The sequence below is a fragment of the Panthera onca genome, chromosome B1 (assembly GCF_046562875.1).
Source record: "Panthera onca isolate mPanOnc1 chromosome B1, mPanOnc1 haplotype 2, whole genome shotgun sequence".
Classification (NCBI taxonomy): Eukaryota; Metazoa; Chordata; class Mammalia; order Carnivora; family Felidae; genus Panthera; species Panthera onca.
Genome location: NC_138342.1, coordinates 11,834,302 through 11,952,749, shown reverse-complemented (window position 1 = coordinate 11,952,749; position 118,448 = coordinate 11,834,302). Strand labels below are relative to the sequence as shown.

Below are 118,448 nucleotides of genomic sequence, written 5' to 3'. Positions count from 1 at the left end.
TCTCTCTCTCTGCCCCTCCCCTGCTCATGCGCTGTCTCTCTCTCTAAAAAATAAACATTAAAAAAAGTTTTTAAGCTGTAGAGTCTGAGACTAACTGCAAGAGGTTGGCCTCAGATCCAAACTGAATTGTAGAACAGCTATTTGGTATCCAGAAAGTGGAATTGGTTGGTGTGGAGGGGGAAAAAACACACGCATTTACTGTCAGAAGTATTATGAGTAAAAACAGATCATAAAATACCCTGTGATTGAGCTTGCAAACACTTTCCAGTCTCAAAAGACAACCAACAGAGTTCGCCCTCATGTGTAAAGGATCCAAATATACATCTACTTTACGGCCACAGGGTGATCTTGAATCCACCCAGTTCACTGTCATAATTTGGTCAGAAGGGATTGGATTTGGTGCAAGTCCCAAGTGTAATATATACTATATTGATGATGACTTTATGATAATATTGGAAACCTAAGAGCAAGCCAGGGCTGACTTGAACACTGCAGTGACTCACATGAACGTGCAAGGTAGATTAATAAATCCAACAAAGATCCAAGGACCTACTCAACCAGCGATATTCGAAAACTAATCTGGGCAGGAACCATCCAGCACATTCCACAAGTGACTGAAAACAAACCGCTGTTATTTATTACCCACCCCTAGGACCAAACAAAGAGCCCCGCATTTGGTTGGTTTATCTGGATTTTGGAGAACACGTATTTCACATCTGGAAATATTGCTAGTTTCACAAGACTTCCCTAGAGAAGGCCATGTTTGAGCCGGGAGCTGACCAAAAGTAGGCCACGTCTCAATTATATAAAAGGATAACTCTCTCAGTGCTTTTAAGCCCTGTGATCCCTGCTCAGATACAATTTTAGAAGTATCTGCTATTGTACATGCAGACTGAAGCCTACGGCAAAAACCTGTGTGTGTCTCCCAGGGACAAGCATTGAATTTTGGACCAGAAAATTCCACATGCCACTGCCCAGTACTCAGCATTTGGGAGACAATTACTAGCTTGCTCTTGGGCATTTGAGACTGCCTGTATGACTGAAAGACGTGAAATAACCACGATCCCTGAGATACCCATAATGCCTTGGGTGACATCAGAGAAGCACTCTAATAAGGAAGGCAGGGTCCAGAGGAGTTCCAGAAGAAAATGGAAACAGTTCCTACAGGAGCATGCTACCAGGAGAACTGAGGAGGCACCTGCCTCTACACCTAGGGAAGTAGCCGCTTTTCTCCTACGACTGACTGGGATCACCTCAGAAATTGCTGAAACCTATCGCATGAACAGCACTCAACTGACCAGCCAAGCCACTTGGTTCATGTGGCAGTTCCAAGGCGAATGGAGAGTATCCTGTTTGCAAGGCTGCAAGTCTAAGACCAGTGGATGGAAAGACTCTGAAGGAGGGAAGAATAAATAAGCTCAACTGGCTGAACTTCATGCCCTTTTCGTAGTAGCGATGGCAGAATTGAACAATGATAAAGGTCCCTGTGTTTGAGTTTTCACCAACTCATGGGCAGGAGCCAATGGCCTGGCCACGTGGTCAGGTAAACGAGCAGCAGAAAACTGGCCTGTTCAAGGGTGCCTATATAGTGTGCAGCCCTATGGAAATCACTCTGGGAATTTAAGAAGTGTATTAAAGTGAGACATGTTGATGCCCATCAGAAGAACTCTTTTCCAGGTTCAGAAGGTGATTGGAACCACCAAGGGGCCTTTCTGGTGTTCTCCCGGGAAGCGACTGCCTGAGTCCATGAAATGAGAGGGCAGGGCAGTGCTGCAGCAACGTGGAGATGAGCTGTGGCTAAACTCATTCCTCGTGCACCCTCTCGAGTCCCAAAATGCCAAGAACTGTTCTGTCTGCCAACAAGAGAGGCTGCAAGTGGTAATGGGGAAAATTCCCCGGGGGAAAAGTCCCACCCACAGGTGGTGAGTGGATGCATCGGAAAAATGCTGGTGGCCCCAGGAGGCTATATACGTGGGCCCTGAGCGGAACACTCTTACTCCAGACTGGGCCGTGTGTGCCCAAGTGTGTGCAAATGCTGACACCACTATTAAAGGATCGGAACAGAATATACTGGATCAATTGAGGTGGCTGAGTTACATGTCTTCAGACCGAAGGATGCACTTTATAGCCCATAGTTTCCAACAGCGGGCAAGGGGTATCACATCAAATGGGCATATGAGCTGCACATCATTTCTCCGAGGAGAGGTTTAATAGCGAATTCAAATGGACAGTTGAACATTTGCTGTCTAAATGGGGAGTGGAGAGGGGCGCCTGGCCGGTTCAGTTGGTAGAGCACGCGACTCTCAGGATTGTGAATTCGAGCCCCACATTGAGTGTGAAGATTCCTTAAAAAGAAAATCTTAAAGAAACTTGTTAATAAAATGGGGAGGGGAGAGATAAATGTGTGAGTGGCTGGCTTACACAACCTCATGACTGTGTGTTCACACTCAACACGAGTGGGGCTAAGGGTCCCCACTGGATGGATCCCTCTAATTTTCTGGGATATCTGGGAACAGGGGTGAGGGGGAATGCTGGCCCAGTCGTACAGTTCTCTCCCATGACTTTCTTTTTTCCTACATGATGCAGTGCTTCCAGAGCCAGGGGTCCCATGGCAGTTACTGGAAGCAGAGATGATTCCTCAGTAGGAAACCATAACAACGTTTTTAAATCTTTATGTCAGAACTCCTCAAGGCCCGATGGGTAGATTGTGTCTGCACCCTCTCTGGGAAAGTTGGAGTTGAGAGTAAATGCTATTGTGCTGCCTGTGGTTGAGATGGCCCACTAGTTCTGTCCATGTGTCACCCTACCCTACATGAATGGGAGTGGACTGAAGGGTAGGCAGTTGCTAGGCTAGTATTACTGCCAGATATCTGGACCAATGTCCCTTCCAAAGGTGAAAAAGTTTGTGTAAAAACAAAACAAAACAAAACAAAAAAAACAAGGTTGCCTGGGTGGCTTAGTTGGTTAAGCATTCAACTTTTAATCTAGGCTCAGGCCATGATCTTATGGTTGTGGGACCGAGCCCCATGTCGGGCTCTGCACTGACAGCATGGAGTCTGCTTGGGATTCTCTCTCTCCCTCCCTTTCTGCCCCTCCCCCCCCCCCAAATAAATAAATAAACTTAAAAAAATGGAGAGAAGGAGAAATAATAGCTGAGAGTAAAGAAATGATAAGTGAGCTATGCAACAAGTGAAATCCAATATTATATTAATACCTCTAAAGAGACTCAGAGCAAAGGAATAGTATTATCTCTTAGCACAGTTATACTGAGACCCAGAAGTGTGAAGCTAGTGTTTGCCAAGACCACTCCTGCTTCTGGAATCTGACAAGGTCAAATGGCAGTCTGCAAATCTGAGTGAGATCACCCTGGAAGACATTCTGGCCATATGATGTGATATGAGAATGAACTGGACCATCCCTTAATGACTAAATGTGTTACGGAACCAGGCTGGCACGCTGGCGGAAAAACCAAGCGGCACTCAGACATCTTGGTGGATTGGAGATTTATTTTACAACGGCAAACTCAGAGGAGGCTGTTTTTCCAAAGGTCTGAGCCCGGAATGCAAGTGAGGAGGGTAATTTATAGCCGACAGCCTCCATATCTGTGGGGGTTTTCGCTTGCACGGCAAACAAAGGAAGAAGAAACCGGAGGAGGGGTCTCGAAGCTAGAGACCAAAGTTTGTTTTAGTCCAATCAGCCATCTTCGGTGCCCTTTATCCACTTCTCCAACAAAAGGAGCTCTGGTAACACAACTGTATCTTTGGGCTTCTATTTTTCAGATTTTTCATGGTACCAAGTTGTACCGTGACCCTACTGCCATATGGCGTAATACTGATGTTGTCGGTAAGGCTAGTACTTCATGTAGTCTTGTGATAACACTGATATTGGTTATCAAATGTATTGGGGGATTGAGTCAAAAGCTCTTCAGGACAGAACACCTACAGAAATTGACTGGCCTGCGGAGGAACTGGATCTAGCTAACCATCAGCTGATTTCTATGCTAAGTAGTTCTGCCCCAGCTCCTGAGAAGCACAAAAGGCGGTAGATCATAGGGGAAAAGAGCAATGCAATTAGCAATCAAATCTTAAAATAACCAAACGGCAGCCCCATGTGCCACAGTGTGCTATGCAGAAATACATATCACCCTTGTTTTTGTGCGTGGAAAACTTTTAAGCAGAGTGGAGAAAATGCATGTAATTGTCAAGAATATGAAAGTGTATGTAATGGCTTTATGAGACAAATTAGTTATTTCTTTAAACCTATCTCTAGCTTACATTGGCTTCTCCAAATCTGTTAGGTGTATTCATGTTGGTACTATTGCTGTATCTGTTTTTAAAATACTAAATTAGATGTGAATGCTCTGACAGGTATGATCATTTTGCTGTGAGGGATCTGTCGCCAAAGACTAGGGGGTAAGCTGGTGAAATAATAATAATAAAAATAAATTTGGTCATCGTCCCCATTTCCTGACACAGAGCTCCTAAAACCTTTGGAATTCCCTGAGTGACAGGGATGATTGGGGCAACTTTTGTTATTCATAAGGAGCCCTTGTGAACCTTACCTGAGTTTACGCTAATGAGGTAACTCTTGATAGCCTCAGGGTAAGGGCTAGCTGTCAGAGGAAACAGCCCCAGGATTTGAGGGTTACAACCTTCAGCCCAATGCCCCAAACTCTAGGGAGGGGACAGAAACTGGAGGTGGAGTTCAATCACTAATGGCCAAATATCTAATCAATCACGCCTACATAATGAAACCCACGTAAAACGCTTTAAACAATGGGCTCAGAGAACTTACACACTGGCAGTCATGTGTGCCGGCAGGGTGATGCAGTCCAACTCCACGGAACAGAAGCTCCTGTGCTCAGGTGCCTTTGGCCTTGGCCTTATATGCTGCTTCATGTGGCTGTTCATTTTCATCCCTTACAACACAATGTGATAGTAAGCAGAGCATTTCCCTGAGTTCTGCGAATCATAGAAGCAAATTATGGAACCAGGGGGAGGGAGAGGGGTAGGAACCCTTGACTTTGTAGCCAAACTTTGACCAAAGTGTAGGAAGCTTGGGGACTCTGACCCTTCCCCAGCCAATTGGCTAAGGCCATGACCATTACCCCACCAACTGCCCCTAGATCCCTATAAAAGCTTTGCGCTTTTGAAACCCGCTCTCTCTCCAGCATCTCACCGCTGCGTCTGTGCAGGTAGGGAATTGAGCTCGAGCTAGCTCGAATAAAGGCTCTTTGCTTTTGCATCGGACTCGGCTCCCTGGTGGTCTTTGGGGATCACGAATTCTGGGCATAACAGAACCAAACTGAATTGTCTGACACCCATTGGGGTTGCAGGACTGGCTGGTTAGACAGAAAAATCATTAGATGTAGAAGGGTGCCTGGGTGGCTCAGTCGGCTGAGCGTCCGACTTCAGCTCAGGTCATGATCTCACACTCCAAGAGTTTGAGCCCCGTGTCGGGCTCTTGCTGATAGCTTGGAGCCTGGAGCCCATTTCAGATTCTGTGTCTCCCCCTCTCTCTGCCTCTCCCCTGCTCATGCTCCCGCGCTCTCTCTCTGTCTCAAAAATAAAAACATTAAATTTTTTTCTTAAATCCTTAGACATAGAGAGTGCCCAGCCACCAGACCTGGAGGCTATGATCAGAAATTTGAATTCCCTTTTAAGTACTCTTATATTGTATTTTTTTTTGGAATACCAACTCCATAGCCAGCTTCTTACATTTATGAATTCCCTTCAATATTTGCAATGATCCTTTGAGATCAGTGTTATTATGCACATTTTATAATTAAGTTAAAAGTTAGGCTCAGAAAGCAGAGGTAACTTACACATGGTCACACATATGGGGATGCAAGAAACACAATTTGAATTCAGGACCGTCTGACAATGTCTGTCTGGCAAAGGCAGGAGCAGACTGAAGCAGAGCTCCCCCCCCCCCACCCCGCCCCCACCGCTGCACATGGACTGTTTGAGTGGTTCGAATGTATGGAATGAGAGATAACTGCTTCGATATGGCCGGAAAGCCCACGAGAAGTAAGAGCAGTTAGTTCATGATACTACCCCAGGCGGTGTTGTAAGAGGCCAGACAAAAAGGAGATAATGTTATTAAAATAGTGTGCCTGAATAAATAATTGTATTTTTCATTCCTTTTAGAGAATATTGCCCTGTGGCTCCATATCACACTGAATGGATAGATGGATGGATCCTGCTTTGGAAGAGGAGCTAATTAGAAGGTATTTCTGATTAACTTCATACACAAGAAGAACAAATTTCCAGTTATGAAATAAATAAGTCATGGGGATGTAATGTATGGCAGGGTGATTAGCATTAATAGTATTATATTGCATATTTAAAAATTGCTAAAAGAATAGATCTTAAAAGTTCTCATTAAAAAAAAAAAACTTTGTAACTGTGTGTGGTGAAAGAAGTTAACTAGACTTAGTGTGCTGATCATTTCACCATATATACAAATAGTGAATCATTGTGTTCTACCCTTGAAACTGATACAATGTTGTGTGTCATGTATACTTCAGTTGAAAAAGAGAATATATGATATATCAATATAAGAACATTCATGAATAGAATGCATCACATCAATGGATTCAAGAAGAAAATTATGTTACTATTTACTATGTAAAATTATGTTACATAAGTGCTGACTAACTTCTGACAAATTTCAACACTCATTCCTTTAAAAAAAATTTTTTTTTTCTTAGCCTTGACTCTCAAAGTTGACTTCCTAGGGACACAGTAGGGTTAAATACCAAGTTTTGTTTTGTTTTGTTTTGTTTTCAGGAAAGTCTTCTCTATATTGGAAAAGTTCTCCTTTACTTATCTAGAACCAAATCTGGCTGCCAAGGATCACAGAATCACACCACAGGCCAGAGGGAAGACCCCTGGATATGACGTAAGTGATGTGCCTCTGCAGGAAAAGGAAATTCAAGAAGAATAGGGCAAAGGGGTCAGAAGGAAGTGTCCTGGCTATGCCCACTCAAGATAAAAGCCCCTAAATGTAGAAGGGAGTGAAGGACAATAGAAATATCTACATGAGGTTGGAGTCAATATAAGGGAGGAACTTCATTCTTGCTCTCCTCTCATCTCTAAGGTAAATGGCAAGACCCTGAGAGAATGCCTTCATTTAGCAAGGCTCCCACATTAAGGTGGCCATGGCTGAGGGATTTTGAAAGGGCAGTGAAAGACCCCCAGAGCGCTGTGCTCCCCATCCTGAGAAGGGAGGCCTCAAACATGCAGCAAAAGAGGCCTGGGAGGCTGACAAAGGCCAAGAGCAGGAACAGTGCCAAGACTAAAGAACCATCCGTCAGGAGCCACACACACCAGAAAAGACCAGAACCCAGTGGCCCCACCCCTGCCCCATATATTCCCTCCTGCCACCAGAGCCTTTTTGAGAATAAAGTGGTGGAGGAGAAATCCCTTGAGAGAGGGAAAAATAACGCTGATGAGCAGTTCTACCTTTGAACTTAGTACTGACCCCAAAGACATTGAGTTACTCCCAGAGAGAATAATTAAAATCCAAAAAAAAGGGAAGGAATCTTGAATCACCCAAGCCCCTCTTCCACCATCATTAGCAGGAATGAGGATTTCAAAGCACAGAACCAGTGATCCACAGAAAATGTGTGTTTTGTAGATCTGAATTGTAATGCGCTCAGTTCTGCTTGTGGGCTCTGAGAGCTTGCCTTACTCAAAGTCTGAGGACCTCTGACATATCGATCGCTCAGTCTTTCCGGGAATACTCACTCTACCTGGATGCCAGACATCATACTCCTGGTTTGCCTCACCTTACAGGTCATCACTTCTCAGTTGCCTTTGGCAGTTTCGTGTCTTCCCAACCTCTCTATGTTGGAGTGCCCCAAGGATGGGTTCTCGGAACCATGCTTTTGTCATTTACAGTTCTGCCTCCCAAAGTGTCCCAAGACCAATCTGTCCTCTGGGTTCAGACCCTTTTGTCCAAGTGCTTGACACACTGCGTGGACGTCCAGCAGGCATTTCAAAGGAAGCATGTCCAGAACTCTGACTCCCAGCCTGCTCCTTCCCCAGGTGCCCCCACCTCTATAAATAGCACAATTATCCCTGCATCCAGGCTATAAACCTAGTACCCATCCTTGACTCCCTTGTTTCCTTTATGCCTTAACGTCTGGTCCATGAGCAAGTCCTGCTGATCTATCATCAAACCCCCCCTCATCTCTCACCTTGTATCCTAATCCGTCTTCCTGCTTCCATTCCCCTATAGTGGATTCGCCACCTAGAATGGTTTAAAACATAAGACAGACCTGTCACTTCCTTGCCCAAACCCTCCAAAGTCTTCCTGTCACATATGGAATAAAGTCTGACCGCTTGTAAATCTCTGTATAATCCGACCCTTGCTTCTCTCTCTGGTCTCATTTCTAATCTGCAGCATCTCCAACTCATTTCTCTGCTTTGCTTACCCTTTCCAATCACACTGGCCTGCTCCCAGTTTTGTACACCCCAAACTTATTCCTGACTTGAGGTCCTTGCCCCTTGCCTTTTCCTCTGCCCAGAAGGCCTGCCCTAGGCATTCACATGGCTGATTTAAATCCCTTCTTCCTAGAGACAGTCTTGGTCTGTCTCTCTAAAATAGCACCCCTCCATCATTTTCCATGGTGCTACTCCCCACAAGTAGAGGGGGTTGGGTTGAGAATATGGCTGATATAGAAGACAGCAGAGTTGGGAAATAGAGAGGAACACAGTAGTGATATATCTTTCAATAATCATATATGCATAACAGATGATGTAACAGTGAGAGTCCCTGGTTCTAGGCATGCCTGCACTTGGATTCTTTGCAGGATCATGAGCCAACAGAATCTCTTTGACTGAAATTCCTGTTTGGGTTGTGTTTTCTGCCACTTGTAACCAAAAATCTTCATCCTAAGAACAAACCCATGAACACCCACATGCTGTCTACCTTGACATGACATTAGTATTCTACTGTCTTTATCAACATGACTTTACTCTGCAAGGCAAACCTATTTTTTCTACTGCCCCTTAAAAAATCTCTTAGTAAAATCAACATTGTACAGCAATACAAGTTTTTTTGTGAATGCAAAAACTAAGTTGTGCTCTCCCCAATGTTTATAGCAGCACTATCAACAATAGCCAAAGTATGGAAAGAGCCCAAATGTCCATCAATAGATGAATGGATAAAGAAGATGTGGTATATATATACAATGGAGTGTTACTTGGCAATCAAAAAGAATGAAATCTTGCTATTTGCAACTACGTGGGTGGCACTGGAGGTTATTATGCTGAGTGAAATCAGTCAGTCAGAGAAAGACAAAAATCATATGACTTCACTCATATGAGGACTTTAAGAGACAAAACAAATGAACATAAGGGAAGGGAAATAAAAATAATATAAAAACAAGGAGGGAGACAAAACAGAAGAGACTCATAAATATGGAGAACAAACTGAGGGTTACTGGAGGGGCTGTGGGAGGGGGGAGGGGCTAAATGGGTGAGGAGCATTCAGGAATCTACTCCTGAAAACATTGTTGCACTAGATGCTAACTAATTTGGATGTAAATTTAAAAATAAATTAAATTAAAAATTAAAAAAAAAAAACAACTAAGTCGTGCTGCAAAGTTGTTAAATGGCAAAAACAAATTGCACCATTACTGTCTTTGACAACATGACTTTATTATTCCAGGAAACTCTTGCCCAGGAAGATAAAAAGTTGCAAATGACTTTATTATTCCTGTTAGGAACTTTCTGAAATCAAACAGATGTAAGTGAACATCAGACTGCTCAATATTTCAATAGAGAATATCGAATGACCGTTTATACCTTAAGACGCTTCTAAACCTTCCCCCTGGTAGCCCCTGCCTCGTTGTGTCCACGGATCCTAATCAAGCCCCTGCATTGAAAGACCTGTCTTAAACCAGACCCTCACACCTCAAAATATCCAAATATCCTGACTTTGCCCCCCACCCAATTCTGGTCAAGGTGGCAATAAACTCAGATTGGCTGATGATTGTTCCAGCAATATTTTCATAAAGAAGCATTGAAGAATAAATACAAGTAACTGATCCTAGACCTGAGCTCTGTATTAGTTTGGTGTGTGTGTGTGTGTGTGTGTGTGTGTGCGCACAGGCGTGCACGGGCACTGTTAGGGACTTTCTGAAGGATGACATCCAAGAGGAATCTTTCTTTGGCCACAGGGATTTCACATCCATTTTACCTGCTTCTCCTGACCTGTGAACCCTGTGGATCTCTTGGGCCATGACTAAAGTTTGAAAACACTTTTGTCTTCTTTTTCTTCTCTAACAGGTTCTGTAATTGCAAAGGCCACATGGGATCATGGACAGACTCGGAACCATGGCTGAGTCCTGGCCCTGCCACGTTTAAGGGATGTCAGTTAACTTTTGAGCCTCATTTAAAATGCAGGTAACACTGTGTGTTAGTCAAAGTTCTCCAGAGAGAACCAAAATCAATAGGGTGTGTGCGTGTGGGTGTGTGTATGTGGGTGTGTATATGAAGACAGAAAGAGGAAGAAAGACACGGAGACAGAGTGAGCAAGATTTATTTTAAGAAATTGACTCACATGATTGTGGAGGCTTGGCAGGTCCAGAATCTTCAGGGTAGACCAGCAGGCTGGAGACCCAGGGAGGAGTAGCAGTTTGAGTCCAAAGATAGTCTGCTGACAGAATTCCCTCTTACATGAGGGAGGTCAGTGTTTTTCTTTCAAGGCCTTCAACCAATTGGATGAGGCCCACTCACATTATGGAGGATAGTCTGTTTTACTCAAAGTCTACTGATTTAAATGTTAGTCGTATCTTTAAAAACTACAATAATGTTTGACCAACTATCTAGGTACAGTGGCCTAGCCAAGTTGACACATAAATGTAGCCATTATGCCATCCCAGAGTCTCTGTTCTTAACAACAATAATAACGAAAAATCCAACTCAATCTAACGCCATTTCTCCAAACCCCAAATATTACCATTTTCTACTTTTCTAAAGTTATCAATCATCAATTACTATTTTTCTTTGAATTGACTGAGTTTTAAATTTAAATTTATTCTAGAAGATAGATCTATTGCACTACATTGAAATAAAAGCTAGGGGCACCTGGGTGGCTCAGTCAGTTAAGTCTCCAACTCTTGATTTCAGCTCTGGTCATGATCTTGCAGTTAATGAGTTCAAGCCCTTCATCGGGTTCTGCACTAACAGCACAGATCCTGCTTGGTAATCTCTGTCTCTCTTCTCTCTCTGCCTCTCTCACTCTCAAAATAAATAAATAAACTTAAAAATAAAAGAAATAAAAGCTAGTATAATTTCATATATACAGAAGTAATTATAAAAATGAATACAATTTGAAGAAATTTAAGGTACTAAAGTCTAGCTAGAAATCACTATCTCGGGTGCCTGGGTGACTTGGTCAGTTGTGTGTCCAACTCTTGATTTTGGGCTCAGGTCGTGAACTCACGGTTCATGGGTTCAAGCCCCGCATCAGATTCCGCACTGATAGTGTGGAGCCTGCTTGTGACTCTCTCTCCTCTCTCTCTGCCCCTTCTGTACTCACACTCTCCCTCTCTTTCTCTCTCTCAAAATAAATAAATAAACATTTTTAAAAACGGAAAAGAAACCACCATCTCATCTAGGTTCTGGCCTGAGTACTAACTACTTAGTTTTTGTTAAGAGGAAAAAGAAAAGGGAAAAAAAAACAACAAAAAGATAGGCATAGAACAAATGCAAAAATAAAGGAGACATAATAGCAAACTGAAATCATTCTCGTTGGCGTATTCAGAAGGATTAAGAAAAAAATTTGTTAAGAATAGTTTTTTCGGCCCACAAGATTTGATATTACATCATTTCTAGGAATGATGTAAAATCGTTCCATGTACAACAAAAAACGTCTCTTATGGATATGTATCTTACTCCTTGGGAAACATAGACTTCTAAGGGAGAAGGAATCAGTGCTGAAAACTAAGACAGAGTGAGAGACGAGAAGTGCATGTTTGAGGGAAGACAAAGTGTGTCATGCTCTGTTAAGGTAAGCTTTTTTCTCTAGTTTCCCTAAAAACCTCTCAGTCAAATCGACGTTGGAAGCTAATGCAATTCATTCGTTATAGATGTAAGAAAGTGCTGAGCTGCGCTTCAAAAGTGGCTGCACAGCGAAAACAAAATCCACAGAGATGGCTGATGTGTGGGTGATAAATGCCATCTCATTCAAAGGATTATTGGGCATCTATCAGGCCCAGGCTCTGCACCAAGCCTTGGGAAGGTAGAGACGAAGAACATGGTCCCTAGCTCTGTGGAGCTCGTGCTTGTGGGAGGGGTGTGGCGTACTGGGTGGTCCCCCAAAGAACACAAGCATTTTCCAAGGGTGATACATAGAATTCCCCATTCTGCTACTCCTTTTTTTTCCCCCCTCTTGGAACATACTAGTTTCCTTCTCCCTTGGGTCAATAGTATGTTTCCAGTTCCACTAGTACATTAAAAATTTATAATTTTAAATGTACTGGTGTAGAAATCATGTATTTACTTTGTTAAATAAGAGATTGAGAGACGACATGGTATAATGACACAGACTAGAATTCCTAAATTTTGAGTTGGCCATCCAGTACCTGTGTAACCTTCCTCTGCTTCAAATTTTCTTAGGACAAAGGCTTAATACTATGTCTGTCTTACGGACAAAAGATTTGTTATTGAACTTTACTTTTATGTAAAAGTATATAAAAAGTATATGCCCCTGCCCTCCCTGTATTCCCATAACTGTGGCTATGGGATTACTCTCTGGCCAATGGAATGTAAACAGAAATCTGGTTTTATTTATTTATTTTGTTAAATGTTTTATTTATTTTTAAGACAGAGAGAGAGGGAGACACAGAATCCGAAGCGGGCTCCAGGCTCCGAGCTGTCAGCACAGAGCCCGACACGAGGCTCGAACCCACGAGTTGTGAGATCGTGACCTAAGCCGAAGTCGGACGTTCAACCGACTGAGCCACCTGGGCACCCGTAGAAATCTGCTTTTAAAAAAAGGTACTCTGCTCCCCTTTTTTGGTCCCTTCCTCCATCCTGATGCTCGAAGCATCCTGCAACACTAGCTGGCATCTTGGAGCTTGGGGATGAAGGCCACATCCTGGACATGCACGGTGAGGAACTGGTTGTTTGTTTGTCTTGTTTTGTTTTGCTTTGCTTTGGTTTTGGCGTTTGGGGGTGGTTTTTTTTTTTTTTTTCTTCTCTTTTATTAAGTTTTTAATTTTAATCCAGTATAGTCAACCTACAGTGTTGCATTTGTTTCCGGTGTACAATAGAGTGATTTAACAATTCTATACTCAGAATGAGTGCTCACCACAAGTACGCTCCTTACTCCCCACCACCTATTCCCCCCATCCCCCAGCCCCCTCACTTCTGATAGCCATCAATTTATTGTCTATAGCTAAGAATATGTTTCTTGGTTTGTCTCTCTCTCTCTCTCTTTTTTCCTCTTTGTTCGTTTGTTTTCCTTCTTCAATTTCATCTATGAGTGAAATCATATGGTATTTTCCTTTCCCTGACACTTATTTCACTTAGTAATATACTCCTAACTCCACCCATGTTGCTGCACGTGGCAAGATTTCACTCTTTTTATGGCTGAATAATATTCCATTGTGTATATACGCCACCTCCCCTTTATCTATTCATCTACCAGTGGACACTTGGGCTGCTTCCATAATTTGGCTACTGCAAATAATGCTGCAATAAACATGCGGTGCGTGTATCCCTTTGAATTAGTGTTTTTGTATTTTGGGGGTAAATACCCAGTAGTCCGATTACTCAATCGTATGGTAGATCTATTTCTACTTTTGGAGGAACATCCACTCAACTCCTCAACAAACATTTGCCTCTTATACACCACTGTCTTCCATAGTGCCTGCACCAGTTTGCAGTCCCACAAACGGTGCACGAGGGATCCTTTTTCTCCACATCCTCACCAACATTTGTTGTTTCTTTTGGTTTTGACTTTAGCCATTCTGACGGGTGTGAGGTGACATCTCATTGTAGTTTTGATCCCATTCTGTTACTTTTTACAGAAAGAAAACAATTTTAAAATAACATTGTATCCTTAAAGCAACTCTAATGAATGACTTTCACTAGCAGGTAATTTTCTTTCAACAAAGCCTGATTATTTGAATTTGAAAAAATAAAGCTGGCAGTTCCATCTGGGTTATGGATTTAATGTTTTCTTCTATTTTATTTTTTAAAGATTTTTAAGTAAGCGACATGCAGAAGAATGAACCTGGACCACTGTCTTACACCATACACAAAAATAAACTCAAAATGGATGAAAGACCTCAATGTAAGACAGGAAGCCATCAAAATCCTTGAGGAGAAAGCAGGCAAAAACCTCTTTGATCCTGGCCGCAGCAACTTCTTACTCAACACGTCTCCGGAGGCAGGGGAAACAAAAGCAAAAATGAGCTACTGGGACCTCATCAAAATAAAAAGCTTCTGCACAGTGAAGGAAACAATCAACAAAACTAAAAGGCAACTGACAGAATGGGAGAAGATATTTGCAACATATATTTGCACATATATGTTGCAACGACATATCAGATAAAGGGTTAGTATCCAAAATCTATAAAGAACTCAACACCCAAAAAACAAATAATCCAGTGAAGAAATGGGAAAAAGACATGAATAGACACTTCTCCAAAGGAGACATCCAGATGGGCAACTGACACATGAAAAAAATGCTCAACATCGCTCATCATCAGGGAAATACAAATCAAAACCACAATGAGATACCACCTTACACCTGTCAGAATGGCTAACATTCACAACTCTGGCAAAAAGAGATGTTGGCGAGGATGTGGAGAAAGAGGATCTCTTTTGCATTGTTGGTGGGAATGCAAGCTGGTGCAGCCACTCTGGAAAACAGTATGGAGGTTCCTCAAAAAACTAAAAATAGAACTACCCTATGACCCAGCAATTGCACTACTAGACATTTATCCAAGGGATACAGGTGTGTGTTTTGAAGGGACGCATACACTCCAATGTTTATAGCAGTGCTATTGACAATAGCCAAAGTATGGAAAGTGCCCAAATATCCATTGATGGATGAATGGATAAAGAAGATGTGGTATATATGTACAATGGAGTATTACTCGGTAATCAAAAAGAATGAAATCTTGCCATTTGCAACTACATGGATGGAACTAGAGGGTATTATGTTAAGCAAAATTAGTCAGTCAGAGAAAGACAAATATCAGATGACTTCCCTCATATGAGGACTTTAAGAGACAAAACAGATGAACATAAGGGAAGGGAAACAAAAATAATATAAAAACAAGGAGGGGGACAAAACAGGAGAGACTCATAAATATGGAGAACAAACAGAGGGTTACTGGAGGCGGTGTGGGAGGGGGGGGTGGGCTCAGTGGGTAAGGGGCACTAAGGGATATAATCCTGAAATCATTGTTGCACTATATGCTAAGTAATTTGGATGTAAATTTTAAAAAATTAAAAATAAAATTAAAAAAGATTTTTAAGTAATCTCTACACCCAGTGTGGGTCTCAAACCTACAAACCTGAGATCAAGAGTCACACACTCCACTGACTCAGCCAGCTAGACACCCCTTTTCTTTCTATTTTAGCCCAGTATCACTGGCATACATTGGTAACTGCTTTAGAGCAGTGTTTCTTAAGCTAGACTGCTAGATTTATCCATCATTACTTTTAAGTCTGGAACTAATCAATATGTTATTCATTAAGAATCATAGCACTTTGATATTTAAAGCTAAATCCAGTGACCCACTGGTGGCCCATTGTTCCATACGTAATTCTTGGATTATAAGAGCTTCCCTATTTCAGAAATCTGGAAAGAAATATTAAGTGATCAAACCTGTGTTGACTATGTTGGAGTCTGAAGACAGCCGAAAGGACATCAAGCTTCCCTACCTGCCAGGTACTCGGGGGAGGGTTGAAACTACTTCTCACTGAACCCAGCAGTGAATCATCTATTTCAATCACTTTTCCTATGGCCTATTGACTAACTGCTATTAAAGGAATTCATTTTTGCATGAACTTGGAGTGTCTCTCAATGTCCTTTCAACACTGGAATTGAACTGAATGAAGAATGTGTTGTTGTGCTTTCCAGAACCAACCCTCTGCTGAAGCCAGTTGAGCAAAAGGTAGCACAGGGTATTATTATTATTATTATTATTACCAACATTATTGTTAATCCTCTTAGATAAATAACACAGTCAAATCTCTGCTCCCATTTCCAAATCCCCCATATTAATGCATTCATTTGTTTGTTCATTCATTCACTCAACAAACATTTGCCGCTTATACACTGTGACAAGCATAAGTTGCCTTTGCCCTTGAAGAACTGATGGACGTGAACAAGCAGAGTGTGCATTTTGGCCCAGTATAAGCAGCTAAGTCATGGTGATCGGCACAGGCTTCCTGGAAGAAACAATGTTTTGGCTTGGTCATAAGGACTGAATATGTGCCAGTCAGGTACTGATGTCAGAGAATGGGTTCCAGGTAGAGAAAACTATACACATAGACGAAATCTGGGAAACAGCATGAAAGAGGAAAAACGGGGGGGGGGGGGGGGGGAGCATGAAGAGCAAATGCTCCATGTGATTTGAGTGAAGGCACTTGAGGGAAATGGGGGGGGGGGACCGTTCTTAGAGTTTTAGCTCTCTCCCAAAAGCAGTGGAGGGCCCTTTAAGGAATTTAAATTAAATTAGCTCCTCAAGCATTGTATAGGTTAAATAGTAGTGCTGCCATCAGGAAGAGCCATCTCACACAAATTTAAATGAAAAGCAGATGAAAAATTCTTTTTATGTGCTGTTGAATTCGATTTGCTAGTATCTTATTGAGAATTTTTGCATCTATATTCATCAGGGATATTGGCCTGTAGTTCTCTTTTTTTGCTGGGTCTCTGTCTGGTTTAGGAATCCAAGTAATGCTGGCTTCATAGAATGAGTCTGGAAGTTTTCCTTCCCTTTCTAATTTTTGGAACAGCTTGAGAAGGATAGGTATTATCTCTGCTTTAAATGTCTGGTAGAATTCCCCTGGGAAGCCATCTGGTGCTGGACTCTTATTTGTTGGGAGATTTTTGATAAGAGAATTATTCACCATGATCAAGTGGGCTTCATCCCTGGGCAGGGCTGGTTCAACATTTGCAAATCAATCAATGTGATACATCACATTAACAAAAGAAAAAAAAAGAACCATAGGATCCTGTCAATGGATGCAGAAAAAGCATTTGACAAAATTCAGCATCCTTGCTTAATAAAAACCCTCAAGAAAGGCAGGATAGAATTAACATACTTAAACATCATAAAAGCCATTTATGAAAAGCCCCCAGCTAATATCATCCTCAATGGGGAAAAACTGAGAGCTTTACCCCTGAGATCAGGAACACGACAGGGAGGTCCACTCTCACCACTGTTGTTTAACATAGTTTTGGAAGTTCTAGCATCAGCAATCAGACAACAAAATGAAATCAAAGGCATCAAGATTGGCAAAGATGAAGTCAATCTTTCACTTTTTGCAGATGACACGATATTATACATGGAAAAACCGATAGACTCCACCAAAAGTCTACTACAACTGATACATGAATTCAGCAAAGTCGCAGGATACAAAATCAATGTACAGAAATCAGTTGCATTCTTATACACTAATAATGAAGCAACAGAAAGACAAAGAAACTGATCCCATTCACAACTGCACCAAGAAGCATAAAATACCTAGGAATAAACCTAACCAAAGATGTAAAAGATCTGTATTCTGAAAACTATAGAAAGCTTATGAAGGAAATTGAAGAAGATATAAAGAAATGGAAAAACATTCCGTGCTCATGGATTGGAAGAATAAATATTGTTAAAATGTCAATACTACCCAAAGCTATCTACACATTCAATGCAATCCCGATCAAAATTGCACCAGCATTTTCTCAAAGCTAGAACAAGCAATCCTAAAATCTGTATGGAACCATGAAAGACCCCAAATAGCCAAAGTAATATTGAAGAAGAAGACCAAAGCGGGAGGCATCACAATCCCAGACATTAGCCTCTACTACAAAGCTGTCATCATCAAGACAGCATGGTATTGGCACAAAAGCAGACACATAGACCAATGGAATAGAATAGAGACTCCAGAATTGGACCCACAAAAGTATGGCCAAGTAACCTTTGACAAAGCAGGAAAGAATATCCAATGGAAAAAAGACAGTCTCTTTAACAAATGGTGCTGGGAGAACTGGACAGAAACATACAGAAGCATGAAACTAGACCACTTTCTTACACCATTCACAAAAATAAACTCAAAATGGATAAAGGACCTGAATGTGAGACAAGAAACCATCAAAACCCTAGAGGAGAAAGCAGGAAAAAACCTCTCTGACCTCAGCCGCAGCAATTTCTTACTCGACACATCTCCAAAGGCAAGGAAATTAAAAACAAAAATGAACTATCGGGACCTCATGAAGATAAAAATCTTCTGCACTACAAAGGAAACAATCAACAAAACTAAAAGGCAACCGAAGGAATGGGAAAAGATAATTTGCAAATGACATATTGGATAAAGAGCTAGTATCCAAAATCTACAAAGAACTCACCAAAATCCGCACCCAAAAAACAAATAACCCAGTGAAGAAATGGGCAGAAAACATGAATAGACACTTCTCTAAAGAAGACGTCCAGATGGCCAACATGCACATGAAAAGATGTTCAACATCACTCCTCATCAGGGAAATACAAATCAAAACCACACTGGGATACCACCTCATGTCAGTCAGAGTGGCTAAAATAAACAAATCAGGAGACTACAGATGCGGGAGGGGATGTGGAGAAACAGGAACCCTCTTACACTGTGGTAGCAATGGAAACTGGTGCGGCTACTCTAGAAAACAGTGTGGAAGTTCCTCAAAAAATTAAAAATAGATCTACCCTATGACCCAGCAATAGCACTGCTAGGAAGTTACCCAAGGGATACAGGAGTGTGGATGCATAGGGGCACTTATACCCCCAATGTTTATAGCAGCACTTTCAGCAATAGCCAAATTATGGAAAGAGCCTAAATGTCCATCAACTGATGAATGGATAAAGAAATTGTGGTTTGTATACACAATGGAATACTACTTGGCAATGAGAAAGAATGAACTATGGCTTTTTGTAGCAACATGGATGGAACTGGAGAGTGTTATGCTAAGTGAAATAAGTCATACAGAGAAAGACAGATACCATATGTTTTCACTCTTATGTGGATCCTGAGAAACTTAACAGAAGACCATGGGGGAGGGGAAGGAAAAAAAAGAGGGAGGGAGGCAAATCATAAGAGACTCTTAAAAACTGAGAATAAACTGAGGGTAGATGGGGAGTAGGAGGGAAGGGAAAGTGGGTGATGGGCATTGAGGTGGACACCTGTTGGGAGGAGCACTGGGTGTTGTATGGAAGCCAATTGGACAATACATTTCATATTTTAAAAAAAGAGAAAGAAAAGAAAGAAAGAAGAAAGAAAGAACAAAAGAAAGAAAGAAAGAAAGAAAGAAAGAAAGAAAGAAAGAAAGAAAAAAGCAGATCTAAAACCACAATTCAGTGTCTCCTGACACCTACCACAATGTCTAAAATGGAAACGATAAACAATGCCAAGTGTTGGCAAGGATGTGAACCTTCATTCACTGGGATAGTGTATATTGTGACAATCGCTTTGGAAAACTTTGTTGGTAGCAACCACTGATGCATAACCTATGACTCAGCAATCCACTCCTCAAATATGTCCCCACTAGAAATGTGTACGTAGGTCTGCCAAGAGGCATGTATGAGATGGTTGCAGCGTTGTTTCTAATACCCCAGAACTGGAAATTCTCCAAATGCTCATCACGAGAGAATGGGTAAATGAATTATTATATATTCCCACAAGAAAATACTGTATGGTGATAAGAATGAGAAAATTATAACAACATATGGCAGGAATGAATTTCACAAGCACAATGCTTAGCTGAAAACACCAAACACAGAAGAGTATATATTCTATGGTTCCATTTATATAAAGTTTAAAAGAGGCAAAAATACTCCCTGTTGTAGGATGGTAAGATGTGGTTATCCATGACAAGTAGTCATTGGAATGGGCGTGAGAGAAGATTCTGGGGTGGCAAAAATGTGGTTTCTTGACCTGAGGGCTTGTTATATGGGTGTTCATCTTGTGAAAAACTCATGAGCTTTTTTACAATTTGTGTACCTTTATGTGTGTATGTTAAACACAGTAAAAGTAAAAATGCTCTACCCTCCCCAAAACACACACACACACACACACACACACACACACACACACCAATAGGAAGACAAAAAGAATACCAAAGCTACTAACACACTGCAGTGGGACTTGAGTCTAGTGAGAGACCAGAACAGAATTTTCAGCAGGGAGCTGATCTTAGCACAAAAGGAAGAAAAGGTGGCCTGCTGACATGTGGGTTTTGGTGTCCTAGACAGTATTTTTAACATTTGTAATTATAGTTTACCCTTGAACAACAGGGGTTTGAACTGTGTGGATCCACTCACATGTAGATATCTTTTTTTATGTATAAATACAGCACAGCACTATAAATGTATGTTCTCTTTCTTATGATTTTTTAAATCATTTCCTTGTTTCTAGGTTACTTTATTATAAAAGTAGAGCATATAATACATATTATATACAAAATATGTGTTGATCAACTGTTAATGTTATTGGTAAGTCTGGTCAATAGTAGGTCATTAGTAGTTGAGTGGGTTTTTTTGACATTTATTTATTTTTGAGAGAGAGAGAGAGAAAGAGAAAAAAAACTAGCAGGGAAGGGGCAGAGAGAGGAGAGAGGAACTGAAGTGGGCTCTTCACTGACAGCAGCCAGCAAGCCAGATGAAGGGCTGAAACTCACAAACCATGAGATCATGGCCTGAGCTGAAGTCAGACGCTCAACCAAGTGAGCTCCCCAGGAGCCCCAGTAGTTGAGTTTTAGGGGAGTCAAAGTTATACATGGATTTTCAACTGTGCGAGGAGGTTACTGTTGCTAAATCCCAGGTTGTTCAAGGATCAACTACAGTCTCCAAAATTCTGAAAATTTCACATAAAAACCTAAATGCCCTTCACTGTTTGCTTTTCTAAAAAACAATAAAGATCTAAGAACAATATAGGGCACATGCTCTGATTTACATTTTGAAAGAAAATCTTCAGCTGTTTTGTGGAAAAGATACTAGGAACAGCAAAAGCAAAACTGAGGACCAGGTATGAGGCTGTTCCCAGAATCCAGATAAAGGGTGAGAGTATCTTGGATCACGGAAGTAACAGGAAAAATGCCAGTACATGTGCAAATTCTAGATATATTCTGAAAGCGTAATTGATTGGACTGCCTTGCAGGGGGTGTAGTAGATAAAGAGAAAGCCAAGGACAACTCTAAAAGTTTTGGCCTGACCAGCTGGAATGAGAAAGTTGTCAACAACTGAGACAGGGGCAGCCTGAGAATTGAGTAGGAGTTTAAGGGACATCATGGATGGGGAGTAGTCTATTTGGGATATGTTAAATTTGAGATAGCTTCTTTTTTAAGTTTATTTATTTATTTTAAGAAAGAGAAAGAGCACACACAGAGGAGGGACAGAGAGAGAGGAAGAGAGAATCCCAAGCAGTCTCCTTGCAGTCAGCACAGAGCCCAATGCAGGGCTCAAACTCGCGAACTGTGAGACCATGACCTCAGCTGAAATCAAGAGTTGGACACTTAATCAAGTGAGCTCCCCCCAGGAACCCCTGAAATAGCTCTTAAAAAGCCAAGTGCAGGTTTCAAGAGATATTTGAATAGTTGAGTCTGGAGTTCAGGAAAGAGGTCTGAAAAGAAGACATAATTTGAGGGAACCATCAGTGTATGGTGGTATTTCAAGCCATGAGATTAGAGGCAAGCAAGGGAATATGTGGAGTCCTAGGACTGAGACCTGGGCCTCCAACATGAAGAGGTCTGGGTGGAAAATAGAAAGCAGCAAAGTAGACAAAAGAGGAATTGTCAATAAGGTAGGACATAACCAAGAGAGTATGATATCCTGGGAGGCAAAGGAAGTAGGGATGTTTCTGAGGATTCAGTGGTCAACTGGGTCAGATGTCAAGGAGAGTGAACACTGATGAATGGCCAGCGCATTTAGCAACATGGAGGTCGTTATGACCATGGCCAGAGCTCATTTGGTAGTGTGATGGGCCAAAAGGCATCACCATCTCTTGATGGTGACTTCAAGAGAGCCTAGGAGGAAAAGAATAGGAATCAATGAGTTTAGTTAACTCTTTCATTGAATTTTGCTGCAAAAGGGAGCTAAGAAGTAAGATCACCAATCCAGGGGTCCAGAAAAGCATCTTTCTGTTTGCGTGTCTGCATTTTGTTAAATGGAAAATTAGCTGCATGTTTGTGTGCGGATAAGAATGTTTAGCAGGGGTGCTTGGGTGGCTCAGTTGGTTAAGTATCCGACTTCGGCTCGGGTCATGACATTTTGGTTTGTGAGTTCGAGCCCCGCGTCGGGCTCTGTGCACACAGCTTGGAGCCTGGAGCATGCTTTGGATTCTGTGTCTCCTTCCATCTCTGCCCCTCCCCTGCCCATGCTCTGTCCCTTTCTGTCTCAAAAATAAATAAAAACATTTAAAAAAAATTTTTTAATAATGTTTAGCAAAAAGCTAACAATTAATAGAAACCAGTGGAAAATTTGGGGGGATATATTCTCAGTTGCCTTATCCATAACTGGCACGTATAATGCTTATCTCACCTAGATTTTATAAAGGCAAAATGACTTAATATAGGTGAGTGCCTCATTCCCAATAGTACTCAAAAAATGACAACGACACTGACTTGTCTTATTGTCCCTAAATCACAATTTTCAGGTCTGGGAATCTCTGTACTGAGAGGTTGTATGTCTAGTAAATAAATACAAGAAGCTAATGAGATTAAGTTTATCCATAAATAACTCATCAAATTTTTTAAACATTTCATTCTTAATAAAATGCCTTCCTATTAAAATATTAAATCAAAGGCAAAAACAACATTGGAAGAGCAGCATATTTCATATCTTTGGTATCCTGTTTACGTAGGCTGATTTTAAACCCAAAGATTTATTTAAATGTTCTATAGCCTTTATGACAAAATTAAGGTATGAGAGCTGCTTCAGGCTGTAGGTCAGACTCGGTGAGAAACTACCTCCCTCCCTACTTGATTTCATAGCCCGGATCAGCCAAATGGATGAGCCAAAAGTTTGAAGTCAGCTAAGTTGCACTGATTAACCGCTGAAATTGAGGTTAAGGGCAATTCCCTAGGAATCAGGAAACCCTGGGCTCTAACCTTGAGGTTAAGTTGCCCTGTGGGATTTGAACACTGGAAAGATCTTTCACTTTCTACGCCTCTGTTTCCTAACCAGTAAAACAAAGGGCTTAGTCCTGATGCCATTACTTCAGCTCCCGTGGTCTAGGATTCTGAGAGTTTGAGATTATGTGAGGCTTTATGGACAGTAGAAGAGATTGCCTGGAGCCACCAGTATCCCACGGTGGAGTTTGGGCAGATTGTTCAATTTCTCCAAGTCTTAGTTTTCTCCTCTTTCATCTGAGGTGTGAGAACCGAATACAATCCTGTTCAAATACCACTGTATTAGGGGCACTCTGCCATTCTAAACTAAGGGGCCAAAGGGGTGGCCTCAGCCTGGGGAGGGCAGTGTATGCCAGGATCAACCTGTGGAGCGTATTCAAAATAGTCACATCTCCCCTGCCCCTCAGAAGTTTGAGCCAGTGTGGTAGACGGGCACTTGCTCTTTTTCAAGCCGCTAGATTTGTAACGGTGGCCTAGAGCCTTGTCTTGTAAAGGGTGGTAAGGACACAAATGGATTTTGTTGTTGATGCATGCTGTCTACAGCGGACACAGGATTGCTGAGAGGTAGCTGTTGCTCTGCATTTGCAACCCTAGGTTTACGTGTGTACAAGTTGGTCAGAATGGTTTTTTTATTCCTTCCTCTCCCTTCAAGACTGTGTCCTTGCCACAGATAGGCTTTGAGTACTCTTCAGTTTTCAACTTTGAGTAACGCCGAGAGAAGTCAAGTTCATGGAGAAGTGTGGCAAAGGCTGACTTTCCTCACTAGTCTTTGTGACAGATTGTCTGCAAAGATGATCACTATGCCCCTCCTCACGTCAGGAGAGGCGTCAGTGTCCCCAACCTCAAAATCAGGGCTGGCTTTGTGGTTTGCTGTGACCAATAGAATGCAGCCCATGTGATATTTCGGGATTTCCAGGCCCAGACCCTAAGAAGCCCTCATAGATTCCTTTACACAGAATGCAGCCAACCATAGAAAGAAGTCCAGGGTATCCATGTGGATATAAAAGAACACATGGAGGCAAATCTAGGTTCCAGACATATGAGTGATTCCAGCCAACACCAAAAGAGTGACACCCAGTCATCCTAGTCAGTCCCCAGCCATTCAAACCGTTCCAGCTAAGGCAGCAGATGCGTGAGTGAGGCCATCTTGAATCCTCCAGTCCCCCACAAGCCATGCCAGCTGAGACCACATGGGGGGACATTTGAGTTGTTCCAGCTGGACCCCGACTCGGATAGATTCCCAGCCCATAGATTTGTGCATAGTAAGGTGGTTTTTTTTCTGAGCCACTAAATTTTGAGAAAGCCGAGGCTCAGATGAGTAATTACCTTACCCAAAGTCACAAAAAGAATACACAGCAGAACTGAGATTAGAACACTAGTCCAGGCTTTCCCAGATTGATGAGGAAATTCTTATTCTTCCTCTTCACATTCCATTCTAGCTGTATAAAGAGCTTGAATTTCAAGATTTTACTTACAGAATGATAGGCTTCAGAGAACAAGCATGTTTAGTTGGTACCACACGATTCGGCTCTGAATTACATACTGACTTACTCTACTCTCTAATTACTCAATCAGACACATTTTAATCTATAATTTCTCAGAAGTCAGCAAAAGGAATGTGCTACTTGACAGCATTTTGAAGAATATTCATTAGATTTATTATAGGTAGGCCTTACTTCTCACAATAAAACCAATCTTTTAAGTTTTATGTAAGTAAAAAAAAAGTTTTATATAAATAGAACTGCTGTAAGTTAAATTACATTTTAATGAAATAGAAGTTTCCATTTAAAGAAAATCAGCAGTGGACTTTTTAAAAGAGATTTTGAAACATTTTTAAGGTACTGAATCACTTAGGGTCATTTTCTGTCCTAGAAGCGGATTAGATTTTCTTAAATTGAGATATAGCTTTAAAAGCTGAGATCTTTGCAGTGAATAAGGATAGCAAGTACTAGGAAAAACTGGTAACACTTAGATGCATGTTCTGGTTGAGTTGTGTCTCCCCCAAAATGTTAAAGTCATAACCCTCAGAACCTGTGAATGTGACCTTATTTAGAAACAGAGTCTTTGCAGATATAATCAAATTAAGATGAGATTATTAGTGTGAGCCCCAAACCAATAGGACTAATGGCCTTATAGGAAGAAGAAAATGCCATGTGATGACAGAGGCAGAGATTGGAAAGCTGAAGCTGTAACCAGGGAACGCCAATAATCAACAGCTGTCACCAGCTATCACCAGCTGTCACCAGAAGCTAGGAAGAGACCAGGAAAGTTTCTACCCAGAGTCTCAGAGGAAGCATGGCCATGCTCAGTGGTACCTTTGTTTTGGACTTCTAGCCTCCAGAATTGTAGGAGAACAGATTTCTGTTGTTTTCATTGTTTTATGGCAATTTTTCATGGTGGCTTTAAGAGACCTAATGCCATGTACCTCATTTTTTTCTTTTTTTAATTTTTTTTTTAATGTTTATTTATTTTTGATAGAGAGACAGAGCATGAGCTGGGAGGGGCGGAGAAAGAAGGAGACACAGAATCCAAAGCAGGCTCCAGGCTCTGCGCTGTCAGCACAGAGTCCAATGTGGGACTCAAACTCACGAACTGCAAGATCATGACCTGAGCCGAAGTCACACTCAACCGACTGAGCCACCCAGGTGCCCCCATGTACATAATTTTCTCTGATTCAGAAGGAAATATTAGAGAGAGGAAGATATATGAGGAAACCAAAAAGAAAACTATTTTTTAACCAAATCGATAGATATTCCCAACCTCTGTCTCCCGTCCCACTTTTACTCTAGAGGCTAGAAAAAATTTACTTTCTAAAGCTCAGCTTTACTTTCTGAAGCTCAGAAAATTACTATCTGAAGCTCTACTACAGCTAGAACTATTTATGTGCCAATGAAACACTTCCAGCCAATAAAATATCCATTGTTTAGTTTGACAAAAGATAAAGACATGAGAGGCCAGTCTTACTTGTTATTTCCCCTTCAATTCGTATGTGGTATCTTGGAGTAGAGCAGTCATTTTGCAACAAATAGGTAGCAAGCATGGGAGAAAGACCAAGAAAATCATAGTGCAAAACCACTGACAATGCAGAGCCACCGAATCAACTCTAACCAACATCAATCTCTGGACTTGAGTTACATGAGAAAAATAAACCCACATTTATTTAAGCCATGACAGGTTGGATTTTCTGTTACAACTGGTCACATTCTTAACTGATGGAAGAAGCAATTGCCATAGTTCAGGCCAGAGGTAATATGTAAGGATGAGAAAATCAGAGAGGGATGGAAACAAGAGAGAAGAAAAATACTATCAACATAGGTATTAAGTTAGAACTTGGGAATCAAGTGAGGATGGGGAAGAAAAAAAAGCCTGGTATAACTATGAGATTTTAAGACGGGGTTCTGGATGGATTTCTTCTTCTGTAAGCATTTATATACAGCTCCCTGTCTCTGATGCAGCAAGTGGTTTTGAACAGCCATGCTAGCCTTGTAAGCAACACAAATAATTGAACACCAGATGGTGGCAGAAAGCAACACAACTTACTCTCCTGACATACAAATGTACAAACAATACAAACGTACAACTGTCTTCAACCATTAAAGCCCCTTGGCACTTTCTACCCAAACATGAGAGTCTCTGCTCAGGTCAGCTGAGTGCATCAACCTCCAAGCTTAAGCTCCAAAGTTTAGAGAGAATTTGCAAGAGTTCCACATTCTGAGTTTGCAGTGTTTCAGGGGAACATGCTTGTGATGCTGTGTCTTACAGAGAAGGGTTCATCAGCTTGATATTGTTTCTTTAATATTAAGCATACACATTCTAAAAGAGTGCTCTTGAAAGTGTGGTCCCAAACCAACTGCATCAGCATCACCTGGGAATTTGTTAGTAAAGCAGGTTCCCAGGCCCCATCCCAGACCTCCTGAAGCAGAAATCCAACAATCTGGTTTTTTTTTTTTAATTTTTTTTAACGCTTATTTATTTTTGAGACACAGACAGAGCATGAACGGGGGAGGGGCAGAGAGAGAGGGAGACACAGAATCTCAAAAATGCTCCAGGCTCTGAGCAATCAGCACAGAGCCCAACGCGGGGCTCGAACTCACGGACTGCGAGATCGTGACCTGAGCCAAAGTCGGACGCTTAACGGACGGAGCCACCCAGGCGCCCCAACAATCTGTTTTTTAACAAGGTCTTCAGCTAACTTGGATGGACATATATTGCCCTGGAGGAATGCTGGTAGAATGCCTCTGGCTTGACAAAATTGATTCTCCCAATCCTCCTTTGATATACAGTTGGTTACTGGATTAGAGGTGGAAATTTTCTTAGGGGTCAGAGAGCTTCCTGAGAGAACAGGGATAAAAACTTGAAAACTTTCTCTTTGCAGCTCAGTGCTAGTAGAATGTTTTTGGTGGTTGGAGTGATCTTGCCTGAGGTTATGCCTCCAGGGCGCATTTCCATATGAGGAAGTGGAAAGTCAGGCTCCAGACCAAGTTTCCATGATAGAAAGGGTGATTCTGGCTTGTATGTACCTACCACTGGAATCCCCACCTGACCCCACCATGCTGGCTTGATGATCATGCTTCTGGGGACTTGTTAAGCATTTGAATTTCAACAAAGTTTCCTACCATGGGAGCCCCAAGCATGGGCCCCATTGTCCAAGCGTGACAAAGAGTCAGACCTCCTTGAAGAGTTACTCCACCTTTACTGGTGATGTCAGACTCGTGTTCTGCAGTGGCACAGCGTGGCCAGGAAACAGACTCTGTGCTTAGGACATTTGAAAGCTAAACTGGTTCCCTTGCACTGATAAGACTGCTGAGGTTCTCAGAGGATTGAAGAGGAGAAGGTCGACACCTTAAGAGTCCTTCTTCCTGCTCTTGAGGGACTACATTGGGCCTTATCACCCTCAGGTTTATCATTCTGCCCTGCACTACTCTGAATCCAGGGAGGCTGACTCGGGGCTCCTGTGCCCTCTGGCTTCTTGCTGAGTTCAGTCAGTGGTAGAGTTCATGGGAGCCTGGAAGACAAGGGGAAGGGATAAGTGGGTGCTACTCTCGAACTCTTTCTGCCTCAGTCAGCCTTTCCAGCAGCAAGTCTGTCACCACCACTTCTGCCCTTCAGACCCGTCACGGTCCCATCTCCAGTCAAGTCACCTGGCCCCTAGGTTCTGATGACACATTTCCTCCATTTGGTTTTCCAGCCAGGGGGTGGTGATGGCTTCTTGGAGTTACTCATCTCTAGTCCCAATCTGGCTCTTGGCCCCTTTCATTACCAATGTAATAAATTCCTTGCATTAAGTCTCTTTTGTTGTAAATACCTAGAATTCTTTCTTTTTTTTTTCTGATTAGAACTTGATGATATAACTGATTTGGCAATTGTCACGAAAGGGTAAATTGGACCTTTCAATTGAGATATACAGATAAAATAGATCTCAGATACCAAAGGAGTTGCGAGTCAGATGTCACAGTCCTGAGCATCTGCAAAAGGGCAGGTGACTAAGAAGTGTCGTAAACCCGTCACAGACATTGAGGATTGATCTCTATGGTGTGCTCGCTCCAGGCTCCCATGCCCTCTGGCTTCTGGTTAGGTTCAGACAATGGAAGACACTGGTTGGAGATGGGGGTGCAATAGGAAAAAAGAGAGATTGCTTAGGCAAGTTTCCTGAGGCATATTCATGGTGCCAACATGGTGGAGTCAGGTAACGGCTCCAGTCTAGGGCCCACACCAGCCAGAATCAGATGACTGTCATTCCTACTCCTCTTTTCTGGTCTGAGATTGTAGCAGTAGCTTCTTTCCTCAGGTGTGGCTACTCTTCTTGGCAGGTGGTCCCTCTCCAATGATTACAGCTTTTCCCAGGTTCCGTGTAACACTCATACCTAGGAGTGGTAACAACTCCGCCCTGTTACTACCCACTGGCTGCTTCCCATTCTTTGTCGGTTCCATTAACGCTGCCCAGACCATTGGAGGATGACCCCTCTTCCAACTCTCTTTCATTGCCCTATGAGTGTGCCAGCTGTTTTCTGCCAACAAGGTGATTTGTACAGGGCACAGAAAGGTCAGGAGTTGAGATTAAAGAGAGGATGAGTGAAGGGGACTCCCTTTGAGAGAACTGAATTGGGAATTCAGGAGGAAGGGCATCATGGGTGCCCAGGGAAGATAATGACTTAGGTCATTGGAAATCCTGAGCACAAGGGACAGGAGCAGGGATGCTTTTAGAGTGTGGGTTTTACTATAGGGTGTTCTGACTGGGCTGTTTCATCAAGGAAACCTCTAATGTCATAGGCTGGTCAAATTTACTAGAGGAGCTTCTTCAAATCTCTTCTGAATGGAAAGCTACCCTTCAATTTTGTAAAGACTGAGTGGGAAAAGAAGAGTAGGAGCAAAGTCTCTGCATTGAGAATTTTACCTGATACTTCATTTTGTTTTTGTATTTACCACTGCTCTCACATGTGACCATGACCACCTGTCTAAGATCCTATCTATTTTAACCTTTTTGGAAAATAAACCTCCAATCATCAGCCAGGGTGGAGACGAATAAATTCGGGGCAGGGGGGCGATATAGGGATTTCAAATACTTCTCATACAGACCATTAAGGAATACTCCGGTCAGACATACCACTCTCCCTTCCCTCCCAGAGGTATCTGTTTTTACTAATTCCTTTTTAGGGATCAGCAGTATATAGTTTTCTCAGGCCCCCACAACAAAGTACCACAGTCTGAGTGGCTTAAACAGCAGAAATTCATCTTCTCACAATTCTGGAGAATAAGAAGATGAGATCAATGTGTCAGTAGGGTTGGTGTCTTCTAAAGCCTCTTTCCTTGGCTTATAGATGGTGTCTTCTCCCTGTATCTTCACAAGGTCGTCTCTCTGTGCAGGTGTGTGTCCTTTTTTTTTTTTTTTTTTTTTTTTTTTTAGCAAAGTCTTGTGTATTTCTCTTTTTTTTTAATATATGAAATTTATTGTCAAATTGGTTTCCATACAACACCCAGTGCTCATCCCAAAAGATGCCCTCTTCAATACCCATCACCTCTCTCCCCTCCCTCCCACCCCCCATCAACCCTCAGTTTGTTCTCAGTTTTTAAGAGTCTCTTATGCTTTGGCTCTCTCCCACTCTAACCTCTTTTTTTTTCATTCCCCTCCCCCATGGGTTTCTGTTAAGTTTCTCAGGATCCACATAAGAGTGAAAACAATATGGTATCTGTCTTTCTCTGTATGGCTTATTTCACTTAGCATCACACTCTCCAGTTCCATCCACATTTCTACAAAGGGCCATATTTCATTCTTTCTCATTGCCACGTAGTACTCCATTGTGTATATAAACCACAATTTCTTTATCCATTCATCAGTTGATGGACATTTAGGCTCTTTCCACAATTTGGCTATTGTTGAGAGTGCTGCTATAAACATTGGGGTACAAGTGCCCCTGTGCATCAGTACTCCTGTATCCCTTGGGTAAATTCCTAGCAGTGCTACTGCTGGGTCATAGGGTAGGTCTATTTTTAATTTTTTGAGGAAACTCCACACTGTTTTCCAGAGTGGCTGCACCAGTTTGCATTCCCGCAGGTGTGTGTCCTAATTTCTTTTTCTTATAAGGACACCAATCAAATTGGATTAAGGCGCACCCTAATGACCTTATTTTAACTTAATCACCTCTTTAGGGTCCTATCTCAAATACAATCACATTCGGAGGTACCAGACATTAGGGGTTCAAAGTATGATGGGGGGGTACATAAGTCAACCCATAACAAGCAGTATAAAATTGAATAACTTTGGCTTCCCCCATGCCAGCTAGATTTAGCTCTTTTGGATTTGTTAAGTCCACTCAACTGCAGCTGCTGTCTACTTTCCAAATTTTAGTTATCATTAACTTCTCTTTTAAAGTCTTTATCCTGAAAGATTTATTTTTCTTTATGTGTCTCACTTATTCTCATTTGGTGTGATTTTGGAAGTCAGAAAAAGTAAATGCTTGTGTTTCATCCATCATCTCTCATGAGATATCTCTAGCCCACTTTATACCTCTTAACATGGCCACATAGGAATTTTCTAAGTCATTGGAAGTCTTCCTGAAGCCTTATTTTTATGGCCACACAATGATTTTTCCAACTGGAGGGAATCATACCCTGTTTATGTATTTGATCTACGGCTATGTTTCTAAATTTGGGGTAGAAATAACACTACAGTAAACATCTGGGTAAAGAGTATTGACTCTAAGTCTTTCTTGATATATACCTCAATTCATCATATCTAAGATACCACCCATTGTAATATACATCAAAAAAAAAAAAAGCTGAACAAGTTTACTTCTGGAGAGGAGGAAAGAGGGGTTCGTGAAGTCAAGCCTGTTTCAGATTCTGTGTCTCCTTCTCTGTCTCTGCCTCTCCCCCTCTCGTGTTCTGTCTCTCTCTCTCACATAAAAATAAATAAACATTAAAAAAATTTTAAATAAGAAAAAATAAGATGTGTCAACTCAACAGAAGTTGAAGATCAAGTTTTGAATATCAATATTTAGGATATGTAGAGTTGTCATTAATTCTCTAGTCCAGAAATAAATAGCCTGAGTGTTTTCTGAATCATTTGTATTTTGAAGTTGAAAAAAGAGAGAGAGAGAGAGACTACCATTGACCTCAGACATATTATATGACAAAGGGATCATAAAGTTTTCCCAGCATTGAGTCTTTGACAAAGACATCATAGGCAACAAGGAAGGCAGAGCCCACACTTGAAAGTTTGGGGCCAAACCCTAAATGCTCTGATATTTATCAGTTTAATCTGGAATCTGTCATCCAAAGATTATGTCCATTAATTTTTCTTTCTCACATTTCTATTTGGAATATATTCTTTTTCTATTATTTATTTATTTATTTATTTATTTATTTATTTTTAACTTACTTTATTTTTGAGAGACAGAGAGAGACAGAGCCCAAGCAGGGGAGAAGCAGAGAGAGAGGGAGACACAGAATCTGAAGCAGCCTCCAGGCTCTGAGCTGTCAGCACAGAGGCAGATACAGGGCTTGAACCCATGAACCATGAGATCATGACCTGAGCCAAAGTTGGACACTCAACCAACTGAGCCAGCCAAGCGCCCCTAGAATATATTTTTGTACACCTGGGTGGTTCAGTTGGTTAAGTGTCTGACTCTTCATTTTGACTTAGTTCATGATCTCATGATTCATGGGATGGAACCCCACACTGGGCTTTGGGCTGACAGCACAGAGCCTGCTTGTGATACACTCTCTCTCCTTCTCTATCTCCCCCTCTCCCTCTCCTTCTCTCTCTCTCTCTCTCTCTCTCTCTTTCTCAAAATAAATAAACTTTTTACAACAAGAATATATTCTTAACTGACTACAACTGGTCTTCAATTCAGAGAGAGAATTGGACATATTGTCACTCTAAAGCTAAAAAGACAAAACATAGGCAAATATTTTTGAATATTATTCCGTCTTCCAAAATATATTTGTTTTGCTACCCCACACCCCCTGTCTTGGCTCAAATAAGTATATTTTATTGCATCTCTGTGGCAAAAACTTTTGACTGAATTCAAACAAGGGTACCTGAAGGTTAATTGAAATGTGGACATTTTTATGTAATCTTTTCCCATCGCTAATAATTTCTGCCAAGCCAAGATAAAGGGTGAGATGTAAAGATAAGTTGACGTGCTCCAAATTTTAATTCTGGCCATCATGCCAAGTCACATCCATAGTGGCACTGTCTGATCTAGTACAACATGGTGTAACTAAGGAGATGGGAAATGAGAAGCCAAGAGAGTTGATCCCCTTAAACAGTGTTCCCTACTCTGGTCTGGAACAACCAAAGTATAGCAGGGATTTCTGGGAATTAGTCATGTTCATCATTTTCAAGGAAATCGCAGAGTATTCATTAAAAGAATTGTGTATGTTAGGCTGCCCTCATTAGGGAGGGTGGCAATCATTGCTATGAATCACTGGAAGCTGGTTGGGTGTCAGATGGCATGTGGTAGGAAAGGGGAGGCACTGAGTACGTTGGTCGCTCTGATTGTGAACACAAGGAGTGGTCACCTTCCCGGATTCTAATGGGCATCTACATGGTCCCCTCTTTTGCAGGGTCTACTAGTTCCCCAATCTATTCTACAAGCTACTGTTAGACAAATCTCCCTAAGACAGCATTTTTTTTTCACACATGTGTGCTGAAGGCAATTTATTGACTCCGTGGTTTGAGGATCATAGAATTTTAGAGCAAGAATGATGTTATCAATCACCTCGTCCAGTTCTCTCACTATATGCATGAGAAAATTGAAGCCTGAAGAAGTGAAGTGACTCACCCAAGGCCACAAAGCAAGTTGTTTCCATGCTAACTCAATCCTCAAGCCTATCTCCACTTATCTGCCTCTATGCAGAGATGCCCAGAGCATCAGACACATGCTCCTTAAGGATTGAAAATATTCCTACCACTGAAGAGATAGTATGTGGAAAAGTCAGGGAAGCCAGAGACCCAGAAAAGTCCTCACGGCTTCACTAGGAGGGCTAGGAAACAGTTACAGAGAGTCACTCTTTTCCAAAGAGGGCTAACGTGGCTGACGTCCAAATGGAATGTGCTTCCAATGAACATCTAGTGGGGTGTATATAGGAGAGAGGAAGGCCACCCTACTCCTCTTTCCTTCACGCTTTGAAGAAGGCCCAAATTCTCCATCCACTTGAGAACAGGCAACTCAACTTGAGATGTGAATAATTTAGGGACTAGACTGCCCCAATCCCCAAGGTCATAGGGCTAGTGGGGCTTTGAGGGAGATGGAGCAGTGAGATGAAGTGAAGAAACCAGAGAGGAAAAGAAAGGAAGGGTCTGCCTGCCTGCCTTCCCCAGTAGCCCAAGATGAGTTAGTTCAGTCACCCATTGATGACCCTCAATTATTTACTGAGTTTGGTTATAGCCCAAAGACAGAAATTAATGGTGACCATGCCAATGAAACAGTTCTTGTCACAGAGCATTTGCTCTGTGCTGGGTGCTCCACTGAGCACCTTCACTTCATTGACTCCTGTGATCCTCACGATGGCTCTGTGACAAGTGTTATTATTAGCACTATTTCACAAAGACACTGAGCCATGGAGTGATCATATTCCACAGCCAGTAAGGGGTGGCTGGACTTTAGAGTCAGATGATCCAAGTCATGAGCCCACAATTTTAGCTCCTTCCCCTGCCCTCAAAGAGATAACCATGTAGTAAAGTGTATAGACATGTGAATAAATAATTTTCCTTGACTCCTTCACTCATGCAGACGTTCAGCAGGCATTTATTGAACACCTACTATGTGCTAGACAGAGTGCTAGGCTCCAAGGATACAAAATCCAGGCAGACCTGGACTCCAGAGTCATAGGGACAAAGGACTAGATCTCCTTTCTCTGGTTCCCTTCAGGGCTCCATTTACAAGCCTGTATTTGCCTTGCTCCCTAACTAGACCCACAGCAACTTGATGCCAAGGATGTGTCTCACACACCTCTGTATCAACAGCCTCCGAGAAGCATGCCTGGCATGCAGGAAATGCCCAGAAAATATTTGTTGGAAAGCAGATCTTGAAAAAGGCCCAGGTGTAAGAAAATGATTCCCTGGTTCATTGCCTGATCCAAGGAAGGAGCATCCATGATATAGTCCATGTAAGGCAACTTGGCTGACAATATCCTCTTGTGGAGGTCTCTCTGGATGTCTAGATTGGAGATCTGGGTCCTGCAGTTCTCTCCTGGAATCTATCGCTAACGTGGAGCTAAGCAAATCAAATGTTATCAAAGAGTAGTATTAATGTCTAGTATTAATGTAGTATTAATGTCAAATAGTAGTATTAATAACTAGTATCATGTTAAAAGTGGGTAAAGAAATGAATTTTGGCATCAGACAGACTTAAGTTTGAATGCCAGCTCCACCCCTAATTGTCTTTTTGATAAGTCATTTCATTTCTCAGATCTTCACTTTCCTCATCTGTAAAATGGGAACAGTAATCTACTTGGTTGGATCATTGTGATGATCGAACAGTATGACGGTTAATTTTATGTCAGTCTGGCTGGGCTACAGTTCCCAGATATTTGGTCAAATGTTACCCTGGATGTTTCCGAGCTTGTGTTTTTTGTAGGTGAGATTAACATTTAAATCAGTGGACTTTAAGTAAAGGATATAATTTTTTCAATGGGTGGGCCTCATCCAGTCAGTTGAAGGCCATAAAACAAAAACTGACCTCCCCTGAACAAGAAGAAATTCTGCCAGCAGACAACCTTCAATCTTGAACTGCACCATTAGCTCTCCTGAGTCTCCACCTTGCTAACCCACTGTGCAGACTTCACAATCACAAAAGCCAATTACTTAAAATAAATCTCTCGGGGCACTCTGTTTGCTTAGTTGGCGGAATAGTGGCTCTTGATCTCAAGGTCATGAGTTTGAGCCCATGTTGGGTGTGGAAGCCTATTTAAAAAAAAAAAAAGATTAAAATAAATCTGTGTGTGTGTGTGTGTGTGTGTGTGTGTGTGCACATGCACATACAGATATGAGTGTGTATATATATACACGTATACACACACACATCATTTTGATTCTGTGACTCTGAAGAATCCCAACTAATACAAATGGTATGATTCCTGAACAGTCGCTGACATACAGCATGTTCTCAATGGATATTAGTTTTATTTCCCTTTCCCAAAGACCTTCAGTGTCTTCATTCCACAGGTAAGCAGATGGAAGTCCAAAGAGGTACATAGACATGTCCACTCTCCCAATGTAACCTTGAAGAGTTTGAGAAGATGAACGAGATAATCAGCTCTGAGCATCACAAGTTAAGGCCCAAAACATCTGCTCCATGCCTGAAGGGACCATTTCATTTTCTACAAAGAGTCCTTGAAAGGACTTCAGAGATCATCTGATCTAGAAACCACACGGCGTTGGCCTAAGGACCACATACTGGTAGTGTTGGTTTTGTTTTGGGGTTGTTGTTTTTTTTTTGCGTCTATTTTTTATCCACGCAAGCATTTTTTTTTTTAACTTAAGATTTGAAAGATGTCACATAAAAATCTGCATTCCTGGCTCCTCTTCGTGAGGAGGAAGATCTGGTGACCTCAGGTGTGCACGTCTGGAGGTGAGAGGTCACTGACACCATAGACAGGACACACGTCGTCAGGCCATCTTATTCATTTGCGTCAAACTTGTGGACATTTGAGTCAGCGACTCCTTGTGTCTTCCAGCTCCTTCAGTTCAGATAAGAGAAAGCAGAGACTCAGGAGGTCTAATGTACTTGCTCAAGGCTGTGCTCCAGATTGGCAGAGCCAGGTATAAAACCCACATTCTTGCCTCCCAGGCCCCTTAAAATGAGCACAAATGCTTTCATTGACAAATTAGGTGATTCCAAAAAGAGTCCCGTATTCCCCCATAAGGCTTGCTTATTTCAGCAGTAACATCAAGTTAAGTGTCACAAAGGAATGCAGTGCTTTAAAATGAGGCTAAAATACAAATAGTCTTATTTACCTCTGGATTATAAGCACAGTTCTGGGGTCAGACCAAACTTAGCTTTGCCATCAACTTGAGCCAGTTTCTCACCTTTCTAATAAGAGTTATATATATATCACACAGAGTAGTGGGTGAGGATTAAATGAAATAGTTCATGTAAAGTGCTCAGTATGGTGTCCAGACTATAGTAAATGTTCTACAAATGTTGTTGAATTAAGACCTCAGAGGAATTAAAATAAATATGGCAAAATTAGCAATGTAGCCAAATGATTTTGCATCTGCAAATATGTAGGCATTCACAATGACCCCACAAATTCAAATCTTCAACTTCCCCCATTTTACATCTCCATTCAAGTACTCTTTTGGTCTAACCTGCAAAACATGATGTCAATACAAGCCTATTAATTAAAGTTCAAGATTTATTTGTGGTTATTTTTGCTCTTAGAATAGACCGCACTAATAATGCACAACCGAGGTATGATGTTCCAACAAAACAAGTGTTGAATCTGGGAGCCTGGGAGGCTCGGTCAGTTAAGCGTCCAACTCTTAATTTCAGCTCAGGTCATGATCTCACATTTCATGGGATCAAACCCCACACTGGGCTCTGTGCTGACAGTGAGGAGCCTGCTTGGGATTCTGTCTCTCCCTCTCTCTCTGCCCCTCCCTCTCTCACTCTCTAGCTCTCAAAATAAATAAATAAATAAATAAATAAATAAATAAAACAAGTCTTGAATTAATTCTTATTGTCTGGATGGTTGAGTTATCAATGTGATATACAGTTGAGTTAATTTGCTGCTTGTCTGTATTGATTTTAGGGTCTGCTTTATTTCACCCTTGATGATTTCATTTTGGTTTTTAATATGTTATACTTCAGTTTCAATCAATATGCTGAGCTATGTTATTGTATAGCACTGTGTTATTAGAAATAAAGTAATGAAAAAGACAGATGCCTTCTAAAAGCTTAGCCAGCGCAGAGAAACAGACATGTAAATAGACCATTATTATAAGCCATGTTTTGGAGGTGTGCATGGAGAGTTGAGGTGGGTCTTAGTGCCATGAGCCATAGAAAATGGGCTTAATAAAACTTGCTGAATGAGTGAATGAATAAGTGAATGAATGAATGAATGAATGAATTTGTCATTGTGTTTGTCCCCTCTAGATTGTAAGCTCTTTAAGGTGAAGACTCAGCCTGATTCGTCTTTGTATCCCAGGTTTGGCCAGAGCTGGACCCCATCTATGCTTTTTAGAATGGAAAGCAAACATCCAAGGATACTGCATGGAACGCTGGGTCTAAATTAACTCCAAGAATGCTAAACTTTTCAATTGCTGGAGTAGCTGTCCTTTTCTGCATTTTTCAAACTCATCACTTGCTTCCCTGCATTCTGTTCTTGCCCTTTGCTCCAGTCTAGGGCATCCCTCCTCCTCCCTGGGACACACCCTCCCAGCCTCCCAGTCTCCCAGCCTCCCTTCGGACACTTTGGGCTAACCACCCACCTCTGGCCTCTTTGATTCTTTCTTATGCAGAATCTCTGCCAGGAGTGACCAAGGGCAAAGCCCAATGACCTTTCACAGAAGACTTTCCTTGACCCACCTATGCTTCAGAGTCCAAGATAACCATTCCTTTCAGTTCCAAACTTATCCCCATTGATTTTTATTGTACTTCCCACTAATTGCAGTTTACGTGTGATGAAAACTTACTGGGCGTTAAGAACATTATTTGCTTCGTCTTGTCTAACTTTCACAGCCCTCTGATGGAGGTACATGATGCTAGAGGTGTTTCATAGATGAAAAAGCTGAAGCCCAGGGTACATGTGTAACGTGCCCAAAGCCACAGCCAGCAGACAGCAAAGGACAGGGCTGGCCACTGCATGCACCCTCCACCCCCTCACCACTGGGCACCCCCAGTGCCCTCCCCAGCTGAGAGGCTCAGTGGTTTGCAACTTCCCAGCTCGTTCTGATCTCTGGGCAGGTATTGGGGCTGCTCCCCTTCTCTTTGTGGACGTATCTCCACATTGATTTGCACTGCACTGTGCTCTCTGGTTCTCCTATCTCCCTGACTGTCCCTCTTCTGCCCTTCTTCACCCCCATTTCCTGGACCTGGGAAGTCCCTCCAGAATCTGTTTCTGGCCCTTTTCTCTCCTCGCTCTGTTCTCTGATGATCTCATCTCTGCTGGTTTCTGTAAAACTCCTCACCCCAGCTCTGGTCCTGAGTGGACCTCTCCGAATGCATGTTTCACGTTGTCCACACCCATCACTCCCCAAACCCCTCTCTCCTTTCTCTCCTCCCAGGGAGTAGCTCTCTTCCCTCGGCCACCCCAGGATGGAACGTGGCACCTCCCACTAGCTGTGCCCACAGCTGGCTGGTGGCTTCTGCCCTGTGCCTCACATCCTTCTGCCCTTACCGCCTCTCACTTGGATCTTGTGGCAACACCGTCATCGGTCCCCTCCCTGCCCTGCTTGTGTTCCTTTCAATGCACAGCACAATCCACACAACCACACAGGAAGCTCTTCCAAAAACATTCCCTTGATCATTGATCGAGTCAGTAATGGTTTATGGAGAACGGCCGTGCCAGGCGCTGTCCTTTGGAGATCACGTGACTTTTCTATAGTAAATCATCAGTGATTCTCTTCCTCAATGTTAAAGGAAAGAAAACATGAATGAAAGGCAAGTCCAGTTTGCCAGCTGGAGGGACCCTAAAGGTCATCTACCTCATTTACTGATAAGGAAGCTGGAACCTCTTCACTGTTCCATCTGAGAATACCTATTGAGTGCCTCCTCCAGGCCAAGTACTCTCCAGGCGCTGAGGGTTAGAAGCAAACAAGACCTTGGGCACTATTCTTTATGTATTTTACTTATGATAAGTTTAATGATTCATTCAACAAATGCCTACTGAGCACCTACTATGTGCTAGCCCTTTTCTAGGAATACAGCAGTGAATAAAACTGACAAAAGTCCCTGCCCTTTTAGAACTTACAGCCTGGTGAAGGGAGAGAGAAAATCAATGAGTACGTGTGTAAATACCAGGTCACATGGTGCTAAGTGACCTGGAAGGGAGCCCGGGCACAGTGTATAGCCTGGATCCACCCTACGCTAGCTCTGGGACTTTGGTCAAGCTACATAACTTCTTTGTCCCTCACTTTCCTCATCTATAAAGTGCGAGTAGTAATAAGGCTCACATCGTAGGGGATGTTGTGCGAAGAAAGCAAGATATTTTGGAAGCGCTAAAGATAGTCTCCAGCACACTGGAAGAACTATGAAATTTTAAATAAGTGTGCAGGGGCGCCTGGGTGGCTCAGCCAGTTAAGTATCCAACTCTTGATTTCAGCTCAGGTCATGATCTCACGGGTCGTGGGTTCAAGCCCCATATCGCGCCCTGTGCTGACAGTGAGGAGTTTGCTTGGGATTCTCTCTCTCTTTCTCTCTCTCTCAAAATAAACTTTTTTGAAAACAGCACACAGAGAAGGGGCAGAGGCCTATAAGCTGCCTGAAGGAGTACAGTGTGATCAAGGAAGACTTCACAGGAGGACATTTAAGCCAAGACACGGAGAGCAAAGGGAACTCGCCGTGCAGATAGCTAGCAAGTGTTGCAGGCTGAGGAAGTAGCCAGCACAAGGCCCCAAATGGGGACTGGCAAGCGGCAAGGAGGCCAGTGTGGCAAGAGCAGACGAACAAGGGAGAGAAAGGAGAAGATGAGGAGAGAGAGGCATGGATGGGGGAAGCGGAGAAGCCCCTGAGACTCCGTCCATCTTGGCTTTTGCTCTAGTGCACTGAGGAGCCTTTGGGAAGTGTTAGCCTGGGGAGTGATGCTATCTGTTTTGTGTTTCAAAAGCATCATTCTGGCTGCTCTGGGGAGAATAACTGCCAAGGAGCAGACTCAGGAAACCAAAGAGGCCTTTGCAAGAACCCCAGGAAGCTAGGAGCTTGAGCAGGATGGTGAGATGTGGTCAGGTTCCGGGTATATTTTGGAGGTCGAGCTAATGGGATCCTCTGTAGGCTGGATGTGGGGCCGAGAGAAGAGTGAGGGAGGGTAATTCAGGGGGAGTACCGGGCACTACGAAAGCATGAGGGAGTTCTGGGAGAGGACTGGAGAAGCAGAGGGTGAGGGAGGCCCCAGGGCAGGAATTAGTAAAGAAGAGCCGTGGAAATGTGGCCTCGGAGAGGACCGTCCCATTTAATCATCAGCCCCCTCGAGTCATAGTTCTTGTTCAAACGTTTAATCCCTTGAATCCCCAGAGCATATGGAACAGGAGCCAGAGCAAGCATGCGGATGCCCTACGGTCCAGTTCAGTCTGCACACAGGGCCACTGTCAAGTCCACTCTGAGTACTGGGAAGATGGGCTGCTACCCCAGCGTGAATGTCTGCCTCCCTCTGCTGGCCATCCTTGTATTTCGGTTTACACACTGGCTGTTGGGTGGATATTCTGGTACACAGTTACCTTGAACAGTTGTCATAGCTTTCATTTACATATTTGGGTTTGTTTTTTTTTTTAAGCTTTATTTATTTATTTATTTTGAGAGAGAGAGAGAGAGAGAGAGAGAGAGAGAGCCCCAGGCAGGCTCTGCACTGTCAGCACGGAAACGGATGAGGGGTTCTAACTCATGACCAGCGTGCGATCATGACCTGAGCCAAAATCAAGAGTCGGGTGCCCCTGCATCTAAGGGCATCTTAGGTAGAGTCGGGTTTATAAAGACTCTATTGTTGCCTTAAACTTCAAGATAATTGGAAAACCATAATGTCACCATCGTCGTTATCACCGCCACACCAGCAATCCGCTTTTGTCTCCGGCTTTTCCCCACATTTTCTCCTGCATTATCTCACGAGATCTCATATCCTCTCCATGAGGTAGGTAAGATGTCCATTTTACACAAGAAGATACTGAGGCTCAAAAAGGTGGGACTTTCTTCTCTGGGATTGAGGTAGAATGTTTTTCCATGAATCCGGTCTTCTTGTCACTGGAAAATGTGCCTCGTATGACAGGAAACCTTGGATAATTTGAAAACCATAGACAGACACCCACCATAACAGTGCTTTCTGTTTTATGTAATGTTTTCCTAATCTCCCTTGTGATAGGGACTATTTATTGCCTTCTAAAGCCACACCAGGCATAGCATCAACTGTAACAAGTACACCAGGCCATTTAATACCCTCCACCTCTCTGTGAAGTGGCTTCCATTACTAACCCCATTTTGCATGTCCACTCTCTGAAGCGTAGACAGGAATTGACTTGCCCACCGTGCCTGAGTGATTCACGAAATTCCAGAGCTGGGATTTGAACCCAGTTCCAGAGTCCACACTGTTTTCTTCCCACACCCCACCCTTGCCCTGGCTTTCTCTTCCTGTCTGGACATCCAAGCCTACAGCCATCTTGTCCTATGTAGAGCGAGACTCAGGGCATTTCTCTGTCTTTTCCCCTCTCAGGAGAGTGTTGCACTTTCTCCTTCCATTTCACCTTCAATTCAGAAAACTTCAAATGTTAATTACATGTGACCTTGCGCTGACTCATAGGACGGTTTAATTTTGGTGCCTACCTTGTGTTCTGAGACGTGTCATAGCGGTCAGGTAAGCAGGTATGTGGGTAGGTTCTGTCCTCACTTTACAGGTAAGGAATCTGAAGCTCAAAGAATTTCTGGCTGGGAAATCTCCCTTGACTAAGCATCAGAAGACTCATGTTTAAGATCTAGACTCTCTGTGTGACCTTGGACAGGTCTTTCTACCTCTCTGGGCCTCTAGTTTCTCATCCATAAGACAGCAATACTCATTCGAGTCACAGAGTGCTTCTGAGGACCAAATGCATGGAAAAGCTATTGACAATTGTAAAACACTACATGTTGACCTTTTCCACGAGCATTTATTGAGACCTTCCTTATCGACTCAAATATGATTAAGTATTAGGCTCTGGAGTCTTGCTTTCTGGATTCACATCCAAGCTCCACCGTTCATATTGGTGTCCTTGAGCACTTTATTAAATCTTTCTAAGCCTTGTTCCTCCCTTGTTTCCTTTTTAGAAGGAATCATGATAGCAGCCACTGCACAGAATCGTGGCAAAGATGAAGGGAGGTGGTAAGACTATCGAGAGCAGTCAGCACTGGGCTGTTCTTGCTGCTGTGGTTGTAATCATCATGATTTGGTTATTCTTCAAGGCACTGTGTTGGACGATACGAAAAGACACAATCCCTTGAGAGGTGGCTGGACAGGGACGGAGAAGAGAAGGGAGCTGATTCCTGAGAATGCACTGTCATTTCTTTACTCCGTGCTCTTAACTGCATTATTCATCAGGATATAGGAACAGGCAATCTTATGTTAACTGCTAAGTTTTCAAAGTTAACATTTCCATTTGCCATTAAGGAGGTTTCTAAGTCATCCAGAGAAGCCTTTTGGGGGAGTGTGCTGTCAGCAAGAGTCTTGCTCAAAGAGCTGCCAGATCTGGGAGAGTCACCTTTGAATGGGGGAATTTATGCTCCAGATAAGTGACCAGATTTGATCTGTGCCACACAGAAGGGCCCAGGAGACAGAGCAGGACCAGTGAAAAATTGTTCTTGTGAGCTCTAAGCCTGGTACCAATTTCTGGCTTCAATATTCATCTTTCCTAAATCTGTCTACTACCTGATGTATACACATATACATACATATAATATTATATCTAACATATATATACATATAATATTATATACAACAGCATATGCATGTGTATATATACATATAATATACATCAACAACAACAAACATATGTATTTGTTGTTATTGTTGTTTACTAAGCTACATTAAGTTGTTTTGTTCAGTTCTATTTTTTCTTTTTTATGGAAATGATGGACTTTAACCACCACTGAACTTTTCTGGATTTGGATAACAGTGGGAAATAGTAGGATATCAGAATTTGGAATAACATATTTTCTCTACTATAAGTGGCCAATAATTGTGAAATGTATCATCAATAACTAACAGCTTTTCAGAAAAGATTCCAAATTTAAGATACTCTGAACTTTTGAAATGTGAAATGAATAAGCTTCTTGAATTTGAAGAAATCGGTAAGAGCTTGCCTTTGTTTGGCATTTTTAACTTTCCAGAATATTCTTTTTTAAATTTAATTTAATTTAATCTAATTTAATTTTAGAAAGAGAGAAAGAGCATGCAAGGAAGAGGGGTAAAGGGAGAGAGAGAGACAGAGAGAGAGAGACAGAGAGAGAGACAGAGAGAGAGAATCTTAAGCAGGCTCCACGTTCAGCAGAGTCCAATGTGGAGCTCAATCCCATGACCCTGGGATTGAAATCAATCCTGACCTGAGCTGAAATCAAGAGTCAGACACTCAACCAACTGAGCCAACCAGGCACCCCTGCAGAATATTTTTATATCCAACTTCAATCCACTTGGGTCACACACTCAGCCAACACTTATCCTCTTCTTTTCCTGCCTTTGCTGAAAAATATGTTAGTCTTTAGCAAAGAAAAGACATTTAAGAAACAACGTACTCAGAAAACCTGACCACTGCCTTTCAAATCAGCCCCAATAGTTGCGGTAGATGCAGTATCCAGCCCCAGGATGGTGCCTTTAAGGACTCAGGAAAATGGAAAAGCCCAGATCCCTTTCTCCAGTTTGAAACTCAGCCTTGCTTTTCCTGACTTTCTTGAAAATCAGGTGACATCCTGGTTGTAATTCAAAAACTCAAAATGGTTTTCTACAAATGCATTTAAACATCAATAGTGTTTCTTAGAAGTCCCCCTGATGTGACACTGAATACATTAAAAACCCAAAGATAAACTACAGCCCCGTAACCAAACACGAGACACATTTATCAGCATAATGAGATGTTGGGCCTCCAGTAGGGTAATATCTCAAACCACCAAGGCTTAGAATTTTCTTCTAGTAAATACAGAAAAGGAGTCCTTGGGTTACAAATACCTGAGTCAAAAACACCTTATATATACAAGTCAGCCAGGTCTATATGGGTTCAGAGGACCCCTTCTCACTGAGTGGCAGACGATCAGCTGAGTCCCTGGGAATGAGCAGTGCCTGGATCCTGGAATCCAAGGCTCAGGCACTGTTTTCACCCAAGAACTGCACAATAGACCTGAAGGAGAGGTGCCTCTCCCTCTGTTGTATCCATGAGGAAACAAACTCAGGGAATGAAGCAGCGAGCTCAAAGTCATATGACTAGTTAATAGCAGAGTTGGGACTCTGACTCCAAGTGAGGATGACCAGGGGTCCCATTTGCCCGGGACTGAGGAGGTTCCCAAGATGAGGGACTTTCAGTGTCAGCATTGGGACAGTCCTGGGCAAACCAAGACAAATTGGTCACCCTCTATCCAAGTCCAGTGTTCTTTCTACTAAAAGAGGCTGCTGTTGAGGTGGCCTGGTCATCCAACCTGTGTTAACAATTTCAAAAGGCTAGTTAAAAACAGTCTTGGGTGCTCCCCGTGCTCAGCTAGTTCCGTTAGGTGGCCCACAGCCCTGTATCACTATTGGTGACCCTAAACCAGGTTATGACCTAGATTTATTTTGTATATCTAATCATTACACTGAGGATTTAGAAAAGGTACCTATTCCTAAAGAACTAATCATGTACAGAACAAAACAGCTTACGCTTGAAAATCTGTGAGGGCACTTGGGGTGGCTCAGTCGGGTAAGCCTCCAACTTCGGCTCAGGTCATGATCTCATAGTTCGTGGGTTCAAGCCCCACATCCAACTCTGTGCTGATAGCTCAGAGCCTGGAGGCTGCTTTGGATTCTGTGTCTCCCTCTCTCTCTGCCCTTCCCCTGTTTTCTCTCTCTCTCTTTCTCTCAAAAATAAATAAGTGAAAGAAAGAAAGAAAGAAAGAAAGAAAGAAAGAAAGAAAGAAAGAAACCTTAAAAAAAACCTCTGTGAAGATAAGAGGCTATCACAGGGCAGCCCAGCTGGGGTAACTGCAGGCCCTGGGGGTGGGGAGGGGAGGGGCGGGGACTGTAAATTCTCTACTGACTTCCTGGATTATAACAAAGCACTGAACAGAAATTGTAATAGATCCTTCCCCCGACTCCAGATTTTATGAGACTGAAGAGCTATTGTAATGACCATTCAATTGGAGCCGTAAAATAAATTTATGGAGATGATTTTGCAACTTTAACTGGAAAGAATGTCTTGGTCGCTATAGATAGAATTGGCATTGGCCAAACAATACAAATCTTGCTTCCCTTAGTCAAGCAGCTTAATCCAAAGATGGTCAGCGTTGCAAGTTTGCTGGTGAAAGCGCTCCCTTAAATCAGACTGTGTTGGATGGATATGAAATTCCGGATTCAGGTGTTGTAGGATGTGCCTTTGACTATAATTAATACATCACGGATTTAAATCATGTTTGTGTCCTTCGTAAAACTGGGAAAGGAAGATATCAAGCCTAAAATGAGAGCTCAAGTTGAGTGGTAGAGTTTGGGAACGTCTGGAGTCACATTGTCATCACCAGTAGTATGGTTAAATGGTCGTATTCTGTGGCCATCTGCGTAGTAGAGCTTTTTGCATGTACCTTCTGAGAATTTTATCTGTTTTGTATGGCAGAAATACAAGTGGCTGCTAACCTGAACTCACTTTTTTGCTCTGAGCGGATAGGCTATTATCAGTTCCCTTTGGATGGATTGTTGTTTCACTTATGAATGAAAACCTTTACCAACAAAACAAAATACTTCTGTAAGAGACATTTAAAGAGAAGATATATTATTTTATTAACTGCCCTGTTAATTTTATAGTCATGAATTCATGAAGTGACTGAACATTGTTAATTACTATATACTTTAAAAAGTAGGATGCCCTCAGTTTTCTTATCTGACAGTGTCTGAGAGGTATTATTAGAAACTAAATCATGTTTCCCGAAAATATTTTAGTAGCATTTCAGTGATATTAACTGAAATTTTCTCATTTGCTCAGATTATTTCCGGTGAGTCTTCTTCTATGGTTCCTTTACATATTAATTAGTATATTCCAAAAACCTTCACATATTTTGAAATTTTCAGTGCAGAATCTTTAAAGACTGCCTCTTTTTTTTTTTTTTTTTTTTAAACATTGTCCATTGAAAAACTACACGTTGAATGGCAAGGACAAAACTAGGTGAGATAAATATGACACCCAGGGAATTGTAAGGCCCTAAGAGTGACACCTCCCTAAAATTTGTGCCCTGAGTAACTCTTTTTAACTTTAATTTTAATTCACCCTCGTCCCGACTCTGCCAAATAGAACAGACATGGATAACACGCTTGATCTGGCTCTGAAGTGTCCTATTCATTTTTAAGTTTCTGACTGAAAATATACGTATGCATGCCCGATTTGGTAACATTGCATGAATTTAATGTCTTACTTGTGTCGACTCAAGAGGAACAACCCATCTTGATATCTACATTTTCAAACACTTTATCATTTCCATCTAATTCTACCAACTTGTCTTCTTCCATACATAATTGACTTGGATAAAATCTATTTCTATCAGCTATTTTTAATATTTCTTATGTTTATTTATTTTTGATTACAAGAGAAATAGAGCACGAGTGGGGGAGGGGCAGACAGAGAGGGAGACACAGAATCCGAAGCAGGCTCCCGGCTCTGAGCTGACAGCACAGAGCCCGACGCGGGCCTCGAACCCACAGACTGCGAGATCATGACCTGAGCTGAAGTCAGCCGCTCAAGCAAGTGAGCCACCCAGGCTCCTCTCTATCAGCTATTTTTTAAAACATATTGACATTTCAATACAATTCTAAGATTAGACTCTATTTTAAACCATGAAGACCGAAGGCCTGTCTACCTCAATATGTTTGAAGAATGTATCTCCCAATTTCTAGAAAAAACACAGTTATATTGATTTCCTTCTGATAATTTCAAACCCGTGGGTGAAGCCTTTGGAGGGACACACAGAAGAATACTTCTGGCTTCACAGTTCCAAGGACTGCACCTGGCTTTCAGGGATCAGAACAGTGGAGTGCCAGAAACCTTAGAACTGAGCGGAGAGTCTTTCTCCTGAGTTCTCAGATGAGCAAAGTGTACATAAATGGACAATAAGAGTCATGATCACAGGCATCTGTTGCACATTTACTATGTGCTAAGGAGTAAATGGTGCAATGAGCCAGAGCCAACCAGCTGTCTCTCCAAAACCCACTTTTAACCGTCCTCTAAAGGAATAGCATTTTTATGGCTGGATAGAATAAAGCCTTCATTTTCTGGCCTTCTCTCCTGCTGGGTGAAGGCACATGAGTAAGTTCTGGCCAATGGGGTGTTATCAGAAGTGCCTTATGGCAGTTTTCTGAAAACTTACCCAAGAGACAGTGTGATACAGAGAAAGACGGATACCATATGTTTTCACTCTTATGTGGATCCTGAGAAACTTAACAGAAACCCATGGGGGAGGGGAAGGAAGAAAAAAAAAAAAGAGGTTAGAGTGGGAGAGAGCCAAAGCATAAGAGACTCTTAAAAACTGAGAACAAACTGAAGGTTGATGGGGGGTGGGAGGGAAGGGAGGGTGGGTGATGTGTATGGAAGAGGGCATTTTTGGGGATGAGCACTGGGTGTTGTATGGAAACCAATTTGACAATAAATTTCATAAAAAATAATAATAATAAATAAATAAAAAACTGAGAACAAACTGAGGGTTGATGGGGGGTGGGAGGCAGGGGAGGGTGGGTGATGGGTATTGAGGAGGACACCTGTTGGGATGAGCACTGGGTATTGTATGGAAACCAATTTGACAATAAATTTCATATTTAAAAAAATTTAAAAAAATACTGGCTTCAAAGCTTCAAAGGAGAAGCTGACTATCTTGTTCAAAAAAAGAGACAGTGTGAATTTACTCTTTGGCTCTTTGTCATCCTTTTTCCTCCCTCCTACTGCACAGAGCAAGATTTTGATGACTGGGATCCATCTTGGACCATGAAACCAAGAGGATGCATCATAGTGACGAGGGAGGAGGTCAGGTCTCCGAGGACCATCTGAGCAGAGCCATATTAACAGCTGCAGACCTTCTCCTTTGGGCTCTTACATGAGAGACAAATAAACACCTATCAGATTTAACCCACTGTTATTATGGGGTTTCTGTCACTTGAGGATAAATCTAATTTTTACTGATTTTCAACCTTACTAAAATCCATCAAGCTAAGTTATTATTATTTTACAGACCAGGAAACTAAAGCTCAATAAGCTTAAGACAGTGGGAGAAAGAGCTGGAATCTTCACAGTCCTGGAGCCTGGGATTGGTGAAGACTCCATGCTATCCCCTGGGACCACTTCTGTTCTCACTCTCACCCTCTTTCAAACGGGGGCTCCATGTGAGAATAAGCTCTAAAAAAATAAAATAACAACAACAATAACAAAAGAGCTATTTATTGAATCCATGTGACTAGCCAGGCATTCTTCATTTTACACTTAAGGAAGCCAAGGCCCAGAGAACTTTGGCCAAGGTCACACAACTCATAAGAGGTGCAGTGGGATTCAAGCCCAGAGTGGGCCCCAGAGCCTTATTCAACGACTGAATTTTACTGCCAGACAGAATATGCCTGGCCACAGACAGTGCGTGCTGAGGGGTGATGGCAAGAGCAAGCACCAAGGAAGCTACAAGGCTGGGGCTGAAGAACATGGAGGAAGAATGTCGTCAGGTGAGAGGCCTGCAGACAAGCAGGGTCACAAGCCTCCCCAGTTGTTACCACTGATCTTGGTTACCTTTCTTCTTACTGCTCAATTATAAAGGGGGGTGGGGCGGGGATTATTATTTTAAAAATGGCTTCCTAGTTGAGACACAGCCTCCCTTCAGGTTCCATCTCTCTGGCAGGCTCCATCTGCCCAGCCTGGCCTCCACCAGCACCCTGAAGGGCAGCAGCCACGGAGAGGGACGTGCAGCCTGTCCCTCCAAAGTTGAGGGGAGTTGCCAGCTGTCTTGCATCTCCCAGTAGTTCTGGGTAGACTTGGAGGCCCCTTAATTCATAAATTCTTCAACCACTCCCAAAGGAATGTTCCAGAAAGGACACATCAACCACCACATTGCCAAAGATAAGAGCTCCTTTCCTAAGGTTGTCTTTATCTTCATCTCTAGCATTTCTGACAATTCCATCCTCTGAGCCTTTCTCCTCTAGTCTTTTGTAAATGGCTTACTGTCTACCACGCTGGCAGTCCCCTCTCCGATCCTATTTGTGCATCCTTTACACCCTCGCTGCTGGGTAGGAGTGTGCCCATACCTTCTTGAGAGTTTTTCTACCTCCAGTGGAACCTCTTTCCAAATTATTCTCCATAAAGTCACCAGGATGATCTTTCCACACTGTAAACCTGATCATGTCTCTGCCCTGTTGAAAACCTTCCCACATATATCAAAACCACAATGAGATACCACCTCACACCCGTCAGAATGGCTAACATTCACAACTCAGGCAACAACAGATGTTGGAGAGGATGTGGAGAGAGAGGATCTCTTTTACACTGATGGTGGGAATGCAAACTGGTGCAGCCACTCTAGAAACTTGTATGGAGGCTCCTCAAAAAATTAAAAATAAAACTACCCTATGACCCAGCAATTACACTACTAGGTATTTACACAAGTGATACAGATGTGCTCTTTCCAAGGGGCACATGCACCCCTATGTTTATAGCAGCGCTATCAACAATAGCCAAAGTATGGAAAGAGCCCAAATGTCCATCAACAGATGAATAGATAAAGAAGATGTGGCATATATATACAATGGAGTATTACTCAGCACCCAAAAAAGAATGAAATCCTGCCATTTGCAACTACATGGGTAGAACTAGAGGGTATCATGCTAAGCGAAATTAGCCAGTCGGAGAAAGACAGATATCATATGACTTCACTCATATGAGGAATTTAAGATACTAAACAAATGAACATAAGGGAAGGGAAACAAAAATAATATAAAATCAGGGAGGGGGACAACACATATGAGAGTCTTAAATATAGAGAACAAACAGAGGGTTGCTGGAGGGATTGTGGGGGGGGGTGGGATAAAAGGGTAAGGGACATTAAGGAATCTACTCCTGAAATCATTGTTGCACTATATGCTAATTAACTTGGATGTAAATTAAACAATAAATAAATCAATTTTTTAAAAAACCTTCCCACGTGTGCTCAGTGGTAAAAACAATACCCACAAATCCCTCCCATTTCTGTACACACATTCTTTTACAACATGAATTTCCACTTTCCCTGATCAAGAGGTGGACTTCATTTCTCTATACTTTGAATCTGGGCTTGGCCATGTGACTTGCTTTGACTTGCATTGCTCATAATATGTTTGGTTTTTTTTTTAATTTCTCTTTAGTAGACTTTATTTTTTAGGGAAGTTTTAATTTTACAGCAAAATTGAAGTAAAAGTAAAGAAAGTTTTTATATAACCTCTATCTCCAAATATGCACAGCCCCCCACTACATATAGCCTCTTCCACTAAGGTTATTTTTTTTTTAATTTTTTTTTTTTTTACATTTATTTATTTTTGAGAGACAGAGTGAGACAAAGTGAGGGCAGGGGAGGGGCAGAGAGAGAGGGAGACCCAGGATCAGAAGCAGGCTCCAGGCTCTGAGCTGTCAGCACAGAGCCCAACGCGGGGCTCCAACCCACAGACCGTGAGATCATGACCTGAGCCGAAGTCGGACGCTCAACCAACTGAGCTACCCAGGCGCCCCAAGGTTATTTTTTTAATGGAAATAAATAAATGTAGCAAAATAGGGGATAAATAAGCAAATTATGGTACAATTACATCGTGGGATATCGTGCCAATTAAAAATGACAATGCAGGGGCACCTAGGTAGCTCAGTTAAGCATCTAACCCTTGACTTTGGCTGAAGTCATGATCTCATGGTTCGTGAGTTCAAGCCCCATGTTGCACTCTGCGTTAACAGTGCGGAGCCTGCCTGGGATTCTCTCTCTCCCTCTGTCTCTGCCCCTCTCCTGCTTGCATGCACACATGTTCTCTCTCTAACTCTCTCAAAATAAATATAATAAACAAAAACAAAAAAATGACAATATAGAGCTCTATTGAGTTGTGTGATGTTTACAACATATTGGAAAATTCAGGTCACTGGAGGGTGATACCATTTCTCTAAACATGTTACCTATTTCATTAGATCTTGGATGTTATCAGATGCAAGATGGGCCATTAATATACTCATCATTAAGAAGAAAGATACTGCCAATTAAATCATGACATGCTGCTTTTTAAACATCGATTCTAAGACATATCCTGATTTCAGAAATTCCAAAATGTGGGGAAACATGTGATTTATATGAAAAATGTGATTTACATGAAAATGTACAATATATACATAAGATGACCCCTGGGTGGTAAGCTTATCAATGATTTCATTTTTGTTTTTTATTATCTGTATGGCTTTACTTTGAAGAAATGGGAACTTGGCTAATAAAACCATTTTAAAGGAAAACTAATCAATCCCTTCTCTTTGGGAAGTTTTCATCCTCTGCTTCCTGCCATCCAGCAGTGTGCTTTTGGCCCATGGAGCATATCTGGATCCTTGACGGTGCTAACCATGTCATCTTCAGCTCTCTTGAAAAACCAGTTTCCCAGTCAACACAGTGAGCAACTGTGAAGTGAGGCAGGGTAATGAGTTCCAGGCCAAAGCTGCAGCAAAGAGCCTCCCCTCTTTATCGACAGAGAGTCGGCCATAAGCTCCATGAAGATGGCCCTTGTCTGTTTCTATCAATATTCTGTCCCTAGCACCTGGCAGTCAGAAAAGGATGCACTAATAGCAGTGACTGAATGAATAAACAATAAATCAAGTATTTAATAGTGAGGCTGAACCAGCCAGCAAAGCCAAACATGGAAGAGGGAACTGAGTTGCAGATGCAAGGCAAGAATCAAACAGGGTATCATGGAGATGGGAGCAAATACTTTCTGAGTTTTATGACATGTCCAGGGTTGAGGATAAAGCAGATCAAGTCTTGCATCCTGGAATGAGATTCGGGATGAGATTCAGGATGAAAATGGATGGGGCTGGGGAAGGGGCTTGCTGCCCTCTGCCTGTGGCTTCCATCTCTAGTTCTAAGGCTATTACTAGAGTTTTATTGTTTTCCAGCAAAGGGAAGGGAGGACATGGAAAATCTGGGGCAAGTGCCTTTGTCTCTAAGGCCACCAGTCAATTGCATTAATCATGTCCATTTACATCCCACTGGTCAGACCCAGCCACTGAGCTGGGAATGTATTCTGTGGTTGGAAACCATGCTCCCAGTTAATAATGGAGGTGGGGAAATACCATTTATTTTTAGAAAGGAGGAAATAATGGATATTAAGCAACAGTCAGCAATCTCTACCATTCCTGTTTGTGAGTTCTCAGGCTTTGTGATAAGAATGGGAGATATCCACAGGCGCCTGAGTGGCTCTGTTGGTTAAGCATCCCACTTCGGCTCAGGTCATGATCTCATAGTCTGTGAGTACAAGCCCCATGTCAGGCTCTGTGCTGACAGCTCAGAGCCTGGAACCTGTTGGATTCTGTGTCTCCCTCTCTCTGCCCCTCCTCTACTTGCACTCTGTCTCTCTCTGAAAAATAAATATTTTTTTAAATTAAAAAAAAAAGAAGGGAGACATCCACGGGGACAACCTTGACTCTGAGGCTACTGCCTACAACTCAACACCCAGAAAAAGAAGGATTTTTCTTCACTTGTCAAGGGAAGGAGTGGAATCATTGCTCTGTAGCCATAATGTTCCAGAATTCTTTCATGATTCTGTAATATATTATTACAGAAACGTCTACTTTGTTACTTTCATTGTGAAAGTATTTGACACGGTAATGGCCATGGGTGACCCTGAAAAAATAACTCATCTTCACAATTACCCATCTCACAGCACAGACTCAATGACTCATCCCCATGTTCTAGAAAGCTGACAGCAGAGAGGACACCCAACACCACCACACAGAGCTTCCTTCCTCCCACCTCACCAGCCCAACCAAGCTGTGCCTGGAGAAGCTCCCGACTTCTTTGGCCATGAGCCAAAGTCATAAGACTCTGAGCAACAAAGAGTAATCTGAGACTTAGTGGCTCCCAAAGGAGCTTTTCTCTGTCCAACAGTCAACATGGGTCTTATTATGCTACCCATTCAGGGAAATTCCTGGAAGGCAGCTCTGAGGAAACTGAACTAATTATTGTGTCATTCACAAAGGGAGATTTATTCCTTTCTAAGTGAAGGCTTGTGTTGGCTACCCCATTTTTTCTAGGTCTTACCCTTTTCCAATGTTCTTTCAGTTTGCTCATTACACTGGGAAACAATGTCTACATCCAGCACCTTTTTCCTTCTGATTTCATCTACCAAGGAGAGCTGCATACCTTTACTGTCACCAGAGAGCAGCCACTTGGGTTGGCCATGTCAGGGGAGGCTGTTGAACTCCTGGTTGGCTTGAAGCATAAACATTACAAATGTCAAATTCTTAGACTTGGGGCAGTGGGGAGGTTGGAGCAGGGAGGCTTTGTTGATATTGTTTGTCAGCATCCAACTTGGGATGGAATGACCATGCTGGATGGCAATATGGCCATACCCTACCCTCTTCTCCATTGCCCCCAGGGTCTCAGCTTCTAAAACAACAGGTTTGCCAAGGAATTGCCTCCAGAATAAAAACAGTTCAAACTTTTTTTTTTAACCTTGGGGCACCTAGGTGGCTCAGTCGGTTAAGCGGCCGACTTCGGCTCAAGTCATGATCTCACAGTTTCGTGAGTTCGAGTCCCATGTAGGGCTCTGTGCTGACAGCTCAGAGCCTGGAGCCTGCTTCGGATTCTGTGTCTCCCTCTCTCTCTGCCCCTCTTCTGCTCATGCTCTGTCTCTCTCTCAAAAATAAATAAACATTTTTTTTAAAAAACTAACCTTAATAGAGCCCTTACTATGTGTTAAACACTATTCTGAGAATTGTACATCTATTGTCTTGTTTGATGCTCAAAATAACCCAAAGAGGCAGGCACTATTATCACCCCATTTTATAGGTAGAGAAACTGAGCTCTGTTCTAAGCATTTTACATGTATCAAGCCCAGACGGATCTGCACAGCCATGAACTTGAGGCTAGTGAACCAAGGAGGCAGGTGCCATGCATCACGTGCCATCCACCACGCACTCTGGTTACAGTAGTCCCCCCTCATCCGTGGTTTCAGTCACCCATGGTTGACCACAGTCCAGAAGCAGATGATCTTCTTTCCGACCTGTTGTCAGAAGGTCGGCAGTAGACTAACATTATGTCACATGCCTGTATATCCCCCTCACTTCATCTCATCATGCAGGCATTCTGTCATCTCACATCATCACAAGAAGAGGGGTGAGTACAGTACAACAAGGTATTTTGAGAGAGAGACCGCATTCACTTAACTTTATTGACAGCATATTGTTATAATTACTCTGTTTTAATAATAGTTATTGTTGTTAATCTCTCACTGTGCTTAATTTATAAACTTTACCATATTTATGTACAAGAAAAAACCTAGTATATATGGAACTTGGTATTATCCATGGTTTCAGGCATCCACTGGGGGTCCTGGAATGTATCCCGCACAGATAAGGGTAGGGACGCCACCGGACTTCTAGTCCCAGAAACAGCAGGGGCCACATCTGGCAGTGGCAAGATGGCAGCCATGGGTCCTCAGGGCAAGAGCAACTTCTCTACCTGATCAGTCTGTGGAGTAATTTGGGGTGTGGTTCTTAGCTAAGAGGCTTCCAGACTGCTTCCTTGCCCTCTTGGAGAATCCATAAGCTGTTGATATTGTCTAGCAATCTATTTCCAGCTAGAGTTGTATTCTGTTGTGGCTGAGATCACTGGCTGATGTAAAATGTGAAGTGCTTGGTGTGCCACACGTCAGTTTTCTCTTCTCTGCATATCTGTGCTGTGCATTCAGCCTTTAAATGTTTATGTACCTTATTAAGAATCACACGGGGCGCCTGGGTGGCTCAGTCAGTTAAGCATCCGACTCTTGGTTTTGGCTCAGGTCACCTTCTCACGGTTCATGAGTTCAAGCCCCATGTCAGGATCCTCACTCCACAGTGTGGAGTCTGCTCAGGATCCTCTCTCCCTCACTCTCTCTCTCTCTCTGCCCCTCCCTCACTCATGCTCTCTCTCTCTCTCTCTCAAATAAATAAAAACTTAAAAAAAATAAGTTGACAAAAAAATTCAACATTAAAAAAAAAAAAGAATCACATATTGTGCTATGCCATCACATTAAACTACTGGGAGGTCTTAAGGTGAGTTTTCTTCATAGAGAACAAAAGTGCATCATCATGTGATTCTTAAAGCAGAGATTGTTGCTGGAAAGCAAACAGCGCTATTCCTTCCTTGATGTCTCAAGGATAAAGAGGGGTGAATGAAGACTTTTGGCTTTTCAACAGACTGTAAGTTCAGACTCTTCTGGGTATCGATTCCCACCTTGTTTACTTTACTCATGAGACACACTCAGGATGATGAAACATCCTGTTTCCAACTGCCCAACTCCCCCACCTTGGGATGGGGCTCGTGAGAGAAACTAATGCCTTTGGCAGTGAGTGTATCCCCAGTTTTCTTAACTCTCTTTTTTTTTAATTAAGTTTTCACTTTATTTTTATTTTTGTTAATGTTTATTTATTTTTGAAAGCAAGAGAGTGAGAGTGGGGGAGGGGCAGACAGAGAGGAGGGCAGAGGATCTGAAGCGGCCTCTGCACTCACAGCAGAGAGCACAAGGCAGGGCTCGAATCACGAATCTTAAGATCATGACCCAAGCCTATCTGACTGAGCCACCCAGGCACCCCCTTAATTCTTTTTTCAAGCCCAGAGTTGACTGTGGTTTTTTTCCAGTTTTATTGAGGTATGACTGACAAAAATTGTATGTATTTGAGGTATACATGTGATGTTTTGATATATGTATACACTGTGAAACAATTACCACAATTAAGCTAATTAACATATCCATCACCTCACACAGTGTGTGTGTGTGTGTGTGAACACTTGAGATCTACTCTCTTAGCAAATTGCAAGTACAGAATACTGTATTATTTATATAGTCACCATGCCATACATTAGGTCTCCAAAACATATTCCTCCTGTACCTAAAAGACCAGGTTTGTCTGCCTGCTTTCCCCACCCCCAGCCCCTGGCAACCACCACTTTAATTTAATTTAATTTTTTAATGTTTTATTTATTTTTGAGAGAGAGAACGGGCAGGGGAGGGGCAGAGAGAGAAGGGAACGGAAGATTCAAAGCAGGCTCTGTGTGGACAGCAGCAAGCCAGACGCAGGGCTCAAACTCACGAACTGTGAGATCATGACCTGAGCCGAAGTCAGATGCTCAAACCAACTGAGTCACCCAGGCACCCCAGGAGTCTGACATTTTTAGATTCCACATATATATCAGATCTTCTGGTATTTGTGGAAATAACTGTTTTTAAAAGAATAACTCCACAAAGCCTTGTATTATTCTTTTATTGTTGGGGTAATTTATTCATGTCTGTTATAAGTATATTTTGAGCCTGACATTTACAGAAGTCACGAACTCGCCCAATGGGTCACTGTTAATTCCATGGTTTTCACTACCTTGTTCTGTTTGCACGTCGATCAGAGGATGAATGGCTCTGCGCACGTATATGAATCAAGTTCAAGGATAAATGCTCTGTCAGGGACCAGTTCAAAGCCTTCTGTGCCTTGTGAGTGATTGCTGAGGGCCAGCTAATCACTGCCTCTCAGGGCAGCACACCCAGCTACTGAGTTCCTGGTAAATTGCTTTAAAAAATATACATATGTTAAAATGACAACTCTGAGTGGTATAAATAAATTAACTGCTTCATAATTTTTTTAAAAACTGTGGGAAAATGCCAGGGTTAACAATGCATTCACATAATGCCTTTTAAAGTTATGACATACTCTAGGCTTACTTTAACATTTTACTGCATACACAGTTTTAATTTGCCATGCATAACATTCATCCTTGCCTTTAAAAACAAACAAACAAACAGACAGACAGACAAACAAACAAAAACCCTTCTGTGTGGTATGGATTCTACCTGAAAAATTCAAATCACAGTCTTAGGAATTGTTTTAAGGAGAAGTGGGATGCCAGGAAGTAAATCAACGGTGTTCCCACTGGGTCGTTTGTATCAGGGAATGTGCAGACATGGGTCGAGTGTGGGTTTATGTGTCTGTATATTCTTTCAAGTATTTAACCTAAACTTTCAGAACTGTATTTGAAAGTGTGTCGCAAATATTATAAGGTCAAGAACTACTACAGAAGGCAAGTAGTGAGCCCTCTGGTGTGAGAAAAGGGAACTTAGGTCCTGGATCCCAGCCTTCAGATTAAGTATGATAGTGGATACAAGTTGGGATGGTAAGAGCATATTCTAGAGCAAACACGGATAGAATGGGGAGATGAGTAAAGAATGAGACTATGAGCAGTAAGAAACTCAGTTGAAGATGTCACTTATAAGAAGAGGGATAAGGAGGATCTATTTATGTATGTGGACCAGAAAGTCCCTAGGGCTAGAGACGGCTGTATGGTCAGTGGCAAAGATACCCAAAGTTGGAACTGCAGACAGACAGGAAGCAGGGATGGGCATCATGGGAATGAAGATACAGAGATGGTACACAAGGAAAGAATTCCCCAGCTGCCTCTTCTTAGTCTCCCCCAGCTTTGAACTTGAACACTCAAATGAGTCTTCTTGGGGGAAGCCTCTCACAAACTGACTACTGCTCAATCTGTTTTATCTAGAAGGGGACATAAAGAACAAAATTTTTCTGACACTTCAAGGAATATCCTGGTGAAGAAGGAAAGTACATTCGAGAGCCCAGAAATCAGCAAGCATACCCATCAGTAAGGCAAAGAGAGTCCTGAGAGGAAAACAGCCAGGTCACCCAGGGGGTTAGCAGGGACCTATCACTGAAGACAGGCCGCAGGTGGAGTTCATTGAATCCTGGGGCAAGCCTGAGTCTTAATCAGAACTGGTCCTGAGCACCCATTTTCATGTCCAGCCCAAATGAAAGCCCATAGGATGTGCCTATGTGGACACGGGGGCCAGTAAAGATCCGTGGACTGCCCACAGTGGCTGTAACTGCCATGGCTCCTGAAAGACACTGGATTGCCACCCAGGGGCAGCAGAAAGTGGTCAAACTTGGTGGAGTGCTTGCTTACATACAAGGCACTGTGAAAGACTGTTGACTGTTGTCATCTTTTAGTCCTCACCACACCTTCATGGGGGTAAATTATAATCCTTGTTTGAGTGGCAAGGAAGCCAAAGTTCAAAGTTAGGTATTTTATTCAAGATAACAGAGCGACACCAAAATATGAACCCAGAAACTCCTGCCTCCAAAATTCATGCTGTTTTCAATAAATCTAATGTGTTCCCTGAAAGACCCTCAGATTAGTTTATTTTTCATTCAACAATTCTACATAAAAAAAAAGAAAGGAAGAAAGAAAGAAAGGAAGGAGGGAAGAAAAGAAGAAAGAAAGAAAGAAAGAAGAAAGAAAGAAAGAGAAAGAAAGAAAGAAAGAAAGAAAAGAAAACCTAGAAAATCTCCGGATGTTTGAAAATTAGGCAACACATTTCTAAATAACAATTAAAGTAGAAAATATTTTTTAACTGAATGATAATAAAAAGAGACACATGAAAACTTAAGATCTGCAAAAGCAGCACTGAGAAGAAGATTTATAGTACTAACTGATGAATAAGAAAAGAAAGTGTGCTGAAAATCAGTGATTTGTCTTAAGCTTCTATCTTAAGAAGCTGAATAAAGTGGGGCGCTGGGTGGCCCAGTTGGTTAAGCATCCAACTTTGGCTCAGGTCATGATCTCATGGTTCATGAGTTTGCGTCAAGCTCTGTGCTGTCAGTATGGAGCCTGCTTGTTATTCACTCACTCCTTCTCTCTCTCTGCCTCTCCCCTGCTCTCTCTTTCACTTTCTCTCTTTCAAAAATAAATATGTAAACATTAAAAAGAAAGAAGCTGAATAAAGAAGCCCAAGGAAATTAGAAAGAACTTTTATATCCCTAATAATAAAGAGAAGAGTGAAAAACAATTAAATAGAAAGAGAAAACAAAGCTAAAGGTCAGTTCTTTGGAAGAGTAATAAAAGTGATAAATCCTCAAGCACAACTAATCAGGAAAGAAAGGGACAACAAATTGCCAGTATCGGAAACAAATATATGTTTTAATTGCCTATTATATAGGTAAGACACTGAGGAGGAGGAGGAGGAGGAGGAGGAGGAGGAGAAAGAGGAGAAAAATGTATTTGTTTTGAAGCCATCCATAAAAATCGTAATTCAGATTCTATTATATTCAATTTAAACTCACATGCATTTATTAGAGAAGAACATAAAGCATGTCTTTATAGGCCTAGAAAGAAAGCACCTATTTTGGAGTCAGACAGAGCTGAGCTGAAATCCAGCCTCCACCTTGAACTAAATGTATGACTTTAGGCATATTATATAATCTCTCTGAACTTCCACTTCCAGTCTACCAAATGGAAGATGATAATACCAACCTCATAAGGCTGTTGGAAGAGTGGGAGGTAAAACACATGGGTGGCTTCTATCCTACAGAATTCTTTCCCCAACATGATCCATAACCATGGCATTTATACTTTAACTATGTGTAGAAAGGATACAAAATAAGATCCTGGGACAAGGTCATTCATTCAGAAATGTATCATTTCCAGGAAGTGTCGGTATTTACCTTCCCTTAATTACCTGTATCAATAAGAAAGCTTTAGGGTGGTCATCTTCAAAACAAAGGCCATTACCAGGGCACCTGGGTGGCTCAGTCGGTTAAGCAGCCAACTTCGGCTCAGATCATGATCTCACAGTTCGTGAGTTCAAGCCCCACGTTGGGCTCTGTGCTGACAGCTCAGAGCCTGGAGCCCGCTTCGGATTCTGTGTCTCCCTCTCTCTCTCTCTGTCCCTCCCCCACTCATGCTCTGTCCTCTCTCTCTCTCTCTCTCTCTCAAAAATAAATGAACATTTAAAAAAAGGCTGCTACCAACATATAAACAACATAAAAGCACATATGAAAATTAAATGAAATAATTTAACATAAAATTTTCGTTTTAATTTCATACCATAATTTTTTCATCAGTATTAGAAAGTCAACGTAAAAACTATTCCAATAACATAAGTTATTTTTAAACGTTGGGGGGAAGGCTCCCAGCTCTAGTGTTGGCATCATGACAGAAGATCCCCCCCAAGTCCTCAGCTTCCCAGCAGTAGCGTGTCTCCTGAGTTACCCATGCTGATGCAGACCACAAGACTCAAAGATCTGAAACCACCATGCTGACTGGCTCATATCTTAGATCTGCAAGATGAATGCTCAGGATATTTCACACATTGAAGAAACCTGATAGGCCTATGACAAGAGAGAGGGAAAAAAACAAAAACAAAAACAAAAACAGGAGATCAAGAGGCAGTACAGTATATCTATGGTTCAATTCCCCAGTGCACATAGCCTCTTCATTAGCAACAAAAGAATACATGAACCACTCGACATCCAAACAATTTCCTCTCCTGCGGTGACAGCACAGAGAAAGGTCAAATCCAGGAGTGAACAACTTAAAGCGTGGCCCAATCTGGTTTCATGTCACTTGTAAAGCCAGAGAAATAAATACTGAGAAGATATGTTTGATGACAATGCGTGGAGATGAAAACAAATGTCTGGCTCTAACATGTCACAAGTACGTGCTATGAATGTCAGCTGATGACCAGAAACAACGGAGGCAGCAGCCTGAGATGAGGGCTCTCCAATATTTTCTGCTGATTTGCTTTCTTCTCTCCAGAAGCTTCCTGAGAGAGGATTGAGCCACAGGGTCAGAGATAGAGAGAGGGTAAAGACTCTCTGGAGGAAGGCTGGTGGCCACCAGGAGGAAGACCGCACGCCGTTTGCACAGAACAAATCCTAGATACGAATCTAGCCAGTGAGGGCCTCTCAGTTTCATGAAAATGAGATAACAAATCAATAGGGTCCAGTGGGAGTGGCTGGTCTATGGACAAGAGTGGATAGTGAAGATTGTGGTCCATTAAATTGTAGCTGAACCTGATTTTGTTAAATGTGAGTCAAGAAAGAGAGAAATCTTTAGAGGCAGCAACCAGCACCCTGGGCTCCTGGGATGGGCCATCTCAGGCTTGTCTCTAGCCAACTATCATGACCAGCTGGACACAGTGGCTCCAATCCTCGCCAATATGGTAACCTGGAATCCGGGGGGGGGGGGGGGGGGGGGGAGGAGGGAAGTGTCCTTTTCCTTAAGGAGATACTGCTATGGAAAAGAAATCCTTCTAAGACCTGAGAAGGTGGCTAAGATTCTGAAGGCACCTTTGCTTTATACTAAATGAGGAGAACAGGAATACGTTCCTTAACTAGTTTTTAATTTGGGGAAACTCAATTTTGGAAAAGAAGCAGCAATTATGCTGTTAAGATGCTCTCTCTCCATAAATATGAAAATATTCATATCCAGTGTTCCAATAAAATGGACACACTTTGGATATGTTGGACAACATGTTGATGGATAGAGACAGAGTATATTTTGAAGTAACTTACAGGGAGTAGTGCACCCTTTAGGTTCTTAAAAAATATGCCACAAGGGGGCACTAACCAGGAAAACACACTGACATTTTTCCAGTAATCCAAAAAAGTACTGTTAACCTAAAAGTACTTGATTCCACTGGTTAAAACATGAAGAAATCCTGTAGAATCCTGAAGAAAACGTGAAGAAATCCTGTACATATTTCATCAGGACTGTGAGTGTGTGCATGCAGAAAAAAGGAAAAGGACGTGAAGGGGATACAGCCAAAGGTTAATAGTATTCGTCCCCAGGTGGGATTTATAAAGGGGTAACAGCAGAATCCACAGGAAGTCTGATCTATATAAATGTATTCACACTTCTGTTTGCCTATTAAACAATCACACCAAAACAGCTGGACAAAAGTTGGTTAAATTGGAAGGTACGTCTGACATGGAGTGATTTCAACTTCAGGATATGTCGATATGCATGATATTCACTGTAGGCTCCCGTGGGGACAAGCAGCTTTCTTGAAAAGCCACAGAACTCTTACCATACAAGGGGCCCCGAGGAGCTGGTAATTTAAAGAATCATGCTGAATATATTACAGCCTCATGGTTGGAGAAAAGGACCAGTGACTTCAAATATGACCCCCAAGTTTAAGGTCACATGAGCTGATGCTCAGCATGACAGGTGTTGGCTTACAAATCACTTCCTTTGATGTTGGCCACTTTGATGTGGGCCAAGTCCAGATGGAAGGTAGCCTTTTGCATCTTCCCAGGTAGAGAACAAGTGAGCTCAACTGGAGTCTGCAGTAGGCATGAATGAGGCTGACTGATGGCCATTAATACAAGAAAGGGGAATAATTAAAATGAGGGGGGAGGGGAGAAGGATGTTGAGGATAGTTGAGGATGAGACCCAGGCCCATTCCCCAATCTTCTCCTAGGTCTTTAGCGTCCCATTTTCCCGACACAACACATCTTTGAGTAACTTAGACGGGTCAGATGTCTGCAATGTTTCTTTTACAGTTGTTCTTGTCCCTTTGTTCTGATTGTTTTCCCATCTGACTGTGGTGGAAAGCGTGTGTTCTTCCCAGAGAGCAGTTTCCAGAGAGCAGCCAGCTGACTGAGGGGGAATTCAGGTCATTTTGAGACAAAAGCCCTCAGTGAATGTTCTTGGAATCTGTCCTTCTGCCTTTCTGCTAGGGTTGGTGGGAGAAGGTGGTGACAGAAGGAGACAGGAAAAGGGTTCCCAGATTCCAACCTCTGTGTTCTCTGAGAATTTTTTACTCTCTGCATCAGTCTTATTGTAAGCCGTCACTTATGGGAAAATCCCCAAAGATGCTTCTGGAAGGAGTCCCTGCTTAGAAATGAGTGAGGGTCCCAGTTTAGATAGCAAAGTTGCTGATGACTTTAAAAATATATACCTATCTGTAATTGTAAACTTTTCCCTAATAAACACATATTACTGGTAAAAAAAAAAAAATTAAGATTTTTGCATTTTCTAATTTATGAAAGATAAAGTTTGGTAGACTTCCATGTGGCAACTTACCAAGAGTCAGGCATCTATGCTGAGATCCAACTAAAGAAACTTCACATGCAAAATATTGCCATGTCACAAAGGTTGTACAAAATCTTTGCATTTGACAAAACGTGCTTTTGTTCCCCTGCAAGTCAGCAGGTTTGCACCCCTGTGTCAGGCCTCTCATGTGGGAAGCCAGGAAAAGGTCATCATCCTAGATCACCATCAAGGCCCGAGAGGGGCTCCCACTGCCCTCCTGGCTCAGAAGAGGCTGAGGAAAGGGGGAAAAAATGCCTATAGATGGCAAGACAGCCATTTCTTTTTTTCCAGAAGTCAATTACCTGTAATTATTCTCGCAGGTAAATGTAATATTCCTTTTGCTTAGAATCAGTTTCAGATTTTTAATGGAGGCATCCGAACACGAGTCACTGGGAAAGAAAGAAAAAAAGAGTTAAATGACAAGGTCTTACAACCATTTCCTGAGTCTCTCGGTTTCTTCTAGGTAGCAAGCCCTGGGCAAGCCCCTGGGAAAAGTGAAAGCAGAAGTTGCTTTTAAGAGCTCACAGGCCAGCAGGGGAGTGGTGATGAAATTGAGAGGTTGTTGCGATGGGCCGAATGCTGAGCCCATCATTTCCTGAGCCAACCTGTTCTCAATGCATTCTTGTGACTGTGGCTTTTTCCCTGGACTGATTCCTAAGATAACCCTGAGAATATACACGCACAACGTAGTAACATATACCTGGAAATATTTCTGATGTCCTGCATCACCCAGGCCTGTAGCGTATGAACCTTCTCTGGATGCAAATTAAAGACTTCCACACGTGCAAAAGTGCTAAGGTAAGAAGAGGCAGAGAACATTGTTAACCCCAAACGGAATCGTTCAGCCAACCACAGGCCTCGTCAAAAACCAGCAGGCAGGGAACCACTGGACCGAGCCTGCGTTGTGGGATTGACCCATGATTTGCACTAGAAACGGCCATTCTCATTCATCGTGACCCTCGCTGAACAGGATTCTCAAAATAAGATTCTTCACCAGGACATTGATGATGATTCTTCAAGCACTTGCTCTTCAAAGAGGAGCCTCCCACCAACATCCTAAGCATCGTCTGGGACCTAGTTAGACCTAGAGAATCTCAGCCCACCAGCACCTGCTGAATCAGAATCTGCAGCCAAACAGTCCCCAGACGACCCACACTCAGTGAGGCTCGAGATGCACTCCTCTGAGAGCCCCGGATGCCCTGCTCTGACCCCAGTCCTAAACTCTTCTCCACTGGTCTCGGACAGCTGCCACTCTTGCGGCAAGAACTTGGACCCCGAATATCAGATTATGAAATCCCGGAATGTTGACGCTCTCACCCAAAAGCCTACAAGCTTGGGGTCAGAGGAAGACGATGGGGCGTCTGGGTGGCTCAGTCGGTTAAGTGTTCAACTCTTGATTTCGGCTCAGGTCATGATCTCATGGTTCGTGAGTTCAAGCCCTATGTCGGGCTCCATTGACAGTACTGGGCATCCTTGGGATTCCTTCTCTCTCCCTGTCTCTCTGCCCCTCCCCGGCTCGTGCACGTGCACGTGCTCTCCTTCTTTCAAAATAAATGAACTTAAAAAAAAAAGAACTCTAAAAAAAAAAAGAAGAAGACAAAAAGACAGATGCTTCTTTGCAGAAGTCAATATCAAAACTGGAGAGAAGGAAAATTAATTTGGGGTACCCAGAGTGCCAGGAGCACATCAATAGCCGCCCCTCCTCTCAATCCAGCCTTATCCAGAGGAAGAGTGGCAAACAAAGGCTGGAAAAGTAACCATGTGGTAAAAACTGTATAGAAAGAGGTCAGAGAGGGAAGGCATTGGTGTGGCCCAGTTCAGCGCTGCAGATTAAATGAGAGAGTAATAGCTACGACTCACTGAGCCGTCTCTGTGTTGTGAGACACAGAGCTCAGCACTTTCCATACGTTATCTCAGTTCATCTTCAAATCATCAACACCTCTGCAGGTGCATGCCACAGGGGCTCCCAGGGGTCACACAGTAAGACCAGAGCCCCTACTTTTAACACTATCATAATATGGAAGTTAAAAGCCCCTACTTTTGGGGCGCCTGGGTGGCTCAGTCGGTTAAGCATCCAACTTTGGCTCAGGTCACGATCTCGCGGTCCGTGAGTTCGAGCCCCGCGTCGGGCTCTGGGCTGATGGCTCAGAGCCTGGAGCCTGCTTCCGATTCTGTGTCTCCCGCTCTCTCTGACCCTCCCCCGTTCATGCTCTGTCTCTCTCTGTCTCAAAAATAAATAAACGTTAAAAAAAATAAATAAATAAAATAAAAAAATTAAAAAATTAAAAAAAAAAAAAGCCCCTACTTTTAACACTATCATAATATGGAAGTTAAAAGCCCCTACTTTTAACACTATCATAAGTTAGGGGCAATGCCTATAGAGATAGTTAAGGGCCAAGAACCCAGCCCAGTAGTGGTTTGACTGCTCAACTATGATGCCCACTCTTCACAGGGGACAGAGGAGTCAAACCAGGCAGGTCTTCGTGGATGAAGAGGATTAAACAGGTGGGTGCAGGGAGGGGAGCCAGGCATGAGGGAACCCCATGAACAAAGGTGGGAAATGGGAGAGCTCAGAACACTGCACCAGGCCTCAAAAAGCCAAGAGGAGGGACTGGACACAGTGCAAGGGCCATTAGGACATTTAGAGGATTTTATGAAAAGGAGACACCAGACAAAAACACTGACTTAGACAAATCTCTCCGTAGAAAACAAACATTTTACCTTTTCAGCCCAAATCTTCTGTACTGACTTAACCATGAAAAGCATATTCTTCTAGGGATGAAATATTTACGAGGAGGCTGTGCTAACACTTGCAAATAGGATGCAAAGAAACGAGTACCTTCTTTCATCAAAGGTGTTATGGACGGACCCATTGAGCAACACATGGACCACACCACAGGCATCTTCTGCAAACTTAAAAGGAAAAAGACAAGAAGCTGGCCATTCCTCAGCACGCAAATTTCACTGCCACACTCCAGCAGCTCCTTCCAAAATAACTCTCGGCTTTAGCTGGTGAAGGAGGGAGTAGCCTGTGTGTGTCTAGCTCAGTAATGCCAGGTGGATGTAATTTTCATCCCAAGCCATTGGCAGGATTCTGCTTCAGATGAGAATTCTGGAAGCAGATGCTCCCATCTGTGTTTGAACAATGAAGGTCAACATCATTGTCGACAGTGTCGTTAAATTGATGGCTCAGAAGTTGGAAGTCCAGGGAGTAAGAGAAATATTGCTGGAGGAGGAAGACAAAAGTGCTTTCTTGGTGCCATGCACTGTAGACGCTGCACATTTCCCTTAGGGAGAGCAGCGTGGACAATTCAGGGGCAAAGGAAAAGGGGACACAAAAAAAGGGGAAACTGAGGAGAGAAGGTGTCACAGGCCTGCACAGGTGCAAAGGGAAAGAGAGAATGAATGAACGAATATATCATTGAGCAGGGAGTTATTTCTTCATGCAATAAACGTTCAGCTGGAATCTTTGCCAGGTGCTGAAAAAACAAAACGAATGAAGCAAAACAATCTACGTGTTCTCTCCAAGAAGCACCCCCCACGCCCCTGGGACCAGCTCAGGTCCACTCCTGTATGATACTGTGCCAATGAGCTCATTGCGGGTTCAGTCGCCAGTAATGAGCACTCTTTGAGAGCTGTGACCTTGGCTGTCCTGCCTGTCACCACAGCCCTGGAGTCTTAGAGCTAGTGCATGGCACGGAATGGGTGCCCAGAGAAAATCTGTGGAGGGAAAGGAGGGAAGGAGGAAGGGAGGGAAATGGAAGCAGGAAGTCCAAATACTCAGCGATGGAGATTAGGAAAGGAACAGAAAAAGCATCCCAGAGGCCAACAAAAGCTAAGTCCAGCAGGACACATAGGATCTCACCTGGTAAAGGCTGAGGCAGCTGCAAACAGAAAGGCCAAGGGGTCTGAGAAAAGAGTAGTTTGGTGAAACCCTCAGTGGATGTGCAATTTGGGTCGAAAAGTGAGTTCAGGGCACCATGAATGCTTGGCCAAGGAACCTGGCCTTTATTCTGCAGGTGAGAAAACACCACTGAACAATCTGAAACCAAATTATTAGAATCCAGTGCAGCTTCCGTTTTTCTACTCGGACAAAGTAGAAAGAGGCCCATTAGTACCAATCAAAGTGCTAAGTCAACAGAGTCCTTCTGGGGTGCCAAAAACTCGAGTCCCCATGAAATAAGCATTGGGTTAATTTGCCCCAAGGTCACATCACTTGGAAGCAAGGAAGCAGAGTGGGGATTCAAACCCCAAGCAGCTCTCTCTTGTCAGAAAAAGAAACGATCTTGGGGCACCTGGGTGGCTCAGTTGGTTAAGCATCTGACTTGAGTTCAGGTCATGATCTGGCAGTTCGTGGGTTCAAGCTCCGCATCCGGCTCTGTGCTGACAGCTCGGAGCCTGGAGCCTGCTTCGGATTCTGTGTCTCCCTCTCTCTCTGTCCCTCCCCTGATTGTGCTCTGTCTCTCTCAGTCTCTCAAAAATAAAGAAACATTAAAATTTTTAAAAAAGAAAGGATCTTGTCTGATAAAACAAGGTTGTCTATGCACATCTACGAGCGTTTGGCCAACAGAAAGCTGCGGCCCCAGGGGATGGCAGGGCATCTTTGGTCACCTTCACCACTGTGCTCGCTCCTAGCTCCAAGTAGGTGCTTGACACATATGAAATGTGACAGGGGTGCCTGGGTGGCTCAACTGGTTGAGCATCTGACTCTTGATTTCGGCTCAGGTCACGATCCCAGGGTCATGGATCCAGCCCCCTGTTGGGCTCTGCACTGAGTGTGGAGCCTGCTTAGGATTGTCTCTCTCAAGGTGCCTGGTGCCTTGTTCGGTTAAGCAACCAGTTCTTGATTTGAGCTCAGGTCACCATCTCATGGTTTCTGAGTTTGAGCCCTGCATCAGGCTCTCCATTGTAGGCACAGAGCCTGCTTGGCAATCTTTGTCTTCCTTTCTCTCTCTCTCTCTCTCTCTCTGACTCTCTCTTTCTTTCTCAAAAATAAACTTAAAAAAAAAGGATTCTCTCTCTCCCTCGGCCCCTCTCCCACTCACACTCTCCCTCTAAAATAAAAAATTAAAATTAAAAAAATAATAAAAAATAAAAGTTGTTCACAACAGCACTGTCCCAAAACATATCAGAGAAGGAGAAAATAAATAGGAACATTTCTCAGAAACAGCAAGCAAGCAAACATACAATAACAACAAACTCTACAGTGCCTGTGTATAATTATACAGCACTTAGTAGGTACTCAGCAAATATTTGTTAAAGGAATGCATTCTGAGTTAGCGAAGAAAGTGGCATTTCGACATAGCAGCAACCCCATGGGACAGGTATTATTCTCATCCCCATTTGGCAAGTGAGGAATCTGAAGGTCAGAACGGTTTAAAGAATCTGTCCAAGTTTAAATGGTCTCCTTACTTCAAATCCCAGACTAGCCCCTCGTCTCCACCATGCCAGAGTTTACCGGAATCTCCTCAAGGGTGTGAGGCTTTCGACTCCACTACTTACTAGCCCAAGTGACCTTGGATGGGTCACCTAACCTCTGAGTCTTAGTGTCTTCACCTGTAACATGGGGATTTGCACCTTCCCACAGCACCTACTGTGAGGATCAAATGAGGAGACACAGGCAGAGCACCTGGGCCAGGACTTGGCATAAATAGGCACTCAACAAATGTGAGTTTCACTTGCCCCAGCTCCTCAGATGTCTACACTCAATTCCAGAGAATTATAAATAGTATAGACTTACTTTCTCCCGTTTTCTCTCCTTCGGTTCTTTCTTTCCTCCTTTCTTTCCCATTTTCCTTAGTTCACTTGCAAAGAAGCAACTTATAAGAAAAATAAGTATGTCCCAAGGCAGCTTGCAGTGAAGTCAGAAATAGATAGCAGTGGGGAAGGGATGAGTCCTTCCTCGCCTGAATTCTGGCTTTGGAGCCAGACAATTTGGGATAAACTCCCAGATCTGCCACTTACTACATACGTTTAGTAGACGGTTTATTTATACCTGCACCTCTGTTTCGTTATCTAGAAAATGAGTATGATACTCATGCCACCCACTTCATAGGATTCTTCTGGGGGGGAAAGCTTTTAACCCACGTGAAGATGCCTGTATCTGGTGCACAGTAAGTGGTCTGTAAATGTTGATTATTCAGACTCTCCCAGGAATCTAAGATAGGTCAATGCCTAGATCAGAGGATTAAACCAAGCTGAAGGTTCCTGGCAGCCAAAGCCCAAAAATGGAAAAGAGCAAGGACTTGTCATCTAGGGCCTATGGGACCTCTATGAATGCCCTAAAATTGTATGTGAAAGTATTCTGATATGTGCTTTGGTACCTTTATTCTCAAGGAAGAATCCTAAACTTTTGTTCCTAAATGAGCCTGTGATCCAAAGAGAATGAACACCAACCACTGACTTGATGACCTCTTCAGTTCTTCGGTCGCCAAAATGCTAAAATTTCCCTTTTGGTACTTACCCTTTTGGACACAGTATTCCAGAATACAGAAACAGAGTTGTTGCTACAGTCTTTCCTCCGGTCTGGACAAGATTGATAGTTCATTTCTAAAAGACATAGTTTATAGAGAATAATTAAAGTAGGAAAGAAAGGGTATAATTAAAGTCCATTCCTCCCAGGCTGTTTGATCACCGTGGAGCCATTTTCCAATGGCATGGCTGCCAAGATGGAAGATGGACAATGGACTCCTCTCGCCCCACTTTGACTAAATGCCCCTGAATCCCTTCCAAGTCCTTACCTTACCCTCCAAATCCCAGACAGGAACACAATGACAAGGTTTGAGTCATCATTCTGGGAAACTGCAGCTGAAGTTCATCTGACAGAGACAAGCCCTAGGCATTATCCCCTTGTCCAGGAAAAACTAGAGCTAACACTGGGCCCGCAGGAGCCACTCTTGCCAAATATCCCTCTGCTTCTTGCCAGCTCCCTTGTTGACAGCTTTCCTCCCCCTCCTGATGCAGTCTCCACATCCCCAGGCTCAGAGAGCCCCCGAGTCCGTCTACACTCACTCTCCCCCATCGAGACAGGCTCAGGAGTTGGTGAGATACAGCAGATACAGCGCACGAGCACATTGTTTCTGAGGTACCTCCCCCAAACGTATCTGCCTTAATGCACCACCGTTTAAAAAAATTTTTTTGAGGTATAATTGACACATAAAATTGTAAGATATTTATAAATTTTTTAACGTTTATTCATTTTTGAGAGACAGAGACAGAGCGTGAGGGGGGGGGGGGTGGAGAGAGAGAGAGAGAGAGAGAGAGAAAATCCGAAGCAGGGTCTAGGCTCTGAGCTGTCAGCACAGAGCTTGACCAAGGCTCAGACTCACAAACCGTGAGATCATGAGCCAAGCTGAAGTGGGACGCTTAACCAGCTGAGCCACCCAGGCGCCCCCTAAAATTATAAGCCATTGAAAGTGTACAATGTGAGGATCCTACATAGAGACATATACATAGAGACATTGTGCAAAGATTCCCCCATGTGGAGTTAATGTAACACATTCATCACCTCCCGCATTTACCTTTGTGTGTGTGAGCTGTGTGTTCGAGAACATTTAACTTCTACTGTCTTAGCAAATTTCAATTAGATAATACAGTGTTAGCAACTCTAGTACATTAGAACCTCAGACCTCATTCACCTCATAACTGGAAGTCTGTGCCCTCTTACCGACCTCTCCCTCATCCCACACCTCCTCCCAGCCCCTGGAAACCACTTTTCTCTCTGTTTCTAGGAGTTTGACGTTTTTCGTTTGTTTGTTTGTTTGTTTGTTTGTTTTTTGATTCCACATATAATTGATATCATGCAGTACTTGTCATGTGTCTGGCTTATTTCACTTTGCACAATGCCCTGAGATTTCTCCGTGTTGTTGCAAATGAGATTTCCTTTTTTTTTTTTTTAATTTTTTTTAACGTTTTATTTATTTTTGAGACAGAGAGAGACAGAGCATGAACGGGGGAGGGGCAGAGAGAGAGGGAGACACAGAATCGGAAGCAGGCTCCAGGCTCTGAGCCATCAGCCCAGAGCCTGACGCGGGGCTCGAACTCACGGACCGCGAGATCGTAACCTGAGCCGAAGTCGGACGCTTAACCGACTGAGCCACCCAGGCGCCCTGAGATTTCCTTTTTTAAAAAAGAGAATGAATAATATTCCCTTGTGTCTGTACGTGTGTATGTGTACATACTTCCTCTGTTTTATCCATTGCACTTGACGACACGCACAGTCATTGAGACTTAGGTCCCGAGGATAAAGAGACGAATCCGATAGAAGCCCTGCTTTCAGAGACCACATGATCTAATACAACCAAATCAATGGGAGAAAGATCAACCTGGGTTGGAGGGGGTATGCAGCACCATTTGGGAAGGCTGGTGCAGCGCTAGGTTTTGCAGGAAGAATAGGAGTCTTCGGCCAGACCAGACAGAAAGGTGCTCTAGGCAGAGAGGACACATGCAAAGGCCCAACAGGTTTAGATTAGCACCACCAGAACAGACGGGTGAGGAGGGAATGATGGATGATAAGGCATAAGAAAGACAGAGCCCAGACCATGCTAAGGAACTTAGACTTTATCCTAGAGGTGAAATTGAGGTTTCAGGTCAAAGACAGAAACCATCCCACTGCGGTGGCCACCTGGAGGCCAGCCCAGAGAGGTAAGGAGTGAGCAGTAAGAATCTTACAACAGTCCCACCAAGAAAGCAGGGTGCGTTCGAGTGCTGGACTCAGGCAGCAGAAATGGCGATAGAAAAGGCAAACACGTTGGTGACTGACTGGATACGGGACAGGAGGGCAGAGTGAGAATGCGGGCAGAATCTGCAGCCGTCTGACTTCCATTCTGAATTATCAAGCAGGCAGGGCAGGTGCATGACGAGAGGCCCTGGAACTTTCTTCTGTCCCAAAAGGCAGGCATGGAGCAGCAGTTTCCTCTGTGGATATGTGTACAGCTGACCCTAGAGAAGCAGCCGTCTTTCTACCTCCTCCCGTGATGAGTTAAATTTTGTCCCCTCAAAAGATATGTTAAAGACTTAACCCCTCAGTACCTGGGAACGTGACCTTGTTTGGAAAAAGGGTCTTTGCTGATATAATCGGTTAAGATGAGGTCATTAGTGTGGGTGGGTCCTAGTCCAATAGGAGTGGTATCTCTTTTTTTTTTTTTAATGTTTATTTGTTTTTGAGATAGAGACAGAGTACGGGGGTGGGGGTGGGGGGCAGAAGCAGAGAGAGAGGGAGACAAAGAATCCGAAGCGGGCTCCAGGCTCTGAGCAATCAGCACAGAGCCCAATGCAGGGCTCAGGCTCGTGAACCATGAGATCATGACCTGAGCCAAAGTCGGCATGCTGATCTGATTGAGTCACCCTGGCGCCCGAGTGGTATCCATTTTAGAAGGGGCAGTACATGCGTGGGGGTGCCTGTGTGGCTCACTTGGTTAAGCATCTGACTTTGGCTCAGGTCATGATCTCATGATTCCTGAGTTGAAGCCCTGCATTAGGCTCTGTGCTGCCAGCTCGGAGCCTGGAGCCTGCTTCGGATTCTGTGTCTCCCTCTCTGCCCCACCCCTAGCCGAGCTGGTGCACGCACACTCTCTCTTTCTCTCTCTCTCTCTCTCTCTCTCTCTTAAGAATAAGCAATAAAAGGGGGGGGGAGGTATGCTTTAAAAACAAAATCACACAAATAAAAAAGGAAACATTTCCATGCACAGACGTAAATAATTACTAAATTATCATTCAAAATTAAATTTGAATCATCTCTCAACAGGGGCAAAAATGTTGATGACAATGGAACGAACACACATGAAGAGTCCCCAATCTAGACGGAGGAAAATCTAACCTCGACTTGAAGCCCAGCAGCCAAATAGGAAAGGGTCGGCAGATTCACTGCCTTTCTGTACAGCAGAAGACAGAATACAAACAGCATTAAAAGAAAAAAAAAAAAAACTGACAAAAATAGGCTTTCCACCAGTACTCCAGAGAAGAGGTGAGATGACACACAGTTAAGACACAAGGGCTCCAGCCAGGAAGCCTGGGTTCGCTCCCAGCCCTGCCACTTACTAACTCAGGGAGTTAGTGCTCAGGGAGCACTTACTAACGGGAAAATCATATAACAGCCCTCAGCCTCAGGCTTCTCATCTGTAAAATAGGATCATCACGGGACCTCCTGGGGCTGTAAGGAAGGACTCACTGAGTGGATACTCACATAGCATGTAGCACAAAGGCTGGGATTTTGTAAGTACCCAATAAGTACTAGCTACTACTATTAATTTATATAGAACTAACAAAAATAGTCAAGATATATGAACAGGCATCCAATAAAAATCATCAAGATATATGAACAGCCAGTTTATAAAAGAAATAGAAATATCTACCATGAAATATATAAACACGATTGGCCTCGCAACCAAAGAAGTGCAAAATAAGCCGACGTATTATTTCTTTATCAAATTGGCAAGAGCATTTTCATAAGTGCGAACATCCAGTGTTGGCAAGGGTATGGGTGAATAAGTAATGTAACAGATTCTGATGAGAGTGTAAATGGTGATCTCCTTTTGAATGACAAATGTATCTGTTTCTACCACAGTGTATTCAGCACTGAAATCTCATTTGTAGAAATGTATCTGTCCAAAGTGCTTCCACAAGCACGCAGCTGTATGTGAGCCCTGGGTGTGTGCCAGTGTGGGTGTGTGTAAGCATGTGAGTGTCTGTTGTGCACAGAAGCAACAGTTGCTAAGCAACAACATCTAAAAACAACCTAAATGTCCATCAATTGGAGATTGGGTTAAATAAATTACGGTACCATCCCCAGAGGAGATACATGAGGGCTTTTGAAAAAATATGGCTGTAATTTCTATCTACTAATTCTAAACGAATAAAGCAAACTTGCAGATTGTGTATGTGTACTTTTTAACACATGTGTTTATGTGAGCACGGGGCCATGTGTGGAAGGATTCTTACCGAACTGTTGACAACAGTCCCCTTCGGGAAATAACATGGAAATGGAGGACTGGAGAAGGTACAAGGTGACCTTCACTCTTTAAACACTTCTGTACTTGGCAAATAAGCATGCAGCCTTTTTATAATTGGAAATAATGTAAACCTGGGAAGAAGAAGCTACCATAATAAGTTTTTTTAAAACAGCCAAAAGCAATAAAAATAAGAACAAAATAATATAGATGGGGCATCTGGGTGGCTCAGTCAGGTAAGGGTCGAACTTGGCTCAGGTCATGATCTTGTGCTCCGGTCTGTGAGTTCACGTCGGGCTGTGTGCTGTCAGCTCGGAGCCCGGAGCCTGCTTCGGATCCTGTGTCTCCCTCTCTCTCTCTGCCCCTCCCCTGCTCGCCCTCTGTCTCTCTCTCTCCTTCCCTCTCTCTCCCAAAAATAAATAAACATTAAAAAAAAAAAAGAATAAAACAACATAAAATAAAAATATCCACCGTATAAATAAAAAGAGAAAGAAAAACACAAAGAAGTAAAAACGGGCTCGATAGAGTTTTCTGGGTAGAAAGCACCTCCCCACAGTGAAGCATTCTGGGTCTTTCTGGGCAAGATAAGGCGACCTCTGAACAATGACAGCAGAGCCACGCACTGGCCTGAGACGCGGAGGAGCCCATCCACCTGCTGCCGTGGCCATTCCGTGGAACAAGGGCTGTGGCCTGGCTCCCTCTCAGGCCTCAGCCTGCTCTGCCATTCTCTAGTCCCGAATAATGCCCTCACAGAGCAAACACCTCCAGTTCAGAAGCAGGCTACCCTTGCTCTCAGAGTGGACAGATCAGGGAGCACAGACGGGCCCAACCTCGCAAATCAGTTTTTTTCTAGAACGCTGAATTGATCTAAGGAACGCTATTTTACGGGAACCTGAATTATCGTTAAGTGTGTAGATGGCATCAGGGCAGGTACCTGTGGCTCCTCACCACACCAATGCACCTGGCAGAGCCCAGGGCTCCTTCGCCCTGCACTCCCTGCAATTCCAGACAGCCCAGACCCTCACCAGAAGAGCCTAGGTCTCCACACCACCTGAGGCCGTCCGCCATGTAACCCAGCAGTGTGTTCTCGAGGGTGAACAGCTCCCGCTGGACCCATGCGTATTCGTGCACCAGCTCATTTGTTTTGCTCCAAAGGAGGGTCTAGGAAAGAAAAACACAACCTGTTATTGAGAGTAATTCAGTGAGTCAAAAAGCAAAAACAAAAACAAAATCCACATCTTTTTAAATGAGAGAAAGATAGAAAAGACCAGAGTAAAACCCCTAGAGTAAAAGTGAGCGTTGCTGAGTGCATCACTGTGTTCTGTGTCCATGGATGGAGGGTGTGTGTGTGTGTGTGCGTTTTGTAGGTCACATTATTATTTTTGGTGGCAGTGAAAAAAAGTCTGAAAGCCACGGATGAGAATCTTACAATAAACACAGAACTAGAGCACATCTGGAGGAGACATTAGGAAATTCCTAAAGTCATCTGCAAAACAATTGTGTCTACGTGCTATTTTCTGGGAGAAGTGCTCTTGGGTTCTTAAAGGGCTCCAGAACCCTGTTTCCTTCCCCAAATCTTTCCTATTCCCACAAAGAAAAAGGAGAGAAAGGAAAGAACAAATACAGTAAATTTTTTTAGGGTCCCTTGTAAAGGTCAAATACCAGAACAATCTTCAGACCATGGATCTATTCCCTTTTTTTTTTTTAGTTTTAAATTAATTTTTTTTAATTTTTACTTATTTTTTTTTTTAATTTACATCCAAGTTAGCATACAGTGCAACAATGATTTCAGGAGTAGATTCCTTAATGCCCTTAACACATTTAGCCCCTCCCCCCTCCCACAACCCCTCCAGTAACACTCTATTTGTTCTCCATATTTAAGAATATCTTAATGCTTTTGTCTCCCTCCTTGTTTCTCTATTCTTTTTGCTTCCCTTCCCTTATGTTCATCTGTTTCGTATCTTAAAGTCCTCATATGAGTGAAGTGCTATGATATTTGTCTTTCTCTGACTAATTTCACTTAGCATCACACCCTCCAGTTCCATCCACATAGTTGCAAATGGCACCTTCTTTTTTTTTTTTTTTAAGTTTATCTCTTTATTTTGTGAGGGGGTGAGGGGCAGAGAGAAAGAGAGAGAGAGAGAGAGAGAGGGAGGGAGAGAGAATCACAAGCAGACTCCACACTGTTAGCACAGAACCCAACTCGGGCTCTATCTCATGGATCATGCGATCATGACCTGAGCCAAAATCCAGAGTCCCAGGCTCAACCTACTGAGCCACCCAGGTGCCCCTCTACTCCTTCCCGATAGGAGGGCGTGGAGGGCGTGGTTTGAAGCGTGGGCCCCAGAGGCACGTGCCCTGTGAAACCAGCGTCACTACTTACAGCTGTCTGACCCTGGGCAGCCAGAGCATCACGAAACCTCACTTTCCCCATCTGTAAAATGGTATCGATAGTGACTGTAAGGAACCCGAGATGTGAGATGAAATGAGACAATTGCAAATAAAAAGTGCTTAGTCCCGGGTCTGTTGCCGAGTTAGGGATCCTTGGGGTTATTTGCCAAGCAGCTCTTCTGTACGCCCCGTGTCGGTGCACCTGGCCGGCTCTCTGGAATAACCCTAGCTCTCCACCGAGGGGATGAGAGGCTATAATAGGTGCCTGGCTCGGAGGCTACACAAAGATGATTTGGGGTGCGCTGAATTTTCACCTTAAATGCTGACTTGAGGAAAGTTGTACGCCATTCCACACTTGTTCCAGTACAGTCTATGTATAAACCCCAGGCCTCTCTGGCTCCAAATCCCAGGCTACCAACATTTCAACTGGTCACTTTCAAGGCCACCAAACGTGAGCAGTCACTGACCGCCAAACCTCACCAAGTCTCAGTGTTCTCACCGGTAAAATGGGGGTGTTGACTCTTGACTTGTTTATTCTGCAGGGTGGCTATGAATTATCATCATCATCGTCAGAGGTCAAGGGAGAGTTTCGCAGTTATATAAAGTCGGGTCCTTTTTGTTTGGGTTGGTTGGGTTTCCCACAGGTTTGCTTTGCCTGATTTTTGGTCACGTCTCCTTCCACTTTCCCTGTCCCCGGTTCTCTCTTAATTTCCTTCCTCACATGTCCCAAATCCAGATGATATCCAGGTGCCGCAAAATCTCCACAGACGCCATCTCGGCCAACCACGCATACACCCTAACCTCCAGATTTTTCTCCTCCATCATCCTGGCCAAAATTTGGTCCTGTAGTCTCTTCCTTTGGCTTTTATCCTGTTTTGTTTTGCTGGGGTTTTTTTAATGTTTATTTATTTTTGAGAGAGACAGAGACAGAATGTGAGCAGGGCAGAGTCAGAGAGAAAGGGAGACAGAATCCGAAGCGGGCTCCAGGCTCCGAGCTGTCAGCACAGAGCCCGACGCAGGGCTCGAACTCACAAACCGCGAGATCATGACCTGAGCCGAAGTTGGACGCTTAACCAACTGAGCCACCCAGGCGCCCCCTGTTTTTTGTTTTGTTTTGTTTTTTGCAGTTTATTTATTTTGAGAGAAAGAGTGCACGCACAAGTAAGGAGCAGAGAGAGGAAGTGAGAGAATCCCAAGCTGACAGCACAGAGCCTGATGCGGGGTCAATCTCATGAACCCTGAGATCACGACCTGAGCTGAGATCGAGAGTTGGATGTTAAACTGACTGAGCCACCCAGGCACCCTTTTTTATCCTCAGTTTTAAAAATCAATAATTCGGGGTGCCTGGGTGGCTCAGTCAGTTAAGCATCTGACTTTGACTCATGATCTCACAGTTCATGAGTCTGGGCCCCACATCAGGGGCTGTCAGCACAGAGCCCACCTCAGATCCTCTGTCCTCCCCCCTCTACCCCTCCCCTGCTGGTTCTCTAAATAAATAAATAAATAAATAAATAAATAAATAAATAAACTTTAAAAAAAATCAATAACTCTATCCCGTTACCTTGTCACAAGGTACAGTTTGATTCGTCAGCTCCATCAATGGCTGATAGTCCTGTTCCGTGCTGCCGCAAGGATCCTTAGAAAGAAATGCATTTGTGAATGCCTTCCCTATCTTTTGGCAATCTTTATGTCTGTGAGACAAAACACGGAAAACAAAACAAAACATGAAAGGTTAGGTTTTGAACATAATTACCTGGGCACGTGTCATTTACGAAGCACGGGCTGCATGCCTAGAACTTCACGCACATCCGGACAGCATTTTTTAAGAGATGACCGTTATCCTCCCCACCCTGCAATGTCCCTGCCTCTCCCAGAGCTGCTTCTCCGGTTAGAGACACAGACAGTAATCAAACAAGCAAATAAGTTAACAAAATCGGTACGGACTATTCCAAGTATTCAGAAAATCAAGGGGGGGGGCGACAGCAGGATACAATGACCAGGTTAGGGAGGCTGGTCAGGACAGGTGTCCCTGAAAGATCATTTAAGCTAAGACTGAATGATGAGAAGGAGAACATTCCAGACGGAGGCTACTACAAGGACAAAGACTCTGAAATACACAGCTGCCACAGAAAGGAATAAGGAAAAGAGTGGTAAGAAATCAGGTCAGAAAAATAATCAGGCGGTAGATCACTTAGGTCTTTTGGACCAAAGAAATGATCTCAAATTTTACTCTAATTACTGGCAAGCCATTGGATCATTTTAAGCATGAGAGTGGTCTCATCTGATTTTTTTTTTTTTTTTTTTTTTTTTGAGCCACCACTAGAAAATTCTGAGCTGGCCCTAAAGATAGAAGTCTCTGGAATAGAATTCGGACTCCTCGTCCCCTCCAGACAGCCCCCAGCCATGAGGAGGCAGGTGGGTGGGAAAGAGCGGAGGGAGGAGGGATGGGGGCACAGAGAGGGGCTAAGAAGACAGCAGCTGAAATCCCTTCTGTTCCTGTTAGCAGGTGCACAGAAACCCATCATTTCCTCGGGACAAAGAGGTGGGTCTCCCCTGGGAGCGCTCAGGTATCACGATCAGGATAAACCCCAACCTTTGGGGGCTTAAATAAAACACACGGTAAATCCTTTCGGCACACTGCCCAGTACAGAATAAAGGTTCACGCAACATCAGCAATAATATTTCCTGTCTTTCTTTTTGGGCCCCTTGCTCAGACCTTGCTGGCTGTGAGCAGTCATCTGCAGCCCATAGAGGCAGGCGTGGCCCATATAACTCCTGGGCCAACTTAGGAATGGGGCTCATCCTCACAGGGCCCGGAAGGGCACACAGAGTTAGTATGTCCTGCACCTGGGGAGGTGAGAACACCCGGCCCCTTGGGGTCAGATTAGGGTGCAAACCCAACCCAGAGGGCAATAGTACTGCCCATCCCCTTGTCCGCAGGCAATATGATTGTCTCCTTGATCTTCCACTCGTAGTAAGAATCAGCCTGTAAAATGTAATGGCTTCGATATGCAAAAGCCACAGGACAGAATTCCAGATCAGTCATCCGGTAGCTGGGTGGGCTGAGGCAATAATAATGATAATAATTTCGTAGTAGTAGTAGTAATAAACAATGACAACAAAAGGTAGCATTTATTGGGGGCTTAATATATATTGCACATACGTATCTCATCTAATCTCCTATCATTTCTCTGAGCAAATGTATCAGTATTTGATTCAACTTAGTAAGACCTAAAATTGCAGGGACGCAACAGAGAATTTTATTTCTTGCTCATATCTCAAGCTCAAGGCCAGTATCTGGGATTTCTATGACATTGCACATATCAGAGACCCATCTGCTCAGTCCAAAATGACTACTTCAGTTCCAGCCACCATGACTACATTCCAGCCAACAGGAAAGGTTAAGGAAAAGAAAGAGGAAGAGAAAGAAGGAAGAGGAGGGGAAAGCAGCAGCAGCAGCAGTGGGCACGTGGGCTGCTTCTTAAGGACAGGCTCTTAGAAGATGTTCTATTTGCTCTCATCTCATTTGCTAAGATGTTATCACAGGCCACACCTAGCTGCAAAGGAAGGTGCGAAGCAATCTTTCACCTTGATGGCCATTGCAGAGCTAAAATCACTACTTCGATTCTAGAGAAGAAAGGGCCTTGGTCACAGGGAGATCCTACCGTTGTCCCATTTTACTGATGAGGAAACTTGAAGGCTGCAAAGTTATAGAACCGGTCAGAGGTCACAGGATGAGTGAGTGGGAAAGCCGGGACAGGTCCCGAGTCTGTGTGACCCTGAAGGTCAGGCTCCCACCACCCTACTACAGCGTTGCCTTGGAAGGCAGGCTAGAAAAGCGCTCCAGCCTCAGTTTCCCCATCTGTGAAAGGGAGGTAATATCACTTCACTCATGGGAGGTTCGAGAGAATTCGATGAGCTCACACACAACACCTGCAGGCTTCGTGGAGGGCTCTTTCAAGCCGAGATCCCTCTACTCCCCAGTCTGCACAGGACATTTCAACTGCCTCATGGCTTGCCTTCCAAAGCTGGGCCAGGAAACCATACACTGGCTTTCTTCATACACTGCACATTTCAAAGAAAACGGGTTATTGCATTATGTACTTCAATGTCAATCAAAACGTATGGGGCACCATCATGGCAAGTTTAGAGAAAAAGTGTTTGGTGGCTATGTCACTTTGGGGGATCATGTTTTACTTCCATTAATTTAATTCAGTGGCCTTCTCAACAATGTCCTGTTCCGGATTCCAACTCCCTCATACAATTCTTCTACCAGCATCTGCAGAACTGGGGGCAGACAAAGGCTGGAGGGGGAGAGATGTCTCCCTGAGATGAAGAGCAAGAGAATTTTCCACTACAAAAAAAAAAAAAAAATCTGGCAGGAAAGAGAAATGAACGTGCACCAAGAACCCACTGTTTACCAGATGTTTTTATGAACATGTTATGTAATCACCAAAGATTTGATGGAGCCTCCGGGAGAACTCACGAACCTCTAAAATTATTTTTATGTTTCTTAGGTATGTAGACCCCCAGCTCAGGAGACACTACCTTCTGGGCTCAAGGATCCCCAGGTTGATAATAATTTAACGGAGCTCCTTGTCTAGAAGGAGCAGAGTTCTAGAACATAAGCTGAAACAGACGTGAGACGAGTTTATGATTTAACTGCCTTCCCTTTCTCTGTCTCAGAGATCACAGCCTCCTTGTGTCCACAACTGAGAGAAAATGAGGAGGAGCAATCAGAAGTCTGGGGTCAAGCTTTATGAAGCTACTTTTTTTTTTAATGTGTTATTTCTTTATTTTGAGAGATAGAGAGAACACAAGCGCAGGGAGGCGCAGAGAGAGAGGGAGGGAGAAAATTCCAAGCAGGGTCCGAGTCTCAGCACGGATCCCAATGTGGGGCTCGATCTCACGACCTTGAGATCATGACCTGAGCTGAAATCAAGAGTCAGATGCTTAAGTGACTGAGCCCCCCAGAAGCCCCTGAAGTTTCTTTTTATCCTTAAACTCAAAAGTAAACATTGCACCCTGGATGTGCCAGTCACCGTTTTGATCGGCATAAATACATATATAGAATTAAGAAGGCGTTGGGATGGCACTATAGGGAGGTGTCTGCAGTACTCATTTATAGACGTCAATGCGGAAAGGAGCCTCAAGTTCATTAGTGTGGCTTCTTTGCAAGAATCCCCCGTGTTCATGTTTGTTCCCCGGGGTAGAGCACCGTTCCATCAGATCAAATGATAGCCAAGCCAAGCTGCTCCGAGTAAATTGGCCGGTTACAAGAAACAGGTGGCCTCGGGAATGTCTGTGTCCAACAGAGATGGAGGTGCGCCTCTGACTGAAGAGGCGGCATGGGGGGCCCCTGGGTGGCTCAGTCGGTTGAGCGGCTGACTTCACCTCAGGTCACGATCTCACTGCTCATGGGTTCGAGCCCCACGTCGGGCTCCGCGCTCACAGCTTGAAGCCTGGAGGCGGCTTCAGGTTCTGTCTCCGTCTCTCTGCTCCTCCCCTGCTGACATTCTGTTGATCTCTCTCTCTCAAATATAAGATAAAAACAACATAAAAAAATTGAAGAAGCAGCATGGAAGGAAGAGCCATTTCTGGAAGTTGTTGTTTTGTTTTGTTTTGTTTTGTTTTGTTTTTTGCATTAAAAATGGCTCTCCATTCCACAATGGTGCTACTTCCAGGCAGACCTGCTGCCTGGGATAGAGACTGTGAGCCCCAGGGCTATTCCCAAGAGCTGTCTGTGCCGGGATCAGACTGTGGGAAGTCATCGGGTCCTGTGGCTCTCAGCTCTGGCCACACTTGACCATCACCCGAGAGCTTCGGAAAAGACCGACTCCAGGCCAACCAAGTCAGAATGGCAAAGGTGGAAAGAGTAGAACTGAGAATTTTTCAGAAGCCTCCCCTTCCCCCTTCCTCCCAGGGGAACTGCACTGCCACTTTCTATCTCAGTGAATTTGACTACTGTGGGTACCTGTCTTTCCATCACCAGCTGATTTCACTTAGTGCAATGTCCTCACAGCTTACCCGTGTTGTAGCAGGTGTCAGAATCCCCTGCCCTTTCAAAGGCTCAACAACATTCCACTGTAGGCTTACACGTCATTCTGGGTATCTGTTTACCCACTGTGGACACTTGGGCTGCTTCATCACCCACTCTTTCCTTCCACAAATACTTCCCGGGGTCCTACCGAGAGCCTCCCACCAGGCACAGAGCTATCCTCAAGGCACTCAGATGATGGTTGAGGGCAGAGAAAGACCAGAACTAATTACAATCAAAGCACCGGTGACTTTTGCCCAAGGCACTAAAACTTGAAAACACAATAAATAGTCCAACATTTTCTAATTCTCTACTACAGAGGATAGGCACGGGATTTAAAACCACACAACAAAAACAAAAACTCCTTGATTAAATGTTAAGCAGTCTTCTTTTTTGAAAATGATTTTTCTTTGTGGGCTCCCCTGTTGTTGTGGCATGCAAAATCTATCTATATTTGTAACCGCCCGGGGTTTCTATGTGCCCCCTTTCTGGCTTCGCTGCCTTTGATGGGTTCCAGAGATTAGAGCTGTGTAGCCAACAGAAGGGAATGGCGTCAAAAGGTGTCTCTGCTCAGCGGAAAACAAAGCAGCCTTTGAACAACGTATTAATACAGAGCTTGGAATCACTTGGGGGATGTTTATTTTATGGTAAGTGATGAAAGGAGACCTCACCTTCTAGAAAACAGGAAAAAGATGCACACCAAACTGGTAATTGGGGTTGTCTCTTGGAAGAAAAATAAAGGCAAATTTCCACTTTCACCTCATATTTTTCTGTATTGTTGGTTTACGATAAAAATGGATTATCCAAGGGGTGCCTGGGTGGCTCAGTCGGTTGAGCGACCGACTTCGGCTCAGGTCACGATCTCACAGTTTGCGAGGTCGAGCCCTGCGTCGGGCTCTGTGCTGACAGCTCGGAGCCTGGAGCCTGCTTCGGATTCTATGTCTCCCTCTCTCTCTGCCACTCCCCCCTCAGGCTCTGTCCCTCTCTGTCTCAGAAATAAATAAACATTAAAAGAAAAAATTTAACAACGGATTATCCAAGCCAGCCAAAAAGGGGGGAAGGGAAGTTCAATTTTTTTAAATGAAGATATAGCAAAATCACAACCAATTTTTTATTTTTATTTATTTTTTTTAATTTTTTTTTTGTTTATTTTTGAGACAGAGAGAGACAGAGCATGAACAGGGGAGGGTCAGAGAGAGAGGGAGACACAGAATCCGAAGCAAGTTCCAGGCTCTGTGCTTTCAGCACAGAGCCGGACACAGGGCTCGAACCCTCAAACCGTGAGATCATGACCTGAGCCGAAGTCCGACGCCCAACCGACTGAGCCACCCAGGTGCCCCACAACCAATTTTTTAAAACTAAAAGGAAAAGAAACCACGGCAATCAAACCATGTTTGTTTGTTTGCTTGTTTGTTTTTTGAGAGAGAGAAATAGACAGCAAGCGGGGGAGGGGCAGAGAGAGAGGGAGACAGAAATCCCAAGCAGGCTCCACGCTGTCAGCACAGAGCCAGATGAAGGGCTCAAACCCACAAACCGTGAGATCATGACATGAGCAGAAGTCAAGAGTCAGACGCTCAATCAACTGAGCCACCCAGGTGCCCCTCAAACCATGTTTTAAAATAGTTATACCTGGTTGTGAGGAGTATAAGGTTGCCTTGTAATCGTCCCATCCTTATACTTTGACTTTTCCTACAATAAACATATATTACAATAGCGATCATAACAAAACTTTTATTTTCTTTTAGAGTAGCTTGAGCAATTAGACCAAACACTTGAGAATCTTGGGAAGCTTAGGACTTGGGTTTAAAGAAAACATACCACCTTAGGAATTCCTGTATCCAGCAGAGACAGAAGAGGATCTCTACTCCGTCACCACCCATCATTTCTGCGCCCTCCCTCACGTCTGCTAGCTACAAAGTGTCTTTTCTACCCCTCATCCTGTTAAAAACAATAGCATGTAATCAGGCAAGATGCCCTGGCCCCACCACTCAAGGCCCAGTGATGTGATATATGAGGAGGGGTAGGGGTTAGGGCCACAGACTTTTTCCAGTGGAACTGTCTCCCCTTTAAAGACTTTCTTGCATCCTCAAGCAAGACTGGGTTGTCAAATCACTCCTCATCACAGATCATACTCAGAGTCAGACTTGATGAATCATATCAAGGAGACAAGTCATTGAGAGGCTCAGTCAAAGGAAGGGAGGAAGGGATGCCACTTCCTATATCGCCCCTGGTGTCCTGCCTGCCTTCCTGCATGAGACACATGCTTTCTGGCCCAGAATCACGGATAACACCATGAAGTGACCTTTTGGGTTCTGTAGGGTTCGTTACACAACGAGAAGGATTAAAAGGATGAAATATCTCCATTTTATTACCCAGAGAGTTCCACTGCTTACATGACTTTCAAGGGAATCACGCCTCACAGATGATGAATCAATTTTCTCTAAGTCATCTTTAACCAAGGACGTCCTGTTAAGGGGATTCACAACATAGGCTGCTTCATTCTAGCAAATGGCGTTAGTCTATCTACCTGGAGGTCCAGTTGACCAGACCATTAGCCCACTCGCTTGCCTTCTTTCTTCCCCTCAGGATCATCCCTTCTTCCAAAATTAAGTAAAGCCATCACAGCCCAGCTGCTGTAGTTCCTTCCTCCTGGGGACCCAGAGAGCACAAGGTTATATATGGAGATGTTGGTGATGAAAAAGAGAATTGCATTGTCCTGGTGTTCTCCTGTTGAACATAATTCAAGGGCACCTGACATCAAATAAAGCCTCTCTGTGACCCTGAGACTGTGATGTCAACAGACAATATCCACAACGCACACACACACACGCACACACGCACACAGACCAAATACCCTTGTATTGTAGTAAGTATCAGTGGCTGCTCCCTCTTTACCAGTGACAGCTTTGGCTTTGCTTCATGCTTGCAGCCTGGCAGACCCTATCACAGAATGACCCCCTTGCCCTGTACTCCTTGGCAGCATCCAGGCAAAGCCAGCCTCTTTCCCCCAAAAGCTCATAAAACAAGCCCCAATCCTATCAATCCTTTCTAACATGCTCACACTGAACCCTCCCCTGCCCTGGGGGCCCTCGTACTAAGGCTCACTCTTGGAAAGAGAGATGAAGCCCATCTTGTTCAACTGCCCTGTGTTCCTGGTGGTCTTGGGCTGAGGGACAATGACAGTAACCTCCAATCTTGAGAAGGATATTCAAGAATCAGAGGGCCTGTGAAAACCAGCATGCCTTAATCAGTGTTTATGCTTGGCAGAAGCTCCAAAAGCAGCTTCTGGAAGACTCGATTTGTTAGTAAGAAAGTCTGCAGGCTGAGCTGGTGTCTTAGCCATGACAGTATTTCTCTGCCTGCCTCCTTAGGATTCAAGGTCAGTGGCACGTCCTCCCCCTTCCTACCACTCTATTCCTTCCAGCAGACCCCAGACGGTTCCTCAGTTGCCCTATCCCCCATGAGTCGACCCTTCTTGTTGGCTTCTCCCCCCTTCTCCCTACTTCTGACCTACCCTGGCAGTTGTCTCCAGGAGCCCAGAGACAGGAGGGAGCACTCGAAGGAAGAAGGAAAAGTGTATGACCACCACAGAGTGCTCCCCATGTGCCAGGCACTGTGCTTACTCCTTAACTCATACTATTTAAATCTCACACTAGCCCTGTGGGGAAGTTCCTATCATTAGAGCTACTGAAGCTCAGAGTTTAGCAACAAGACCAAAGCCGAACAATTAGCAAGGGGCAGACCTATCTGACATTCCAAACTCCACTCTTTCTCTGAACAATGCTGCCCCCCACAGGAGGTGAAGTTGTTCCTAACAGAAATGAGGACCTAAGACCCCAGAGGGGCTGTCCTTTCCCTAGATCGAATGCAAAGGTACAGACCAGAATAGACACTTGTTTCCCAAGCGAAGGGATAAAGCCAACAGGGGATGGGCAGAGAGTTAAAGTCTTATACCAAGGTGAAAACCAAGTACATTTGGTGGTTAAATCTGTATGTTGTCAGCCTACTTCACACTTCCTAACTTGGTGCTGTCACCTCTCAGGATATGCTGTCACCCTTCCCACAAATAATGGTTCTATTTCAAAGTCCCCACCAATAAAGCAACATCAACTACCTAATATGTTGCTCCCCCAAGAAAGCTATCAGAGCCTAAAATCCTCATCCCTAAAAACACTTAGATCTCAAGGGGTAGTTACACTCATTCTATAACTTTTCCTGCCGTGAAGTCTTGCAGGGAACATTGTCTTGGCCCAAAGAAAACATGAGAGCCCGTTAACTCAGTGGTTAATTCTTTAATTTGAGACTGAGGGAGCCTGAATTGAAGGCAAAGATTGCCACCTTGTGGGCAAAGAGAGCAACCAGCAGGATTCCCTGAGGAAGTCAGAATTTTGCAAGTAGGGTGTTAAGACAGAAGAAGACTCTTGGGGCTCCTGTCTGGCTCAGTCTGTGGATTCTTGATCTCGGAGTCAGGAGATCAGGTCCCACATTGGGCATAGAGCTTACTTAAAAAACTCTTCAGGAAAGAGTATCCAATGGGAAAAAGACAGTCTCTTTAGCAAATGGTGCTGGGAGAACTGGGCAGCAACATGCAGAATGAAGTTGGACCACTTTCTTACACCATACACAAAAATAAACTCAAAATGGATGAAAGACCTAAATGTGAGACAGGAAACCATCAAAACCCCAGAGGAGAACTCTTTGACCTCAGCTGCAGCAATTTCTTGCTCAACACATCTCCAAAGGCAAGGGAAATAAAAGCAAAAATGAACTATTGAGACCTCATTAAGGTAAAAACCTTCTGCACTGCAAAGGAAACAATCAACAAAACTAAAAGGCACCTGACGGAATGGGAAAAGATATGTGCAAATGACATATCAGATAAAGGGTTAGTATCCAAAATCTATGAAGAACTTACCAAATTCAACACCTGAAAAACAAATAATCCAGTGAAGAAATGGGCAGAAGACATGAATAGACACTTTCCCCAAGAAGACATCCAGATGGCCAACAGACACATGAAAAGATGCTCAACATCACTCATCATCAGGGAAATACAAATCAAAACCACACTGAGATACCACCTCACGCCAGTCATAGTGAGTCATAAAATTAACAATTCAAGAAACAACAGATGCTAGCGAGATGTGGTGAAACGGGAACCCTCTTGCGCTTTTGGTGGGAATGCAAACTGGTGCAACCACTCTGGAAAACAGTGTAGAGGTTCCTCAAAAAATTTAAAATAGAACTACCCTATGACCCAGCAATAACACTACTAGAAATTTATTTAAAGGATACAGAAGTGCTGTTTCATAGGGGCATATGTACTCCAATGTTTATAGCAACACTTTCAATAGCCAAATTATGGAAAAAGCCTAAATGTCTATCAACTGATGAATGGATAAAGAAGATGTGGTTTATATATACAATGGAATCCTACTCAGCAATGAGAAAGAATAAAATCCTGCCATTTGTAGCAACATGGGTGGTACTGAAGGGTATTATGCTAAGTGAAATAAGTCAGGCAGAGAAAGACAGATATCATATGTGTTCACTCATATGTGAAACTTGAGAAACTTAACAGAAGACCCTGGGGGAAGGGAAGGGGAAAAAATAGTTACAAACAGAGAGGGAGGCAGGCAAACCATAAGAGACTCAAATACAGAGAACAAACTGAAGGTTGATGGAGGAGGGGATGGAGAAAATGGGTGATGGGCAATGAGGAGAGCACTTGTTGAGATGAGCACTGGGTGTTGTATGTAAGCAATGAATCATAGGAATCTACCCCCAAAACCAAGAGCACACTGTATACGCTGTATATTAGCCAACTTGACAATAAATTATATTTTAAAAAAATCTTCAGGAAAGCTTAGAAGTCACTAATTCCATTAATCTGGCCTGAAATGCCTGATATGTTCAAGAAACAGCAAAGAAGCCAGTACAGCTGGTGGCTGGAGCAGAGAAAGCCAGGTGGACAGTAGACAGAAAGGAAGGCATAGTGGGTGGGGCTCCCAGAGCCATTGTCAGGAATGGAGCTTCTACACATGGAGAACCGTGGAGCCATAGAGGATCCACAGCGCAGGAAGCACATGATATTACTTAAGTTTCAAAGGATTTCTCTGACAGCTTCAGTGAGTATAGTCCGAAAGAGGAAGCTAGACCAGTAATGTGAGCAAGTTGCTGTGGTGATGTGGACCAGGGTAGTAGAAGGAGAGATGGTAAGAAGTGATAGATTCCCTTTAGCCTTAAATTTCCTAATGGATTAAGATGTGTGGTGTTAAAGAAATAAGGAGTCGATAATAATTCCAAAGTTCGTAGCCTGGGACACTGGAAGGATGGAGTTGCCATGAACTGGGATGGAGAGGTTTAGTGGGGATGGCATTGATCAGTTCTGTTTCAAACACGCTGAGCTTGAAGTTTCTATTAGATGTGCAAGTGAGGCTGTGGACTAAACAGACGGGTGTCTGATCCTGAAGTTCAGGAGAGAGAAAGCCATGAAACTACCTGAGATCAGCAACCAAAATACAAAAGAGAGAAGATGACCAAGGATTGAGCCTTGAGGCAATCTGACAGAAGAGGTGGGGAGAAAAACCCAATAAAGATTGGAATGTAGGACAATAGGCAGGAGAATGGGTTATTCTGGGAGCCAAGTGAAGAAAGTGTATTAAGGTGGTGGAAGTGATGGACTGTGTCAGATGCTCTTGATTAGCCAAGGAATATGCAGACTGAGAACTGACTGTCTGAATTATCATCAAGGAAGGGCTGTTTTAATTCCAAATGCAATGACACTGAGACTGCTGGCCTTTTAACTTAGACTTTCCAGCCTCCGGAATTGTAAGAAATCAATTTCTGGGGGCACCTGGGTGGCTCAGTCAGTGAAGTTGTCCAACTCTTGATTTCAGCTCAGGGCATGAACTAACAGTTTTGGGAGTGCAAGCCCCACATCAGGCTCTGCACTGGCAGATTCTCTCTCTCTCTCCCCCTCTCTCTCTCTGCATCTCCCCAACTCACACTGCCTGTGTCTCTCTCAAAATAAATACACTTTAAAAAAAAAGTAAAAGAAGAAGAAGAAGAAGAAGAAGAAGAAGAAAGAAATTTATGTTGTTCATTAGTCATCTGATTTATAGTGTTCTGGTATAGCTGTCCAAACAGATTAAGACATGATCAATTGATTTTCAGCAAAAGTGTCAAAGCAATTCAATGGGGAAAGGAAAGCTCTTTCGATAAATGATGCGACAGCAAATAGATTTTCATATGTGAAAGAAAACTGAAACCTACCTTACTTCATACCCTACACAAAATTAACTAGGAGTTGAGGACAGACCTAAAGCACAAGCTATACAGTCCCCAACTTACGATGGTTCCACTGATGATTTGATGCAAAAGTGATATGCATTCAGTAGAAACCGTACTTCAAATTTTGCATTTTGATTTCCTCCCAGGCCAGAGGTATGCAGTCTGATACTCTGTTGTGACCACTGTAAGCTCATGTAAGAATTCCGAGCATACTTTAGGTAGGCTAGGCTAAGCTATGCTGTTCAGTAGGTGAGGTGTAGTAAATGCATGTTTGACTTATGATATTTTCAATATATGATGAGTTTATTGGGATGTAACCTCATCATAAGTCAGGCAAGATATATATAAGAAAAAGTGAACAAGTTGGATCTTATCAAGATAAAAAAAAAAAAAAAAACTTGATTCCTCAAAAGCCTCCATTAAAGAAGAATAAAAGGCATGTCACAAAATGAAAGAAAAACTTTCAGTACACATCTGACAAAGGACTTGCATCCAGAATACCTAAACTGACAACTCAATAGTAAGAACAAAAACCAACTTTTTTTTTTACGATTGGCAAAAGATTTGAAAGCATACTTCAATAAGCCCACGAGACAATGTTCAACACCATTAGTCATGAGGGAAATGCAAATTCAAAGTGCCATAAGGGGTGCCTGGGTGGCTCAGTTGGTTAGATGTCCAACTCTTGATTTTGGCTCAGGTCGTGATCTCACAGTTTATGAGATTGAGCCCTACGTTGAGCTTTGTGCTAACAGCTCAGAGCCTGCTTTGGATTCTCTCTCACCCCGTCTCTCTGCCCCTCCCCCGGTTGTGTGCTCACCATCTCTCTCTCTCTTTCTCAAAATAAATAAATAAATGCTTTTTTAAAAGCACCATAAAAATACCACTACAAATGCATCAGAATGGCTAAAAGTGTAAAAGTCTGATAATATCAAGTGTTAGTAAGAATGTGTAGCAACTAGGGGCACCTGGGTGGCTCAGTCGGTTAAGCGGCCAGCTTCGGCTCAGGTCATGATCTCACGGTTCATGAGTTCGAGCCCCACGTCAGGCTCTGTGCTGACAGCTCAGAGCCTGGAGCTGCTTCGGATTCTGTGTCTCCCCCTCTCTCTACCCCTCCCCTGCTCATGCTCTGTCTCTGTCTCTCACAAATAAATAAAGATTAAAAAAAAGAATGTGTAGCAGCTAGAATAATTGTACACTGATGGTGAACATGTAAAACTATACAATTACCTTGTAGGACAGTTTGGTAGTTTCTTAAATAGCTAAAGCATGTGGCTCTGCTATTTCAATTCTGGGTAGTTGCCCAAGAGAACGAAACTGTATATCCACACAGAAACTTTGTTCATAGGAGCTTTACTCACAATATCCAAAGTGAAATACAAGCCAAATGTTCATCAAAAGAGGAATGGATAAACAAGTTCAGGTATATAAGCACACAGTGGACTACTATTCAGAAATAAAAGGGAACAGACTATTAATACATACAACAGGGATGAATTTCGAAAACATCACATGGAGGCCATGAAAAAGCCAGACACAAAGGAGTACACGGGATATGATTCTGTTTATATAAGTACTCCCAAAAAATGTAAACTAATATCTAGTAACAGAAATCAGACAGTGCCTGCTGGATATCAAGACATTAGTGATTTAAACAATGTGGTAGTTGTTTAGGGATAGATTATAGAACAGATTAGAGAACCCAGAAACAAGCTAACAGGTCTGAAATGCAAACGAAAGTGGCATTATAAAGCCCTTAGGAAAGGATGAATTGTTTGATAAATAGTACTCACAGAACTGACTATCCATCTGTGGGGAAAAAATGAAATTAAGTCCCTACCTTACACCACACACGAAGACAAATTCCAAGTGGATAAAAGAGTTCATTGCAAAAAGCAAATGTTTAACATTTTTGGAATACATGTGACCTTTATTGTGACCTCTGAGAAAACAAATTCTTAAATAGGGTACAAAAGGCACAACCACAAAAGATAAATATGATTACATTAAAATCATCAGTAATACAAGGAATCTAATAAAGTCAAGAGTCAAGACACAGATCGGGAGAACATATTCGCAATCTGCAAAACTAACAAAAAATTAGGATCTTGAATGTGTAGAGGAGACAGACAATTCAACATACAAACAGGCAAAATACAAAAATAGGTACTTTACACACACACACACACACACACACACACACACACCAGAGCGGCCAATGTAAGCACATAAAAAGATGATCAGTTGTGTTAGTCATCAGGAAAATGAAAACTGAAGCCACAAAAAGATGCGCAAAATTGTTCCGAGCGATGGTGAGGACAGAGCAACAAGGACTTTTCCGAAAGTCAGGTGACACCACAAATGTGGAGACCAGTCTGGCCATAGGTAATATGGCAGACACTGCTGGTTCCCAGCCCAAACAGATTTTCCTCACTCTTCTTCCCTCTTGGCAAAGCATGCCTCCTATCACGTTGATTCAAAATATCAAATAGCTCACAAGCCTCCTTTCCAGTTTGGGGAGCCATGTGGCTCTATTCTGGCTAATGAAATTCAGCACAGGGGCAATGGAGAGAGGTCTCCCGAGAAAGATGCTATTCTCTGATAAAAAGAGACTTGAAATGGGGGCATTCTTGCCATCCTCCTGTTCTCTGTCCCTGGGCATCGTTCTATAAGGAAAGACATAATAGCTGGAACTGCAGCAGCCATCTTGGGACCAGAAGCCACCCAGGGAGATGGGAGAGTGAATAAGAAGACTTGGTCCATCACTGAGCAGCTGAACCGGACTCTAGGACCACGTCACTTCTGGTTGGCTGGTTATGTGTGTCTGTAAAAACCTCTTGTTTTAAACTACTTTCAGGGGCACCTGGGGGGCTCAGTGGGTTAAGCGTCGACTTCGGCTCAGGTCATGATCTCACGGTTCATGAGTAAGAGCCCCACGTCGGGCTCTGTGCTGACAGCTCGGAGCCTGGAGCCTGTTTCAGATTCTGTGTCTCCCTCTCTCACTGCCCCTCCCCCGCTTGTGTGCGCACACGCTCTCTCTCTCTCTCTCTCTCTCTGTCTCAAAAATGAGTAAACGTTAAAAAATATTTTAAATAAGTAAATAAGTAAACTACATTCAGCTGAGTATTCTTTTACTTGTAGCCAAAAGCATCTTAATTGGTACACTCACTGTTAGGGGATGAATTGTGTCCACCCAAAAGATGTCCCCCCACGACCTCAGACTGTGACCTTATTTGGAAATAAGGTCCTAGAAGATGTTCAAGTTAAGCTGATGATAGGGGTGGACCCTAGTCCAATATGACCAGGATCCTCGTAAAAGGGAGCAAGTTGGACACAGGGAGAGACCCGCACAGAAGAAAGACAATGTGAAGACACAGGGAGAATGGCCTATACTAGACAAGGAACAGCCAAGGCTTCTAGAAACTAGGACAGAGATATGGAACAGATTCTTCCTCACAGCCTTCAGAAAGAACAATCCCTTCTGACACCTTGACTTCAGATTTCTGGCTCCAGAAATGTGAGACAATACATTTGTTAAGCCACTCAGCTAGCGGTGCTTCCTTACTGCAGTCCTAGCAAACTAATACACTCAATAAAGGGGAAGATGACATACGCCATGGCTTAGTATTTCTTTTTTTTTTTTAACGTTTATTTGTTTTTGAGACAGAGAGAGACAGAGCATGAACGCGGGAGGGTCAGAGAGAGAGGGAGACACAGAATCCGAAACAGGCTCCAGGCTCTGAGCAGTCAGCACACAGCCCGACGCGGGGCTCGAACTCACGGACCGCGAGATTGTGACCTGAGCCGAAGTCGGACGCTTAACCGACTGAGCCACCCAGGCGCCCCCTGGCTTAGTATTTCTATCTCTAGCTAAATGCCTTAGGAGGAAATCATATGCACGAGCAGACTTGTGTTCTGGCATTGTTTATGCCAGCAGAAACTGAGGATAAGGGAATAGATTAATTCATGTAAGATATGGTCATTCAGCAGGATCTCATACACGAGTTGAAATAAATGAACTGGAGCTCATATATCCACAAGGATAAATCTCTAAAACAACATGATTACGATTACCAAAATACATTGGTAACGGGAAAAAACAAAGCTTACTCTGCAGGGCAAAACACAAAATAAATAATAATTAAAATCAGAATGCAGTAACATATTCTCTTATCAGATTGATAAAAAAAAAATCAGAAAGTTTGAAAGCACCCTATATTGTACAGGTATGGCAAAACAGAAACTTTTATTGCCTCAAGAGGTGATTTGCCTCATAGAAATTTGGCTATTTTCAAAATTAAAAATGGTATAGCCTTGAATTTAGTGATTCGTTTCAAGATTCTATCTCACACAAGAATTTATTGCAGCACTGTTTGTAAGATATTACAAAAGTTTTTTTTAAAAACATCAATTGCCCATCAGTACAAATGTAAAATATGGTAAATCCATACACTGGAATATGATGTAACCATTAGAATGAGACAGAACTACACTAATAATCAAGATACAACTGTAAAATGAAAACAGAAGAGTGAGGCACAGAGGGGACAATGTGTGGGGCGGGGGAGAGAATATGGGAAAAATGCTTAGATATCCAGAGAGCATTTCTAAAAAGATGCAAGAGAGACACACAGCAGTATTTGCCTCTGAGAAAGAAGGGAAACTGAAGGGAGGTGTATTTTGATTTTCCCGGTCACACATTATTTCTTTAAGCCTAAAAAAAAAAAAAAAAAAAAAAGACAAATCGAGAGGAGATACTGATGTGTGAATAAGGAATACTGAAGAAAGCAAAAGACGTCCCTTGAGAGGGAAGATGACGTCAACTAGCCAGGTAAAGACAAAGGAGGCTATTGGTGGTGGTAAATGGATGTGTTCCTATCCGGCAGTTCAACAGTCCTTTTGAAGAAATTGCATCTAAAAAGTGCTAAAACATGAAATGTGATCGACCATCTTTGACCTAAGTCTCACACCTTCTTTGAAATTTTACATCTCTCAGTTTCTGTATGTTTTTAGTCTTTCTTTGCTCTTGAAGAATTCCCAAGGAGATTTGGTCACTGCCAACTTTGACCCTGCTCTGGATAAGTTCATTCATCAATCAATTCTTACTCCCAGGAGACGCAATAATGAGGAGGAAAATTTTATTATGAATTTGATAATATTTAAATTATGAGGGGCTCCTGGGTGACTCAGTTCCTTAAGCGTCAGATTCTTGATCTCGGCTCAGGTCATGATCTCATGGTCATGAGATCCAGCCCGGTGTTGGGCTCTGTGCTGACAGTATGGAGCCTGTTTGGGATTCTCTCTCTCTCCTTCTCTCTCTGCCTCTCCACCGCTCACACACTCGCTCTCTCAAAATAAATCAATAAACTTTAAAAAAGAATAAACAAAAATAAACTGTGCGGTCCCAACACAATAACTATAATATTTGCTTGATAGTCATAATAAAAGTAACATTTGAACAGAATCAAGGCAAACATGGATGGAGACCAAAGAAATATATGCCTTGGGGAATTTCTAATGTCCCTTCAAGTCAGACTTTACTGTTTCGAAGCATCCAAGGACCAAAGATGTAGATAACTTTCTACCACGTGGATACATCATATTTGATACATCCTACTAGGAAGTGGAAAACCGGACCTTAGCAATTTTTGTAAATGTCATATTATACAAGGTATTTAAATTAGCTCTGTAAAACTGCTTATTCTGAAACCATCCATTTAAGCAGCTCGACACTTCCCTTTTTATTTATTTATTTATTTTTATTTATTTTTTATTTTTTATTTTTTGGTAATTGTGGCATTCATCACTATTTAGAATTCCATTTTGGGGGTCAAGTGATTTTGTATTCCTCTCTATATTTATGTATTTTTCTGAATATACTCTAATAGGCTTGTTTTATTTTTGTAATTAGGAAAAAATAAGTCATTGCAAGGACAAAGAAAGTTACTCTCTTTCTCCATTTATTCTTGAAATTTCTGATGTCAGTTTTCACTTTCTTTTTTGTCTTCAAAACAAGATTCTCATCATCCCATCCTTTCAGAGTAGATATTTACTGGTGATATTTTGTTGAAAAAGATGATGCCCTATTCCCCACTGAGGTCAATTACAAAAATCCATGAAAAAAATTATTCTTCCCCTACCAAACCCTGAGTCTTTGAAACACACACACATACACACGCGAAACACACACACACACACGCGCGTGCGCGTGTGTGGGCATGAAATCAATTCTTGATTTTATCTCATCCAGCTTCCCGTTTTGTTCTTAACATCTTCATGCTAAAGAAAACTTGGTCTTACAGCACCTGCCTGGCTCAGTCAGTAGAGCGTGCAACTCTTGACCTCAGGGTTGTAGGTTTGAGCCCCACCTTGGGCATGAAGCCTACTTAAAAAATAAAAATAAAAATAAACCCACAAACTTGTAAATATGTTTTTACTTGTTTTAATTATATAATTTAATTGCACCATACATAAATTGGGTAAGTGGAAAAAGAAAAACCTTTTTTTAACTATGAAAATCAAGTTCTGTCAAGTATGACAATAGCATTTCAACTATGTTTTTTAAATGTTATTTTTTTGTTAGCGATATGGACTGAAGTATTTATACACAAAATGACATGAAGTCTGGAATTTGCTTTAAAGTACTTTAGAGGGAAAGAAAAGTGAGGATATTGAAGAAATAAGACAGCAAAATGTTGATAATCATTAAGGATGGGTATTAGGAAATGGGGTTAACTACTATTCTTTCTAGTTTGCCTTTTTTTTTTTTTTTTTTTTGAACATTTCTATAACAAAAACTTCCAATCCTACTGGGGCTTGTGCTGTTTCGCGTTGCCTCTGCACCTCTTCCTTTTGCCTAGAAGGCTCTCCCCCAGACATTTCTGGGTTTGCTCTCCCTCTTTATTCATGTCTTTGCTAAAATGTCAGCTTTTAGTGAAGCTTTTCTTATTTTATTATTGTACCTAACACCACCCCCGAGCCCACATTATAGCACTTTCCATCATCTGCCACACGGTATATTTTCCTGCTTTATTCACTGTCTGGACCCCAATCCCACTAGAATAAAAGACCCTTGTGAGCAAGGGCGTAGTCTGTTTTATTCACTACTCTCTCCCTAGGATTGAGAAGAGTTTCTGGGACATAACAGGAGCTTGAGAAATACTTACGGGATAAATGTGTTATGAAAATATTTACAATTTGGAGTGGGCAGGATGTCCTTTCAATGTCTTAACGGGGAATTGTTTGATAGGTTTTCCCCGACAGTTATTTAATTATCTAGCAGAATGTATCTTTGTTATTTTTATTCACTATCAAAGCTTATGAAGTTAGGTGGTAACAATATACATCCTGTTGGCTAAAGATGCAAATAATTTTTGTCTGATAGAAAAGATACATCCCAAAGGTTATGGCTTTTAATTAACTTGCAGAGCATTAACCAGTTTTGTGCCTAACCTATCTAATATTCTACTTTAAATATGTATAAATTCTTAGTGCCCCCAAGGTGTTCTTTGAACTGACGTTATCATTTTACTGATTTCTTCATAAATGAGTAAATAAATCTTTGGCATGCGTTGCTTCTATTAATGAAAGGCGTGCTCTTAACTTGCTGAAACTTCTACCCTGACACATAAATTCCAGTCGTGAGGAGCTGTGCAAATGTTGGCTGTTATTCTTGACTTTTTGCTATTTGAGGCTCTGATTCTGCCTTACAGAGAGAGCAACACAACACCCGCCTGATCCCTTGGCATCGAGACTATTCTTCACCCAAAAGAGACCCCCAAGTCACCCATACTCTGTCACATCAGATTTCTTCAAGCCAAGCAGCCCCAGGCCCTCAAACTTCTTTATCCAGCTTCTTCTCCTGCTGCCCCCACTTCAGGATCAACTCACTTGTTAGTCACTCTTGAACTTAAGCACCTAGGACTGAAAACAGATGGGATGATGGTGGCTCTTCCCAGGTAGGATAAATAAGACTTTACATTGACCTACTTAGGCTGACAAGCAACACAATTCTGACACAGAATGACGAATAGATCTCTTGGAATGTATCTTTCCGGCCAACTCCGGCCAACTGTAGGCATCTATGTGGCACGCTGTGTAGACAGTTTTGAGGCTGGGCCAGGCTCACCCGGTGTGCCGGGATCACTCAGCAATGCCTTCCACAGGCACAGGATTAGGAGAGCAGAGCATACACTACCATCTTTCCTGACCCAGCTCTAGGAGGTGATGGTTCAAGAGGAGAGATGAGCCACAAAGAAAATGTTCTGGCCACCAGGCAGGACACGGCATTCTGCTGCTTTACCTGCAGAGATCTGTAAGTACAGTACGACGATGCTCTGGGCTCTGGGACCTTGCTTCCCTAAAAGGGGGAGCCCAAGGACCTCACACTGCGGCCTCATGACTCACCTTTGAGACAGACAAAATAACAGATGCCTCCATCAGGAGACTACACAAATGCTCCTATGTTAGGAATGGGCTGCCTCAGGCCCTGAGATGTGCTGAGAACACAGTCTTTTGGAAGTTGTAGGATACAATGGCTGCAGGCTGTGCAGTTAGTTCAAAAACCAGCTCTCGCACTTACCAGCCCTGGTCCTTAGAAGAATCACTCCATGTCTCAGTTTCTCCATCAGTCTGGTGGGTCTGATGATCCCAAGTATGGAAAGAAAACAACTTTCAATCCCCACCCTGCCATGTACTAACTACAAAACCGACTTCGTGGGCATCTGACCAAAGCAGTCACATGGGGCCCTGGATTCAGAAAGTTCCCATGCTTGGAGTTTAATGCTCTGCAGTTGCTGTCTAGAAATTCTCAATAATTTTATCATTGCTTTGTGTCTTGTAGGAGAAGGCCAATGGGCAACTGAAGCCTGAACCAGGGGCTTGAAGCTTTGTTCAGACCTCTTACTGTTTTCTCACCTCCCAAGGGAGGGAAGGTTCTCCAGCTGCCACCCTCCACCCCCCGCAGGAGCATGAGTGCAGGAGGGTAAGGATCAGCTGAATTGTAGAGTGTGGCCCCAGGTACCTGGGAGGGTCAGCTTTGTCCCTGCAAGAATCCCAGTGTCCAAGGATCTCAACATTAAATAGCAAGTAAAAACCATCTGACCGGTGTGACAAGACCTCAGAAGAAAGTAAGAGCTTTCTCTTGCTTTTTGAACAATGAGTCTTGCGTTTTCATTTTGCACTGGGACCCACAAATTACCCAGCCTGTTCTGACTGTAGGGTAAGCCAAATTATTTAACCTTTCTCAGGCTCCATTTCCCCAACCACAGGATGTGCATCCCGAGACTTTTCTGACACGATTCTGATAAAGTTTAAAAAGAACCAACTTTCGCACCTGAGCGGGAGGGGAGCTGGCCACAGGCTCTGCAGTGATCTCAGGGGCACCCTGGGAGAGAGCAGTCCCTTCCTCGAGTATCGTGGGAAGAGGGTTTATTGCCCCCACAAGGACAAAAGACCCAGGGAATGTGAACTGGTGCAGCTATTCTGGAGAACAGTATGGAAATTCCTCAAGAAACTAAAAATAGAACTACAATATGACCCAGCAATTGCACTATTAGGTATTTACCCAAAGGATACAAAAATACAGATTCGAAGGAGCACATGCACCTCGATGTTTATAGCGGCTTTATCAACAAGAGCCAAACTAGGGAGAGAGCCCAAATGTTCATCGACTGATGAATGGATAAAGATGTGGTATAAGCAGTGAGTCAAGCTGGCAGAGAAGTAGGAAGATTGGAATTTCCCTCATCCCTCAAACACAGCAGTATTGAGGCCAGAACAGTTGGAACACCAGGAATCCAGGCTCCAGAGTGACAGAAACATCCCCACAGACATACAGAGACAGGTTGGCAGGACAGAGTTGTGTGTTTGTGTATCAGGAGAGATAAAAGGAGCAGCATAGGCATGGAGGGGGGTATCCCCTTTAGTGGAGAGAAAAATGGAAGAGAAAGAGAGGTTGTGTAAGTGTGGGATTGTATTTGGACAAGAGAAAAACCTCTCTGGACCATGGATGGGAGGACGAAAAATACGGACAGAGCCAGTTTCTACCTTGCAAACAGCCTTAGGAGCTAAAGATCAGAGTTTTCAGGGGTGCACAACTTGTTCCAGACCAGAGCTGGCTGTGTGTGTGCACCTGAGTGGGAGGGGAGCCGGCCACAGGTTCTGCAGTAATCTCAAGGACACACTGGGAGAGAGCAGTCCCTCCCTTGAGTATTGTGGGAAGAGGGTTTATTGCCCACACATGGACAAAAGACCCAGCAGGCACCAGCCAGAGGCCCTTTGTCAGCTGGGCAGAGTGGCACTCCCCTAGACCCGGGCTGGGGAGGATACCTTAAGACATAGGGGTTTGAATCCAAGCAAAGCACCTAGGAGCTGCAGGAGACTGTGGAGCAGGGCGAGCCAGCCTGCCTGGGCTACTCTGTGAAGGCTGCCTGAGCAGCATGGTTTGAGACACTCAGTCCAGGGAGGAGAGACTGTCACCATTTTTCTTCCCATCACCAACAAGGTGGGACTTCAGGGAGCAGGACAACAGCCTCCAGTGGAGGCAGGACCACTTACACCAAACCCTGCCCCTGCGGGTCTGCTAACTGCTTATCGACCAGAGTGAGATTGACACTGACGGAACCAGAGGGCCCCTCTTCCAGACCAGCACTGCCACCAGTTCCAAGGCACCAACAGACAACTGTCCTGTGGTTTTGTAGGTCTGTCTGTTTTTTTGTTGTTATTGTTTCATCTTCTGTCTTTCTTTCTCTGTTCCGGTGTTTCTTTGTTTCATCGGGCACTTTTATTCTATTCTCTTTACAGCTTTTCTGTATCTCCTTCTTCTTTATTTTCCTCTCTTTCTCTATCTCTGGATTAAGCCCTATAGTTTCTTTGATTCTCTGCCTGATCTTTTTTTTTTTTTTCTGCCCCTGTCATTTCTCTCTTTGTATAAGATAAGGCTTCTTCCTTCCCCTCCTTTTTTCCTTTTTTCCAGGGTTACTTTAATGAACAAGTCAAAACACACCTGGACCAATCCACCACTACGAGCAGTGAGATAAACCAACAAAAAATGCAACAGAGTACACACAACACACTCTAAAAACACTTCCTAAAGTGCCAAGCCCTGGACAGTGTATGACCCCTTTTTAATATAGTAGTATTTGAAGGTGCAGGACATATAACAAGCTATTAAAACACATAGAAGACAGAAAACTAGCCAAAATGATGAAGTGGAAGAATTCTCAAAAGAAATTCCAGGAAGAAATAACAGCCAGAGAATTGCTCAACACAGATATGAACAATTTATCTGATCAAGGATTTAGAATAATAGTCACAAGACTAATAGCTGGGCTTGAAAAAAGCATAGAAGACAGCAGAGACTCTATCGCTATAGAGATTAAGGACCTAAGAAATAGTCACGATGAATTAAGAAATGTTGTAAATGAGATGCAAAATAAACTAGATGCAGTGACAGCAAGGATGGAAGAAGCAGAGGGGAGAACAGGTGAAATAGAAGATAAAATTATGAAAAATTATGAAGCTGAAAAAAAAGATGGATTGGAAATTACTAGACCACGAGGGGAGAATTAGAAACCTAAGTGACTCAATGAAGTGAAATAATACCCATATCATAGGAGTTCCAGAAGAAGAAAAGGGAAAGAAAGGGGCAGAAGGCTTATTTGAACAAATTGTAGCTGACAATTTCCCTAATCTGGGGAAGAAAGCAGACATCCAAGTCCAGGAGGCACAGAGAACACCCTACAAAATCAACAAAAACAGGTCAACACAAGGACATATTGTAGTGAAACTGTCAAAACATAAGATAAAGACAGAATTCTGAAAGCAGCTAGGGACAAACGGGCTTTAACCTACAAGCATAGACACACAAGGTTTACAGCAGACCTGTCATCCACTGAAATTTGGTGGGCCAGAAGGGAGTGGCAGGAAATATCCAATGTGCTTAATAGGAAAAATATACAGCCAAGAATCCTTTATCCAGCAAGGCTGTCATTCAGAATAAAAGGAAAGATAAAGTCTTTCCCAGACAAACAAAAACTAAAGGAGGTTATGACCACTAAATCAGCCCCGTAGGAGATCCTAAGGGGAACTCTGTGAGTGGGAAGCAGCAAAGACTACAAAGGACCGGAAGCATTACCACAAGCATGAAACCTACAGAGAACACAATGATACTAAATCCATATCTTTCAATAACCATTCTGAATGTAAATGGACTAAATGCTCCAATCAAAAGACTAGGGTATCAGAATGATAAAAAAAAAAAAAAAGAAAGAAAAGAAAAGAAAACAAGATCCATCTATATGCTGCCTACAAGAGACTCGTTTTAGACATGAGGACACCTGCAGATTGAAAGTGAGGGGATGGAGACCATCTATCATGCTACTGGATGTCAAAAGAAGCTGGAGTAACCATATTTATATCAGACAAACTAGATTTTAAACCAAAGACTGTAACAAGAGATGAAGAAGGGCATTATATAATAATTAAAGGGTCTATCCATCAAGAAGAGCTAACAATTGTAAATGTTTACACCCCCAATATGAAATCACCCAAATACATAAATCAATTAATCATAAACATAAACAATCTCACTGATAAAGATACGGTAATTGTAGGTGACTTTAATACTCCACTTATAGCAATGGACAGATCATGTAGGCAGAAAATCAATAAGGAAACAGTGGCCTTGAATGACATACTGGACCAGATGGACCTAACAGATATATTCAGAATTTTCCATCCAAAAGCAGCAAAATACACATTCTTCTCAAGTGCACATGGAACATTCTCCAAAATAGACCACATACTTGGTCACAAAACAGCACTCAACAAATACGAAAGGAGTGAGATCATACCATTAATATTTTCAGATCACAACGTTATGAAACTTGAAATCAACCACAAGAAAAAATTTACAAAGCCTCCATATACATGGAGGTTAAAGAACATCTTACTAAAGAATGAATGGGTCAACCAAGAAATTAAAGAAGAAATTCAATAATATGTGGAATCAAATGAAAATGAAAACACAACAGTCCAAACCTTTTGGGATGCATCAAAGGCAGTTCTAAGAGGAAAATACATTGCAATCCAGGCCTATCTCATGACACAAGAAAGATCCCAAATACAGAACCCTACCACACACCTAAAAGAACTAGAAACACAGCAGCAAAGAAAGCCCAAAGCCAGCAGAAGAAGAGAAATAGTAAAGATTAAACAGAAATAAACAATATAGAATACAAAAAAAAAAAAAAAAAAACAGTAGAACAAATCAATGAATCTAAGAGCTGATTTTTTGAAAGAATAAACAAAATTGATAAACCCCAAGCCAGACTTCTCAAAAAGAAAAGAGAGAGGACCCAAATAAATAAAATCATGAATGAAAGAGGAGAGATCAAAACCAGCACCACAGAAATATGAACAATTATGAAAGAATACTGTGAAAAATTATATGTCAACAAACTGGACAATCTGGAAGAAATGGACAAATTCCTAGACACACACACACACTACCAAAACTCAAACAGGAAGAAATAGAAAATTTGAACTGACCCATAACCAGCAAAGAAATTGAGTTATCAAAAATCTCCCAACAAATAAGAGTCCTAAGCCAGATGGTTTCCCAGGGGAATTTTACCAGACATTTAAAGAAGAGTTAATACCTATTCTTCTCAAGCTATTCCAAAAAATAGAAACTGAAGGAAAGCTTCCAGACTCATTTTATGAAGCCAGCATTACCTTCATTCCGAAACCAAAGACCTCACTAAAAAGGAGAATTACAGACCAATATCCCTAACGAATTCTCAACAAGATACTAGCCAATCAAGTTCAACAGTGTATAAAAAAAAATTATTCACCATGATCAAGTGGGATCCACTCCTGAGATGCAGGGCTGGTTCAATATTCACAAATCAATCAATGTGATACATCACATTAATAGAATAAAGAGTAAGAACCGTATGATCCTGTCAATAGACACAGAAAAAGCACTTGACAAAGTACAGCATCCTTTCTTAATAAAAACCCTCAAGAAAGTCAAGAGAGAAGGACTATATCTTAACATCATAAAAGCCATATATGAACAGCCCACAGCTAATATCACCCTCAATGTGGAAAAACTGAGAGCTTTCCCCCTGAGATAAGGAACAAGACAAGGATGTCCACTCTCACCACTGTTGTTAACATAGTGTTGGAAGCTCTAGCCTCAGCAATCAGACAACAAAATGAAATAAAAGGCATCGAAATTGGCAAAGAAGTCAAACTTTCACTTTTCACAGATGACATGATACTCTACATGAAAAACCCAAAAGACTTCACCAAAATGCTGCTAGAATGATACATGAATTCAGCAAAGTCGCAGGATATAAAATCAATGTCCAGAAATCAGTTGCATTTCTATACACCAATAATGGAGCAACAGAAAGAGATACCAAGAAATTGATCCTATTTACAATTGTACCAAGAACCACAAAATACCTAGAAATAAACCTAACTAAAGAAGTAGAAGAGCTGTATGCTGAGAACTATAGGAAGCTTATGAAAGAAATTGAAGAAGACACAAAAAAATGGAAAAACATTCCACACTCCTGGATAGGAAGAACAAATATTGTTAAAATGCCGATACTACTGAGAGCAATCTACACATTTAATGCAATCCCAATGAAAACAGCACCAGCATTCTTCACAGAGCTAGAACAAACAATCCTAAAATTTGTATGGAACCACAAAAAAACCCTGACTAGCCAAAGTAATGCTGAAAAAGAAAACCAAAGCTGGAGGCATCACAATCCCAGACTTCAAGCTGTATTACAAAGTTGTAATCATCAAGACAGTATGGTATTGGCACAAAAACAGATACATAGACCAACGGAATAGAATACAGAACCCAGAAATGGACCCACAAATGTATGGCCAACTAATCTTCGACAAAGCAGGAAAGAGTAGCCAACGGAAAAAACACAGTCTCTTTAGCAAATGGTGCTGGGAGAACTGGACAGCGACATGCAGAAGAATGAAACTGGACCACATTCTTACACCATACACAAAAACAAGTTCAAAATGGATGAAAAGACCTAAATGTGAGAGAGGAAACCATCAAAATCCTAGAGCAGAAAACAGGCAACAATTTCTTTGACCTTGGCCGAAGCAACTTCTTATTTGACATGTCTCTGAAGGCAAGGGAAACAAAAGCAAAAATGAACTACTGGGACCTCATCAAAATAAAAAGCTTCTGCACAGCAAAGGAAACAATGAACAAAACTAAAAGACAACCAACGGAATGGGAAAAGATATTTACAATGACATATCAGATAAAGGATTAGTATCCAAAATCTATAAGGAATTTACCAAACTCAACACCTGAAAAACAAACAAACCAGTGAAGAAATGGGCAGAAGACATGAGCAGATACTTTTCCAAAGAAGACATGCAGATGGTCAACAGGCACATGAAAAGATGCTCAACATCACTCAGCATCAGGGAAATACAAATCAAAACCACACTGAAATACCAACTCACACCTGTCAGAATGGCTAAAATTAACAATTCAGGAAACAACAGATGCTGGTGAGGATGTGGAGAAAGGGGAACCCTCTTGCACTGTTGGTGGGAATGCAAACTGGTGCAGCCACTCTGGAAAACAATGTGGAGGTTCCTCAAAAAATTAAAAATAGAATTACCCTACAACCTAGCAATACCACTACTAGGAATTTATCCAAAGGATACAGGAGTGCTGTACCCCATTTGTACCCCAATGTTTATAACAGCGCTATCAACAATAGCCAAATTATGGAAAGAGCCCAGATGTTCATCAACTGATGCACAGATAAAGAAGTGGTATGTATATACAATGGAATACTACTCAGTGATGAAAAAGAATGAAATCTCGCCATTTGCAACAACGTGGATGAAACTGGAGGGTATTATGCTAAGTGAAATAAGCCAGTCAGAGAAAGACAGATATCATATGTTTTCACTCATATGTGAAATTTGAGAAACTTAACAGAAGACCATAGGGGAAGGGAAGGAAAAATAAGTTACAGAGAGGGAAGCAAACCATAAGAGACTCTTAAATACAGAGAACAAACTGAGGGTTGATGGGGGTGGGGGGTTGGGAAGGCAGGGAAAATGGGTGATGGGCATTGAGAAGGGCACTTGTTGGGGCGCCTGGGTGGCGCAGTCGGTTAAGCGTCCGACTTCAGCCAGGTCACGATCTCGCGGTCCGTGAGTTCGAGCCCCGCGTCAGGCTCTGTGCTGACGGCTCGGAGCCTGGAGCCTGTTTCCGATTCTGTGTCTCCCTCTCTCTCTGTCCCTCCCCCGTTCATGCTCTGTCTCTCTCTGTCCCAAAAATAAATAAAAAAACGTTGAAAAAAAAAAATTTAAAAAAAAAAAAAAAAAAAAAAAGAGAAGGGCACTTGTTTGGATGAGCACTAGGTGTTGTATGTAAGGGATGAATCATGGGAATCTACTCCTAATGCCAAGACTATATTGTATACACTATAAGTTAGCTAACTTGACAATGAATTATTTTTTTTAAAAAGAATATGTTTTATACATATATATATATATATATATATATGAATATATACATAATGGAATATTACTCAGCCATCAAAAAGAATGAAATCTTGCCATTTGCAATGATGTGGAGGGAGCTAGAATGTATTATGCTAAGCACAATAAGTCAATTGGAGAAAGACAAGTACCATATGATTTCACTCATATTTGGAATTTAAGAAATAAAACAGACAAATATATGAGAAGTGGGTGGAAGAGAAGAGAGGGAAACAAAGCACAAGAGATCCTTAATGGTAGAGAACAAACTATGGGTGACAGAGGGAGATGGGTGGGAGATGGGCTAGATGGGTGATAAGCACTAAGGAAGGCATTTGTTGTGATGAGCACTGGATGTTGTATGTAAGTGATTCATCACTGAAGTCTAGTCCTGAAACCAATATTGCACTGTATGTTAATTAACTAAAATTTAAATAGAGGCATGTGGGTGACTCAGTCGGTTAAGTGTCTAACTTCAACTCAAGTCATGATCTCACGGTTCATGGGTTCAAGCCCCAAATTGGGCTCCATAATGACAGTGTGGAGCCTGCTTAGGATTCTCTCTCTCTCTCTCTCTCTCTCTCTCTCTCTCTGCTCCTCCCCCACTCATGCTTTCTCTCAAAAATAGATAAATAAATAAGTTAAAAAATAATATTCTAGGGGCTCTCAGGTGGCTCAGTTGGTTAAGCATACAACTTCGGCTCAGGTCATGATCTCACAGTTCATGAGTTCGAGCCCTGCATCAGGCTCTGTGCTGACAGCTCAGAGCCTGGAGCCTGCTTCAGATTCTGTGTCTTCCTCTCCCTGTTTCTGGCCCCTCTCCCATGCTTGCTCTCTCTTCCTCTCAAAAATAAATTAAAATTTTTTTAATTTAAATTTCAATAACATTTATATTAAAAAATAGAAGCAAAAAATAATAAAATAAATAAATAAAAATAAAATAAGTAAGGTAAATTAAAAAATATATATAAATTTCTGAGTACATTGTAGACAGCCCATAAACATTGACTCCCAATCTTTCTCTGTTCAAAATTTCTAAATGGACTTCTGGCAACTGTTTTTCAAGGGCTTTCTTTCCAAAGACAAAAGGAGGAAGCAGACAAGTCATGAGTGTCCACTGTGATACAGAACAAGTTTTCTACAGGAGGAATACTGCCACTTCCCTCAGCTGTTAATAATAACACCAGAACAAGAAGCACGGACTGGATGTCAGCAGTGAGCACTCATGACCTTTCTAGGAACTTCTAAAGCAAATCACAGAAGTAACGTCTCTCCTTTTCCCTCTTCCCTTACCTCTATCCTTCCTTACTCAGCCATCTGATGTGTTCCCAAGACTTTCAAGCAGGCTCCTCTTCTGGAAGATTCTACCCCAGAGCTACATTTTCTCAGGTGTCCTGGTAGCAGCTCAAGTCTGGAAGTTCTAAACACACTGTGTTTGCATTTGTACTCCACCCTTCCTTCCAGAGATAACTCAGCTCTGTGGCCCAACTTCCACATTTGTAATCACAGCAGCACCCAGGCCTACACTTTGAAACCAATTTCACTTTCCCTATTTTGCCCTCCATGTTTAGTCAGGTGCATCTAAGACTCTGGCTACTGGTCTCTGTTTCAGAGCCCCAGAATGAAAAATGGGGTTAAAGGAAGCCTGATAATCATGATAGAACTAAGCATCGAGGACACACAGGTGAATGTGAGGCCATGAACTTCATTCTGCTCTAATGATGTTCAGGGTCTAGCTGGGAATACAGACACTGAGCTGGTGGTCATCCCATCACCCACAGGGAAAACATGCTAGAATTCTGTCCTGTGCAAATACACTCACGCTCATTCTCTCACACACTGAGAGGGTCCAGGTTGTGGGTGGGCCAACATGAGGTTCACACCCTCTCACCAGTGGGGTCCTGCCAAGGTCCTACAGCCTTTAAAGAGTTTTGGTCCATTCATTGGCCAGTCTTCCTCCAAGAGTACCATCTTATCTGTCTCCCAGGTTCAGTCAACAGGTTAACACACACTCTTCAGAACACCCTTTGCTGAAATTCTATGGTAAAAGTAAGACCTCATACGTGACTTTTTTCATGAAGTCTTTCCCAACTCTGGTCCACCAGGTGGATGGTGCTCATGTCTGAAACTCTGTGGCATGGTGCAGGCACTTGGCTCAGAGCAATTCACATATTTTCTTGTTTGACAGGTACTTGAGTACCTCTTACCCCTACAGAATCTAGCAAAGGGCTTAGAGCACAGAAACCACCCCTCCCTCCAAGGAGCCGCTCTCATCCACGTACACACCCATGTGCCATTACAGATCACACTGCCCAGCAGCACTGTCTCCAGGCCAGTCCTCCCAGACCTCCCCTCAGGACCCTGGACAGCAGGACTGGTGTTTTCTTCCTCTCTGAACCCCACTTCCCCCCGCAGGAGCCCCAGCATCAGGCGCACCGTGCATCTTTATTATGTGTTTGTAGGAATTTGTATTTTGTACATTGTGGACTCATAAATTTCACTGAGTAGAAGTTAATAAAATGCTGTAGTCATTCAAATGGGAGTCATGGGGAAGTGAAAATGAAGAATTGGTCCCTGAGAAATCTTGCTAGAAATTTTGAAGAGGAAGGAGAAACAAAAAGAAATTGTGAAATGAAGAAAAAGGAATCAGAAATAATAGTCAATGCAGGCACAGGGCAGATGATCTTTCTGTGATCATCAGAAAGCAAGTTAAGATGGATGAAGAATGTTCTCTGATTGAGTCTCTAAATACTGTGTATGTCTATGTTTCAACAAGCATGATGAGGACTTCACTGAGTTCGCCTTAGCAGGCATCTACCAAGGGACTATAATGTGACAAGCAATGTGCTGGACGAAAGAGGATGCAGGGGTGAGTAAAACGGTATCTTCCCTCAGGAACCCCAGCTTGTATGGGGCAGGGAAGAAGGGAACTATCAGAAGAAGGCCCTCTCCTGTTCCTGAACAGCCAGCAGCTATCATCAATGGCTGAAATTCATGGGGAGGGCTGGTCTTCTCCAAGGCAGCAAGATTCCTGGAACTGAACTACACCTCTGGCTACCTCCCTGGAGGCCCATCTCTCCCTGGGTGCTGGCTCTCCATTTCCACCTGCAGACTCTGCTCCACCCTCCACCCACATTCCCTGGCTCCTGACTATTGCCCGGACAGGTGACAGTCTCCCACAGTACCAATATTTCCAAATTGTCAGCACTAAGCACCTGATAACACTCTGGTGAGTCTTGGCCACACGTCTCTTAGGTCTCGTGCCCAGGGCCATCTTGGGTCATAATGCAGCTCCTGGGTGTGACCTTGAGACAGCAGAACCAGGTGTCACCTGTTCCGGAATGTTCTGCCCCTGGTTTAACTTAAGGAAGTTCCATCTTGATAAGCAGGGACAAGTTTCAATACTTGCCTACCCACACTAAAAGACTGACAGAAAGTGACTTGTATGGGGTAAGAGATTTTGGAAAAGGAAAATGAAGGAAAAGGAACATATAAAGAAGATAAAGTCCAAAGACCTACAAAGAAATATTGAGAAGCTATTATATAAAAGAAACATCAATGCTCTATTAGCCCAAAATAGAGATTGATGGGGATTTGGGAGCAATGGTATGGAAGTTTGTTGGGGAGGTATATTTATTATAGCTCTGTTTGTTTTTATTATTCGTAATATACTGGCTTGTTCATTTAATTCAACTAACTATTTCTGCTTACTGTATTGCAGGCACTATTTTAGGTCATAAATATATACCACTCAACAAAAAGCCCCTAGATTCAATGAGCTTATATTCCAGGAGGCATGTATCATTTTTTATCATTGTTAAATCTAGTTAATAAAAGGTAATAATGTATAAAGAGCAATCGATGTCACAGAAGAACAAAAAAGACAAGAAAGAAATAAAAAATTTTAAAACTAACATAAAGGGATCCCTGGGTAGCTCCATTGGTTAAGCATCTGACTCTTGATTTCTGCTCAGGTCATGATCTCATGGTCCTGGGACCAGGCCACGTTGGGCTCCATGCTTGGGATTCTGTCCCTCCCTCTCCCTTTGCCCCTCCCGCACTTGAGGTCTTTCTCTCTCTCTCCCTCTTGCTCTCTCTCAAAAATAAATAAATGAATAAATAAATACATAAATACATAAATAAATAAATAAATAAATAAATAAATAAATTTGTAAAATGTTTTAAAAAATTTAAAAGCTAACATAAAGATACAGGAAGGACTAAAGCTGTCCACAAAATTTTTGTTACTCTTCTCATCACAGAGTAGAGCTTGTTTTCTCTCTTCTTGAACCTGGACAGGCCTGGTGACCGTTTTATTTTTTTATTTTTTTTTAATATATGAAATTTATTGTCAAATTGGTTTCCATATAACACCCAGTGCTCATCCCAAAAGATGCCCTCTTCAATACCCATCACCCACCCTCCCCTCCCTCCCACCCCCCATCAACCCTCAGTTTGTTCTCAGTTTTCAAGAGTCTCATGCTTTGGCTCTCTCCCACTCTAACCTCTTTTTTTTTTTTTTTTTCCTTCCCCTCCCTCCATGGGTTTCTGCCAAGTTTTTCAGGATCCACATAAGAGTGAAAACATATGGTATCTGTCTTTCTCTGTATGACTTATTTCACTTAGCATAACACCCTCCAGTTCCATCCACATTGCTACAAAGGGCCATATTTCATTCTTTCTCATTGCCCTGGTGACCGCTTTAACCTGAAGAATGAATATAGTGGAAGAGATGCTGTGCTAGTTAGGGGTCTAGACCCAGGCTCCCCTGGAAAGAGTTGAGGAACTCTGAAGACACGTAGCTGCACCACGGTGAGGTCATGTGGGGGGGCTGTGAGGAGGAGACGCCCTGAAATGACACAGAGAAAAAGAGCCCTGGCCATCCCCGCTCTGCCCACGCACCACAGCACCACCACACAAGTACAACGTCTGGGGCGTTCCAGTCGACTCAACCCCCCAGATGACTTCAGTGAAGCAGATCATCCAACTGATGCTAGCCAACACGCAGCATCTTGAAAGATAGTAAGTGATTGTCATTTTATGTCATTACAGTTTAGGGTAGTTTATCGGCAATAGGTAACCAAAACAGAAAGTGGAACCCAGAAGTGAGGTGATTTGTAACAGAACCCTGACACATGAGCATGATCGCTCATTCTCTGTGTACACTTGACCGAGATATTTGGTCACACACATGTGGATGTCACACTTAAATGGATGGACTCTAAGTAAAGCTGATTGCCCTCCATAATGTGGATGGGCCCCATTCAATTAGCTGAAGCCTTAAGAAAAAGACTGAGCTCCCCCAAGAAAAAGAGAATTCTGCCAGCAAATAAACCTTCGGACCCAAGCTGCAACATCAACTCTTCCCTAGGTCTCTAGCCTGTCTGCACCCCCTTCAGATTTTGGACTTGTCAGTTGCCACAATCGTGGGAGCTAATGCCTTAAAATAAACATCTCCTCTCCCCCCATCCCCGCCCCTCCTCACCTCTCTCTCACTCTCTCCCTCTCCCTGGAGAACACCGACTACCACAGCGTGGCACCAGCATTGGGAGTGAGTGGCAGGCTGGGGTAAGACAGACCTCAGGGAGGGGCACCCGGCTGGCTCAGAGGAGTGTAGGGCTGCTGATCTCAGGGTTCTGAGTTTAAGCCCCACCTTGGGTGTGGAGATTGCTTAAGTAAATAAAACTTTACAAAGAAAAAAGAAAGACAGAAAGACCTTAAGGGGACTGTTCCTAAAGGCTGGACACACAGGAAGGAAACTGTCACTGGAGTCTAAGAAAAAGTTGACCCATGTTAGATGGTTGTGGTAACACTGTCGTCCGCAGTAATAGAAATACTTGAGGAACTTAGGAATTTGCCTAAGGAGATTTCCAGGTAGAATGTCAGAGGCGCACCTCATTTCTTTTCACCGCACACGATAAGGTACAGATTCATTTTTAGACAGAATCAAGAGCAAACATTTCCAAGTCAGGATTTGCTGGGTTGGAAAATAAAGCTGCTTTTCATTCCTAGTCTTTCCTGGTAAAAGAATATCAAACTAAGAAATGGTCACGAGGCAGTAATCACATCCAGGGGCTGCCAGTAAACCATGTTCACAGGGTCAAAACATCAGGGCTGGGACTCCTAGACTCTGAGACAACAGAGAGACATTGTGATAGTCCACCTTTCCAGCATCCCAGGTAATGCCAGCCTTTCAGCAGACCCCTCCATGGTGTCCCTCATGTGAGTGATGTCCCCTGTATCTTGGATATGTCAACTTAGTTGAGCCCCCAAATAACTCCAGTCCCAGCCAACATCACAAGGAGCAGAAGAAACACGTAGTTAAGCCCAGTTGATCCAAGAGTCATGTAAAATAATGAAATGCTTTATGCTTTAGATCACTAAGTTTTGGAGTCGTTTATTATGTAGTCACAGATAAGCAAGATGCCAATTGTAGACCATTTGAAACTGAAGAATAATAAGGAAAGAAATCTACAAGAAACTTACTAAAGGCCTAAAATCAGTGGTGGAATAATAAGAATCAGCCGTTAACAGTTCCCTTAACCCAGCAGTACCGTATTTCACTGCCTTTCTTCCATTTACATTCAGTTTTATATAGTTACGATTGTCATATACATTGTTTTTGATACTGGTTTTGTTTTGCCTGGGATCACGTAACATGTCAAATTTGTGTATATTAACACGTAGTTATAATAAAGACCTACAGAGGTAAGAAGAACTAGAAATACCAGGTCAAAATGGAATTACAAGGTTGAATAATTGACATAAAGTGAAGTTCTGGCCCAGTATAAAAGACCAAAGCAGGGAACAGTGACCCAGCAAGGAGTAGATGGGAAAAGAGGATCGCAGGAATGATCTCAGAACTCATCAGGGAAAAGATTTCTGATTCTGAGAAGTATGACTACACGGGAAATAGCATGCCAGACTTTCAACAACATAGAAAGAAGGAGATTAGTGACCAGAGTCATAACCTTGAAGTTAAAGTCTCAAGAGTCAGGGGAGCAACAGAAGTTATAAGTGTTCCAAGGACAACAAGCAGAGAGAAAGAAAATACTACATACATGATCTACAATATATAAGGAATGCCCGTAAGAAGAAATAAATAGGGGCAACTGGTTAAGCATCAGACTTCAGCTCAGGTCATGATCTCACAGTTTGTGAGTTCAAGCCCTGCATCGGGCTCTGTGCTAACAGCTCAGAGCCTGGAACCTGCTTTGGATTCTGTATCTCCCTCCCTGTCCGCCCCTCCCCTGCTTGCACTCTGACTCTCTCTGTCTCTCAAAAATAAATAAATGTCAAAAATTTTTTGTAAAAAACACAATTTTTGTATCTGTATTTATGAGGAATATTGATCTGAAGTTTTCTTTCTTTTCTCATTTTTTTATTTTTATGTTTTTGTCTGGTTTGGGCAATACTAGCTTTATAAAAAAAAATTGGGAATTATTTCTTCCTCTTCTATGTCTGAAAGAAATTGTGTAGGATAGGTTTTCATTCTTCTTTAAATATCTGGAAGAATTCTACATTAAAACCACTTGGGCTTGGAGATTTCTTTCTTGGTAGTTTTTAAATTAAAAATTCAATTTCTTTGGGGTGCCTGGAAGGCTCAGTTGGTTAAGTGTCTGACTTTGGCTTAGATCATGATCTCACGGTTCTTGGGGTCGAGCCCTGCGTCGGGCTCTGTGCTGACAGCTCAGAGCCCAGAGCCTGCTTCAGATTCTGTGTCTCTCTCTCTCTCTGCCCCTCCCCCGCTCATTCGTTCTCTCTCTCTCTCTCTCTCTCTCTCTCTCAAAAATAAATAAAAATATTTTTAAAATTAAAAAAAAGAAAATTGGAAACGAATTTTTGTGGACCGAAATAGTTACCTCTACCCTATAGAATGAGATAAATCAGGGGCACCTGGGTGGCTCAGTGGGTTAAGACAGCTGTTGCCTGTCTCTTGGGTCACCCAGTCATCCCACAGACATAAGGTTGTAGGTAATGATCTCTGTGCTGATGGCTCAGAGCCTACTTCAGATTCTGTGTCTCCCTCTCTCTCTGCCCTTCCCCTATGCATGCTCTCTCTCTCTCTCTCTCTTTCTCTCTCTGTCTCTCTCTCTCTCTCTCAAAAACAAAATAAACACTAAAAAAAAAATTTTGTTTTTTTTAATAATGAGGTAAATCTACCTGTGCTAACACGGAAAGATCTCCAGGGCCATGTGTTTAATTTTTTAAAAAATAACAGTAAAACAAAAAATTAGAAACAACATAAATTTGGGGCACCTGGTGGTTCAGTGGGTTAAGCTTCCAACTCTTGATCTCATCCCAGATCATGATCTCAGGGTTTGGGAGTTCAAACCTGCCACCCGGCTCTGTGCTGACAGTGTGAAGTCTGCTTGGAATTCTGTCTCTCCTTCTCTCTCTGCCCCTTCCCTGCTTGTACTCTCTTTCTGTCAAAATAAATGAACTTAAAAAAAAAAAAAGGAAACAACATGGAGGACAGATACACTGAATTGTAATTTAAATAGCTTTAATACTAGGTATCCATTTTCATGTTGGCCTTGATCTCTATTTATTATTGTTAAAAGGTGACTGTGATACTGCCTTTCCAAAAACAATAGCATTAACACTTTGTGTGTATCGGGATTATTCCTCCTAATCCTCAGAATTTCCACATGTGGAAGAATTTCCACATCATTCCATTCTCCATTCTGAGATCATTGCAGCCCAGAGAAAGTATCTTGCCCAAAACTACACTGTGACTGACAGAGCCGAGATTTAAACCCCAGCCAGTGTCATTCCCGAAGTTGTGTCCTTAAACTCTCCGAGGATAAAGTGACCATACATTCTGGTATAAGTCTATGGACTCAGCATAATTAGTAACAGCATCCCCTTTGTCTTCAAAATGTCCCAGACATAGTAAATTCTGCGGTCACTCTACATACAGGACATACATAGGCAACATAGCACAGGGGGTGAGCCCAGTTTCTGGATCCAAATTTTGGGCGATTGACTCAAACTCTATTTCAATTTCTTCGTTTCTAAAATGGGGGCGGCAGTCAAGTGCCTCACACAGTTAGTTGTTATGGGACTCGGTGATTTCATATTTCTTAAGTGACAAGCACGTGGTACCGTATGAATTATTAACCCATTTACATAGTGTCTGCGTGTGTGTGTTTAATATTGACCGGGCGCCCTGACAAACATTAAAAAAGTCATGTGGTCCCTACGGAGCCTCGGGCTTGCTACCCGGTGATGATAATCTAACCAATAGCGTGAATTTACATTGAACAACAACAGAAATCTTAAAACTGTTACATGAAATGAAACTTAAACGTCCGCGTCGATCATTACCAAGTCAGGATAGATAGCGCTTGATTTTATCAACACTTTAAGTGTAGCCTAAGGGAAACGCCTCAACTTCTGATTTCTCAATTAACTATTTAATTACTGGGAAGCAAAACACTTACGGGACCGACCCCGGCAATCGTTGGCCTGGAAAAAAATGTGCAAGAATCGGGGGGCGGAAAGCGCGCGGGGAGGCTGGTGGGGTGGGGGGTTGGGGTGCGGATTTTACCGCTCGGCTCCCCGGGCTGCGGATGGTTTGCAGGCGGAATTCATTGCGCGATCCCACACTCCCAACAGAAATTGTGGCTCCCGTGCCCGCCTTCGGCAGCCTGAGAAGTAGCTTTTTGCTTCCGGCTGGTTCTACTTCATGCACAACTTCAAAAATCAGTTCTGTGGGTGAAACCAAACCCTGGGAATGAAAGTCAAGAAAGCGGTTCCCTCTGGGGGTGATTAGGTGGGAGGAGGAAAGAGGAACCCTCGGGAAAGGTTCCGCAGACTGATGTGGGTGGTGTTTTCAGGGTGGGTACCGATGCGTCGAACCGATGCACCTGACAGTGTAAATTTTATCTCACGTTCCAAAGTTAGTGTTTTGGTTTAATTTTGTCACTGAGCTCTCTGTCCCATTTATCCCTGGGGGCGCCAAGAAGTGCTGTTTTATATTCATGAATAAAACTCACTGTAGTGGTCTGGCCCCTCTGATGCCATCCTCCCCCCTCCCCTCCCGCTCCCCCCGCCACACACACACACACACACACACACACACACACACACACACACACCTGCAGGCTCCAGAAGCCTCCTAACCAGGCAGGTGTCACCGGTAACTCTCCGGGCCAGAGCCCGCGCACAGAAGTCCCCTGCAAAGCAGAGAGCGCCCGCGATCCTCCGCGCCCACCAGTTGTGCGCCTGCAGCGCGGCGGCGAGCGCGGAGGGGGGCCCCGCCGGCGCCGCGCACCTTGCCCAGAAGGCGGGCGTCTGCGCCCAGGGATCCGCCGCGGAACCGCGCGCTCCCCGCCCGCCCGCGCGCGCAGGTGCCGACGCCAGGCGCTCCCGCGAGCGGCGCGGAACGTCAAGGCCAGCGCTCCCCAGCCGGCACTGGCCGGCGGGCTCTCCGGCGGAATACAAGATGCTTTGTTTTCGCGCGCGGTGCCCCGCGGTGCCCCGCCGCGCCCCGCCGCGCGCCACCGGACGCCGACTCACCCCAGCTCGGGTCGCACGATTTGGGTGTAGGTGTAGCACCGTCCGAGGATTATCTCGTAAAAATGGGCGGTGGTGCCCGCCCCCTTCCACTCCTGGTGCTGGGGCGGCTGGCGCCACATCACGATCCCCACCACCACCGCGATGATCACCACGACCAGGAGACCGAAAACCACGCAGAGACAGATCCGGGCTTTCTTGGAAATGTCGCAGCAGGGTTTCTCCCCGGACACGGGCCTGAACCTGTGGTCGGCCATGGGGTCCGCCGTGGGGTCCGCTCGCGAAGTTGCAGGAGAGACCACCCGCGGCCGGTCCGAAAGCGAGGACGGAGCTAGCCCGGTTCTGAAAATGCACCTCCCCTTTATCTTGCACGGCTTCCTTTCCCACCCCCGCCCCCTCTTCCAAAGTCCCTTGGCCGGCAGGACCAATAAGGATTTCAAGGACTTGAAAGGCCTCTACGACTACCGCCGCCGCTCACTTCCAGACTCCTGAGCAGACAAGGACCACGCTTTGCAGTTGCAGGAAAAAGCGGCCTCCTTAAGCTTTCTCTGCAGGCCCCGGAAAAACACAATATATCCTTATGCTTCTCCACCAGCTCCCTTGTTCAACCTTGCACTTTACAATTTAGCCCCACCCCCTCCTGGAAAGTGTGAAGGCCGGCTGCCTACCTCTGCACCTGCCCATAAGCAATGCTGTCTGTGGGGTGGGGGGAGAAGGAGAGGGAGGGTGCCCTACCTCTACTTGACAAGTTTGACAAATGCCTGCTCAGCCCTCTTCAAAAGCTCCACTCAAGCCTCGTCCCTTAACTCAAGTGGCATCAGTAATGAAACCTGGGTTCAAACTCGGCACCTCTACCCACTACTGGAGTGATACTGGGCACGTTATTTGATCTCTCTGTGCTTCAGATTTAAGACTGGGATAATGGCAGCATCTACT

General features: G+C 43.0%; 1 protein-coding gene and 1 pseudogene across 1 annotated transcript; one reads left to right on the top strand and one right to left on the bottom strand.

The window, feature by feature from the left end:
• The first annotated feature begins 41,043 nt into the window (after positions 1-41,043).
• LOC132693141 (hypoxanthine-guanine phosphoribosyltransferase pseudogene) lies at positions 41,044-47,237 on the top strand (annotated as a pseudogene).
• Positions 47,238-60,747: 13,510 nt separating this feature from the next.
• On the bottom strand, positions 60,748-118,153 carry CD38 (CD38 molecule). The gene is made up of 8 exons (XM_060655392.3): positions 117,516-118,153; positions 78,672-78,801; positions 75,745-75,880; positions 70,237-70,322; positions 66,613-66,686; positions 64,474-64,566; positions 64,076-64,162; positions 60,748-61,066 (listed from the first exon to the last, which is right to left on the bottom strand). The coding sequence occupies exons 1-8, from the start codon at positions 117,767-117,769 to the stop codon at positions 61,003-61,005; spliced, it is 924 nt and encodes a 307-aa protein (XP_060511375.3). The 5' UTR covers positions 117,770-118,153; the 3' UTR covers positions 60,748-61,002.
• Positions 118,154-118,448: the final 295 nt, after the last annotated feature.

Bases quoted from the DNA above. Each gene is read 5' to 3' on its own strand.
- CD38 (XM_060655392.3), bottom strand. From the start codon at position 117,769: ATGGCCGACCACAGGTTCAGGCCCGTGTCCGGGGAGAAACCCTGCTGC. The intron at 70,323-75,744 runs GTGAGGGTCTGG...TATGTCTTTTAG, and splicing joins TGGAGACCTAGGCTCTTCTG to AAATGAACTATCAATCTTGT. The intron at 61,067-64,075 runs GTAATTGACTTC...CTCTTGTCATAG, and splicing joins ACCTGCGAGAATAATTACAG to GCCTATCAGGTTTCTTCAAT.